This window comes from Rana temporaria, chromosome 3 (assembly GCF_905171775.1).
Source record: "Rana temporaria chromosome 3, aRanTem1.1, whole genome shotgun sequence".
Classification (NCBI taxonomy): domain Eukaryota; kingdom Metazoa; phylum Chordata; class Amphibia; order Anura; family Ranidae; genus Rana; species Rana temporaria.
In genome coordinates, this window is record NC_053491.1 from 349277343 (window position 1) to 349386074 (window position 108732).

A 108732-nucleotide genomic window follows, 5' to 3' on the forward strand; every position below is an offset into this window, starting at 1 on the left:
CAGTAGCGGGAGCCAATGGCTGCGCCGCTATCAAATCCAATGACACAAGCGCTGGGGGGGGGGGGGGGGGGGGGACCGAGTCAGGCATACTTTGTCTATGGATGCAAATGCTGGACTCAGGAGAGCGCTTCTCCTAGGGGGTTTACCAATACGAGGAGCCGCAAACGCCACCGGGGGACCCCAAAAGACGATGATCGGGGCCACACTGTGCAAAACGAACAAACACAGTGGAAGTACATGTTTTTTTTTTTACCTTTAAATAAAACACAAGGGTTTAAAAATCCCTTTTAAAACAAAAAGGTATCCCTCACTTCTGTAGCTATATGCATTGAGGAGAAATGTATCGTTAGGATTCCACAACAGACTTAAATCTCATCTCTTTTCACCAATTTTTATGGCAAACGGAATTGGCTGCAAGTCTAATACAAGCTGTTATACTATGCAGTGGTGTTTCAGTTGGTTTCTCTGTTGTGGTCTGAGCATTACTTCACAGTACTGACTATAGGTCAGTGATGGCTTTGTTTTAACCACTTTACTTCTCACATACAGCAGGTAAAAAAGTATTGAACGCATCACCATTTTTCTAGGTGCCATTGACATGAAATTTTCACCATGTCGGTAACAACCCATGCAATCTATCCATACACAAAAACAAAAAAAGTTAAATTATGTGTAATAAAATGACACAGGGAAAAAGTATTAAAAACTTTGTACAAACCGCCTCACACAAACTTTCATTCTGAACAGAGCCTATCTTACACCCCTTAGGATCTCTAAATACAGACGGGATTTCCCTAATACCTGCCCAATGTGTGGCCGGGACGCGGGTACTTTCTTCCATTTGCTATGGCAGTGCGTTAGGATTCAGGCCTTCTGGGAACAGGTGGTGAAGTTCCTACATGACAAGATGGGATCCCCCATAACTATGCAGCCAAAGCCATACCTGCTAGGTATATTCCCGAATGCTGAACTGAATAAATTTGTAAAGGTGTTCCTACTTGAGACACTGTTTATAGCTCGGAAGGTCATAGCACGGGGGTGGATGCGTCCGGACCCCCCAGAATTCTCTCATTGGCTGGCGGAGGTCAACGGTGTACTACCGTATAAAAAGTTAGTCTATTCTCACAGGGGCTGTCCGGCCAAATATGAAAAGATATGGGACAAATGGCTGAATTCACCCTTAACCTGTTCCTAAACATACAAGTATAGTCATTGCTGAATGTCATGCTCCCTCTTTCTGTATGGCCCATACATTTATTTATTCTTTCTATTTTTTTATTATTTTTCTGTTTTGTATTGCACTACTGTCCGATTCTTATTGTACCGGAACGCTTATTGTCTACCATGTAAACTGTTGTTTTGCTCAATAAAAGCTTTTTGATGGAAAAAAACTTTGTACAAAATCCTTTCTTGGTAATGACAGCTTCAAGACACCTCCTGTATGGAAAAACTAGTCACATGCCTCTTCTTTGAACTCAGGTGATTGGCTGGGCCATTCTAGCAGCTTTATTTTCTTTGAAACCAGTGGAGTTTCTTTGGCTTTGCATTTGGGATCATTTTCTTGCTGAAATATCCACCCTTGTTTCATTTATCATCCTGGTAGATGGCAGCAGATTATTATTATTATTTTTTTTTTTTTTTTTTTTAACGTCTTGGTACATTTTTTCTATTCATCCTTCCTTCAAATGATAGGTGGTTTGCCAGTACGTATGCTGAAAAACAGCTCCACAACATGATGTTCCCACCTCTAAACTCCACTGTTGGTTTGATGTTTTTGGGGTGATGTGCAGTGTCATTTGACATCCAAACATGGAGTGTATTATGGTATCCAGAGTTCAATTTTGGTCTCATCTGAGTAGACTATATTCTCCCAGTATTTCACAGGCTTGTCTAAATGCTGTGCAGAAAACATTAAACGAGCTTCAACATGCTTTTTCTTCAGCAATGGTGTCTTGTGTGGTGAGCATGCGTACAGGCCACAGCCGTTGCGTGCATTACTTGTTTCAAAGAAAACAATAAGTGTACCTGCTAATTCCAGGTCTTTCTGAAGCCTTCCACAAGTGGCTCTTAGACAACTTCTGATAATTCTTTTCACTCCTCTACCAGAGGCTCGCGAGGAGCACCTGGGCATGGTCGGTTTAGGGGGAAAATAAGTTCTTTCCACTTCCGGATTATGGCCGCAACAGTGCTCAAATTCAGACGTTTAGAAATCCTTCTGTAACCAATGCCATCAGTATGTTTTGCAACAATAAGGTTGAGAGGGTCTTGAGAGCTTTTTGCTTTTACTCATGGAGAGTTGTGACACCTTGGTAATGAGACACCTTTTTATATATACCAATGCCATCAGTTGAGACTGAACCAGTTAAAGAGGAGTTCCACCCAAATTTGGAACTTCCTCTTAACCCACTCCTCTCCCCCTTACATGCCACATTTGGCATGTAATTTTTTTGGGGGGGGAGTGGGGGCTTCAGCACGAGTGGGACTTCCTGTCCCACTTCCTCCTTCCTGTAGGCGACTAAGCTTAATCGCCTTCAGGAAGTGGCTGCTGTAGGCGATCGCCTAGGACACGTCACAGGTCCTAGGCGATCTCCTGGCCAATTGCGCGGCGCCGGGCCACTCGCGCATGCGCAGTGGGTGCCCGGCCGTGAAGCCGAAAGCTGTCACGGCCGGGTGCCAACACTGAAGATGAAGACGCCGGCTGGGGAGGGGGGGAGAGGAGCGGAGCCCCGGCCGGCGCGTCGCTGGAGCAGGTAAGTGCCTGTTTATTAAAAGCCAGCAGCTACACTTTTTGTTGCTGCTGACTTTTAATAAACATAAAAATGGCTGGAACTCCCCTTTAATATTAATTTGCACTGACAAGGGGCAAGATTGCTTTCTAAATTACTGATCTATTTCAGCTGGTGTCTTGGCTTTCTGTGCCCTTTTCACCTCCCTTTGTGTGTTCAATACTTTTTCCCTGTGTCATTTTATTTACACATCATTTTTGAACTTTTGTTTTGTTGCATGTATGGGTGGTTACCAACATGCGGTAAAAATTTAATGGAAAGAGCACCTTTAGAAATACACTCACCGGACACATTAGTTACACCTGTTCAGTTGCTTGGAAACACAAATTGCTAATAAGCAAATCATAATAGCAACTCAATGCATTTAGATGTGGTAAAGACAACCTGCTGAATTTGAAAGTGAGCTTTAGAAAGGGGATTTAAGCGACTTTGTTGGTGCTAGACAGATGGTCTGAGTATTTAAAAAAAAAAAAAAACACCCCCAACCACTGCTGGTCCACTAGGATTTTCACACAAATATCTAGGTTTTACAGAGAATGGGGGGGGGGGGGGGGGGGGAATAAAACATTCAGTGAGTGGCAGTTATGTGGAGGAAAAATTAGTTGATGTCAGAGGAAAATAGGCAGATGATTCAAGAAAATAGAAGAGCAACAGTAACTCAACCACTTGTCACAACCAGGGTATGCAGAATACAATCTGAGCACATAACACATCCAACCTTGAAGCAGATGGGCTACAGCAGCAGAAGACCACACCACAGGTGCCATGGCCTGTCAGTCAAGGACAGGAAACAGAGTCTACAATTCACACAGGCTCAGCAAAAAAAAAAAAAAAATGAACACAAGATTAGAAAAAGTTTGCCTGATCTGAGGAGTCTCGATTTCAGCTGCAACATTCAGATGTTAGGGTCAGAATTTGGTGGAAACATAAAAAGGCAGGATGGATCCATGCTTTTATCAATGGTTCAGGCTGGTGGTATGATGTGGGGGGGGGGGGGAGGATCTTTTCTTGGCACACTTTGGGACCCTTCATATCAATTGAGCATAGTTGCCGACCATGACTATTCCTTTATGACTACAATGCAGCCATCTTCTGATGGTGACTTCCAGCAGGATAATGCACCATGTCACAAAACGCAAATCTCACCACTGGTTTCTTGAACATGTCACCAGATCTCATTCCAATAGAACACCTTTGGGATGTGGTGGAGCAGGAGATTCAAGCATGGATGTGCAGCAAACAAATCTGCAGCAACTGTGTGATACCATCATGTCAATATGGACCAAAATCTGAGGAATGTTTCCAAACACCTTGTTGAATTTATGCCATGAAGAATTAAGGCAGTTCTTAAGTCAAAAGGGGATCCAAGCCTGCACTAGCAAGGTGTACCCAAGTAGATGAGTGTATATTATACCTAGAAAAATGGTGAAGTGTTCAATACTTTTTACCCGCTGTATGTGAAGTGAAAATAAAAAAGTCATTTTTTGCTAGAAAATTACCAAGGACCTCATGAAAAAATAAAATTTAAGCAGAGCCCCATGAAGAAAAAAAAAAAATAGGTGTTGCGAAGAAGAAATGTTGAGTAAATAGATACCAACAGTCACACTTTAAAATTGTGCATGTTTGTTGAATAGTAAAAAAAATTACACATTTAAATGAACCATAGATGACACTTTAAGAGCATTTACAGGTTACCACTTTAGATTTATACAGGAGGTCTGGTGTTCGAATGATTGCTCTTGATCTGAGGCTTGCAGAGACACCTCACTTGTGGTGCGATAGCTGAGAGGGGGCGCATTAATTTTTTATTAACTTTATTACCATCATAGGAAACAAACATCCTCTGATAGCATGGGCAGCGGCAGGTACTCTACCAAGATCCAGGGGGGGGGGGGGGGGGGAAATCAAAAAACAGATCTAACTTCTTTTAAGCCCAGAGGATAGATAACATTTCTCAAGCCAGTAATGGCTTCTTTACATGCAGTGAAACTGGAAGTGACAAAACACTTGTCGCTTCGTTTTAGACCATCAAGATGATCAGGGCGGTTCCTGGTCCGCTATGGTATGTTCTGCAAGCCTGGGGTCGATCTGTCCGTAAAAACAATTCAGCAGCTAATTAGGCAATTTTGTAAAAAAGTCCATTGCTGGCAAAAAAAAAACCGGATACGTCGCTGGCACGCTGGATACATTTAGGACAGATGTCTTGGAAAAATGAGAGCCGTTTTTGTCACTCACCCGCGCAGCTTTGTAAACAAAATACTGCTTTATTAAGTAAATATGAAAAAGTAATTCCATTTTATGTACAGACATTTCTATAAAAAAAGGAAGAAATCAGAGTGAATGGGAATTAGTCCTCTAAAGAGAAGTCAAATGGCTCAAATTCCCTCCGGAAAGCCTTCGCCTGGCTCTCTTCTTCATCTTGACTCAACTTGCATGCTTTCCAGTCTGCTCTGGTCGGAATATTCAGGATGGCCTCGCTCGCCAAAACCTCTCTAGAATGGTGAAATATTGAAAATGAATAACACTGAAAACAAAACTGACAACACAAAAGTAAATCTGAAAGTATTAAAAAAAAAAAAAAAAAAATACGCATTTTCAGCTTGTTCAATCAAGCATTGACACACTGGGGGCGGGTTTGAAATTGTGAAAGTTCAAACTGACATTTCAGACCCAACTCTGGGTTGATTTGAAAGACATCTGTGTGAGTTAATGCTCAGAAGTCTATTGAAATCGCACCCAAAAGTGCAGGAACTACTTTTGGGAAACTGCAGCACCGCACAGATTTGAACAGTGCCATTGTCAGCAATAGGCTCAGATTTGGCATGCGCTCCGACATGTCAAATCGACCCAATGTGAATGTAGGCCAATACCTAGAAGCCAACTGGTTACTAGGCACAGCTACAACAGTTTTAGTAAATCAATCACAATCTATATAGGGGAGATTTATTAAAACTGGAGAATCCAAAATCTGGTGCAACTGCACATGGTAGCCAGCTTGTTCAAACAAGCTTTGATACAATAAAAAAAAAAAAAAAAAAAAAAACCCACACGACACCTGAAAACTGCACCAGTTTTGCACTCAACTTTAGTAAATCAGCCCCATAATATTTGCATTGCTGACTTAGCCAATACAAGCAGTCACCGGGTTACAAATGAGCTAGGTTCTGTAGGTTTGTTCTCAAGTTAACCACTTACGGACTGCCAGATGTCATACGTCACTACTTTGAAGAGGAATACTGTTATGGTAGCAGCTAGCTACCATAACCCCCGGTACTCAAGAACGGGTGGTCCTCTTTCAGATAAGACCCCTTTCACACTTGCCATTTTTCAAGCTCTTTTAGCGCAAAAAAATAAACACGCCTGAAAGCCTCATCTGCAATCCCAATGTGAAAGCCAGGACGACATGTAAAAGTCCTCAGGTTTGTAAGTAGGACTGGTATGAAAAGGCGGATGTTTTTAACTCTACGTAGTTTTATATGGCACCTGTCATGCACCCAGTTAAATTTAGGCCTAGGAGTTGTGTGCACAGAATGGACTAAAAGTACAGACTCATACCGCCCAACTTTGAGATGGCAACACTCATTAAAGCGGATGTGCCACGGGAAAATATTAAAAACCAGCAGCTACAAATACTGCAGCTGCTGACTTTTAATATTAGGACACTTACCTGTCCTGGAGTCCAGCGCCGATCGCAGCAGAGCACGAGCGATCGCTCGTCTCTCTGCTGCTCCCCCCGCCATCCACGCTGAGGGAACCAGGAAGTGAAGCGCTGCGGCTTCACTGCCCGGTTCCCTACAGCGCATGCGCGAGTCGCGTCGCGCCTGTCGATTGGCTCCCGCTGTGTGCTGGGAGCCGAGTGTTCCCAGCACACAACGGGGGGGCGACGGGATGTGACGGAATGCCCGTCTTTTGCCCGTGAATGCCGGGCCGGAAGTGGGTGCAAATACCTGTCTTTAGACAGGTACCTGCACCCCCCTCCCCCCTGAAAGGTGTCAAATGTGACACCGGAGGGGGGGAGGGTTCCGATCAGCGGGACTCCACTTAAGGGTGGAGAACCGCTTTAAGAAAATGTAGGTACAGGACCCACCCCACCTTAAAGGTTAATCATACGAAAAATGATTAGTTAAATCCACAAGTGCTTTTTTTTCTAACCACTACTATTCTTTTATACTACAAATGCAGCAATTAAGAACACATTTAGGTATGGGAAACATTGGCAGCAGGAAATGGGACATCAATTTGCTCGCTTTAACAACATTTACACACACTAGGTTATAAAATACCTCTCCATTTTACAAAAAAAAAAAAAAAAAAAGCCAACCCACAGTTATAAACGCATGTCAAAGAAAAGCAGACAGGAGAGGGACACAAGGGGGGAAAAAAAAAAAAAAAAAAAAAAAAAAAAAAACACACACACAAACAAACCCCACCTTCCAAACTGCAATGGAAAATTTTTCTTAATTCGATGAAAAAGCTTCTCCCCAGAATCCAACTCGACATAGAAATATGGCGTCCCAGGCTGTACAATCTGAAAACATGCATTAGAAGCCAGAGAGTTAAACACACAGATCTCCATTTCATTTAAACAGTCCACAATTTCTTAAACACTCTCCATACTAAGTGTCAGCTGCTTGGAGTGTTAACCTACACTTCTAAAAGCTGGCCATAGATGAGGCGAAGAGCAAAAAACACCACCCGTGGCTAGATTCTCTCCCCCCTCCCCCCCCATATCAGTCAGCATTGATTAAGGAATCAATCTCAGAGCCATTGTGTTCTCCCGGCATCCCCACTGGGAGATTACAGCAATTACTGCTAGCAGCTATGATAGCATGTCAAATCTGGTCCCTGCTGAACAGGCTGAGATTTTAAACAGTCTATGGATGGTTTAAGGGCCAGTTCACACCAGATGCAGTTCAGTTTGCTTTTTTTCCCCTGCACAAAACGCATGCAGTGTTTTCCATGTATTCCAATGGCTCTAGTTCACACCATGCAGTCAGTTTCCTGTGCAGAAACTGACTACTTGTGCAGAATAAAACAGAACTGCATCCGGCGTTAACTTGCCCAAAAAAAACGCATGGTGTTTTACCATGCATTCCAATGGCTCTAGTTCACACCATGCAGTGTGAACTAGAGCCATTGGAATGCATGAAAAACACTGTGCATGCATTTTGTGCAGAAAAACGTGCACGGAACTGCATCAGGTGTGAACTGGCCCTTACAGCAAGTTATTGAATGCTTGTTACAGATACTGAACACGCAACAATTTCCCAACAAATAGGGGCAAGTTACAGCAGAGTTTCAGCTTTTGTTCATTAAAAGTCAGCAGCTAAAAAGGGTAGCTGCGACTTTTAACAGCCACTCACCTGTCCACGATCCAGCAGTATACTGACTCGCTCTGTGTTCTCCCCATGTCCTCCCTTTGGTAGCACCGGCATCTCTACTATGGGCACCCAGCAGACAGGTTGCGGCTTCACAGCTGGGTGCCCACTGCGTATGCGTGAGCGGCACTGCAATTTGACTGGTCCCGAAGTCTTCTAGGACCAGTCAGGTGTCCCAGAAGACTTCAGGAGGGAGAGCTTCTGTTTTAAATCGCCTAAGGGGGCTGGAACAGAAGTGGGAGTAGGTACCTGTCACCTCCACCCCAAAAGGGCAGTTTCACAAACAGGAGCTGGGGAAGATGCCTTAAAGCGGCATATTTGTTCACATGGTGCTGGCTAAAGGGTTCATTGGGGGGTGTGCATTTGTACTGTCCTCACATTGTAGGGCCTTTAAGAAATGATAGGCAGAAAAAGAAAAAAAAAGTAAGTAGCATAGCTTTTAGACAAAAAATATTGCAGCAAACACAAAACACTTCTAATGCGATTCTATTACACGCACACCAAGTCCGTCCCTTTCCAAAAACGCACCGGCTGCAAAATCTATAATTGTGAATGTGTACCAGAGGAAAACATGTTAAATGGACTGTAGTGTGTTCCTGCAAACCGCACTAAAAAATGCATAGATGTGTACCTAGGGTTAGTGTTCAAGGTAAGCAGTGTATTTAGTCCACATACTTGCTTGATATCTGTATGTTGAGGTATTTCCAGCAGCTCCATGTTCTGCTCCTGTGCCTGCACAATAAAGGACTCTTTAATATCTTCTGTAGTACAGCAACTCAATGGAAGTGGAACAACCTGCAGGAAGGGATGCAAATCATTCACCATCGTGCTCAGGAACAGATCCAAAACAAAGTGAGCAATCATGCTTTTACAACAAATCTGATCAATACTACACAGTACTGACATACAGACCAGTGTAGTGCAAAAAGTATTCGAAAAGAACAATTATTCCAAACTGTACTACACCATAAAAAAAAGCCTAAAAGGGATTTACCCCCTTTTACTGATACTCTGCTTTTTATATATTTTTCACTTTCAGGGTTTGCAAAATAACACACACACACACACACACACACACACACACACACACACAACCTTTCTGAAAGCACCGAACAAAATAAGTGCTACCTTTTTTTTTATGCCTTGTGCAGCTTTTTAATCAAAATATAATAAATACACTAAAATCATTAGTGCACAAGCTTACAAAATTGCAGTTAAATATAAAAAGCATAACATTAAGTTAATACATAGTAAATTGTCTTTGTGACGCACACACACACACACACTTTCAAAAGCATTGCATTCAATTTTATACACATGCATACATAAAAAAAATAAAGTGTACAGAAACGATGAAGTCATCACAGGGACGTGTTCATCCCTCAGAAAATTAAAATCATCATGTCAAACAGCCCTAAGCTGCCTGTACAGACTTAAACTAATGGGATATATGAGCTGTGAGCGTTGAGCAACAGGAGAGGGTAACAGACTGAAATTACCTCCCCTGATGCCCATTACTCCAATTCTCTATGTGACGTTACCAGGCTAACCCGCAACTTCAACAGGTGAGCCAACAGAGGCAACATCACAATCCAACAACTTTTTTTTTTTTACATATGGAGCGGATAATTCTGTGCAATGCAAGGAAAACCCTTTCTCGTCAAGCAGTCAGTGTTTAACCCAAGCTGATGTTTAGCCTCCATTTAGCAGGAACTCACCTGTCTGATATCACCATCTCTCAAAGTATTGAAATGCTGCATGCCAAAGTTGAGGTTTAAAATGCAAATGCACTCATTTATATGCCACAGGAACACAATAGCACACACAAAAGATATGAAGTTAAACATTAAAATGCATCCTATGCATGAAGGTGAAAAAAAAAAAAAAAAAAAAAAAGCCCCGGTTTAACTTCCCTGAGCCTCGGAATGTCCCATGACGAGGACACGCAGTCTCTGCCTGGGGTTCTGGGATCTTGATAGGATAGATTGATAGAGCAATTCAATGATGCAGGCACCAGGGCCCGAATCCTGCATTCAGCAGCTATGGACACGGGAGCGCGCCCGCAAGGTAACCCCCCAGAAAACAGGATTCAGGGCCACTCTGTGCAAAACAAACTGCACAGTAGAGGTATGACATGGACATGTTGGTATAAAAAAACAAACAAAAAAAAACCCCACACATTTAGTATCACTTTAAGGTTTTGAGGCCAACATTTGGCAACTTGAACCTTTAGCTTTCTTCACATATTTTCTATGGGATTAAGGTCTGGAGACTGGCTAGGCCACGCCAGGACATTAATGTACTTCTTGAGCCACTCCGTTGCCTTGGCCATGTGTTTTGGGTTATTGTCATGCTGGAATATTCACAACCCATTTTCAATGCCCTGGCTGAGGGAAGGAGGTTCTCCCCAAGATTTGATGGTACATGGCCCTGTCCATCTTCCCTTTGATGCAGTGAAGTTGTCCTGTCCCCTTAGCATAAAAAAAAAACACCCAAAGCATAAGGTTTCCACCTCCATGTTTGACAGTGGCTCTTGGCGTCATAGGCAGCATTCCTCTTGCAAACAGTGAGTTGAGACGATGCCAAAGAGCTCAATTTCAGTCTCAACTAACCAAAACACTGTCAACCAGTTCTCCTTTGAATCATTCAGATGTTAACTAGCAAACTTCAGACTGGCCTCTACATGTACTTTGCGCATGGGGACCTTGCTAGCGATGCATTTGAGTCCTTCACAGCGTAGCGTCATTGTTTTCTTGAGATCATTGACAAGATTCTCCTGTGTAGTTCTGGGCAGATTCCCCACTGTTGTCATGATCATTGAAACTCCACAAGGTGAGATCTTGCATAGAGCCCCAGATCGAGGGAAATTTACAGTTATTTTGTTGCTTCCATTTTGCGAATAATCGCACCAACTGTTATCACCCTCTCAACAAGCGGCTTAGCGATGGTCTTGTAGCTCATTCCAGCCTTGTGTAGTTCTACAATTTTGTCCCTGACATCCTTGGACAACAGCTCTTTGGTCTTGGCTATGATGGTGAGATTAGAATCCGATTGCTTCTGTGGACAGGTGTCTTTATACAGGTAACAAGCTGAGATTAGGAGCACTACCTTTAAGAGACTTCTCCTAATCTCAGCTTGTTACCTGTATAGAAGACACCTGGGAGCCAGAAACCTTGCTGATAAGGGGATTCAAATACTTATTTCACTCATTACAACGTACATTTTTTATTTTTTTTTAACCACTTGCTGACTATGTCACGAACATTTACGTTGGCAGAAGGGCCTCCAACAGGCACCGTAATTGATCATTACAGAATGAAAACGTGTGTGTATAAACACACATATCCCAATTCTCTCAGGGACGAGGAGACTGATCGCGTGTTCATACAATGTATCACTTCCCCTAGTCAGTCCCAGGCCCCCTACAGCTAGAACACACAATAGGGAACACAGTTAACCCCTTCCCTGCCAGTGTAATACACAGTAATTAGTGCATTTTTATAGCATTAATCGCTGTACAAATGACAAAGGTCCCAAAATAGCATCAAAAGCGTCCATCGTGTCAACCATATATTTCTGCCATTACTAGCAAAACAAATAAAAATAACCTATTTTGCAGACTAACCTTTGCGCAAATCAATAAAACGCTTATTGCGTTATTTTATTTAAAAAAAAAAAAATAATAATTTTTTCTAGAAAAAAAAAAAAAAAAAAAAAAAAAAAAACAACATTTCTTCAAAATTTTTCGCTCCATTTTTGTTTATAGCGCAAAAAAACAAAAACAAAAAACAGATGAACCAATACCACCAAAAGAAAGCTCGATTTGTAGCAAAAGAGGTCAATTTTGTTTGGGAGCCACTTCGCATGATCACACAATTGTTAAAGCGCTTCAATGCTGAATCGCAAAAAGTGCTCTGGTCATTTGGCAGCCAAATCCTCCGGGGCTGAAGTGGTCAATTATCTGGTCGCTTAAAGCAGAGGTCTGCCCAAAAAAAAAATTTAAGTTAAAAGCCAGCAGCTACAAATACAGCAGCTGCTGACTTAATAGACACTTATCTGTCCAGGGCTTTCGGTTGCCCTCGGTGAGGGAATCAGGAAGTGAAGCGTCAAGTTCCCTACAGCGCATGCGCGAGGCGCGCTGCACGTCTCACCGGTGCCTGTCTTCTGGGACCAGTGTGTTTCCCAGAAGGGGGGGGGGTTTAGGCCCGAAGTGGGTGCAAATACCCCCGCCCCCCTGAAAAGGTGCCAAATGTGACAGCGGAGGGTTCCGGAAAGTGGAAGTTCACTTTTTGTGTAAACTTCAGCATTAAGCAGGATTTAAGCAGGAAATGCTGTTTGCTTAAACATAGCATGGGCAAAACACCAAACCACCACAAGGTAAGGGACAGCGCAGAAGGAAGCTGTGGCATTAGACAGAACATCCAATCACTGTTGTGACTTAAAAGTAATCCTCACATACCTGAAGCTGAAGATGCTGACTCCTGTAATTACGCTCAAACATCACATATCGCTTTTCTTTGGACTTATAAAATTTCTTTAAGGAGGCTTTATACTTCTCGCATTCTTCAACCACTTCAGAAGAGAGGTCAACCATAGCCTGGTAATGGCCAATGGGCAGGATAAGAATGTGGTCTGACATTAGGCCACCCTTTGCCAGGGCAACATAACACTGCGGGGAAATGAGAGAAACTGATCAACATATGTACTATTAAATATTACAGGACTGAAAAGACCAATATACAGGTGAAACTCAAAAAAATTGAATATCGAGCAAAAGTTCATTTCACTAATGCAACTTAGGTGAAATACAAGATGGTTCAAGCTGTGATTTGTCATAATTGTGATGCTTATGGCTTACAGCTCACGAAAATACCAAAATCCACAATCTCAGAAAGTTAAAATACGACATGCAATCAATAAAACAAGTATTGTCCATAGAATCATATTGGACCTCTGAAAAGTAGAAGCATGCATATGTACTCAGTTTGGGCCCCTTTTGCAGCAATTACTGCCTCAATGAGGCGTGGCATGGAAGCAATCAACCCGTGGCACTGCTGAGGTGTTACAAAAGACCAGTATGCTTCAATAGCGGCCTTCAGCTCTTCTGCATTGTCTCATCTTTCTCTTGGCAATGCCCTATAGATTCTCTATGGGGGTTCAGGTCAGGCGAGTTTACTGGCCAATCAAGCACAGTAATCCCACGGTCATTAAACCAGGTTTTGGCAATGTGGGCAGGTGCCAAGTTCTGCTGGAAAAATAGGATTTTTGTACTCACCGTAAAATCCATTTCTCTGAGTTCATGAGTTCTGTCATCAACCAGATTTAGTAATCATACCCTATATCACTTATCTTTTAGATATCCCAAGCATCAGCCCCTGATGAGTGTCACTGAAACGAAATGCGTCGGGCACTAGAGATGCGGATATATGTCCTCACTGAAGCATTCTAATTGATGAATATTATTTTTAACCCGTGTTGGATCTACTTGTTACTACAACTTTTAACCTCTTCTCTATTGCTGCTATTTTGATATCTGTACATATTTTAATTCATGAAATGTACTCAATCAACTCAGACCACTAGGTGGCGTTAGGTGACGCACTGTTTTACCCTTACTGCCGTTTTTTTCACATGCACATAATTTATGAGTGTGTTAGCATTATGAAAGGACATATACCTGTAATAATGGTTTCTTCTGTGCGTTTTCTTTTTGAGACATGTTATGCAATTTCATGATTAATAAATCTGTACTCCCATTTGTAACCCACACCATGTCTACAGCCTCATTTAAAGTCCCAATTTTTCCCTTTTTTCAAATGCCGTACCAGGGATGGAGGTGCACTACATATGTGCCTCATTTAAAGTCCCAAATTCCCCCCTCTTCTTATGGACGGACACAGCAGCCTTTGACCTTAGGGTTATATCCGCTTCCTTCAGGAGAGTTAGGCAGAAACAAAGCACTTTAAGTGTTAACACTTTTCTCAGTGCAGCTCCTCCCAGGGGGCGTGGTTCCCCAGGTATAACCCACACCCTGCTCTAGCAGCTCCAGTTCGTAACAAGCAGTACAAACAAAAGGAGGGGTGGGTGCTGTGTCCGTCCATGAACTCAAAGAAATGGATTTTACAGTGAGTACAAAAATCCTATTTTCTCTTCCGTTAATGGACGGACACAGCAGCCTTTGACCATAGGGACGTCTCCAAGCAGTGTCAAAAAATTTGAGGGGTGGGAAAACACAGCAAACCAAGCTTGCACCCCAAACAAAACCGGAGTTACTCAAAACGGAGGAACTCCAACTTTAAACTGCCGCCTGTAACAGAGATCAGAAGATGCACTCACATCCACCTCGTAAAACTTTGAAAAAGTGTGGACCGATGACCAGGTCGCTGCCTTACACACCTGTAACAGAGGCTTGATGCCGGAAAGCCCAAGAGGCACCAATCGCCTTGGTCAAATGCGCCGTAACCTGAAAGGGAGGTGCCCGCCCCTTCAGGGCATAGGCCTGAAGCACAACCTGTTGTATCCACCTAGAAATAGTGGCCGACGAGACTGCCAGACCCTTTTTGGGACCAGCCATCGACACGAACAGTGAGTCCGACTTCCGGAACGAAGCCATAGCAGATAAGTACACTCGTAGGGCCCAAACCACATCCAGGGAATGTAAAGTGGCCTCCTTCTGGTTTTTCGGCTGAGGACATAAGGATGGAAGAACAATGTCCTCATTAATGCGAAAAGCCGAAACCATTTTCGGGAGAAAAGACGGCTGAGGTCACAGTACCACTTTATCCTTATGGTTGACCAAGTAGGGAGCCTTGCAAGACAAGGCCGCCAGTTCAGATACTCGTCTGATCGAGGTAATTGCTACCAGAAAAACCACCTTCTGTGACAGAGTCAACAAAGGGATCTATCGGATGTCCGCAAAGAGAGCATCCTAAGGCACCGAAAGGACTAAATTCAAGTCCCATGGGGGCAGCGGATGGCGCACCGGAGGGGCCACATGACGGACCCCCTGTACAAATGTACGCACCAAGGAGTGCGCTGCCAAGGGTCGCTGAAAGAAAACGGCCAGAGACGAAATCTGACTCTTCACCGTACTCAAGGCGAGAGCCTGATCCACTCCCCGCTGTAAAAACAGCAGAATCCTGGACAATACGTAAGAACGAGGGTGCCACTTCATCTCCTCACACAGAGATGTAGGCCTTCCACGTACGATGGTAAATCCTACGTGAGGTAGACTTCCGTGCATGCAGCATGGTAGAGACCACCGAGCCCGATAGGCCTCGGCCTCGGTCCCTTAGTACCTGGCTCTCAACAGCCACGCCGTTAAAGCCAGCGACTGTAAAGCAGGGTGGAAGATCGGACCCTGCGCAGACGAGGAAGACGCTTCAGAGGAGGGAAGGCGTAAATCAGGCGATGGTGACCCCAAGGTGCCACCAAGGCGTCTGACGCGTTCGCCCACGGGTCCCTTGACCTGGCCACGAACCGTGGCACCTTCCGATTGAGACGGGACGCTAGGAGGTCCACGTCTGGAGTGCCCCACTTTAGGCACAGACTACGAAACACCTCCGGGTGAAGTGACCATTCTCCTGGGTCCAGTGTTTGGCGACTTAGGTAGTCGGCTTGCCAATTCTGAACACCCGGAATGTACACGGCCGACTGAGCCGGAACGCACCTCTCGGCCCACCCAAGGATGTGCGCGACTTTCAGCGCTGCAGCCGAGCTTCATGTGCCTCCCTGAGGATTGACGTACGCCACGGCCGTGGCGTTGTCGGACTGGATCCTGACCGGTCGGCCCTGCAGCTCCAGGGACCACCTGGCAAGGCACAGCTTGATTGCTCAGAGCTCCAGAACATTGATTGAAAGGCGGGACTCCTCCAGAGTCCAGCGCCCCTGAGCTGACTGGGTGCCCCAAACGCCCCCCCAGCCGGAAAGGCTGGCATCCGTCGTGACCTCTGTCCATTGGCACGGCAGAAAAGACTTTCCGGTCCGAAGCACCGGAGAGGTCAGCCACCATACCAGGGAATAATTGACCAGTTGACTCATCTGACTCTGGTAATCCAAAGACGACGGGAGCTTGTCCCAACGTGACAGAATCTCCTTCTGTAGTTCCCTGGTGTGGAATTGGGCATAAGGAACAGCCTCGAAAGAGGCCACCATCAGACGCAGAACCCTAATGCAGAATCGAAGAGACGACTACTTCTGGGTCAACAACTGCTGTACCGCAGAATGCAGTGTCTGGAGTTTCTCTGTTGGAAGAAAAACGCTCGCCTCCGCGGAATCCAGGACTAGTCTTAGGTATTTCAGACGCAGAGACGGAACCAACACTGACTTCTGGATATTCAGAAGCCAGCCGAACTCTTGGAGAGTCTGACATGTGATAGACACGTCCTCTTCCAATTCTGAGCCTGGGGAAGCTCTCAGGAGAAGGTCGTCCAGATATCCCAGGATAGCGATCGCTCGCTGTCTCAGCAGGGCCAGTATCAGGGCGAGCACCTTGGTGAAAACCCGTGGTGCCGAGGCCGAACGGGAGTACCACAAATTGAATGTGGTCCTCTCCGATCGTAAAGCGCAATAACTTATGGTGCTTCGTGCATATGGGAACATGTAGGTATGCGTCCATGATATCCAAGGACGCCATGAAGTCCCCTTGATGGAGTGCTGCTATTACCGAGCGAATCGACTCCATCCGGAATCTTAGCACCTTGACAAAGCAATTGAGGGCCTTGAGGTCCAGGATTGGACGGACCCCTTCCTTCTTGGGTACTACGAACAGATTGGAGTAAAACCCCTGAAACTGTTCCAACGAGGGAACTGGTACAATCACTCCCCTGACCATAAGATCCTGGAGAGCCCCCTGACAGAGCCTACCGGCGAACCGGAGGTTGTAAGAAAAAAAAAAAAAAAAAAAACGTATCTTGTACCCTGAGGAAACAACTTTGCCGCCCCCCCCCCCCCACCCGAGACACAGGTGGGGGCAGACCTTCATGCAGAAGCAGATTTGTCCACAGGCTTGTTAGGCTTGTGGAACCAGGGGCGCTTCTGCCCTGCAGCGGGCACCTTTAGCACCTTGCAAACTTTTCCCCCGGCGCACAAAAAAAAAAAACGCTTTGGGGTAGTAAAAGAGGGCCCTTGCCTACGGCGAGGCTCCTTGCCCTTCCCAGACTGTGGGAGCAGTGTGCTCTTACCACCTGTGGCATCCTTAATGATGTCATCCAGGGACGCCCCAAAAAGCCGTTCACCCTTAAAGGGCAAAACCACCAAGGCCTTCTTGGAGGATTGGTCCGCAGACAAGCATTTCAGCCACACAAGGCGGTGTAGTACCACCGCGGAGGCTCTGGAAAGCAAGGGAAGTGTATCCAGAGGCGACTCACAGACAAATTCTAGACCCTGAACCAATTGTTGAGCCAGGTCCTTGCAGGTCTCGGAAGCATCCTGCTCCTCCAGCTTTTGCAGCAACAACTTTGCCTGTTCAGTCAGTGTCTGCGACACCAGAGACCTGGCCACAACCGGTCTCACAGCCGAACCCACAACTGTGAACATAGAGCGGGCCACAGCCTCCACCCTCCTATGAGTGGGGTCCGTAAAAGCGGGAGCCCCTTCCACAGGCAATGTGGTGGCTTTACTCAGTCTGGACACGGGAGGGTCCACTGATGGAGGAGAGACCCACTTTTTCAAAAAGTCCTCCTCAAAGGGATAACAGACCGCAAAGTTTTTAGGAACAGCAAAAACGTCCTGTGGCGTGTCCCATTCCTTACATAGCAATTGCTCCAAATATGGAATACAGGGAAATACTTTTGCGGTGCTTGGCAGTTTGTGAAACCCAAAAGAGATATCCCCAGAAGCACTCCCTATCATTTACTGACCCTGAGGCAGAGTCATCCTCACAGTCTGTGTGGGTTAAGCCTGCATCATCTGACATGACAGAACCAGATCTTTGTCAGAGATATCCCCAGAAGCAGGGAGGGGGCGCTTTGTACCCCCCTTCTGGGCACTAACTGCTTCAAACCTGGCGAGAAACGCCTCAAGGACAGCCGACATTGCCTCAACAGATGCGGCAGGGGCATTAAAGTATAACTAAGGCATTGATGGGGCAGAAAAACCAGGTTCCGGTTCCATGTTGCCCCACCGCTGTGTACTGCAAGGCAGAACAACCCACCGTCACCTCCCGGCAGCAAAAATAGAAGCAGAGGCCTCCCAGGGACTCACCACCCCACCCGGTTGCAGAGAGCTGAAAACCCGAGGTGTGCTTTGATGTGCTGGCTGTGCTGCGTCTGTCACCTCAGGGAAGATTTGCGGCATTTTGCAGCGCCAAAACTGTCAAGAGGCCTAGACATTTCCAAGATGGCCGCCGTCTGAGGTAAAAATCACCAGCAGGCTACAGGAAAATGGCAGCCGAGCTATGTAAACCGTGACCACGGCAAAATGGCAGCCGTGGCGCAGTTTAAATTCCCCAGTGATGCACCAAACACCTCACACTACACAGCAGCATACAGTAGCACCCCCCAGAGTAAAAACAGTCCCCCACAACACACGGGCCCCGGTTGGCAATAAAGAAACCCCAGGAGGCCCCCCCTCACAGCCACTACCCAGTCAGGGGAAGGAGGGAGAGAGGAACGCAGGGTGGACCCTCAGTCGACCTCCCCAGAGAAAACACCAGCCAAACGACCTTGCCAGGGCAAGGGGCCACTACCGGCTGGAGGTATCCCGGACAGAACCAACGTCCACCAACGGCATGGCTGTCGGCCAGACACACTGTGACAAGGCCATAGAGACCGGTCATATGCGTGTCCTGGAACATGTAGTTCCCCGGCCGCCCCTGGAGCAATGGGGCCTGTCATGGACGACCCAGAGCCGAGGGCTGGCACACGCTCGATGGCCGAACATGGGGGGCGAACTACAAGAGTCAAGACCCAGCCTGTCACCCAGTCGGCTGTTGATAGAAGAATCACAGGATTCAAAATGCAGGAACAAAATAATAAAAAGCAAAAAATAAAATCTCCAGAGTGCCTGTCCTCTCCTGACGTTGGGCAGAAAGAAAACTGGAGCTGCTAGAGCGGGGTGTGGGTTATACCCGGGGAACCACGCCCCCTGGGAGGAGCTGCACTGAGGAAAGTGTTGTTAACACTTAAAGTGCTTTGTTTCTGCCCAACTCTCCTGAAGGAAGCGGATATAACCCTAAGGTCAAAGGCTGCTGTGTCCGTCCATGAACGGAAGAGAAATGAAGTCAGCATCTCCATAGAGCTAGTCTGCGGAAGGAAGCATGAAGTGCTCCAAAATCTGGTAGACTGCTGCGGTGACCCTGGACCTAATGAAGCACAGTAGACCAACACCAGCAGATGACATGGCTCCCCAAATCAAGACTGTAAACTTTATACTGGACTTCAAGCACCTTGCAGTGTGTGCCTCTCCATTCTTCCTCCATACTCTGGCTCCTTGGTTTCCAAATGAGATGCAAAATTTGCTCTCATCAGAAAAGAGGACTTTGGACCACAGACCAGGTCTGTTTTTATTTAGCCCAGGCAAGACGCTTCTGACATAGTTTGTTGTTCAGGCTTGACAAGAGGAAGACGACATTTGAAGCCCATGTCCAGGATCCGTGTGTGTGGTAGCTCTTGATGCACCGACTCCAGCCTCAGTCCACTCCTTGTGAAAGGAGTGCAACACTTTTGAATGGCCTTTTCCTGACAATCCTCTCCAGGCTGTGGTCATCCCTGCTGCTTGTGCACCCTTTTCCCTTCCACATAACTTTCTATTGTGAAATGATACAGCACTTTGGGAACATTTAAATTCTTTTGCAATTACCTTTTGAGGCTTTTCCTTCCTTATGAAGGGTGTCAATGATGGTTTTCTGCACAACTGTCAGGCCAGCAGTGTTTCCCACAATTGTGATTCCTACTGAACCAGACTGAGAGACCATTTAAAGCATGGGTGCTCAACCTTTGGCCCTCCAGCTGTTGCAGAACTTCATGTCCCATGGTGCCTCTGTCTTTAGGAGTCATGCTTATAACTGTCAGTTTAACAGCTGGAGGGCTACAGGTTGAGAAACCATGATTTAAAGGCTCAGAAACCCTTTTGCAGGTGTTATGGCTTAATTAGCCGATTAGAGTGGGACACTGAGCCTAGAAAAATTGCACCTTTTCACAATATTCTAATTTTCTGAGATAGTGGATGTGTGGTTTGCATGAGCTGCAAGCCATAACCACCACAATTATGACAAATCACAGCTTGAAATATAGTGCCTTGCATGTAATGAGTTTCTCATATTAGTTCCACATTCGTTTTATTTTTTTTAAAGCTGCATTAGTGGAAAAAAAAATTGACTTTTGCATGATATTCAAATTTTGAGTTGTACGTGTATATAAAATAAGTACCCAGTTAAATCACTGCCGACTTCTGATTTTAAGCATTCCAGCTACATCTATAGGCACTTTATCACTACGACCATTACATTTTGCTGTATTAATGAGCATAGGTTTAGCACCTGTCTTATCGCCATAGCACCACAACCGATGACCACACAGTACTACAACATATGGTATGCATCGTTTTCTACTGCACCTGTCTGGGTTGCATTCACAATGCCTGCAACTGTAATGCAGCAGGTATGTTGCCATGTGCTGTGGTTAACGCATGCGCGCCCTGATGCACAAGTATGACTGGGCAGCAACAGAACAAAATTTGTTCTTGGGATTGGTAATGCTTTAACTTCTACTTCAATTGAAACATCAATACTAAGGTGGTACACTTACAGACTTAAGCCAAGTTCACGCTGTTACGACAAACGCTCTGACATTGGAAGCTCATGTCACATGACATGTAAAAAAAAAAAAAAGTTTCACTATGAGAGCTGTCTTAACTGCTCCGACACAAGTCGGTCCAACTTTGAAAATGCTCCCTGCACTACTTTGGTCCAACTTCGATCCTACTTTAGCCCATTGAACATCACTGAAGTCAAAACGTCGTCTGATCCAACTTTGGCATGCGACTTGCGCTCTGATGATCTTGAAGGGGAACTCCATGCGAAAGTGAGCGTCGAGTCAACATCAGAAGAACAGAGGGAGAAGACAGCAGTGGAGAAGAACCAGCAGAGGGGGGGGGGGGGAATAAAAATACATAAATCAGAAGTCTTAATAAAATTACTGTTATTTTATACTGTTTTATGCAATTGTATAGGGGTAACAATAAACCCCATTCTCACACAGGGGGGGGGGGTCGGGATCTGGGAGCCCCCCCCTTCTTAAAGGGGGCTTCCAGATTCCAATAAGCCCCCACCATGTTGATGGCATTTGGCCCTTAAATACGGTTCAGGAGCGCTCGCTTGCCCCCACCCTTTTTCCTGACCTGCTGGGCTCGGACAGGAGTTCCCCTTAAAATCCATACTATACTGAAGGGCCTGGTACGCTCTTGGAGTGGGAACCTATGTATTTTTTTATTTAGCGTTTAGTTCCCCCTAAAGATTCATACCAGACACAAAGTGCCTGCATTATCAGGATCAAAGTTGGATCCCCGTTCACTGAAGTCAGACGGATGGGGGACTTCAAGTCGCAGGGCAAAGTCGGATCCACAGTCGTACGACTGTCGTGTTGTACCAGTGTGAACCTGGCCTTAGACAGTGTTCTGATAAAATATACAGTACAATACCCAGCCCCACAGAAACCTACATGTTCGCCAATGCTGACTACAAGGTGTTTCTCCACTTCTGGACTTGCGAGACAGAACCAGCAGGGTCCGGTAGGTTGTGCTAGTGGTAGAAGAGAAAACATTAGAAAAGTATCCAGTAAACAGAGCAAAATAAGCCTACTGAAAAATACAAATTATGTATATTTTTTATTCCCCCACACTTAAAAAAGGACTTTCTAGCCAAAATGCAAACTGGCTGTATATAAAGCTAAAGTGATGTCTGCAAAATTCAGTGAACCAATTTTTAAGCCCAACTCTACCCAAATATTTGTGCTTTGCACAGAATGAAGCAGCTTTGTGAAGGCACAAGGGAGATTCCGCTCATTTTCTGTGGGGTCACACAGATAAAAGAAAAATAAAAGCATTCTTTGAAAGTTTTAACTGTAGAAAGTTATAACGTCCCATCAGATTTTGACCTTTGTGCCCATTTGAGAGATTCCACCACAGACACCAGATAGAAAACAGAGTTAAAAACCACCCCAATGGGTTACAACCTTTGCACACTTAAAGTAATGAATTTTTTTATTTAAATTTTTTATAGAAAAATCCCTGTGCTACCACACCAATATTGAATCACTCAAACAACAAAAAAAAAATTGATTTCTGCTAACACCGACATGTGTTGCCACATCCACCAGCTGAAATTCTATATAAAAACTAAGTGCACTTTGTTTACATTGTGACTTAAAGCAGTTGTAAACCTCCCTGCAACATTTGTACCTATAGGCAAGCCTAGAATAATATGTGGGACGGGTGTTACTGGCGCAAATGAAATTTATATATACATATATATACATATATATACATATACATATATATACATATACATATATACACATATACATATATATACATATACATATATATACATATATACATATATATATATACATATATATACATATACATATACATACATACATATACATACACATATATACACACACACACACACACACACACACACACACACACACACACACACACACACACACACACACATATATATATATACACACACACACACACACACACACACATATGTATATTTAAATATACATATTAAATATATATATTCTACATTGTATGGTTTGCTGCAATCAAAAGGTGCAAGTCACTGTCGGCTCGCCCAAAATGTGAATGGTATAATATAAGGATTGCGCTACCCTAACTGGTGGCCTAGTTCGGTGTCACCTTATAAAATGTGCAAAGCTATTAAACATTTATGAGTGTCACCCTGTGCCTCCACAAGACTGCGCTCCTCTGTGAAAAGCTATAAAATTTTATAATAAATTATATATATATATATATATATATATATATATATATATATATATATATTACGCGCACGTGTTAATGAATTTTCAAATGGTGTTTTTAGTCCGCAAAGATGTCCACAACCCTATTGCGGATTCATGAAAAATATACATTATGTCTCAAAATTTGTTTTAATCAGCTTCCTGATGGCGCAAGAACCTTTGCGAAACGTGTAGAGGCTGCTGGAACCCACGGGATAACACACCCTTCGCAGGAAAGGCCTGGGGGAGAACGCAATAGAAAAAACACATCTTTCTCTCTCAAATTTTGCATACACGGCTGGAGAAGCTTGGTGCCGGCATAGAGGCACATGAAAATGTGAGTGCAATATTTTTGTAATTTTTAAACAAATAAATTATTTTACATACTACCTTATGATGGCCATGTCTTTCCCATGATTGTTTATAGAGAAAGAGAGGCCATAATAATATATTCAAGAAAAGTGACAGCTGTGGCGACGCAAAATAGGATTGGTTATCCTGGGAATGAACCAAAGGCACTAATTAACCACTTCCCTACTGAGTCATAGTAAAATGACGTCGGCAGGGACCTTTCGTCCTTCAGACTGGACGTCATATGACGTCCTTGCATTCCCGGCCGCCGGGCACCCGAGATTGCCCGCAATCATGGCAGGACCATGGATCCGTGTGTGTAAACACACAGATCCATGTCCTGTCAGCGGTGAGGAGACTGATGAGTGTTCCCAGTACAGAGGAACACACATCGATCTCCTCCCCTTGTGAGTCCCCTACAGTTAGAACACACTTTAGGAACATAGTTAACCCCTTCCCTGCCAGTCACATTTACAAAGTAATCACTGCAGTTTTATAGAACTAATCGCTGTGTAAATGGTCCCAAAAAGGTGTCAAAAGTGTCCGATATGTCTGCCGCAATGTAAAAAAAAAAAAAAAAAAAAAAAAAAAAAAAAAAAAGCCACAATTCTATTCCCTATTTTGTATGCTAGACCTTTTGCGCAAACTGATCAAATACGCTTATTGCGTTTTTTTTTTTAACCAAAAATACGTATTCTACATATCGGTCTAAACTAAGGAATTTTTTTTTTTTTTTTAAATGAATTTTTATTAAATCAAAAATTATAAGATAGTGTTTTCTTCAAAATTGTCACCCTTTTGTTTTCATAGCGCAAAAAATAAAAAGCGCAAAAAATAAAAAGCGCAGAGGTGTTCAAATAGCACCAAAAGAAAGCTCTATTTGTGGAAAAAAAAAAAAAAAGAAGTCAATTTTGTTTGGGAGCCACGTCGCATGACCGCGCAATTGTCAAAGTGCAACAGCGCTGAAAACTAAAAATGTGTCATTTGCAGGAAGAGGGTGAAAATGCCCTGTATTGAAGTGGTTAAGCAGGATCTGGTGAGTGGCCATTTCTGAAGGTGGTGGGATTATCACGGAGGTGGTGAAATCACATTGTATTTGAACACTCCACAGGAGGAATATCTTGTTTTGGAGCACTTGGTTATTCACTGGGACTGTTAAACAAAGGGCAGGGGATTCATATAGTAAATCCTCCGTTTATGTGTGTTCCATTTTACTTATTTTTATATTTTTGGGTTAAAACTGATTTTGAGACAGAATATATTTTTTTGTGAATCCACAATAGGGTTGTGGCCATCTTTGCAGACTAAAAAACACATTTGAAAATTCATTAACACTTGCATATATATATAAATTTTTTTGGTGTGTGTTATTTATTATCAAATTTATAGTATATTATAGCTTTACACAGAGGAGCGCAGTCTTGGAGGCACAGGGTGACACTCATAGGTGTTAAATAGCTTTGCACATTTTATAGGGCGAGACCGAACTAGGCCACCAGTTAGGGTAGTGCAATCCTTATATTATACCAAGCCTAGAATAAGGCTTACCTATAGGGACTGTAAGTATCTCCTAAACGTGTGCAGTTTAGGAGATATTTACTGTGACATTCATCGGCCCATGCGCTCTGAAGGAACAGCCGCCCGTGCCATTTCTTCAGGAGCATGGGTGGAGTGACGTCACGTGGCTCTGGCCAGTCACCAACCCGGATTTCACGGTCCTGAAGGGAAACGGGCGAACATGGATTTGGCCTGCAGCGGGGACGACGTGGACTTCGTTTGCAGATGTCACAATGTGTCACAATATGCATTGAATACTAGCACATCATGTCTATTTTGCAGAGAAAGAAAAGCCACATCAGGGTTTACTTCCTATTTAAAGTACAGTGAAACCTTGGATTGCGAGCATAATTCGTTCTGAAAGCATTTTGCAATCCAAAGCACTTGTATAGCAAAGCAAATTTTCCCATAAGAAATAATGGAAACTCAAATGATTGGTTCCACAACCATTTATTCATAAGTCCTTGAGTATATTATCCATATAAAAAGATTATAGCAATGTAATAAGTTGTGTAACCATACAATGTCCATCCACAAATTGAAGCCTCCCCAAGGGGATTAGAAGCAAAATCCAGCAGGAGCTACAGAGTATAAAAGAGAAGAGAGGCGCCTCTAAGTGTAGCAATATGGTTACATTTAATGAAGGTACAACATTTAGCAACTCACATGGTTGATGATTAAAAGGAGGCACATCCAAGTATGCATGGATCCGGGGTAAAGTGATTCACATAGACCGGCGTCCTCAACGCTGTCAGTTTGCCATTGTTACCGGGAAGATTACATTGCAGTAGAGCGCTCTGAAAGCGAGGCTTGAACCGCTCGTGGAAGGGGACGACATCAATGGTGGTGCAGAGGATGGTCTATGTGGACAGCTTTACCCCAGATGCCTGAATACTTAGTTGTGCCTGTTTAAATCACCAATCATGCGAGTTTTTGAATGTTGTACCTTCATTAAATGTAACCATATTGCTACACTTAGAAGCACCTCACTTCTATTTTATACTAAGTTGTGACAGGACGCTACTCTTATATCAACACATCGCTGGTATATAAAGAGAAGAGTGCGTGTATATATATATATATATATATATATATATATATACACACACACACACACTAAGATGAGGGGTACAGTCAGTTGCTTACGGTGTTTTCTTGGCTGTTTTGTCTGGCCACCCCTCCCATCCGACTGACGTTTCTTTCCTTGCGACTGCTTCAAATCAAAGAAGAACTGCTGTGCCGGTACATCATCCTGTAATTATCACATAGATTTTTTTGAGATTACAGTCTACAGCCATCCAGGTTTAAATGTAGTTGTGGCATGTATATTGCAAATCTGGGGCAACAGACATCATTCAAGAAAAGAAAAATATCCGCAACGTCAATTCTAGTGCAAAGTCTGCTTTTACAGCATGTGTACAGTAGGAACCGCCCCCCCCCCCCCCCCCCCCGGGTCTACTATGATGGTGAATAAAGCTGAGCTGACCCTAGGAAAGATTGGAGTGGAACACTGGGCAGTGCAGAGCATTGGTTGTACGGGCAAGAGTATGCAGAGCATTAACAGCATGTTGCAAACCTATGGTGGACAAGGTCAGCAATATTCACAGTATTATTAAACTGAACATAAACCGTGTTCCTGAGGCTCCAAAACCACCATTTAGATGCCGCTGGCCTCGTTTAGAGCAAAAGAAAGCCTAAACCAGAACACTTTATGAACGCATTTCAATAACAGGTATCCAATTCTCATTGAAGCACAATAACAGTTTACTGATGTGTATCTAGCGATTAGCGATAACAAGGGGCTTAACCTTGGAGTTCTCCATCAGAAAATTATAAAGAAAGCCTCTTCTCCCGATCACACAACTCTAGATAGAAACTAGGAAATGCAAAATTTCAGTAAAAAAATAAATAAAAACGTAGGTGGGTGGCACATTTTAAAGCTGCATTTCAGTACATCTTTTGGTTCAGAATATTTATATTTCTGGTTTTCCTCCTCTAAAACCCCATGTGTCTCATGGAGCAAAACAGTACACTAAAAGTTATTTTAGAGCACAAAAAATACAATTAAAAAAAAAAAAAAAAAAAAGTTTTCTTAAATCTAAAAAAGATGAGTAAATGGATACCAAGAATGTCAAACCTTACATTTTGGGTGTGCCCATGAAATAGACTTCAGTACTCTATATTTTCAATAGGCGAGGCTTTAAAAGCCCCCTACGGGTCATTCGTTTAGCAGGTCTGGTGCTAGAAATATTGCCCTCACTCCAGGGTGCGCAACATGAAACCTGTGTATTGCAATTGACGTTTTCATGCAAAGGCACCCAACACGTGCATTTTTGGTTTTACAACGTATATGTAGGGATTTTATGTGCCTGGGTGTAACTATTTACAATTACACCACCCTCTCCATCAGATAGGGGGCAGGTTCTCTTTAATGACACCCTAGATGTCTCCCCATGCTCCAATGAATCTAATGCAGTGCAGATAAAAAAACAAACACCACACACACACAAAACAGTATGAAACGTCACTTCCAGGTCAGCAACAAGGGGATACGAGCAGACGCTTGTCTGCTCAGCTCCCTCCCTGGTGGGACCCACTATGCTAGTCCCGATTCCCATAGACGGGCAAGCATTTGTTCAAAGTACCAAAATATAAAGCTTGTCAGAGTTCAGAAAAAAGTGGGAAAGTTCCTGCCTTTAAAATCGAACCTGGCACTTTATTATAGGCAAAACACTGGTTTACTTTAAAAAAGTTTTATGGCTCCTTAGGAATCTCAGGCTTCAGGTTGTCAGGTCCTAGTCTTTGAGCTCTGTTTGCATGTAAGCAGTTCAGTCTTCTTGATGACCCTTCAATTTTTCTTCTCTGTTTTTTTTAAAGGGTTTTATCGCATCCAGTATATGAACAGGATCCACTTACAATAGTGCACCCAATTAAAATTAGCCATATGCCATGTAAGTTTCAATACCTTCTAGCATCTTAACTTCAGTCCATGTTTAAGTTGTACATAGAAAACAAGTAGAATTTTCACTTTCTGCGATAACACCCAATGTCGGGGGAGTTGAGCTTATCCAGAACATGACGAAACAAGCTTTTTCAGCATTTAATAACTGAATCAACATGGGTTTCTTCCATATCTCACTGCACATTGGAGTAAGATGAAGCAATACTAATGTTGGATTGACGAACAGGGAGAAACCTGTAGTTTGATGATCTCCAAGACAGGTTGCAGGGCAGGGCATTCGCAGAATATACACAAGAAGGCGTCAGCTTGTGCTATAGTGATGGCACACTGTACTCTGTTGCGGGAATATTTGGACAAAGTGGTCAGCATGCTCTACCATCTGGTCACCATCTTATAAGAGTTCCCTTGAAGTAGGCACTAGCCATCAAGTGCCAGCACTCCATGTGTTTCTCCAAGAAGGACTTTGTCTGCCCAAGTAAGAGTTTGACTGCCCAGGAAGGAACTCAGGGTGGCCCGAGATGGGCGACTGGCAGCTCTGTAAGGTAGTCAAAGTTTGTCTCCCTTTCTTGCAGCACAGGGCCAATTAATAGGTGCATCTCTAGTAGGGTATGGAGTCGCCTGTCTGGGCCATGGAAGGTCCGACAATGGCACTGATGACCAGTCCTGCTCAAAAGACACCCCAGTTTTAAATCTCTATGATTGTACCAATCACCCGTGTCATACATGTTGCAAAATAGTACAGTATAGCATCGGTCTCAATGTGCCTTTGCCGATTCTTGGCTTTTTTCCCTGCCAAATATAGTGTATAAATTCTGTTTTCAGAGCGTAAAACAGAATTTACCAAAAGGGTAAAGTTTAGCGTAAAATAGAACAGTAGGGGCAGAATATTCATTTTTAGGACACTGCACCTCCCGAGTGCTGGAGTCTTCCATGAATCTAGATCCCTTCTTAGCCTTTGTAAGGAAGTTTAATTTGAATGTCATGGTATGGTTGACAGGTACACAAGTAGAGATATTTGAGAGATTAGTGAGCCCCTCAGAGAGGAAAACTAAGGCAGTGTTCGATATGTGTATTCTGATCAGGAAACATTTAAAGCATCCGTTTTCTGGAGGTTAAGTCTGATAAGTCTAAATTTCTGCAACTCCCGTAGGGAAATAGGATTTGTGATGCAAAATAAAAATCATCATGTCTTTGCAAGAGGGACTTTACGATGGTAACCTTGGGCTGTGAAGCCCAAGATATCTGGGTTTCTACCTATATGTTGTAGAAAGGGCTCAAGAAAGTACAAAAATGAATGGTGAAGGGGCAGCTCTGCCACATCCTAGTCCAAATGTTTGATGGGCTCAGCATGTTCAGATTGAAGCCGCCACTGCACACCAATCATAGGCAGCGTGTGTATGTGCAGCTGCCCACCAGGTCTGGAGAAAAATTATCTGTTGGAGAATTGGGCTGAGCAGAGTACGGGATCTTTATCAGGTTTCAGAATTAAGATCTGGGCCCTGGTCATGTCTGGTGGTAAGGTGTGGCCCCTTAAGATGGAGTTAAATGCCTCCAAGAAGAAAGGGGAGAGCTGTGTTAAAAGGTGTTTTTAGTAGTACTCAGTGAGGCCATATGGGCTGCAAGCTTTAACCACTCAGGGTTGAATATGTTACCATAATCAGTTTTTCTGGAGTAAATGGGCTTGGCTAGGGTTTTATGGACCCTGCAAAATGTATGCTGTTGAAAATGCAAAATAGTTTAGTGGCAAAACTTCAAATACTACTGTTAAATTGTGAGAAATTATAGACTCGAAGGCATGCTGGAGACCCAGGGAGTGAACAAAAGTGGACACTGAAGTTTGAGATATTAAAGATAATTAGCGACCAGAGAAACACACACACACACACACACACACGGCTGCTGCAAAAATGTTAATTCATATACAGTGATTCTATATGAACAAACATTGTGCGGCAACCATCAGTATAATTGAGTAACAGTGGAGACACTTTCCCTTATACTGGCAATTAGGGTTTTCGGGCCGGCCTCCAAATTGTTGAAAATCCTCAGGTTTCTTTACAATTCGCAACAATTCCAGAAATTGATCTCAAGTTTTCTAAAATCTAGATAGGAGCCTGGAAGAAACCCTAGGTCTCAGTAAGGAGTGAAACAAGGTTGTGGATAATTCATGATAGGGTATTGTCTACCTGCTCTTCCACATTTTCTAGATATTTTGTGCATCAAGAGGTTATGCTGTTCATTTATTGAATATTTAGAATAATAGATTGAACAAGACTATTAGTGACAAGACAGCTATAATCAGAATATGATTTACTACCACTTGCTCTAGTGCCAAAAGACTGGAGTTCTAAAAGCAGTCTGTGCCATTACTTCCAAACTGTTGCTCAAGCATTTGTAGGTAACATCTTGGTGGCACTACAATGTAGTAGTAATAGAAGCATTATACACAATCATTCTGAATATTTTTCACCAAAAGTATTTTGTTTCCACCTACCATCTGGAATCAAGAACTTAAATAAAGGAAGATCAATTACCTCAGTGGCTTCAGCCACACGACTCTTCTTGCCTTCTTTTCCCGCTTTCCTGTAGGGATTTTCACTGACATCCAGTGGCTGTTTAACAAGCTCTGTTGCATCCATCAAACTCATTGGTACGATCGTAAAAGCATAGATGTACTGCAAGACATGTTTACAATAATTTAATCTAGTACACTAGAGAGATACACTATATGCATATGCCATCAATTTGTGGACATCCATTCACCACACCTAAACAAGATTGTTGGATATCCCATTCCAAAAGCCATGGGCGTTTCCTTGTAGCTATGCCTGCCACCACACAAGAGTGGAATGCATCGGGGGGGGGGGGGGGGGGGGGTGGAAGGACAATGTCAGTTGAAGTTTAGGACACAAAATGGAATGCTGGGCTACAATACGACATTGTCCTTTCACAAAAGAAAGGGTGCCATCAGGATAAATCAGTCAGCTTTAGATACTCATCTTGCAGATATGGCTCTAAGAAATACTGGCTTGTGGGTGGGAGTTGACGCGCAGAGAAAAATTTGACTTCAAGGAAGTCAGAGAACAGACAGAAGTTTTAAGCAAAGAGTGAGGCAAACAGCCACAGAATAGAAAAGGTAGAAGCCTGACCCTTAATAGTGCCAAATGTTGGTCCAGACGTAGAGGCAGGAAAGAGAATTCACTCAACAGGAAGACACCTGGTGTGGAATCTTCGAACCACCACTTGGAAGTATACCGCATGTCCAGTGAGACCTTGCAAGAAGTTATGCTTCCTACCCCTTTTATGATTGGAGGAAATTAGACCTAGATGCCACTGTACCTCAGCACCTAGGCTTTAAACAGTTATGCTGTCAGCAACTTTAGAGAAGGACAGAAAAAAAATAAAAAATAAAAATCAGTCTCCTCGGGACAGAAGATGGTGATAAACTTTAAGTGCATTGGGTATCTGCAAGTAGTTTACCTGGTCGAATGATTATTTATGCCCATTATGCCTAGGCCAGTTCAGGACTTAATGTACACGTTTGACAAGACTAACACAAGTCAGCCCAGGACATAATCTATGGCTTGCTGTGGTGAGATTTTGGGTTGCTCCCTGAAGATGGAAGTACGCCATCGTTGTGGCATTGCACATTTGAATCTGGATGGTATGACCTTCCAAATAAGCTGGTCCAAAGCTGCAGAGACAGCCAAATCACTGATCCAGACACAGGACTTTCAAACGATCAAGTGAGGCTTTTCCAAAAACCAGCGAGAAGGACATCCCGACTCTAGAGCTAAAGTGATTCTAAAGTTTGTTTGTTTTTTTATTTAAAAAAAAAAAAAATGTTCTCATCCTTTGATAAAGTGATGTGGACAGTCACGATACGAGTGAGGACAGAGCCATGGTGATGCCACTTTCAGGTGCGGCCGAACCCGGAAGTCATTCTGCTGATGTACTGTTGTCTATGCCCGATTGTATGCTCTTAACTGAGTGTTTTATCTACCAATAGTCGTTTTATGGAAAATATTGCACTATAGAGTTCCATATCTTTTGAGCATGTGAACCAGGACATAGGATCGCAATGAGAAAAGAGCAGTGATCATTTTAAAAGGGATCACAGAAAGGCTTATTTTAAGCCTATTAAGGTGAGAGGCTGGGGGAAATTGTTTGGCACCAGCACTGAATGAAATGGCACTTGCACTTTCTTGGACATCACTGTGACTTTGTGAAGAGTGCTTGCACCTTTTTGGATTTTTTTGCACATTACCGTGGATTAAACTTTTTAGAGAATTCATTTTTAGCACAAAGACTGGCAAATTTTGCACTTAATTTTCAATACACACACTTTTTTCTGCATTTAATTAAAAAAAAAAAATAATAATTAATCGATTATTGCTCACTTCGTCGACAGACATTTTATTGATTGAAGATTGCTTAATATTCACCCTGCCTACATGGAATTTCTACTTTTCTTGCACTGGATTGTTGCACTTTTTATGTGTGGTGTTTTCACATATGGACCGTTTTGAAGATATTATTTGGTTGATTTTAGTTAGTTATTTATCCATCATTATGTTTCACTTATGATTTCACATAGTTATTTTAGGTTTTAGTAAGCGCCCCTCACCATCTCTTTTATTCAAACATGTTATACTTACCTGCTCTGTGCACTGGTTTTCCACAAAGCAGCCTTTTCTCTTTTTTTGGTCCCCTGACAGCTGTCCTGGCTCCTCCCCCAATAGAAAGCCTCTTGCTATAGGGACACAAACAGGCTCGCTACTGAGCCGCGCTCCTGTGAAGGGACACAGTCAATGGCTCCTGCCGCGGCCACTTAGGTTTTTTGACACTAAAAACCTTCTGCCTTCAGAACCACTTTAAGCTACCAGGGCCAACCATGACAGATGAAAGATCATCTAGTGACCAGATCAACTTGTCCCACGACAGCACAATGCTGCATTTTAGAGGTATTAAATTGGGCAAATGTGACTGCCTCAACAAGGCTCCTAGTCTTTAGTTTAAATTTAAGACTGGAGTTTCTAAAGTTTTTCCGGTGGAAGAAACACACTGGTCTGAAACGTGTCCAGGTTAAACCCAGATATTCCAGCAATTGTCACTGAACAGACTCATTTGAGGGTTAAGGATTTAGCAAAGTCTCGAACATCATGTTGTTCAACAGCCTGTGGTTACTGTTGCTTCAAAATAAGGTTGTTCACTATGGAGGAAACCATGTGAGCACAGTAGGGCTAGTATTGAGTGAGGCTAAAGAACAGGGCAAAAAAATATTGCGGCACCACAGCAAAGCATAAGAATCATTAAAGTGCTGAAAAAAAAAAAATAAATAAAAAAGGTAGACGTTAGAAACTCTTCCTGGCAAAATAGATGTGATGGCAGACACCCCCGCAGAACCTGACATGTTAAGATTTTCCAATGTTAAATAATGGATAGGAGAGACTCAATATTCATTATTTTTAAATATTGAAGCAGGTTTGTAGTGGGAGGGGTTATTTTAGGCTGGCCTAGTTTTGTATGCCACTATCCAATTCTCCAGTAGATGACTGTATAACCCAAATGTTAAATTCTTGTGTCTCTTAAACACACACTTTGTGATAAGATCATAGAGAAGCAGAGGTTAATACTACATCACTTGCAGACACTGAAGCATGTATATACACACACACACACACACACACACTATCTAAATGCTGGCATTTTAAGGTGCAAAACACGCTTAAAACCCCAGTGACAACATAATTACCTTTTTCTTACCGGGATTGCCCACGCTTGCCAGGGCTATAAACCGGCTCACATGCTGGGCACTTTCCTGCAAGACCACATGATTTCTGTAAAGAAAAAAAAAAAACACGTACATAAGAGAAATATTTTATCAAAAACACAGCTTTGAGTAACTCTTGAATGTTGGCAACTATAGAGTGCATCAAAATGGCTATGAAAAACAGGACAGAAAGGCTAAATGCTTTTTGAAAAACATTGCCCCAGGTTTCTCTAAAATCGGGGATATGCAATTAGTGGACCTCCAGCTGTTGCAGAACTACGATTCCCATAGGCATAGCAAAACTCCGACAGCCAAAAGGAGGCAGAGACATGATGGGACTTGTAGTTTTGCAACAGCTGGAGGTCCGCTAATTGCATAACCCTGCTCTAAATGCTGGTCACATACTTGAAACCCATCTGGGCAGTCAAGACTTCAGTTGGAAAAAACAGTGGCTAATCCTTCAGCTGAGTTTGTAGCATCTGGTGCCTAGGTCTTCAAACCTATATCGGTCTCTCTGACCAATACAGTCAGCTGTCACAACAAAGCCTGTGGTGCCAATGAAGCCTGGGATCACCATCTGGACTCTTGATGAGGTTGTCCTCTTCTGGACAATAAAAGTGTTTATGCTATGCAGGCATCCCCATAGACCCAAGCATAAAGTAAAGTTTTCTGGGCTGCAGGTGTCACTTGACCGCAGGTTAAAGGGAAGTAAAAATGGGAACGTAGATTTTTCTTTGTCCCAGCGATCAGAGGATGGCGAGAGGGGTGGTCATGCAGCGACATTGATCTCAAAATAGGTTTTAAAGCAGAGTTCTAGGCAGATATAAAGATAAACATTTATGCAACCTTAATCATTCTATATGCTCAAATGTACTTTATCTTGGAGAGGAAGTTGAGGAGAGTGACAGACCACCCCGTTGTGCTACAATGCACATGTAGCATGCTAATAGAATGCAGAAGTGAAAGATGAGCTCATTTTACAGATTCTTTTTCACTGTCCCAATTGAATGCTGGGGGAGAGACAAGACCTGAAAATGTTTAACTTCAGCAGAGAAAAATCTGGTCTCTTGCCTTGGCAGATAGGGCTGTGCCATGTGGCAGAGCTTTGTAACACTTCCAACTGGGTATATAGAAACAAGTTATTTGGCAGGTAAAACCACTCTTATGTATGAATGCCATCTAGATCTAGCAGTTTTGCCTGAAATTCATCAAAAAAAAAAAAAAACACACGCCTGCAAACAAACACCTACTGGAGACCACTTTCTGAAAATGCCTGTTTAGAGGTTGGTCTCTGAATGCATACTTTGACACACTTGCCAGGACCAAGCATGCAGATTAGGAATGGAAAATTTTAGAACGCTAGAGAACTTTTTTTTTTTTTTAAATACCCATTCATACTTACCTAGGTGGATGCAGCATCAGTTCGAGTGGGGGGGGGGGGGCTGTCGGAAGAGAAAGAAAACCTGCAGATGGCTCGGTTCTGACAGCTCTCTGCTCTGACACTCCCCCCCCCCCCCCCGCCTACATCAGCAAAGAGCAGACTTCTGTGACTGGTTTTCTGCAAAGAGCAGGCTGGAGTGCAAAACGTATTGCACTCCTGTGACCCATAGGAGAAGCCCAGCCAAACAAGCTCAGGCCGGACTTTAACCATTAATACTTAAAGCGGAGTTCCACCCACTTTAAAAAAAAAAAAAAAGGCAACTGCAGCTCGCCGGGAGGTTGAGCCAGATGCCAACACACACGCAGGTGGATCCTGTCCATATGGTCAAAATCTTTCCCGAGCCTGGACCAGATCTGTAACGTACGCCAACAAAGCATTGGCTGTACTTCAATTGTAGAGGCTTCTTCTGAATTAAGCCGTTGCACAACCCATTTTATTTTGTTGTGTGCATCTCAGGTAGACAAGAAACAAATCCAGATTATGAAGTATTGTACCATGGCTACTCCTTGCAATGAATTCAGGCCTAGGAGCAATAGGCCTTTTGGAATTTGCACTGTAAATGTGCTTCCTCTGGGGTTTCTTTTATGCTTCAACTTGCATCTGATCTTAAAAAGAAAGACGGCATGAGTTTTGCCTACCTGTAAGGGAGCCTTTCATAGTTTGCTCCATGTAAAGCAGAGAAGTGGTACCGGGGTTTTAGGCTGGCTGCAAGACTAGCTACCTGCTCAGAACCAAAAATCTTCAGGTCAACATCTGTCTGAAAAGAAGAATGATGCATTTGAGACATGAAACCACTGAAAAATATTTCTGCAAAGCCAGCCTGATCCATTCGCTTTTAAATACATCTGTACGCACCGGAGGATTGCCATAGTTCCACACATCTTTGGGCCACGGTGAGGTTAGCAATATGTCCACACCTTTAAATTTTGAGTTGGATAATAAGGACATTTTCAGAGAGGTTATATCCTTGGAGGTAAAGCAATAAGCAGGAGCCGGATCACTAGAGGACTCTATGCCACCAAGATAAGCAATCTGGAGGCCAGAGGCACCAGTAAACACTCCTCTGCGACCTGTAGACAAAAAACATTTAGGTCACTGATGGATTGTGAATCAGGTTGAAAGCTTTTGTTCGGAAGGGATATGCTGTACAATATAGCCATTTAGGTGAAGCCTGTATGTACAAGGCCTGCAAATATTACCAATTATAGCATGCATTTGTAAAAATAAGGTGTTTTTTTTTTTAAACTTTAAAAGTGTTGCATTCAATTTTATGCTATATTATACACATGCATACATAAAATGAAAGTATACAGAAAAAAAAAATAAAAAAAAAAATAATAATTAAGTCATCACAGGGACGTGTTCATCCCTCAGAAAATTAAAGTCATCATGTCAAACAGCCCTAAGCTGCCTGTACAGACTTAAACTAATGGGATATAATGAGCTGTGAGAGTTGAGCAACAGGAGAGGGCAAGAGACTGAAATTATCTCCCCTGATGCTCATTACTCTAATCCTCTATGTGACGTTACCAGGCTAACCCGCAACTTTAACAGGTGAGCCATCAGAGGCAACATCACAATGCAAAAGCAAAAAATTGTACATATGGGGGGGGGGGAACAAAAACATAAAAAACACACACCTGACAGGCGGACCAGATCGGACCCTCCCTGTACAAGGTGCATGATTGAAATAAAGCCCAAAAAAGGCACCACACTGGTAATCTTTAATATTACATTTTTGTTCTTTAAAAATTAAAGCCAGAAGCACCAAATTACCAAGGTAGGTGATGTTAGTAGCCAGCTCACAGCCATCAACATCTTGAAAATATTTCACGGTATCCTGGTTATTTGCGCCAAGGACATAGGTTTGAATAGGAGCTGTAAAACAAATACAATTATTTACTCTTAGTATATCAACGTTGTGATTTTTACCCCATTACTGATTAAAACCAAAACTACATTATCAACACACGTGTGCGTTGATAGAACAAAAAAAAAAAAAAAAAAAAAAAAGAAGGAGGGGAGGACGTAGTAATACAAATAGAGCACACTAAATAGAACACCTTGCAGCAAATAAAAATGGTAAAATTGCACTTACAGTAAAGGGGACTTGATCAGATCACCAGTGAGACCCCCTCCAATGTAACATCAGGTCACAAAGTGCTGCAAACACCCTCTCTAGCCAGCAAAAGGTGCTGCTATGTCAGCATAGATGAAACCACTGGAGGATACTATAAGAACCAGCGAACAAAAGGCCCCAAAAGCTGTGGAGAAAAGAGGCCAAAGTGGCAGGGGCCTGGTTAACCATCTGGTTGCAACTGATAACTTATATTGGTGGCAGCTCTGGCATGCACACAAGCTCCCAGCTGCTCTAGGAGACAGCCCTTTATTTATTTACATACTTTCTAATAAAAGTGATTTTCACCAATCGCTTCTCCCTGCCCAACTCCCTATGCCATGTGTCCCAGGCTCACCTTCCCAATAATTCTGCAAAGCTGTAACAATTTGAGGGCCGTAGTGTAATTTTATGGGCTCGTACAATTTTAATATTCATTTTCTTGATGCAGTTCCATCTTATATTTCAGCCCTCAAAAATTCACTCTTTTACTCGCATTTTGCGAGTATAATTTTTTCCAGGGCGAGTGAGGATGGAGTGAACCAGGCTAACAGTCAGGAAACTGTCAAGCGGCAGGGCTGGACTGCCCTGGCGCCGCTTTGAGCGAGGCTGCAGTAGGACACTTTCATTGCAGGACAATACAGTGTCCCGCAATGAAAGTGACAGTCTGGGAACAGGGGTGGACCGAGCTGCCATAGCGCTGGCTCTGGCTCTGCCTCCACCTACTACTGATGACTGGTTGCTATAGCCGCTTGGCGTCTGGCAACCAGTGACGTCACTGCCCACATTGAAAGCAGAGGAGGATTTCACTTCCTCCTCCAAGCTAGTGCTGCTGGGGAGGCATGCTGCTGGTTCTCTCACCTCCGCTCCAGTGACTGGCTTGCTGCTTGGCTGTGGGGTGTTCCTGTTCCCACTTGCTACGAGGCATCTCTCCCTCTCACTTCCTCCCCCCTCCTGCCCACCTCACACTAACACAGAACTGAAGTCCCCCCCCCCCCCTTCTCCTTGGCTCGGATGTCACAGGAGGGGGAGGAGAATGGACACACAGCACTCAGGAGGACGGGACATGCTGATCTAAGGTCAGTACACAAAATATTAATGCTTGGCACATGCAGCAGAAAGAGACACAGAGACAGGGGGCAAGTTGTCAAAAAATAATACTTGCAGTGATTTGGGGGGATAAGAGCATGCTGTATGTGCTATGGGGCACTTTAGGAGGGGAGAGAAATTGTTTTTTATTCAACCCCCCCCTTCCAGAACAATTTCTCTCCCTTCCCAAAGTGTACCCCCCCAACACATACAGCATGCTCTTATCCCCACAATCACTGCAAGTATTCTTCTTTGACAACTTGCCCCCTTCCCATCTTCAAAGACAACTGTCTGCTATTGAGGGGAAAATTGTACCATCTGGAAACTTTGCTAGAGATTCAGGGCGCAACTGCTCCAGGTGTCAGTGCCCCCCCCCCCTGTCAGGCAAGTTAGTGAAGCCAAGTGCCTGACCTTTTTTTCCAGCAATGGGCTCCAAGACTCAAGACTGGTTCACAGCACAAATCACATAGGAACACGCTCTGCGTTCCTTTGCGATTCACATGCCTTCCAGGTTCTGTGCGATTTCAGCCCTTTCATTTGAATGGGCTAAAACCATGTCAAGCTGTGCATGCGCTACCTGCCCCAAAAGTCGGCAAAAAATATGTCAAAAATCATCTTTTTGTGTGGGGGGGGGGGGCGGGGGCACTGTAAGGCTGCAAGTGATGGGGCACTGTAAGGCTGCAAGTGATGGGGCACTGTAAGGCTGCAAGTGATGGGGCACTGTAAGGCTGCAAGTGATGGGGCACTGTAAGGCTGAAAGTGATTGTGATGGGGCACAGAAAGGCTGCATTGATGGGGCACAGAAAGGCTGCATTGATGGGGCACAGCAAGGCTGCATTTACGGGCAAAGTGAGGCTGCACAGATGGGTACTGATATGATTTATGTTACTTTTGTTAATATTTATTTTTGGAACGTAATTCTGTTTAAAATATTTAACAGTGTAATTTCATGAGATAATTTACAAGGTCGTGTTTAGGGGCGGACTTAGGGGCGGGGCAGGGGAGGTGTTGGTTGGGGCAACTGGTGGCGAGTAACTCTTAAGGCCTGGCTAGTGGCTCAGGACTTGAAATTTTGAGCCCTGTTATATTTGAACCAAAAGCTCAGTATTACATGGCGTTCGTGTGCACAAAATTAATGAGTGCCATCATTATATTCTATGACATAGCCCTTCTTGAATCATGTCAGTGGTGGAGCTCAATTAATCAGGATACTACATCGGCTCCTCGTCACCACAGTCTTTCAAGACATTCTTCAAATACCTGGACTGTGGTTCTGGCAGTATCCCCTTTAGAAGTTTCCATCGGTACTTATGGCTCTCCTTTTGCAGGCTACATAGTGAGGGAGCTTTTTGCTGGTCACATGCATTGAACAAGTAATTTTAAGACGCAACTTACAATTTTTAGTTATTACAAGGTGTCATCTGCACGATCCAGTCGTTTTACTTTGCGTTATATGGCCTTTGTATATATACAGTTGACAAGGATAAGCAGATTTGTCCTAGTTCCAGTGAAATGCAAAACACCTGAAGATTCACTACAGTGGTCTCCAAACTGCAGCCCAAGGGCCGGAGTTCTGGCTCTTTATGGGGCACCATTCCCCTACTGACACAATCAATGGGTGATTATCTCATAACCAATGATGGGTCAGGGATGCTGGGGAAACACACACACACACACACACACACACACACACACACACACCTAAAGTCTAAAGGAAATTTGGCACTTTGCTTAGAAAGTTTGGAGACCCCTGGCTAAAGTTTAGCTTTAGGCTATAAGAGTATGGAAGGGTAGAATCTTAAGTTGCTGTTCAGGTTCACATTTGGGAGATTTCCTTTAAACTACTACAGTCAAATGGTTGCCCGACAGTGAACAGAGGCAGCAATTGTCAACATTTTCTAGTACAAGGAGAAAAATTTAGAAATTCTGTCATAATTTTATAGCCATGTTCCCATGACAGCATTTCCTGCCTGGTTGAGGTGTCTCAACAGAATATTTTACACACTGTAGGAAGCCAACCTCATTTAAAAGCAGAAAAAATACAAAACTTTCCCGTTTCATCCAAAATGTCACCCAACTGGGAACCCCATGTAACAAATAAAGACTGAAAAGTGTAAATGCCCATTCCACATCTTTGTTCCAGGTTCACACTGGCCTTGACTGCAAAGTCACTTGACTGAAGTTGGACCCCAGCGTGACTTTGGTACGACTTGCATGCAACTTCAACATGTCAATGCAAGTAGTACCGAAGTCGGATCAAAAGTATTGCAGGAAAGTTTTTCCAAGTCAGAGCAACTCAAGTTGCACTGATTAGAATGGTTCCATTGCACAGAATGGGGTCCAACTTCTGATGCAACAAGTTCTCCAAATTCAAAGAAATTGTCTTATCAGTGTGAACCGGGCCCATTTCTTGCCAGCGGAGAGACTGGCTGCCAGCAAAGTGTATAAGGCTGGATTCACACCTATGCATTTTTAGCACTACAGTCCATTTAACATGGTTTCCTATGGAACACGTTCTGTAGTGCAAAGCTGCAAAATGCACTAAAAATGCATAGGTGTGAATCCAGCCTAAGAACAGCAGCGGACAGATTTGTACCCTCAATGTCTTCTGCCATTGGCACATTAACTACTCATCTAAGAAACTACATGCAAACAATTCTGACTGGCCCTGCAAGCAGACAATTGTGTCCAGAAATTGGATTTCTGGCCACAGCCAATCATCCGGTGACAGCACAGATAGGCTTGCCACTACAGGAATGTAGCCAATTTAAATGAAGCCTCCCATAGTACCCCCACACCATGCACAAAAAGGGAGTCCTAGTCATTTGTTCTGTGTGGTTCCAGCAGTGCTGGGAAAGTGGTAGTCAGCAACGAGCCCAAAAACAGAAACATTGCCAATGGAAAGGCCCAAAAAACAGGGTATGTCTGCCATGACATACAGATCATAAACAAAGGAGTGCTCCATACCTTGTTTGGCTCCAGATTTATATTCCTCCCAAAGAGCTTGACTTTCAGGGCTGCTTCCAAAAAAACTTCCAACACATAAAAGTAACTGGGGGTAAAAAAAAAAAGTCAGAATTCCACTAGATTGCATGATCTGCATTTACTTTTCAATAAAAAGTCTTAGAAGTTGCCCGTTTCCAAGCTGTCAAACTAATCCTACACATTGACCAAGCCGCAAATGAGCAACCCAGGACAAGTATGGGGTCCATTTGTGTTATTCATATTGAACAGCACACATGTTGAGGCATAGAGCAACTAGTACCTGCTGTGTGGTATGCTCCTGGAAATTCAGTATACACAATTTTTGGTCTTTTGCAGCAAGAAATGGGCTGCCTTAACCAAAAGCATTTTAAAAAGAGAAGTATGGGTTTTATTTTTATTCATACTTACCTCAGTGGATGCAGCATCAGGCTGATGCTGTCCCCTGCCGTTTCTGCACTGAGAACCGAGAACCGCCAATGGCTCGGGTCTCACTACTCGAGAGAAAAGCTGTTGACTGTCAGCATCTTTCATCTCCGCTTCGCCACGCTCATTGGAGTGCTGAGCCGTGGAGGGGTGGGAAGAGGCACCGTCTCAGTAGCTTGCCGAGACCTCCAATCAGGGCAGCTGGCGGATACCGACTTGGAAGTTGTGATGACGCACTGCCCTGACTGATGGCAGTGACAACAGCGGACTCCAGACCGATCTCAGCTGAAAACGGGTCACAGGAGTGCAAAACTAATTGCACTCCTTTGACCCATAGGAGAAGCCCAGCCTAAAAAGCTCAGGTTGGACTTCTTTAATGTACATGCGTTTAGAGACACCTCAGCAGACCAGACTGAATTGACCCAGAAAATTATCAACTCCAGCTTCACTGGTAGCACACTTGTTCCATGCCAGTATTTTGCCAAGCTAGTAAAGCTGAATAATTAGCATTAGAGACATTGAAGTAAAAACTTTTGAAAGTGGTCATCTGCAGTGAAGGTGTTCTAATGACATGTTCACTTATGAACAGCGACATTACACAACCCGTGTCTACCCAATCAAACCCAGTGTGGTTAACAGGCATTAAAGTAGTTGTACAGGCAGGTGGTTTTTCATGTTAATGCATTCTGTTGATTAAAGCGGTTGCAAAGGCTCAAGCTGTTTTACCTTCTTTATTCTCAACCCCCCCCCCCCAACGTTTTAGACCCAGTGATATGCGCAAGAGCAGCTCTATCTCTTCCTCTCCATTGGCTGTTACCGTCAATCACAGCCAGTAAGCCAAAAGGAGAGAGAGAGAGAACAGGGGCAGGGCCGAGCTTAGCGCGTGAATAGAAATACAGAGCATCAGCTCTGAAACAAGCCTGCGTGGGTGCCCCTATAGCAAGCAGCCTGCTATTTAGTCACTCAGCAGGCAGGAGGGACCAGGAGCACCAGTAGACATGAGAGGAGGATTGGGGCTGCTCTGTGCAAAACTACTGCACATTGCCCTTAATATCACTTAAAAAAAAAAAAAAAAAGCCCCCCCACCTGATTTAGCGATGCATCTGAGAACAGCGTCCCTCTCGTCACTGGCGATTGGCTCCTGCTGCTCTAAATCAAAGCCTATGGTGAGGAAGTGTGGGGGGCTGGGGTGACAATGATCAAACAGCCCGGCTTAGGATCAAGCCCCGCTGACTGATGTCCAGTACACACGACCCGTGGTCTGATGGTCATCTGACCTCCAGCCGTTCACCTCCAATCTAAGAGCTACAGCGGGAGGGGCAGAGATCACCCAACGTCAGCAGGGGAGGTCACGTGACCACTGGTGTCCACTTAGCCCCTCCTGCTGTGGCCTTAAGCTGGAGGTCACGTGACCGGCCAGAACGGAGGAAACAAGGTATTTAGAGGCATTGTTTTCCACCAACACAGTGTAGAGGCTGATATTTATTCAACTTTACCATCAATAGAGGGAGGAGAAAGGCAACACACAGAGGGGAGCAATGGGATGACAGGCACATAAACTGACCACAGTCAGGCAGGATATACCAGATATATTACAGCTTAGCAAAAGACATGTTAGACAGCACAGTTCAACCTGCTAGAAGGGAACAGGATTTTTTATTGGGTTACAAACACTTCAAGTTAAAGGCGAAATGCTTAGGGGGGGGGGGGGGGGGGGGGTTGGCTGGAGGTTGGTGTGGCAGAGGTGTCAGGACTAGTCTGATCATTGGAAGAAGTCAGTCAGACTGCATTCTCTGCACAGCCAGAGAACTGACCACAATGTGCTATCTTGCTTAGTGTGGTCAGTTTAATAGGAAAGCAGAGTGACTGACAAGAACACCAGGGATTTCACACAAAAGCAGCAATACATGAAACAGGGTAAATTTTCATACAAGTACATGGTACAGCAGACATGAAATAGCCGACATCACGATTATGAAAAGGTTGGCTTTAACAGTACACTTTACTGTTGCAACTAATGGAATCACAGCCCCCAGTATAGACCATGTTGGACTCCAGCATGCAAGTTTTATTGCTCGGCATCAGGAACTTACATCAAACTGGCCACTTTTCTTCTGGATGGTCCGTACTCTGTTGAACAGGACATCAAACTTCCCATAGACATCACCGCAGGCCAGTCTAAGAGAGACAGATAAGTGTTATAATATGACACACACACACACTAAAGCCCAGTCATTAAATACACCACTAGTAGTGTTTTAACCCTTTGTGCCAAGTGTAGGCATACATTGGCTGCTGTCAAATGTAGCGAGAAGGAAGTGGTGGGCAGGTCTTTGCCCCTCTGTCTATAGAGCATGACACAGCTCAGGGAGGGGGGACTCAGGAGTTGTAGAAAGACAATCTGTCCTCTCCTCAAAGAGCACGGGGGATTTATGCATTGACACACACAAACCCCAGTGCTCCTGCACACGGTCTCCCACGCCACGCGCATTAGGGTCCCAGCCACGCGCCCTCTCAAGGGCTCTCCTGGGCAAAGCCGTATATGTACAGGATTTTGCCCAGGAAAGTCATTCTGCCGCAGTATATGTGCGTGAGCCGGTTAAACGCCTCCTATTCAAGTCTATGGTAAAGCTTCGCAAATGCTATGGCAGACAGTTTCGGGACATTAAGTTTCGTTAAATTACTGTAATGGAATAGGCGTTTGTGGCGCGGCTGTAACCACAAACGCTTCAAGACGGCCAAATTAGCATTTTTTTTTAACTCCTCCATGTTTGTAAAATGCCTGTCTAATGCCCATACTAAAGCTCACCGACGCCCACACTGATGCCATACAAACGCCATAGGAACGCTTGTTGAGCGTTAGAAATTCAGTTAAGTGTGAACATGCCAAAAGTGTACATAATGCTTCTACCTGGCACAGCGCCTATAACTGTATGCAGCCTGGGGTGCCCACGTGTCCCGGATAGCCCGGGACTGTCCCCGCAATTGACATGTCTGTCCTGGGTCCCGGGCACCTTCATTCCAGGACAATACAATGTCCCGGAATGAAATAGAGGGCAGCTACCCCCTACTAACTAATAACTACATTTCTGGAACTGGTTCCTAGGGCTGCCTGGCATTTTGCAACCAGTGACAATTTACTTTCAGACAGTGAGCGAGGCCTGCGCCTAGTGCAGCACTGCTGTCCCCACCCACCGCGGCACCTTCTTTGGCAGCCAGCCGCAAGCAGCAGGGACTGGAGTGATCTTCACTCTCCAGATAGTGACACCACTCCTTTCCTTCTACGCACGTGGCTCATGCAGAGGGGGTGACAGCAGTACTGCATCTTGTGGCAGGCTAAGGGTGGCAAGCGGTAATGCATCTGGTGGCAAGTGGCACATTCACCTGACAAGTAACCCGCCTCCAAATTCCCCATCAGCCCCGAGACTACATTACCCCCGCCCCCTTCATCTTTTTTGGAGTGGGGGGGGGGGGGTGAGAGAGGGGGGGTGTCCCTGAATGGCAGTTTGGAAATGTGGTCACCCTAATGCAGCCTGTCCTGTGCCTCCCCCCAATGTCTGCCAGACAGTACAACCTGGTCCCTCACCCCCACTGCAGAACAGCTCACCCCCCCCCCCCCCAAAGACAAAGGATCATCACTACACATCCTCCTCATGCAGTGTCCGATCACACAGCCCAGGTGAGGACCCAGGGAAGATACTATGCTATGCTCCCACATACGCCTTCTCACTGGTTACTAGTACCCTTGTATAGGACGAGCAGCGCGTGTGTGAATACAGTCAAATAAGGACACAACTACTCACACTCTCAACGCCTTCTCCGACATGACCTGCAGCCGACAGACAAACGCCACAACAGAGACGACTTCCGGCCATTCTCAATCCTGATAGGCGCAAACAGTACCACCTGATCGACTTCCGCCACAAGCGCTTCTGGGAAATGTAGTTCCGGCCATATATGGCCTTTAGAGGCGGGCAGTGGGAGGGTGCAGCCTCTGTACTGACTGCGGCTCATCAATCTATTGGCGGGTGAGGGGCGTGTCCTGTCGTAGAGTGCAATGAGAGTAGTATACTGTATTATAGATTGTAGTGTTGTTAGCAAACTTTGTACATGTTTACTTTTGTAAAGAGACTTTGTGATATATGAGATATAAAGCTGCTTAAAGGAGGAACAAAAAATATATCAAAACTGCAGCAGATAGCATCTGGAGCAGCTGTACGTGGCAACCAATCAGCTTCCAGCTTCAACTTGTTCAGATAAAACTTGAATATGAAAGATAGGAGCTGATTGGTTGCCATGCACAGCTGCTCCAGATTCTGTCTGTCTCTGTTTTGATACATCGCCCTCATTGAGTATTGATAGCTGCATGTGCTTCCTCTTTTTATTTATTTTTTATTTTACATGACTTTATATTTTAGTGAATTTATATGCAGACAAGACGTCCAGTGACGACGTTGAACAAACTACAGATCTGTAGAGACGTAGTACAATCTAAACAATCTCGATTAAGTCAGCAGCTACAAATACTGGAGCTACTTACTGACTTTTAATATATGGACACTTATCTGTCCCGGGGCGCTAGTGATGTCAGCACCCGAAGCCGATCTGTGGAGGCGCCGCCGTCTTCAGTAAGGGAATCAGGAAGTCCTTATTCCCTACTGTGCGAGTCGTGCTGCACGATCCCACTGGTCCCTGCTGTCTTCTGGGATCTGTGTGTCTCCCAGGGGACAGAGGAGGGGTCGGACATGGCGATGATCGCCGCGGATACTGCAGTGACTAGGGATGAGCTCTGGCGTGTTCGCATAGAACACATGCAGAGCCCGCCAGGAAGTGTGCACGGCGCTGTGCTAATCACAGCCAGGGAGACATTGTCCCGATGCTCGGCTGAAGGGATCGTGAAATGTCTCCCTGACTGTTATTAGCGCAGCGCTGTGCACACTTCCTGGCGGGCTCTGCACGTGTTCTATGCGAACACGCCAGAGCTCATCCTTAGCAGTGACCAGTGAAAAATTGCTGTAACAAGTATCTTTTCTGGCTGCAGTGAGCTGGCAGTAGGGGGTGGTGTGCTGTACAACTAAATGCATTACATATTTCCTTTTTTTTTTTAAACTTTATTTGTTCATATCCCTGTACAGCAGCACAGTGTGTTGTACTGCTGTACAGTGACATGTGATCCTGTCTGGTGCACTGCAATAAAATGCAGCTCCTGGGTGTGTTTTAGCTTAAATAAGACACTCTGGGGTAGATTCAGGTAGAATGGCTTAAATTTGTGCGGGCGTAGCGTATCTCCGATACGCTACGCCGGCGTTACTTAGTGAGGCAGGTTCTGTATTCACCAAGAACCTGCACCCTAAGTTATGGCGGCGTAGCGTAAATCTGCCGGCGTAACTAATTCAAATTGTGAAGAGGGGGGCGTGTTTTATGTAAATAAAACATGACCCCACGTAAATTACGTTTTTGACGAACGGCGCATGCGCCGTCCGTGAAAGTAACCCAGTGCGCATGCTCGAAATTAACCCGCAAAAAGCCAATGCTTTCGTCGTGAACGTAAATTACGCACATCCCCATTCACGGACGACTTACGCAAACGACGTAAAATTTTCAAAATTCGACGCAGGAACGACGTCCATACTTAACATAGGATACGCCTCATATAGCGGGGGTAACTATACGCCGGAAAAAGCCTAACGTAAACGACGTAAAAAAATGCGCCGGGCAAACGTACGTTTCTGAATCGGCGTATCTAGCTAATTAGCATATTCAACGCGTAAATATACGGAAGCGCCACCTAGAGGCCAGCCTAAAATTGCAACTAAGATACGACGGCGTAAGAGACTTACGCCGGTTGGATCTTAGTCAAATCTATGCGTAACTGATTCTATGAATCAGGCGCATAGATACGACGCCGCACACTCAGAGATACGACGGCGTATCTGGAGATACGCCGTCGTATCTCCTATCTGAATCTACCCCACAGAAAACAATTGTTTTCTGTGTGTCCTAGTGGTGACCTGCTTTTTCCTGTGTGGAAAAACACCGGTCACGGTGTGAAATCGCCATTAGCTGGAGTACAGCATCAATTTGTTAGTGTCTCTAAATTCACTAGTACATCTAAAGTCTCGTACACACGATCGGACTTCCATCTGACTTTTCTGTGGATTTTGGTCCGAAGGGACGTTGGCCGTGAACTTGGTAAGCATACACACGGCAGAACATTTTCAGCCAACAAACGCAAACGTAGTGATGTAATAGACGTACTATGTGGTTTTTCTGCTCTTTAGCGCCACTCTTTGGGCAACTTCTGCTAATGTTGTCTGATGGTTAGTATTGGTTCTGAGCATGCCTGTTTGTACTTTGGATTTTAGTCAGATGGACATGTGTACACATGATCGGATGAAAAACATTTGTTGTCGGTAAGTTTGAGAGCATGCACAGCGAACATTTCTCTGTGGAAATTCCAACATCAATTATCCGATGGCGCATACAGACAGTCGGATTGTCCGATAAAACACGTCCGTCGGACCGTTGTTGTTGAAAAGTCCGATCGTGTGTACAGGCCTTAACCACTTAAGGACCGCCGCACGACTATATACGTCCTTACTTTGAAGAGGGATACCTCAGTAATGGCAGCAGCTGCCGCCATTACCGAGGTATCCATCTCTTCAGGCGGCGGTCCTGTAAACGATAATGGTGGTCTCTGTGGTGGGTTCGCCGCAAGATCACCGTTATCGGCGGCGGGAGAGGGGTCCCGCTCTCCCGTGCCCTCCCCTGCCTACAGGAGCCATCGGTAGTGGCAGAGGCGATCAGAAACCTGTTCGTGGTTGGGTATAGAGACGAGTGAGGGCAAGATGGCTCCCACCCGTCTCCATACCTTAGCAGGGCAGAAGCGACTTTAAAACGTCACTTCCGCCCATATGTCTTAAGGGACCATTTTATTTTTGTAATTTTTTTTTCTTGCATTTTAGTCTTTTTGACCCCAGATCTCATATTTAAGAGGACCTGTCATGCTTTTTTCTATTACAAGGGCTGTGACCCAAAAAAAAAAAAAAAAAACGGTGTTAAAATGTATAAAATCAAGTAAAATAAATAAGAAATCATTTTTTAAATCGATCCATCCCGATGAGCTTGCGCACAGAAGCGAACGCATACGTGAGTAGCGCCCTTATATGAAAACGGTGTTTAAACCACACATGCGAGGTATCACCATGATCGTTAGAGCGAGAGCAATAATTTTAGCCCTAGACCTCCTCTGTAACTCAAAACATGCAACCTGTAGAATCTTTTAAATGTCGCCTATGGAGATTTTTAAGGGTAAAAGTTTAACACCATTCCACGAGCGGACGCAATTTTGAAGCGTGAAATGTTGGGTATCAATTTACTCAGCGTAATATTATATTTTACAATATAAAAAAAATTGGTCTAACTTTACTGTTGTTTTATTTTTTAATTCAATAAAGTGATTTTTTTCCCAAAAAAGTGCGCTTGTAAGACCGCTGCGCAAATACGGTGTGACAAAAAGTATTGCAATGACCGCCATTTTATTCTCTAGGGTCTTAGAATTTTTATATAATGTTTGGGGGTTCTACGTAATTTCTAGCAAAAAAAATGTTTTTAACGTGTGAACACCGAGTCTGAAAAACAGGCTCGGTCCTTAAGTGGTTAACACTTCCCTTCCTCCAGGCTGACAATGCTGCTGTCCAAAAGGTGCCCCTGTGCTTCTTCGTCCAGCATTACTGACTAGGTCACCAGATGAAAACAGAGGGGGGAAAAGCCTAACAAAAGAAAACGAATGCAGCGCCCACTCAATACAAACTAAATTACGACAAGTGCTGAAAATACGTGGCAATGCACACTGCCATGTGTTTTGATGAGTTTCTATTTATTTCAATGGGAACCAAATGGGGAGATGCATAGGTGTGACTCCAGTTTTAGAAACATTACCTTTGGATATTACTGAAGCACTGTACGTGTTTTTGTTATTTTTATAACTTATTGTTGCTGATCTACTCCAGTCTTTTTAGCCACTTCCTGTCTACATGCAATCACTCAGGCGTTGGCAGCACAGCATTCCTCTGGATTAGTGACAACAGTGGATTGTGCCCGCACAATGCATGGCATTCGTAGTCTCAATCAATAGCAAATTTGACAGTGTGAAAACGCAGGAGCTTAATTGGGAATGTGATGGTGTGACAACGCAGGAGCAAAATTGTGAGATAGTTGTCACCCTATAGCAGGAAGTGCCTGAACAAGAAACTTAATAGCAGGATCAACTGGTATAATTGTAATTCAAACTTCAACCGTAAAGCTGAGTTCCATCATTTATGTTTAAGTAGGGGTGTTTTATGTTTAGGGAGGTATGTTTTGAGTAGGGATGAGCTCAGGTGAGTTCGGACATAAGTCCAAACCCCCCTGAACTATTCTGCCGGGAAGCTGTCAAAGCCGACAGCCAATCATCGGCAATGAAGGCATTCACCACCTCACAGCCACACATATGCAAGGGTCATTAATACATGGTGCTGCAGGGAATGCCTCCACCAGCCATGGTTGTCTGTCAGCTTTGACAGCTTCCCAGCAGAATAGCTCAGGCAGGTTTGGACTTACTGCATGTCATGACCTAAACTCATCACTAATCTAGAACTGTCCCCTGCAGTTCTTCTTCACTGCCACAAGATGTCGCCAGTCTTCCAAGTTGAATGACATCCAGCATACTGTAAAGCCTAATGCTGCGTACACACGATCATTTTTCGGCATTAAAAAAAAAAGCGTTTTCAGCATGTCAAAAAAACGAAGTTTTTCCAACTTCATCATTAAAAACGATGTTGTCCACACACCATCGTTTTTGAAAAATGATGAACAAAGCGCGGTGACGTACAACACGTACGACGGCACTCTGAAGGGGAAGTTCCATTCGCCTTTGGGCTGCTTTTAGCTGATTCCTTGTTAGTAAAAGACGATTTGCGCTTTTTTGTCTGTTATAGCGTGATGAATGTGCTAACCCCATTATGAATGGTAGTTTTACCAGAACGAGCGCTCCCGTCTCATAACTCGCTTCTGGGCATGCCCGGGTTTAAAACGTTGTTTTAGCCCACACACGATCATTTTTTACAACCTCAAAAACGACATTTTAAAAAATGACGTTAAAAAATGCAGCATGTTTGAATTAATTTTTTGTCGTTTTTCAAAAGCCGAAAAACGATGTGAAGCCCACACACGATCACTTAAAAAAAAAAATGTCATGCCGAAAGACGACGTGTGTACGCGGCATTAGCCCTGGTTCACATCGATGCAATTTTTTGATGCATTACCGAAAGTCACATGCCAGGTGACATAACATGCGGTTTTATAGAGGCTGTTCACATACAGTATATGCAGTGCGATTCAGATTCAATTGTAAAAAGGATCCTGTGCGTGTTTAGGGCAGTGTGTTTTCAACTCCATAGATTTTGAATGAAAACTACATGCAGATCGCTTATCTATCCTAAGACAGCTTGATTTCAGTAAGTTTTGTGCAAGGCTTGTGCTTTGATCAGATTCTGAGACCTCCATACTGCTGTATTGCCAGTGCCGCCACTAGAGGTCCGGGGTCCACACTGGTGATATTGTCTCCGCCGCCCATTTTTTCAAAGAGCAGCTCTTCTGGAGAATGAGGGGAATAAACAAGAGGCGGACCCCGGTTGGCAATGAAAGCGGCTGCCAATAAAAATGGAGCTGCGACCAAACCAACGCCCCGCGGCCTGGCCCACAGCCCAGGCTCCGCCTCTTGTTTGATCCCAGCCTCAAGGAGAGCTGCTCTCCACAAAAATTGCACCTACCCCGGATCTCTAGCTGCGGCGACGGGAGATTTACCACGGAACACAGAGAAAAAGCCAATTTCCCATGAATCGGGACTGTTGGCAAGTATGCCTTTTCTACTTTCCTCAAAAAAATACAGGTTTGGTCTGAGATTCACTTTAAGGTTAGGTTCTCACTGCACGCCAGAGTGGCTCACAGCAGGGGTTTGGTGCATGCCCATTCAATGTTTTAGGTCCAATTTCAGCCCGAATTCTTGGCTGAATTCGGACCTGAAATGGACCAAAAGACGCACAGGACCCCTGTGCAAATTCACACTGGAGATGTGTAAACCGGCTCCATAGACAGCATTGTTGCATTTCACAATTTATGACATGCAAATTGGATGCAGTAAAATCCACATCCAATTCGTACTAGTGTGAACCCAGCCTAAAGCAGAACTTCACCCTCTCAATCAGCATTGATTTTTTTTAATCCTTATGCTGCTTGCATTAGTGAATAGATAGGAAGGTATATTACCGTATTTGCCGGTGTATAAGGCGATCGGGCGTATAAGACGACCCTCTAATTTTACAGTTTTTTAAGATTTTTTTGCCTGTACTCGCCGTATAAGACGACCCCCCTTCCGACGCTTCATATTTCTTCCTTCTGGAGCCATATTCTTCTTCTTTCTTGCTGGAGTCAATCACGGCGAGCAATGTATTCCATTAATGAATACAAAGCCTGCTTGGATTGGCAGAGGCTGTAACATCATCAGCCCACGCCTCTCTGACTCTCAAAGCCAATCCAAGCAGGCTACTGTCCTGCTCGGATTGGCAAAGGTTGTTACTCCAATCTGAGCAGGCTCTGTATTCATTTGAATACATCGCTCACCGGGATTGGCTAAGCGGTTCATACTGTATGTAGCCAAAGCTACATACAGTATTACCGCACATCCATCCGAGCAGCTGACCCGGCGTATAAGACGACCCCTGCTTTTTGGCCAGGTTTTTTAGGTGTAAAAGGTAGTCTTATACGCCAGCAAATACAGTATATTTGTTGGTACTATATAAATCCTATATAATATTTACATGTTCAACATTTTTTTTTTTTATCTTTCTGCAGTTACTTCCTGGTTTCCAGGTCTAGTCAAAGGATGTGAAGTATCCCAGGATGCTTCAGGAGGGGCGGAGCGGTTTTCTCAACGTCCTGCTTGCACGCCTGAGCTAAGGGCAGTTGGATTCCAGGAAGTAAATGCTACTTGAATCGTCTACCCTTACTCAAGATGGCTACGGCCAGAAATGCTAGGGAGGTGTTTTTCAAAGGGATTTCTCAGCAAAATAAAGCATTGAGACATGGATAGATAGATGGATGGGGGGAGTTTACTTTGAATATTAAAAATGAATTAAATAGTGTTTTTGGTTTGTGCTGCTCAGATACAGTGTAGTTCTGCTTTAACTGAAAGGTGACCACTGAAAAGGGAAATTTCAGCTTTGTTTGAAACTAGAGCAAGAGTGAAGATAAAATATTCTGATCAAGAGGTGGGGATGGCTGAGATGGGTCAGTTTTTTTAACCACTTAACGACCGCCGCACGACGATATACGTCGGCAGAATGGCACGGCTGGGCAGATGGACGACGTCCTTTACATCTACCCAGCCGTGGGTCGCGGGCGCTCGCCCGCGACCTGGTCCGAAGCTCCGGGACCGCGAGACCCGCGGACCCGATCGCCGCTGGGGTCCCGCGATCGGTCCCCGGAACTGAAGAACAGGGAGAGCCGCGTGTAAACACGGCTTCCCCGTGCTTCACTGTGGCTGCTGCATCGATCCTGTCATCCCCTTTATAGGGAGACACAATGGATGATGTCACTCCTACAGCCACACCCCCTACAGTTGTAAACACACACTAGGTGAAACATAACCCCTTCAGCGCCCCCTGTGGTTAACTCCCAAACTGCAACTGTCATTTCCACAATAAAGAATGCATTTTAAATGCATTTTTTGCTGTGAAAATAACAATGGTCCCAAAAATGTGTCAAAATTGTGCGAAGTGTCCGCCATAATGTCACAGTCACGAAAAAAATCGCTGATCGCCGGCATTAGTAGTAAAAAATAAATTATTAATAAAAATGCAATAAAACTATCCCCTATTTTGTAAACGCTATACATTTTGCTCAAACCAATCGATAAACGCTTATTGCGTTTTTTTTTTACCAAAAATATGTAGAAGAATACATATCGGCCTAAACTGAGGGAAAAAAAATGTTTTATATATTTTTGGGGGATATTTATTATAGCAAAAAGTAAAAAATATTGCATTTTTTTCAAAATTGTCGCTCTATTTTTGTTTATAGCACAAAAAATAAAAATCGCAGAGGCAATCAAATACCATCAAAAGAAAGCTCTATTTGTGGGAAGAAAATTACACAAATTTCGTTTCGGTATAACATTGCATGACCGCGCAATTACCAGTTAAAGCAGCGCAGTGCCAAATTGTAAAAACACCTCTGGGCATTTAGCTGCATATTGGTCCGGGGCTTAAGGCCGTAATATCTAGTTTGTGTCCAAACCATCAGAAAGTGTTTCAAAACCTTGGGGAACGTTTGTATTTATTTATGATAGGCATTTGTTATACTGTTGATAAGTTACATAGAACGTTAAATTGACATCAGTCCTTGCCCTCAAGGAGCTTGCAATCTACACATTGGGGGCATTTTGTTTTTTAACAGTAGCCAATTAACCTACCAGTATGCATTTGGAGTGTGTGAGAAAATTCATGCAAGCATGGTGTGAATATTCCATACAGGTAGTGTCCTGGCCTTGATTCAAACCAGGGAGCCCAGTGTTAAAAAGCAGAAGTGCTAACTACTTAACCACCATACTGCCCCAAGCTTGTGTTCAAATGAAAAACCCTAAAAGCATACACAAGCAAACCTTTTTCTCTAGAAAAAAAAAGAAAAAGCCTTGGGAGGTGGTGAAGTGTAAAATATATGACTTGTGACCTTGAATGGCAAGACTCATGTATTGTATGTGACACCAGCAGTGGTATGTCTCCACTACTATACATCACTGTACGTCAACAGTGCTCAAAAATAGATCTGGAAAAAAAATTGTGTGAGCTTACTTTAGGTGATCTATTCTACATCACTGGAAAGACAATAACGTGTGCTTGTAGGATCGCAGGGGGAAATGTCATGGCTGCTTGAAATGGCAAATCCTTCCCTTATTGTCCATTAGATTCTCTGCCAGCTGTCTGGGTTCGTAGGCAAAGTGGTCACCAGCCTGTAAAATGTTTGAAGGCTTTCCTAATTATCCCGGAATTATCCTGTTAGTTTCCGCTTCTGAGATTCTGTGTGCCTTTTTTTTATCCAGTGGCCACCCCTCTGGCCCTAAGGCTCCATTCACACCTAGGCGTTTTAACGCCTGAAGCCCGACGCTATTGCAGCCTGCAATACGCTGGAGGGGTGATTTAACATTGTCGGCTATGGAGATGGTTCACATCTCCACGCCGAAACGCCGTACGCCTGAACCTCAAAACAAGTCCCGGACCCTTTTTTTCAGGCGGCTTTCGGCATAGCCGACAATGTTAATCACCCCTCCGGCGTATGTTAGGCTTAAAAAACGACGCGTTTTGTCGCGGCAAATCGCGGGACAAAACGCCGCAATTTGTCGCAGCAAATCGCGGTACAATACGCCGCGGTCAGGTGTGAATGCAGCCTAAAGGAACTAAAGTAACAACCATACAAAGTTTTTCCACTCAAGCGTTGTATTTTAGTTTTGGGTGAACAACTACCACTTACCCCCTTCTAGTTTAACAGAACAGGTACTCGGCTGAATGATCAGATGGGAAGTAACTTTGCTAATGGCAAAAGTGAATCTGAAAAGTGGACAAAAAACACAGCTTTCGACGTGATCGTACGATAATCGGATCGTTAGTACAGAGCTTTCGAGAGGCGATGACGACAATTCATCCGATATTATTCAATCGGACAAGCACGAAAATGTTTCTCGTACGATACCAGATCGTACGTTTTTCATTTAGTCAGTACAGTTGTCGTCCAAAAATACAATACAAATACATTACAACACATGACATCACTTCCCATTTTCTTTTTCCCTGTCGTACGAGAATTTTCTTGACTTTTCCATGTGCCTAATGAGCGAAAAAAAGTCGGACGATCTGTCGTTTGCTTTTCGGATCGTGTGTACGGGACATAAGCTTTGACATGCGGTAGCTCTTTCTGCACTTCTGGGAAGTTATCCACAGTGGATTACTTTTCAGAGAAGTTTGACAGTCAGCAAAAAAAAGGCAAAATGTTGCCTCCTCACTGCCTGTTTTCATTTTGTTTCCAATAATATTAAAGGCCTTTAACACTCCAATTAGGCACTGTGTCACAGTTCAGTTGCAGGGGCCCCTGATGAGCTAGCTTGTAAGGATGAGCCGAACACCTCCTGGTTCAGTTCGCACCAGAACTTGCGAACAGGCAAAAAATGTATTTGAACACACGAACACCGTTTAAGTCTATGGGACACGAACATGAAAATTCAAAAGCGCTCATTTTAAAGACTTGTATGCAAGTTATTGCCATAAAATGTTTGTGGACCCGGGTCCTGCCCCAGGAGACATGTATCAATGCAGAAAAAAGTTTTAAAAACTCAAGTTTGTTTGGGAGCAGTGATTTTAATAATGCTTAAAGTGAAACGATAAAAAATGAAATATTCCTTTAAATGTCGGGCATGGGGGGTGTCTATAGTATGCCTGCAAAGTGGCGCATTTTTCCCATGTTTACAACAGTCCCGCAGCAAAACAACATTTCTAAAGGAAGAAAAGTCATTTAAAACTGATTGCAGCTGTAATAAAATTGTCAGGTCTCTGCAATACAGATAAAACTCATCGAAAAAAACGGCATTTGTCTCCCCCCCCCCCCCCGGTCCATTACCAGGCCCTTTTGGATCTGGTATGAATTATTAGAATCCATCCATCTGTGCATGACTAGAAGAGACGACAGGAGAGGTATAGCAAAGGGCTACAAAGATGACAAAATTATAATTTTGTTACAAAACCTTTTCTGCAATCAATTTTAAAGCAAAGAACCACAAATAAGAAGGAACCTTCTGGTGACAGAAGAGATTCCATGTGTTGTCTCCATCCATTCCATGCCGCCTGCTTCCTTCACCTCGTGGAAAGCTATATATCAAATTGAAGGGGTCCTAACAAGTGGAGACTTGCCAGAGAGCGAAACAGGGTTAATACTGTGAAGGCCTCTTACCCCTTGTGGGTACCTGGATCTGGTGAGTGAGGGACCCACCAGAGCATGAGAAGAGGGAGCACTGAGTGAACACTGTCATCTGCATAATATCATATGAAGCACAAAGCACTTTTTTTGCATGGACTGTAAAAATAGTATCAGTTAATATTCACGGCACAGAGCACTTTAATTTACTTATTTCTAAATTAGCACGGATTTTTTACAATGTTTACTTTTTTTACAATGTTTACTTTGTTTATGTTTTAATATATGGATTTCATACCATAATAAGTCATATGTGGACCTAATTATAGGTTTATATTGGTTAAGCACCACATAATTTACTTTTTGATACACTAATTAAGAGGCGCCAACACCTACTACCTCACCCCCATTCACTTTCTACATTCCATTTCGGTGGAATTTCACGTAGGGGCAGCCACTTAATAATTAGCATACCCTTATTAATACCACTATAGCACTTGAAAATATTAGATCCGTAGCGTGGGTTCTACCTACCCCTCTCTTTTATAGCCAAATGATGGCTACAGCGCAATCTCCAATTGCCAGGAGGCCGTCAATAGACGTCCTCCCCCCTCCTCCTCCAATCGTACAGTATTGGCCAATAGAAGGAGCAGTGGCTCTGAGCACATAGCCCAATCAGCTTTTGTTCTCCCTGTCTGACCCTCCTCACGGAAGTGTTCCCTGGAAGTAATCACATGACCTGTAAAAAAGGTGAGATAAGCGCTACACACTGTGGTGAAAATGATAACCACCACAACTGCCTGACAATCTAGCAACCACTAGTAGATAGGCAAAATCTCGTGAAGACTATCACATAACATGAAAATAAATAACTAGTGATACAATCATTGACAAGTGCGACAATTAATAAAAAAGTGCAAAACTGTGAACTGGCACAGGTGACCCAATAAATACAAAGGGGTGTGCAAAGTCCTAAATGGGAGAAATTTTCTTCAATCTGGGAAACCGATAGTGGGCATCAATGGGTATTGGCAAGCGATGGCTGTAAAGGATCACAGTACAAATGAAGAGATATCCAACACTAGTCTCACAAAACTCTCACCTTGATGTAATGAAATACAGACATGTAGCAAGGGTGTGAGCATATCCGGGGATGAGCACCAAGATGTTTCCCAATGATGTCCTCTGTGATGAGCTCCTGCCGCTATGGCTAATTCTGATCCCAGAGTATGTGGCAGATCTAAAAGCTCAATGCTCAGTGAGCATATGGGAGAAAAAAGGATGCTCCGATAGTGAAGTACTGCTAAAAATGTGGGGTTTATTAAATAATAAACGTGGACTCGTACATAAAAGAGATGTAAAAATTTCATAATAGGTTGTGGGACGTGCCATCTTACTGTCTCTCTGGTGGCTTCCGGCTAGCGGTGGTGTCACGTGATCCCGAATCCCTACGGCGTTACGTCACGTACCTCGTGACTTCATCAGAGGCTCACGTGACCTGTCACGTGACCCGTGAGGCTGGACCAGGCCTCATCCTGATGGGCACAGGACAAGCCTGAGGACTCCACACATTCTGCTATCTTCACTTCTAAGCAGCCCATGGATCCGGGACAAGGACTACAGGATGTTACAGATGGGCATTCTTTCCTTACCTTCTTGTAAGTGTGTTTTGTATAATGTGTCATTAAAAGAACCTCTTTAATACTGCATTTAGGTGGCGCTTCCTTTCTCTACCCCTCTTTTGTTTACCACAGAGTCAGCTCTCTGAGGACAGCAGCCACCATTGAACAGCCACATCACCTGTATTTTTAACCATTGAACTGCCTGTTACTATTATTTCTAATAGGCTAATCGGCCATACCCCTACTTATACATGCACTTTGTATCTGCGCTGACAGTTACATCTCCTTTCGACAATTCATTACAGCCGCAATCAGTTTTAAATGACTTTTCTTCCTTTAGAAATGTAATTTTGCTACGGGACTGTTCTAAACACGGGAAAAATGCGCCACTTTACAGGCGTAGTATAGTTACCCCACAGGCATGATATTTAAAGGAATATTTCATTTTTATTATTAAAATCACTGCTCCCGAAAAAACAGGCGTCTTTAAAACTTTTTTTTGCATTGATACATGTCCCCTGGGGCAGGACCCCGGGCCCCCCAAACACTTTTTTTGGCAATAACTTGCATATAAGCCTTTAAAATGAGAACTTTTGGTTTTTCATGTTAGACTATTTAACGGTGTTCTGCGGCTTTCGAATTTGCCGCGAACACCACATAATGTTCACTGTTCTTGACTTGAGAGAACCAACAATGATGCATCGGTGGAGCGGTGTCTTCCTGGGGAGACTTGTACAGATGAACACCCAGATGGCAAAGAAGTTTGAACCACACCACCTGCAAGGCAAATCAGGCCTATCTAGCCTGTCTCTCGGTCCCTAACCTGACTATAGGCTATCAATGCTGCCGAACTACTACCTATCTAAATGGCCATCGGAAGCCTATTCTGTCTCTAACCTGAGCTGTTAATCGTTCCTTAGGATAATACTAGCTAGGAAACCCCCAGACCAAAAAGGGACACTGTTGCTTTAAATAATGGAGTAGCAAGTATACACTTCAACACAAACCAGTCAATTGATAGGTTATAATTCGAGATTTTCCTAGCTTGTGACGGAAAATATTGATTATATGATGACAGGAGGCGAGTATCTTGTGCATTAATCTTCCTTTATTAATGCTCACAGCAGAAAACATTTCTAATAACTCAATGTAAAAAACTTTTTCAAACAGACTACCACCTCAGCAGTCCATATAATCCTCTAACCACGCCCCTGACAATGACCCCATAAAAGGGATTGTCTGTGAATGCTCCTCCTCTTTCTTGATGCGATGGTCTCTTAAACAAAAAGTGGTACCAGAAAGGAGGGTTGAAGCGTGTCCTTGGAGTGTAGACCGGCCGATCGACCTCCGAATGACTTCCGACGGGAAGCAAAAACCAGTAACCGTGACCCAACAGGGGTTCCAGGAACAACGAATCCCAACGAGGATTTTCAAGTGAGCTGCGTTCCAACGAGAAGGCAGGGTTCAATCACTCTCCAAAGCGGATTACCCGTCTGTACGTCCCAGATCGGCATTCAGTAACCTGCGAAGAGTGAAAACAGTCGTAATAGGGGGGGATCGGGAGGGAAGATACTCGCCTCCTGTCATCATATAATCAATATTTTCCGTCACAAGCTAGGAAAATCTCGAATTATATATCAGACAGGAGGCTCATATCTTGTGCAAGTTCAAAGCTACAATCTTAAGCATGCAGATATGACTAAATACAATACAATAACAAGAGATCGGAAAGAGAGCCTCCTGATATGACTACTTTAGTAGCCATAGCGCCCCTGGCGGAGTGAGCTCCGAACAGGGTAACGTCAACCCCCGCCATCTCCATGGCGGTTCTCACCCAGCGTGCCAGGGAGGCAGATGAGACAGGAAGGTGAGGTTTGACGTAGGATAGAAGAAGTTGAGAAGAGCCCGCAGGGCGCAGGCTAGCTGTCAGAGATTCGTATTCCTGGAGGCATCGAACGACACAGAGAAGGGGGTGAGCAGGAAAAGGAGGATAGAAGACCGAATGAATACCGGTCTTGGTCCTGCGCACAATGGAGAATTCAACGCCGTGTGGCGAAAATTGTCGTCTGGAGATGTCAAGAGCCCTAACATCTGACACTCTCTTGATGGAAATTAGACAAAGAAGGACCGTTATATTTATGGATTAAAGTCTCAGGGTTAGGTCCGTGTTGTCCCCCCAATTGGCGAACATATCAAGTACCTTGGAAACATCCCAGGTCGCTTGGTATCTAGGCCTAGGGGGACGTTGAAATTTCACGCCTCGTAAAAGTCGGCAAACCAAAGGATGTTTGCCAACCGGCAAAGAATCCACTGGGCAATGATAGGCTGAAATAGCTGACCAATAGATGTTAATAGAGCTGTACGACTTCCCGGATTCAAAAGAATCCGCCAGGTAATTAGCCACTAATGAAACAGGGGCCTGTATGGGATCAACCTGTCGTTGATCACACCAACGAACCCAGAGTCTCCAGGCTGATCGATATGCCGATCTAGTCCCGGGGGCCCAGGCCAGGGTGAGGAGATTCTGAGCTGATTCTGAAAGGCCTCTATCTGTGGTCGGGCTCCCGAGACCAGCCACGCCAGAAGTGGCAGGTTGTTCTCCAGGACCAAGGGGTGAAGATCCCCGTTCGGATTGGTGAGGAGGTGTGGGGAGTGGGGAATCAGTCTGGGGAGATCTACGGTCATTCCCAGAAGCAGGGGAAACCATGGTTGGGTCGGCCACCATGGCGTAATCAGGATCACAGTCGCTCCCAGGTTGGCTATTCGTAGGAGGAGTCTGGGGATTATTTGGAAAGGGGGGAACGCGTAATGTGTTCCCTCCGGCCAAGGTTGGCGGAGAGCGTCCACCGCATATGCCTCTGGATCCGGCCTCCAGCTGAAGAAGCGAGGTAGTTGGCGGTTGAGGCGGGAGGCGAAGAGATCGAAAGATAGCGGACTCCAAAGTTGCTGCAAGCGAAGAAAAATTTATCGATCCAGTCTCCAGTCGCTGGAATCTCGGAGATATCGAGAGTTCCAGTCGGCTACCGAGTTGGATACTCCCGGAATGTATTCCGCTATAGGGGTAATGTCGTGAGACAGGCAAAAGTGCCAGAAGTCTTTCGCGATATATGCCAAAGTTTTGGATTTGGTGCCCCCCAGGCGGTTGACGTATTGCACCGCCGCCACATTGTCCATGCGAAATAGAATACAGCATGTGGACATATGAGGCATAAAACTCTTGACGGCGAACAGGGCTGCCAAAAGTTCCAGTGCATTGATATGAAGAGAGGTTTCTGTTGCGGTCCACGTCCCTCCGGTGGAGGCCGTACCGCACCGGGCGCCCCAGCCCCTGCGACTGGCGTCTGATTCTATGACGACGTCTGGGCTGGGGTTGAAGATGGTCTTGCCGTTCCACTCCACGGCATGATGAAGCCACCACCTCAGTTCCTCGATAGTCTCTTGACATAGGTGAATCTCGTCTGAATATTTGAGGCCCTGTCTCAGGTGCATAATTTTGAGCCGTTGAAGTGCTCTGTAATGTAGCGGGGCCGGAAAGATGGCCTGTATGGAGGCCGCAAGTAGACCCACCAGCCGCGCTAGAGTGTGGAGAGATAGGAAGCCTCTGCCTAGTGCTGTTCGAATCTCCTTGCGGATGAGGGCAAGTTTGGCTTTGGGCAGACTGAGGGTTGATTGGACGGTGTTTACCGTAAAGCCCAAGAATTCCATCTGTTGGGCTGGGGCCAAGATGGACTTTTCCAAGACATGTGAAGGAGGGCTTGACTCTGGGAATAGGCCATGATGAGGATGTCGTCGAGATAGATAATCAGACGTACTCCTCTGCTCCTCAGTGCTGCCACCACTGGTTTCATAAGTTTGGTGAAACACCATGGGGCGGAAGATAGGCCGAACGGGAGGCAAGTGAATTGCCACATCCTGCCCTTCCACGGGAAACGAAGTAGATGTTGTGATTGTGGGTGTATGGGGACCGTAAGGTATGCATCTTTTAGGTCCACCTTCACCAGCCAGTCGCCGGGGTGGAGAAGGTCTCGGAGGAAGTGAATTCCCTCCATCTTGAAATGCCGATATTCGACATATTGGTTTAAGCCCCTCAGGTTTATTACCGGGCGGAAACCTCCCCCTTTCTTGCGTACTAGAAACAGGTTGCTTATGAAACCTGGGGAAGAGGGGTCTGCTTCTATAATTGCCTGCTTGGTCACCAGGTCTCGAATTTCTTTGTCTATGAGGCGTTCTTTTTGTTTTGCAAACCGAATGGGTGGAGGAATCATATTGAGAAGCGGTGGAGATTGCATGTCTATGACAAACCCCGTTACGGAGTGCAATATCCATGCGTCTGCCGTAATCGCAGACCAGTTGTGGGAAAAATACCTCAGCCGTCCCCCCACAGGAGTGTGATCGAGTGTGGTGTATGGTAAACTCACCAGTAGGAGGTCGGGATCGTGGGTAACCGTGTCCACCGCGTCCGCGCCAGGGTCTGCCTCGAGGAGGAAAGAACGGTGCAGGTTGTGCCATCGGGGTGGTATAGGATGGAGCCTGGTACTGATATTGAGCAGGGGCTCTGCCCTGTGGCCTGAAGAAGGTGGAACGGCCGGCAGGACGGCCTCTATTTCTGCCGGCCCTGTTAAAAACCTTGTTGGTTCCAGTTCTCCTTAGGGAATTTTGGGCCTTGTCCAGACTGGTGAACAGTCCTACAAATTTATTTATATCTTTGATGACCATGTCACCAAAGAGCATGCCCTCGGCCGACGGGCCGGGTTCGGACTCCGCCAGGTGGGATAGCTGGGGGTCTAAGCGCATAAGTATCGACCTGCGTCTTTCCACTGAGCATGCCGTGTTGGCGGTACCAGCCAGGCACAGGGCTCTCTGTGCCCAACCCCTGAGCTGCGGGAGGTCAACTGGTTGTCCAGAAGCCGCAGCCTGTTCTGAGAGGTTGAGTATTTTAGTTAACGGGCCCATCAGGTCCAAGACGCGATCTTGTATGGCCCGGAAGGGACGTTCGATGCCCTTCTTCTGAAATTTTCCCGTCTTAAGGAGGTATTTAGTTAAGACCGGGTCAACCTCCGGGGTGGCTACCACCTTCTTAGGGATGGAGGGTCTGGGGCATTCAGCCCTTAATTTATTATGGCTACCTCTGTCTAAAGACCTCCTAGCCCACAATTCCACGTACTGTGAAACGTGTGGTAAGGGGGTCCATTCTCCAGATCGCGGGTGTGTGATTGCGTCTGGGTGGAAAAAGGGTTCCCCGAGGGCGTCCAGGAGGACCTCGTCCTGCGTGGCAGGAGTGGCTACTGTAGTAAGTGCCGTAGCCCCAGCATCTTCAACATCTGACCCGGACTCAGACCCGTCCGATCCCTCAGAAGGGTCGGCAGAGTCCTCCTCAGAGGAGTCCACATATGAGTCTGGTTTTGTTCTTCTGGCGGCATTAAGCCCCTTTTGATGGGTCTCCCTGGGGTTCAGGGGTCGAGGGGTATCTGAGTGATGCTGGGGTTGGTAGACCGTGGTGGGGGCTACCTGTAGCAAATTATTTACTTCCCCTGCCGGGGAGTCATGGACCGCAAGGGAGTGTTTCCTTTTGTGCAAGGATTTACCCTTCTTTGTGGGCGGTTCACCGCACTGAGGCGGAATTGGTGGGGCATCCATGGGTTGTAGTGCCCATGAGGATGGGGTAGTGGAGACCAGGGCAGCCTGAATGGACATTTGGATAATGTCCTGGAGTTGGGAGGCACTCAGGGTGTGTGTGCCTGTGGATTGCATCTCCCCACTGGGGTTCAGTGGATTGGGTTCAGTCATGTTTAAGATATAATGACAGTTTATATATAATCTGGTCACTTATACCCAGAAGTCTATTACTCTGACTATTGCTATTGTTTAAGTCAGGTTGGGTCAGGCTGTGAAAGTAGCCAGCGATGAGGGAGTTAATCTGCAATTAGAATACTATTGTTATTGCTCAAATCAGGTTGGGTCAGGCTGTGAAACTAGCCAGCGATGAGGGAGTTAATGTGAATTAGAATAGTCTACTTAGCTGTTAATTACAGCAGCTGCAGGCTCCGAACCTATCCCTTTCCTCCGTAGGCTCCGAGTGGCCACGGAGGAGAGGGGAGCCTGAGAACTGCAGCGGCCCGGGAACGAAGTCTCGCGAGACTACGGCCGGCGCGCGCTGATTGGTTGAGCGGCGAGCGAACGCGGGGGGGGGAAACGCCCCTGAAGCGCGCGAGTGTGTGAGGGAGAGGGAGCAATGGCGGCGATGGGGAAGAACAGCGCCGGACTTGCCAGCTGTGCAGTGTATTTTGGTGGTGTCGAGAGGCGACGCGCTCCCGACACCCCTGTTATTTAACCGCTCGAGGTACACTAACAGGAAGGTTACAGATGAGCCAGCTGCCAGAAAGAATTGGCAAATGGAGAAAATAGATAGAAACAGGGAGAATCTATATTTTGATAATACAAACTCTATAAGGAATATGTATAAAATCTATCAAATGTCTATATATGACAGTATGGAAAAAACGCTGGAAGTGACAGGGGCAAAATACCCCCTGTACTCCCTAAATATAATACAGGAATAAACAAGTACTTATCTGATCTGTGAGCAGAAAGAAAGAGGAGGAGCATTCACAGACAGTTCCTATTTATGGGGTCATTGTCAGGGGCGTGGTTAGAGGATTATATGGACTGCTGAGGTGGTAGTCTGTTTGAAAAAGTTTTTTACATTGAGTTATTAGAAATGTTTTCTGCTGTGAGCATTAATAAAGGAAGATTAATGCACAAGATATGAGCCTCCTGTCTGATATATAATCAAGTATATTGCATTATGCAAATAGAAAGTTTCAGTGAATCAGACAAGCCTGTGACAGCTATCCCTGATTTCCACACAGGAGTGACAGTAATATAACAAGCAGTGAGCTACACAGTGCAGAAACACTTGCCTATATTGTCCCTTTTCAGCCTATATGGATGAATACAGCACACAATCAGCCCCCAGCACCACCTGGCTTTCTCAGCATGTGTCTGGCCACTGTCTCTCACTTCACTTTCTGTAATGCCCTGTACACACGATCGGTTCGTCTGATGAAAACGGACCGATGGACCGTTTTCATCGGACGAACCGATCATGTATGGACCCCATCGTTTTTTTTCCCATCGGTGAAAAAAAATAGAACCTGTTTTAAATTTTTCTTATGGTTAAAAAAAACGATAGAAAGAAACGATTGTCTGTGGGGAAATCCATCGGTCAAAAATCCACGCATGCTCAGAATCAAGTCAACGCATGCTCGGAAGCATTGAACTTCATTTTTCTCAACACGTGTTTTATGTCACCGCGTTGGACATGATCGGATTTTTAACCGAGGGTGTGTAGGCAAGACTGATAAAAGTCAGCTTCATCGGATATCTGAAGAAAAAATCCATCGGTCCGTTTTCAACAGACGAACCGATCGCGTGAACAGGGCATTAGACATCCACAAGCTCTTAACAGGAAGAATCCGTATGTAAAAGAACACTTTCCTACACATGCAAAATTGCATCCATATGAAATTTTTATATATTTTTTTGAGACAGTTAGAGCTTTCTTTTGGTGATACTTAATCACCTCTGAGTTTTTTATTTTTTGCTAAACAAATTAGAAAAGATCGAAAACTTTGAGGGAAAAAAAAGTATCTGTTATAAAATTTTGCAAATAAGTAATTTTTCTTCTTCACTGATGTGCGCTGATGAGGCTGCACTGATGTGTACTGATGAGGCTGCACTAATGGGCGCTGATAGGCACTGATGAGGATGCACAGATGGGCAATGATGGGCACTAATAAGCTGCACTAATGGGCACTTATAGGTGGCACTGATGGGGCTGCAATGATAATCAGAGCACTGATGACCAGTGCCCTGATTATTAGCGTAAACAGTGTGCTGACAGCCTTCCCAAGTTATCGGCACTCTTTTCCTCACACAGACACAGCGTGGATCAAAGAGGCAGGTGGGCAGATGAATGCGAGAAGCGGGCTGGCGAGCAGAGATGACATCATCTCTCTCCGCCCGCCTAGCATCACCACTCTTCCGCCCTTACAGCGTGTGTAATGTCGACGGTGCTGCGGGAAGCAGAGAGATGATGACATTATCTCTCACCGCTCGCTCCGCATCACCGCTCTCCTGCCCTCACTCAAGAACGACCACTGCACAGAGGTCTGTGTTAAATGAACCAGTGCATCTAATGCAGACAATCTACATCTGGTGGCACTGACAGGTAACATGGCAAGTGGCATTCCTCATCTGGTGGCAGGCAACATAGCAAGTGGCATTCCTTATCTGGTGGCAGGCAGCATGGCAAGTGGCATTCCTCATCTGGTGGCAGGCAACATGGCAAGAGACATTCCTCATCTGGTGGCAGGCAGCATGTCAAGTGGCATTCCTCATCTGGTGGCAGGCAGCGTGTCAAGTGGCATTCCTCATCTGGTGGCAGGCAGCGTGTCAAGTGGCATTCCTCATCTGGTGGCAGGCAGCGTGTTAAGTGGCATTCCTCATCTGGTGGCAGGCAGCATGACAAGTGGCATTCCTCATCTGGTGGCAGGCAACGTGGCAAGTGGCATTCCTCCTCTGGTGGCAGGCAACGTGGCAAGTTGCAGTTCTCCTCTGGTGGCACGCACCGTGGCAAGTGGCCTTCCTCCTCTGGTGGCAGACAGCGTGGCAAGTCACACATTTGGGGCTCCCACTGATTCTGCTTTATGGTGAGTTAAACTATTTAATTTATATAACAATGTAATATAAGAAATAATGTGCTTCAATCATGCTGACACCATACCAACCATGGTGTCATGATGATTGAAGCACCAACACCAGAACACCAGCTATTGCCCTGATAAATTGCCTGAGAAAAATCGCTCTCCTGGGCCTTGGCACAATTTTCTTTCACGCAGCTGGCCCCAGGTGCCAAAAAGGTTGGGGATCACTGATCTAGGTGGTTTTATCTTGTCAGCTGTTTGTATGGAATTCTGAGCGCATTGCCTGATATACAGACAGCCACTAGAGGGAGACTGTAAAAATATGCATGTGTTATGCCGCGTAAACACGATCATTTTTCAGGTTGTAAAAAACTAAGTTTTTTAAAATTGTCATGTGGGCTTCAGAGTATTTTTTGGGTTCTAAAAAACAGGCAATTTTTTTTTCGAACATGCTCTATTTTTTCACAACGTTTTAAACATTGTCGTTTTTCGGGTTGTAAAAAATGGTCGTGTGTGGGCTTTAACGATGTGAAAAATCTGCGCATGCTCAGAAGCAAGTTATGAGACGGGAGCGCTCGTTCTGGTAAAACTACCGTTCGTAATGGGGTAATCACATTCATCACGCTGTAACCGACAGAAAAGCGTGAATCGTCTTTTACTAACACGAAATCAGCTAAAGCAGCCCCAAGGGTGGCGCCATCCGCATGGAACTTCCCCTTTATAGTGCCGTCGTACGTGTTGTACGTCACCGCACTTTGCTAGAGCATTTTTTTTTTAATGAACGTGTGTAGGCAAGGCCGTTTTAATGATCAAGTTGAAAAAAAGCGTTGTTTTTTCTAGAGCCTAAAAAACTTTGTTTTTTTATAACCCGAAAAATGATCGTGTGTACGCGGCCTAAGAGAACAGTAAAGACCAGGAACAACAATCATTTTTTAGACTCTAACATCACATTAAGGCTTCATGCACACTGGACGTTTTTGGATGTTTTTACAGCAGCTGTTTTTGGCAGTAGACTTTTTTTTCTACAGTCAATAAACTCTCCATCATGTTATCTTATGTGTCCATGCACACATAGGCTGTTATCAGCAGTTTTGGGCAGTGGCGTTTTTTAACAGGCAAAAAAAAAAAAAAAAATAGTGGGTTCTGAGAGACGTCTTCAGCTCTAAAAACGCTCTAACGCTGAGAAATGCTGATAAACGCTCAAAAACGTCACTCACCAGCGTTTTTTAACGTTTTTGATCCATTGAAAAAAAAAATAATACAATTTTTTTTTCTTCAACAAAAAAACGCTAAAAAACGCTAACGTGGAAAAACGCTAAGGCCTCATGCACACTGGAAGTTTTTGGACGTTTTTACAGCAGTGGGTTCTGAGAGACGTTTTTCAGCTGTAAAAACACTCTAACGCTAAAAAACGCTGATAAACGTCGATAAACGCTGATAAACGTTCAAAAACGTAAAAAAAAAAAAATCTTCAACATAAAACGCTAACAAAACGCTAACGCGGAAAACCGCTAAAAAACGATAATAAACGCTAAAAAATGCTATTGAAAAAAAGTTGAAAAACTCACTGCAAAGCTACTGGCGTTTTTATAACTTCATTTTAACATCCAGTGTGCATGAGGCCTTAAAGGGGTGTTCCAGTCATTTTTAATGTTTATTTAAAGTCAGCAGCTATAAAAAGTGTAGCTGCTGGCTTTTAATAAACATACACTCACCTGCTTCACGTTCCAGCGACGCGCCGGCCGGGGCGTCTTCATTCTAAGTGTGGGCACCCGGCCGTGACAGCTTTCGGCTTCACAGCCAGGCACCCACTGCGCATGCGCGAGCGGCGCTGCGCCATCCGATTGGACAGGCCTGTCACGTGTCCCAGGCGATCGCCTACAGGGAGGGGCTGCCAAAAGGCGATATGACTATTCGCCTTAGCAGCCCCTCGGCGGAAGGAGGAAGTGGGACAGGAAGTCCCACGCCTCCTGAAGCCCCCACTCCCCCCCCAAAAAATTACATGCCAAATGTGGCATGTAAGGGGGCGAGGAGTGGATTAAGCGGAAGTTCCACTTTTGGGTGGAACTCCGCTTTAACATTACATTTAGGTAAAAGTTACTATATTGACTCAAATTATGAGTATTTTGAAAATATACTGGTTTCCTTTACAGTGATTGTAAGGCTTCATGCCCACCGACGTTTTAAAAAACGGGCTGTAAGGCTAGTACAGACGCTAGGAAAAAAGCGGCATTTTTAACGTGATTTTTTCCCCTTTTTGCATTATATTCAATGCACGTTTTGCCGCGCTAGTTTTCAGCCGCGTTTTCTGTCTCTATTCAAAATCAATGGTTCCCTATGGGAGCCCATTGATTTAAATAGAGGTCGCACCAGAAGATTCGACTGGTGTGCGAAGAATCTTGAAGGGGAACACTGCGCAAATTAAAAAGAAAATTGTGTGAGGTTCCCCCCCAGGATGATACCAGACTCTTCGGTCTGGTATAGATTTTCAGGGGACCACCTACGCCCAAAATCCATACCAGACCCTTATCCGAGCACGCCGCCCGGCCGTTCAGGAATGGGGACGAGCAAGCACCCCCCCCTCCTGAACCGTACCAGGCAGCATGCCCTCAACATGGGGGGTGGGTGCTTTGGGGCAGGGTGGGCACTGTGCCCCCCACCCAAAAGAACCATGTCCCCATGTTGATGGGGACAAGGGCCTCTTCCCAACAACCCTGGCCGTTGGTTGTCGGGGTCTGCGGGCGGGGGGCTTATCGGAATCTGTCGTGGCAACGTCGGAAGAAGAAGGGAGAAGGTGACGAGGAAGACCGGACCGGGCTGGCTGCCGCTAGTAAAAGAGCTGCAAGAAGATAGCGGCGGCCAGCCCCGAAGAAGGCACCGGAGAGCGGGATAAGAACCGGGGAGAGCGGAGAAGACCCCCGAAGTCTGAAGAAGACCCCCGGAGAGCGGAGAAGACCCCTGGAGAGCGGAGAAGACCCCCGGAGCTGGCTAATAAATTATTTTAAAAACCTGTGTTGTGTGTTTATTTTATTGACACTTTTCCTCCCGGTGAATGGGTAGGGGTACGATGTACCCCATACTTATTCACGTAGGGTGGGGGGCTGGGATCTGGGGGCCTCCCTATTTAAGGGGCTCCCAGATTCCGATAAGCCCCCCGCCCGCAGCCCCCGACAACCAATGGCCAGGGTTTTCGGGAAGAGGCCCCATGTCCCCATCAACATGGGGACATGGTGCTTTGGGGTGGGGGGCACAGTTCCCCCTCTGCCCGAAAGCACCCACCCCCCATGTTAAGGGGAAACTGCCTGGTACGGTTCAGGAGGGGGGGCGCTTGCTCGTCCCCACCCCCGTTCCTGACCGGCCAGGCGACGTGCTCGGATAAGGGTCTGGTATGGATTTTGCCGTTTGCCGTTTTTTCGCCGTAGGTGGTCCCCTTAAAATCTATACCAGACCGAAGGATCTGGTATCATCCTGGTGGGGAACCTCACGCAATTTTTTTTTAACCACTTAAGCCCCGGACCATTTTGTTGCTAAATGCCCAGGCCAGGTTTTGCAATTCGGCACTGCGTCGCTTTAACAGACAATTGCGCGGTCGTGCGACGTGGCTCCCAAACAAAATTGGCGTCCTTTTTTCCCCACAAATAGAGCTTTCTTTTGGTGGTATTTGATCACCTCTGCGGTTTTTATTTTTTGCGCTATAAACAAAAATAGAGTGACAATTTTGAAAAAAATTCAATATTTTTACTTTTTGCTAAAATAAATATCCCCCAAAAACATATATAAAAAACATTTTTTCCCTCTGTTTAGGCCAATACGTATTCTTCTACCTATTTTTGGTAAAAAAAAATCGCAATAAGTGTTTATCGATTGGTTTGCGCAAAATTTATAGCGTTTACAAAATAGGGGATAGTTTTTTTGCATTTTTATAAAAAAAAAATGTACTACTATTGGCGGCGATCAGCGATTTTTTTCGTGACTGCGACATTATGGCGGACACTTCGGACAATTTTGACACATTTTTGGGAGCATTGTCATTTTCACAGCAAAAAATGCATTTAAATTGCATTGTTTATTGTGAAAATGACAGTTGCAGTTTGGGAGTTAACCACAGGGGGCGCTGTAGGAGTTAGGGTTCACCTAGTGTGTGTTTACAACTGTAGGGGGGTGTGGCTGTAGGACTGACGTCATCGATCGAGTCTCCCTAAAAAAGGGATCACTTGATCGATGCAGCCGCCACAGTGAAGCACGGGGAAGCCGTGTTTACATACGGCTATAAACGAATATCCGCGACGTCGTCCCGGATCGCGACCCGCGGGAATCCGGCCGCCGCACGCAGCGGGGGGGGGGTCCAGATCGGACCCCCGACCCGCTAGAAGGCAGGGACGTATATATACGCCCATCTGCCTGTACGTTCCCATCTGTGGACGTAAATAGGCGTGCGGCGGGCATTAAGTGGTTAATTTGCGTGGTGTTCCCCTTCAAGATTCTCCGCACACCAGTCTCCCCGCAAGTCGGATCATCTTGATCCGACTTCTGGTGCGACCTCTATATAAATCAATGGGCTCCCATAGGGAACCATTGATTTTGAATAGAGAAAGAAACGTCGGACGATGCTTAACACAGCATTAAGCCTCATTAAATCACGTTTACCGGCGTCTGACGTCTTTACAGCTCTAACGCTGGAGCTTCAGAACGCACTGGTCCTGGGTTTTGCAGCTTAACCAGTTCCCGACCCCCGCATGTACATATACGTCCACAATATGGCACGTACAGGCACATGGGCGTACACGTACGTCCTCGCCTATTAGCGGGTGGGGGGTCCGATCGGGACCCCCCCCGCTACATGCGGAGGTCGGGTCCGCTCGGGGAGCGATCCGGGACCACGGCGCGGCTATTTGTTTATAGCCGCTCCGTCGCGATCGCTCCCCGGAGCTGAAGAACGGGGAGAGCCGTGTGTAAACACGGCTTCCCCGTCCTTCACTATGGCGGCGCATCGATCGCGTCATTCCCTTTATAGGGAAGACACGATCGATGACGTCATTCCTACAGCCACACCCCCAAACAGTTGTAAACACATACTAGGTGCACCCTAACTCCTACAGCGCCACCTGTGGTTAACTCCCAAACTGCAACTGTCATTTTCACAATAAAGAATGCAATTTAAATGCATTTTTTGCTGTGAAAATGACAATGGTCCCAAAAATGTGTCAAAATTGTCCGAAGTGTCCGCCATAATGTCGCAGTCACGAAAAAAATTGCTGATCGCCGCCATTAGTAGTAAAAAAAAAAAAATTAATAAAAATGCAATAAAACTATCCCCTATTTTGTAAACACTATAAATTTTGCGCAAACCAATCGATAAACGCTTATTGCGATTTTTTTTACTAAAAATAGGTAGAAGAATACGTATCGGCCTAAACTGAGGAAAAAAAATGTTTTTATATATGTTTTTGGGGGATATTTATTACAGCAAAAAGTAAAAAATATTGAATTTTTTTCAAAATTGTCGCTCTATTTTTGTTAATAGCGCAAAAACTAAAAACCGCAGATGTGATCAAATACCACCAAAAGAAAGCTCTATTTGTGGGGAAAAAAGGACGCCAATTTTGTTTGGGAGCCACGTTGCACGACCGCGCAATTGTCTGTTAAAGCGACGCAGTCCCGAACTGTAAAAACACCTTGGGTCTTTAGGCTGCATATTGGTCCGGGGCTTAAGTGGTTAAAAACAGCTCAGCCATTTACAGCTCAAAAACTTCATGGAGAGCCATTTTTAAGTTGCAAAAAACGCTCAGAAAATGGAAATGCAGCCCCGCACCGCCTGTTCTCATATCCCATGGCGTCGCTCTTCCTCATTGCTGCTTCCTATGATTGCACTTGTGTGGTCTTAACCCTGAGCTGCACTGTCTACGTCCATAGACACAGACATCGAGGCTCGGCCACACCTCCTGCTCCATTGTCAATGAATTTGAATGACAGCCCATGGATCTCAGCCTGTCCTGTGAGAGCGGGGAGAAGACAGAGCCACTGCAGACGGGCACAACGATGGATCGAGTGAGGATTTAGGTAGGTATAAGGAGGCTGAGGAGGCAATACTGATGCCTAAACATATTTTTAGCCTAATGCCACGTACACACGACCGTTTTTCATGACTAGAAAAATGCTATTTTTTAAATTGCTCATTAAAAACGACCGTGTGTAGGCTCCAGAGCATTTTTTCTGGACGAGAAAAATGGCCATTAAAAATTTAGAACCTGCTCTATTTTTTCTCGTCGTTTTTCACGTCGTAGTTTTTCTCGTCGTGAAAAACGGTCGTATGTAGGCTATAACGACAGGGGGAAAAGTTATAAGAAGGGAAATTTGAATAATCAACCCAAAGGGTGGCGCCATTCGAATAGAACTTACTCTTTATAGTGCCGTCGTATGTGTTGTACGTCACCGCGCTTTGCGCGCTTTTTTATCACGATCGTGTGTATGCAAGGCTTGAGAGGAATCACGTTGAGAAAAACGTTGTTTTGTTCCATGACATGAAAAACGGTCGTGTGTACACGGCATCACGCAGGGAATGTATTAACGTAAAGAATGTTTCGTTTTTAGAACCACTTTAAAAAACAGAATGGTAAAATAATGGATATATTTTTAGACAGCGGTTTCTTGGCATGTGGCCTTTGTTGTATAGTTTTACACTCAAAATTAATGCTGCTAATTAGTCGTCAAGGTCACAGCTGGTTTATTTGCTCAGCAGTTTCAGCTCTGGGCGGTGAATCCCCGCCTGGCCAATGTGTAAGCATTTCAGATATGTAAGTTGGGTGCCTTATGACATAGGTCAGCCTGGGAGGTTACTGGGAACCTGGCAGCTGGGACTGGTATCTGTCGCAATTTTTAAAAAAAGCCTTTTTATGGAGAAGTTGTAGATCAGAGCCTGTCAGCAGGGACCTATGAGTCATGCTGAGACTTCTATTTCCACAGAAGAAGGAGCTACAAGTATCTAGAGAAGCTGTATGAACTTTTGTTAATTCAGGGAATTCAAGAGGTCTTTTGGGATCCCATTGTATTATAGTGTATATGGGATTACAGTGGAATTATCATTATTTATTTTAAAATTTAATTATAAGAGTGTGCAATGTCATGCCAGGATTCAAATGTGAATTAATCATTAAGGAATGTTTGGTATAATTGGCTGGTTGTGGGAAGTCACCTTTAACATTACAGAACAAGTTCAGTTAATGACTTATTTAAGTGGTTCCTTCAGTTCAATGAACGTTGAGCACATATCCCAGCATATATGGTCATTTCAGTTAATCCAACTAACATGGTGTCACATAGGCGTGCGCACAGGGTGTGCCTGGGCACACCCTAATCACCCCGTGTGGCGCACATTCCCCAAAAAAATAAAAAAAATGAATAAAGAAAATAAAATAGTAAAAAATTATAAAAAATTAAATAATAAAAACTACTGACATTGTCCAGTGTCCACTGCCCTACTGGCACCAATCCTCTGCCCTACTGATGCGGTCAGTATATATACACATGCTCACACGCATATGCTTTTGAGCTTTAGGGTGCACACCCTAATGCAATAGACTGTGCACACCTATGCCTGAGTGTCATTAAATGTGTTAAAGAAGATTTCCAGGTATGGATATTTTTACATGCCAGCTTGAGCCAATGTAACTATGCACATGGCATACCTGCGGCATCCCTCTATATGTTGGAAATCACTGTAGAAGACACCGCTAATCCAGTGATCTTCACTACAGTGGGGGAAAAAAGTATTTGATCCCCTGCTGTTTTTGTACGTTTGCCTACTGACAAAAAAATGATCAGTCTATAATTCTAATTGTAGTTTTTTTTAACAGTGAGAGACAGGATAACAACAAAAATATTCTGAAAAATGCATTTCAAAAATGTTAAATAGTTTTGCATTTTAATGAGTGAAATAAGTATTTGATCCCCTATCAATCAGCAAAATTTCTGGCACCCAGGTGTCTTTTATACAGGTAAAAAGCTGAGATTAGGAGCACTCTCTTAAAGGTAGTGCTCCTAATTTCAGCTTATTACCTGTATAAAAGACACCTGTCCACAGAAGCAATCAGATTCCAATCTCACCACCATGGCCAAGACCAAAGAGCTGTCCAAGGATGTCAGGGGCAAGATTGTAGACCTATACAAGGCTGGAATGGGCTACAAGACCACCGCCAGGTAGCTTGGTGAGAGGGTAAAACAGTTGGTGCGATTATTCACAAATGGAAGAAATGCTAAATAAATCTCCCTCGGTCTGGGGCTCCAGGCAGGATCTCACCTTGTGGAGTTTCAATGATCATGAGAACAAGGAGGAATCAACCCAGAACTACACAGGAGAATCTTGTCAATGATCTCTAGGAAGCTGGAATACAGAGTAAAAAAAAAATATCAATAAACTTTTATATCTGCATAAAAATGTATATTTGAAATGAAATCTTTATTATTTTGTGGAAATAACATGATGTGGGCAGATTTCTGCCAGTCACGGGCCGTGTCACGCCCCTCCAGCCTGTGTCTTAGAATAACAGGGAGGCGGAGCCTCCATCAATCAAGGTGTAATACCCGCCCCCCATTGTGTTTAGCTGTTTGGTGGGCATAGAGGAGAGAGGGAGTGGGATGTCATTTACCACTGTGTATTTACCCACATATGTCATGGGCTGCTCAGATGTGATAAATGCTCAGTATAGAAACTCGCTTACAACTGAGCATGCACAGAAGCTGCCAACACTGTTTTGCAAAATCTCCAACTGCATTGGGGACATGATGAGGGGGGGGGAGATAGAGAACAGCAGGGTCAACCAGGATTTTTGCAGAATACCAAAAATGAATCTCATAGGCCCGGATTCACAGACACTGGCACACATTTATGCCGCCGTAGCGTATCTCCTTTACGCTACGCCGATGCAGCGCAGAGAGGCAAGCATGGAATTCACAAAGCACTTCCTCCCAACGGCGCATGCGCCGTCCCGTGGACGCATCCCAGTGCGCATGCTCACAAATACGTCGGGACAACTGCCTAAGATACGCCGGATCACTGCCTACGGCGTGAACGTAACTTACGCCCAGCCATATTCACGTACAACGTAAACTACGTAAAATGCGCCGGCTTGTGTTTCCTGGTGCAGCTGAGTTACACCTCCTTTATGGGGCATAACTTTACGCCGTACGTACAACTTACGCGCACCAGTTGTAGCCTGCGTCTGGCGCAAGTACGATCGTGAATCGGCATATCTCCCTCATTTGCATAGAAAATCACTGGGAGCGCCACATGCGTCCAGAGTAAATATGCGCCCACTCTACACCGGCGTAGGCAAGTTACGTCGGTGGAATGAAGCCTGTTTTTAGTCGTATCTTAGTTTTGTGGGCACGGCGCACAGATACGACGGCGCATATTTGCACTTACACGGCGTATCTCGAGACACGTCGGCGCAAGTGCTTTGTGAATCCGGGCCATAGTGACTATGCAAGTATGGCCAGCGTGTAATACAGCTTTTATTGAGAGTTTTTTATGATGTGGGTTTAGTAACATTTAACTGCAGCCTCCAGCCTAGGCAACATGCACACAGAAGCTAAAAAAAAGCTATAAAAAACTGCAGTAGCTTTGCAGGGAGCCTTTCAACGTGTTTTAGCGTTTTTGCAATAGCGTTTATTAGCGTTTTCGAGTGTACCTTTTTTTTTTCTTCAATGGATAGAAAAATGCAAAAAAACACTGGCACCAGCGTTTTTGAGCATTTATTAGCGTTTTTCAGAATTTTTTGGCGTTTTTTTCCTGACGAAAAACAGCACTTTGAACGTAAATTTCAGGCGTTCAGAAAAATGCCAATAAACTCCAAAGCTCATTAACGCTAAAAGACTCACATTTGTGCATGGGCACATAGGCTAACATAGAGTTCAGTTTATGGGCTTTTTAAAAAAAAAGGGCAAAACGCCAATAAACTGCAGTTTATCAGCTTCTGTGTGCATGGAGCCTTTTGGCTCCCGAGACTCTCCTATCTCAACCTAGTCTTCCTTCTGGGTTCACAGGCTCCATCCACTTGAAGGGCTGGAGGCGGTGGCAAAGTGTTCTGCATTTCACTGCATACTGCGTGCCCTGAATGCAGAGCGTCACGTCATTGGCTATTGAGATATTCATTGTACCTACAGGTAAGCCTGATTGTAAGCTTACCTGTAGGCAGTAGTGTATTTAGGTTTTGTGCTGCCCTAGGCCTGACTAAACTCATGTACCCCCTAATTTAAATATGACCCACCCCTTCCTGTCAAGGCCACACCTTGTTCTGTTTAAGACCGCCATAAAATTTTCAAGCTGGGACACTAGTTCTGAGGGCCTGAAGGGGGGGTGGGCAAAAAATTCCCTTAATTTGCATAGATTTACTCTCACTTCCTGTTTGGCTATGGGGCAGGAAGTGAAGGGAAATCTCTGCAATGGGTCAGGGATAGTAAAAAAATAAACTGACAGAGGCTATAACCCTCCCTTACTCTATCCAAAATGAAAAAAAAAGTGTTGCTTATAGTTCTACTTTAAGCACAAATTTCTGATAATTTTATGGAGAGGACTAAGAACAGGGCTCATGTCCTGCGGGAACGCATGGGAACGGAGTTCCTGCACTTTTTTCACAGCAGGAACGCAGTTTCCTTTGCAGGACTAGAGCAGCCGAGCCACCCGAGCCAATCCTTCACTAAGCGGCGATGCCCAGCTCGAGTCACTGTCAGGGGCAGGCGAACCTTAGTAATCCTTTATGTTACTGGCCGCTTCCTGTATATGGATTCATCGGGTAGTGTGCGGGTTTTCGGTCACTTCCTCGATGCCGCACTGTCTAGGAGCTTTTGTCATGGTTCCCAGGAGACATTGCGGAGGTCTGCCGCAAGTTTTCGCAGGATTTAGAAAAAACATGTGGTTTAGTAATTATGCATATGAGCGTATCATTTTTTTTTTTTTTTTGGTGGGGGAGTGGATCTTGGGTGGGAGTTCTCACACTTTGTTCTCCAGGACTTGACCCCTGACTAAGAAGATATAACCATGCCAATGGTGCAGAAGAAAACATATAGCACAGTGAGGAAGGTTTGTGGTCCAGAATGATAGGACAGTCGAAATTAGAAGCAGCGCCCCCCCATAGTGCCAGAAGTAGTACGGCCGCTTTATGGAGGCGCTAGACTAATTTGCCTCTCAGCCCAGTCCGCCCCATAAGACTGGAGCTACACTACCAGTGTAGTGCAAGCCGGAGGGGACTCTTTCTGTGCCTCCCCCCTGCAAAGTGCTGCCCTAGGCCTGGGCCTTGTTGGCCTAGGCCAGAATACAGCGTTGCCTGTAGGTACAAGTTATAATAGGGACTTCACTACCAACTTAAATCTTGTAAAACTTACTAGTTCTTATCAAATAGGGATGAGCCGGTTCGCACCAGAACCTTTGAACGGACCGACCGTTCATGCGAACATTTAGAACCCCATTGACGTCTATGGGACTCAAACGTTCTAATTCAAAAGTGCTCATTTTAAAGCCTAATATGCAAGTTATTGTCATAAAACGTCTTTGAGAACCCGGGTCTTGCCCCAGGGAACATGTATCAATGGAAAAAAAGTTTTGAAAACGGTCGTTTTTTCTAGAGCAGTGATTTTAATGATGCTTAAATTTAAAAAAAAAAAATGAAAAATTCCTTTAAATATTGTACCTGCTGGGTGTCTATAGTATGCCTGTGAAAACGTCTTTGAGAACCCGGGTCTTGCCCCAGGGAACATGTATCAATGGAAAAAAGTTTTAAAAACTGTAGTTTTCTGGAGCAGTGATTTTAATGATGCTTAAATTTAAAGAAAAAATGAAAAATTCCTTTAAATATCGTACCTGCTGGGTGTCTATAGTATGCCTGTGAAGTGGCACGTGTTTAGAACTGTCCCTGCACAAAATGAGATTACTATAAGAAAAAAGTAATTTAAAACTGCTTGCGGCTTTAATGTAATGTCTGGTCCCTGCAATATGGATGAAAATCATTGAGAAAAATAGCACAGACACAGACAGTACACACACCACGTAGCTTTAGGTGCACACTGCAGAGGACACGGGCAGTACACACTACGTAGCTTTAGGTGCAATCTGCAGAGGACACGGGCAGTACACACCACGTAGCTTTAGGTGCAAACTGCAGAGGACATGGGCAGTACACACCAAGTAGCTTTAGGTGCAAACTACAGAGGACAAAGTGAATTATGGGCTGTGAAACGTAACTCAAATTTGGCGCTAAGGGCCCAAAACATTCGTAATTCGACGAATGATCGAACATACGATGTTCGAGTCGAACATGAGTTTGACTCGAATACGAAGCTCATCCCTATTATCAAAATGGGATTCCTGCTGACACTTGTATTCTCTGGGCCATTAGCTGCCAATAGGGGACCTATTTATAAGGCTTGTGTGAACTCACTAGAGGATCCTCCACCCTCCAGCAGGCCAGTCTGAGCCCGTGCACAGGGTTTGTTAAACCCTAAATACAGCCCCGTCTACATGTATGCATATAATTATCATTGACATCAGATAAACCATCCCATTGTGTATTGCAGCAGACAGTGAGAAGCTTGCCAAACATGTAGCCAATAATCATGCAGGTGAGAGATTGGGATTATTATAAAAGGGAACCTGACAATGGACCTATTGTGAAACCATTTACCATGATCTCACTGGGGTTATAGATATGATTTTGAGGACATGAAGAATGACTGTATATCACTTGTGTCTAGTGTTAATTATATGGTGAAATCTAAACCCTACTACAAATTATAAGTCAGCAATTATGTACATATCCATGAGCTATTAATACAATTTTATTGTGTCCAAATACATGAAAGTAGATGCTACTACCTCGCAGTATTAAAATGTAAGCTTTATCACAGCTGACTCCTCATCCATACAATCTGTATAAGCAAATAAATGCTGGTACTCCAGTGTATACTCTGCAATCTTGTGTTAATTGGCGGTAACAAATGACAGCCACAGATGTCAACGCACATCAGCCAAACGGACCTTATTCATGACTCAGGCCAGTCTGGCTGAAACGCTTCTTGGCTGCTTCTCTGATTAATGTTCTCCTTGCCCGGCCAGTCAGTTCAGGTGGGTGACCATGTCTTGGTAGGTTTGCAGTTGTGTCATACTCTTTCCATTTTGGATGATGGATTGAACAGTGTTCCATGAGATGTTCAAAGTTTGGGATAATTTTGTATAACCTAATCCTGCTTTAAACTTCTTCACAACTTTACCCCTGACCTGTCTGGTGTGTTCCTTGACTTTCATGAAGCTGTTTTTTCACTAACAATCCCCTGAGGGCTTCACAGAACAGCTATATTTATATCGGGTGGAAATAGATTTTCTCTTCCTGGCCAGCGATGGGAGTGTATTATTGGCATACAGCCAAGACAGCTGATTGGAGGAAAGACACACACCCCCCACTACACATTGGCAAATGAAGGAAGGAATGTGCAGAGCTCTGATCTGAGAGGGCAAGCTGTCTGCTAATCTATTTGTAGCACTACCCCCGAAGGAGCTGCTGGTTTGATTTGGGTGGCAAGTTACCTCTGTATCCCGCCGTCTAGGGTACTGGATGAGAGCTGTAATAAAGTCAATGTCCACACAACAGGTGCCTTTTCTGTGCTTTTATTACCCAGCCGGGTATAAACAGTAGAGGTGGAAATAGGTGAATGGATAGAAGAAATGGAAATGACGGATTCAGGGTTAACTGATACTGGAAACAGTCCTGCTTCCAATGACAAACTTCTTCACCACTCTAGCCAGAGTAGGTATAGTGCACCCGGATAGGCCTCTCTCACCAGCCTAGCAGGCAAAGTGTTATTTAGAACTTTAGGGTGACGTCTCTGCCCCTCCTAAAGGTGGAGATAGTCTCGGTCCAAAATCCTTCTCCTGGATTCAGCACCCGGATCTCCTTCAAAAAGCTTTAGTTACGTCAGGAACTGATAGACGACCATCGTCCAGCCTCTCAGATACGAAGTGTCCTTCGATGAGCAGATAGGCCTCTCCTGTGACACCAGCCTCGTGCTCGGTGTCCCCCAGACAGGTTCTCCATCGATCGGCTTACTCCCACTTTGGACGGACAGCACAGGACCACTTGCAAATTGTAGACTCAGTCTGCCTACTGAGTCTACAAGGTAGATTAATGTTTCGGACCAACGTGGTCCCGGAGCCAGGAACACTGCAACACATACACCCTGGCCAGAAAGGCCATACACCGGGGTGGTGGGATGACTGCCCAGGTGGAAGGCGGTGAGGCGACCAATGGCATCTGCCTCTAAATACCCCTCCCAGCATGCACAGTGAGGCGATCCACCCTCCTGATTGGCTGCCGAGTAGAAGCATCCACGCGACCCTGACTCCTACTGCTGCCACCTACCGTCTGGGGGTGCCTGAAGTCCCCCAGACAGGAGCATGGGCACACAGTACAGGCCTTAAATTTAGCCAAAATAAACATGGTCAATTAACTCTCTGACCCCCTTCTAAATTTACAGCAGCACCAGCTATGAAAGTAGCCAGGCGCTACACATTTATAGCAAGTCAGTTCCTCGCCTTAGAGATGAGCCTTCACTTTGTGCAGCAGTGAAACATACAGAGTTCCTATGTGAAATGTCTTGTCCCATGTCACTGCACATTGTAACTTGGTAGATGTTGCATTAGGAGGGACGTGTTGAGCTTGCGCCCATTCCATCAGTCCAGCGTACCTCTATTACCTCACTTCCAGTAACAGAATGAAATCCTGCCGTGCACTCAGCACTATTTAAAACCTTCCTTTCCGTGCCTTGTGACCAGGCCATTAATCTTCATAAGGCAAAGTTTCCCCGGTATTTAGACCTTAGTCCCAGTCTAAATGTTTCCCGGGAAATGTCCCAGGAAATCTGCGTTTTCCTGATTTTATGCTGCCACTAGAGGTCCGCGGCCGGCACTGGTAAATTGTCTCCGCCGGCTGCCATTTTACAGAAGACCACCTATGTGAGGGAGAAACAAGAGGCAGAACCCAAGCTCCACCTCTTGGTTCTTCCCTTTGACCTCCACGAGCTGGTCTTCTGTAAATGGTGCGGAGACCAGGAGACCAAATCCAGTGGCTTCACTACCGGGATGGGGCCCACACCCGGTGAAGAGGGGGGACACCTGATGTAAGGAGGAACTCTGATGGGCACACCTAATGTAAGACGGAACTCTGCTGGGGACACCTGATGTAGGGAGGGACTCTGCTGGGGACACCTGATGTAAGGAGGGACTCAGCTGGGGCACCTGATGTGAGGAGGGACTCTACTGGGGACACCTGATGTAAGGAGGGAATTCCTTATGTATGGAGGGACTCCGCTGGGAACACCTGATGTAAGGAGGGACTCTACTGGAGGCACCTGATGTAAGGAGGGATGCCATCTGGTGGCAAGCGACGTGCCACATTTAGGGCCCTCACTGATTCTGCATTATGGTGAGTTGAACTATTTAATTTTATATTACAATGTAATATAACAAATAATGCGCTTCAATCATCCTGACACCATAACATCCATCGTGCTGGGATGATTGAAGCGCTAACACCAGGTGTTTGAAGTATCTTTAACTGCTGATTGTTAAACTTTATGTAATACACATATTTCTATTGTGGTGTAGGATCTGGCCTCCCGTCCAGTGGCGGCCCGTCCATAGGGACGCCTGGGCGCCGCCCCCCCCCCCCTGTATTCACAAATAAAACAGGCCCTTTAAGAACTTTTATTTGGCTAAAATGTAATTTTAACTGCAGTTCTGGCGGCCGTCTATAGAGGGCGCTGCAGCGCCACCCCCTCTCGCAAATAACATACATTCATGCATTTCATTTTATTGCACGAATGTATGTTATTGTTGGTTGCCAGCTGCCTGGTCTATTCAGATAACCGGACATAGGGCACCGGTTACCTGAATAACGGCAGCTGGTTGGCTGAGCGGAACTGCCTATCAGAGCCATCGGCTCTGATAGGCTTTCTGAGTACAGCCCTCCGGCTTTCGGATGTCTATCCTCGGAACGCAGCCCCCCTGCGTTCCTTGGATAAGACTGACGGCCGTTTCAGCCAATCAGGTTCCCGGATTCTGGTTATCAGGAACCTGATTGGCTGAGGCATCACCAAGGCGAAAGAAGACATCGACGGAGGACATGGAAGCTTCAGGTAAGTGCATTTTACAGGGAACAGTGGCGAAAATTGATGGGCACATTGGCAGCATTTTACAGGGCACAGTGGCGAAAATTAATGGGCACAGTGGCTACAATTAATGGACACAGTGGCTAAAATTAATGGGCACAGTGGGGACAATTGATGGCACAGTGGGAACAATTGATGGTATGGCACAGTGGGGACAATTGATGGCATGGCACAGTGGTGACAATTGATGGCACAGTGGCTGCATTTGAATGCACAGTGGCTGCATTTGATGGGCACAGTGGCTGCGTTTGATGGGCACAGTGGTGACAATTGATGGCACAGTGGTAACAATTGATGGCACAGTGGCTGCATTTGATGGCATGACACAGTGGCTGTGTTTGATGGCACAGTGGCTGCGTTTGGCATTGCACAGTGGTGACAATTGATGGGCACAGTGGTGACAATTGATGGGCACAGTGGTGACAATTGATGGGCACAGTGGCTGCATTTGATGGCATGACACAGTGGCTGTGTTTGATGGCACAGTGTCTGCGTTTGGCATGGCACAGTGGTGACAATTGATGGGCACAGTGGTGACAATTGATGGCACAGTGGCGACAATTGATAGCATAGTGGTGACAATGGACACAGTGGTGATAAATGATGACACAGTGGCTGCGTTTGATGGCATGGCACAGTGGTGACAATTGATGGCACAGTGGCGACAATTGATGGCACAGTGGCTGCATTTGACGGCACAGTGGCTGTGTTTGATGGGCACAGTGGCTGCCTCTGATGGGCACAGTGGCTGCGTTTGATGGGCACAGTGAGGCTGCAATTTTTTTTATTTTTTTCGTTTATTTGCGCCCCCCCCCCCTCCAAAAATTTAGAGCACCAGCCGCCACTGCTCCCGTCCCTCCATCCCTCTTTCTTTCCTTCTTTCTCTCTCCTTCCTTCCTTCTTTCTTTATTTTTCCCTTCATCCGTCGTTCATCTCAGACTCAAACCACACCCCTTTAAACCCCACCCCATTTAAGCCACACTCATTATTTAATTTAAGCCACACCCAGTTTTCACAGTGGCACTTAGCGTGGCTATTTTTCTTCCCCCACTACGGCACGCCTAAAAATGAATGCCCCCCTAATTATAATAAGACTCCACCTACAGACAAAAAAGCATCCCTATACATTTTTTGACAATGTTGGCAACTATGAAAAGACGGTTTAGGATCTGGTTGCTATCGGAAAAACCGACCACTAGGGAGGGAGCCAGATTACGATCCCCTAAGTAACAGTGGACTTATCACCTTATGGGTTATCACGATTGACGACTGGTTGCTTTGTGTCTTGAACTTGTGCTTGGTTTCCCTTAGTGACTTCTCCTTGTTTGCCCAGGGATAGCTGAGGTGATAATCCATCTTGGCATTCTCCATGGCTTGGATGTACTCTGAATATCTGGGTGCTTTCAGCGGACTGCAAGGCACAGAAGTCACAACACCACGCGCCGTGAGCAGAAAAAGAACCAACCAAGGACCCCTGGGCCTCAGACTTCCCCTTTTTTACAGCAAAGGTGGGCTGGCTGGGACCAAAAAGCCCAGGAACTGAACTTACATACCTAATCCTTTCCCTGGCCTGGGCCAGCCACTAACACTAAGATCAACAGATTTCAACATGCCAACACACACATCAGACTTCCAGTACAGTTCAACTGCAGATAACTCAGAAAGTTCAGCCAGATGTCCTATCCTCTCTCTGCTGTTAGTCCCCCTCCTGTGGGTCCTCCTCCAAGACTCTTGTCAGTCCAACCTTGAAGGACTCTCTCTCCTACCTAGGTCACAAATCTACAAAATGTAAGTCAAAGTTGCTTGGTTCCCCTACTTTCATCTGACTAGGACACCACCACTCCAAATTATAAAAGGGTACAGACTCCACTCACTAGCATCACCCAGAGCGAGGTGGGACCTCAGTAAAAGAGGTACTAACCCCTGCCTACAAGTGGAACATGCCTGCACAATGTTTGTCAAGATAAAATCCACCAGGGGCTCATGTGACAGGGTGACAACGCAGAAGCACCATTAGGAGACTTTTTTCCCCCCATAACAGAAAGTGCCTGAACAAGAACATTCATGGCTTGATTAGCGGGTATTCTTTCAATAAAAGCTTCAGATTCCAAAAGAAGCTTTTCAATTGACATTAAAGCGGAGTTCCGCCGAAAAATATATGTTAAAAGTCAGCAGCTACAAATACAGCAACTACTGATTTCTAATTTTATGGACACTTACCTGTTCTTTGCGCCCACGATGTCGGCACCCGAATCCGATCTCTCCCTCGGCTCTCGGGTGGAGGCGCTGCCATCTTCGGTAAGGGAAACATGGCTTCACTTCCTAATTCCCTACCGCGCATGCGTGACTCGCGCTGCACTATCCCACTGGTCCCTACTGCCTTCTGGGACCTATGGGTCTCCCAGAAGACAGCGGGTGTGGACAGAGTAGGCACCGGACGTGGCGTAGGTTACCGCTATCACCGCAGTGATCTATGCCCGGAAGTGGGAGCAAATACCTGTATTACTCCTTCTGCTCCCTCCTCCCCAATGAAAGATGCCAAATGTGACACCGGTGGGGTGGGCGGGTTCCAAAAAGCGGAAATTGAGTGGAACTCCGCTTTAACATGTTAAAGCTTATATGAGGCCTCGTACACACGACAGAGTTTCTCGGCAGAATTCGTCGAGAAACTCGGTGAAGAGCCGGATTCTGTCGAGAAACTCTGTCGTGTGTACACTTTCGGCCCGATGGAGCCGCCGAGGAACTCGTCGAGCAAATAGAGAGCAGGTTCTCTATTTTCTCGATGGGAGTGGATTTTGGATCGACGAGTTCTTCATCGGGCTGTTTTTTCAACGAGAAACTCGGTCGTGTGTATGCTAAGAAACCTGTGAAAAACTTAGACACCGGAGAACAACATCGGTAAAAGTAGCGTTTGGAATGGAGATAGCACATTCGTCTCGCTTCCAACATTATTGCATCGTTTATTTGCAGCGCTTTACACAATTTTTTGTAAGGGCACAAAACAGCAATATTCTTTTTTGCTTTTGTTAGGATATTCACACAGAGTTCTGTAAAATTTGGTGGAACCTTTTTCTTACTGATCTCAATTATATTTTATAAAAAATTTCTCACCTTATTTTGGTCCTGTGTTTTAAATCCTGCTCTTAATATTCCCCTTAATTTTTTATTTATCAAAAATGCAAATCCTCTTTTTTTTTGGAATGTCAAGTTCCCCCCATTGAAACCTTATTGCTTTGTCTTATCTCATCTGTCCCTTTCAAATTACACCTTATATCCCATTTTTTTTAAACATAACCTGCCTTCTCACAAGCTAAATTTTAAAGCAAAAAAAAACAAGGACAAGTATGAACTGTAAAATCAAAATTTACCATTTATTTTGGTTTGAAAAATAAAGTAAGTAAGCAAAAGTCAGCACTGGAGAGCTTGCTGCCATTTGTGCACAGCCAGGTGTGGCCTGATGTGACTGGTGAGCTGTTGGAGGCCAAAATGGGGACTTGAGAGGTTCATTCAGGAAGGAACGCATCAAGGTCTTGGACTCCCCGAGGTCACAAACTGGAGCAGGGCAGGCAGATGTCACCAGGTTGTGGTACTATAGCAGCCTGAACTCTGGTACACCACATGGAAGTAAGGGAGTCACTTTCTTGTTTTCTTCAAGGCCTTCCTTGGTGGCTTCCCTGCAGCCTGCTCTTTGACCTTCTCTGCAGCCTTCTCAGCAGCCTTCCTCTTCTGCCTGGCTGGAGGTGGTGCCACAGGGGTAGTACTCATGCCAGGAGGAGGAGTAGACGAAGGTGGTGGAGGATGAGTAGACGAAGGTGGTGGAGGAGGAGGTGGAGCAGTAGAAGGAGGAGGAGTAGTAGAAGGAGGTGGAGCAGTAGAAGGAGGAGGAGCAGTAGAAGGAGCAGTAGAAGGAGGAGGAGTAGTAGAAGGAGCAGTAGAAGGAGGTGGAGCAGTAGAAGGAGGAGGAGCAGTAGAAGGAGGAGGAGTAGTAGAAGGAGCAGTAGAAGGAGGAGGAGTAGTAGAAGGAGCAGTAGAAGGAGGTGGAGCAGTAGAAGGAGGAGGAGCAGTAGAAGGAGCAGTAGAAGGAGGAGGAGTAGTAGAAGGAGCAGTAGAAGGAGGAGGAGTAGTAGAAGGAGCAGTAGAAGGAGGTGGAGCAGTAGAAGGAGGAGGAGCAGTAGAAGGAGCAGTAGAAGGAGCTGGAGCAGGAGTAGTAGAAGAAGAAGAGGAAGAAGAATGTTGAGAAGGAGCAGGAGAAGAAGAGGAAGAAGAATGTTGAGAAGGAGCAGGAGAAGAAGAGGAAGAAGAATGTTGAGAAGGAGCAGGAGAAGAAGAGGAAGAAGAATGTTCAGAAGGAGCAGGAGAAGAAGAGGAAGAAGAATGTTCAGAAGGAGCAGGAGAAGAAGAGGAAGAAGAATGTTGAGATGGAGCAGGAGAAGAAGAAGGTGGGGGAGGTTGAGAAGGAGCATGAGAAGAAGAAGGTGGGGGAGGTTGAGAAGGAGCATGAGAAGAAGAAGGTGGGGGAGGTTGAGAAGGAGCATGAGAAGAAGAAGGTGGGGGAGGTTGAGAAGGAGCATGAGAAGAAGAAGGTGGAGGAGGTTGGGAGTTATCTTGTGTCTGAGGATGGGGATGGCGGCAAATGACAGTGTCCTCCGTGAGAAGACCCCTCACCCCCTGATTTGCTAGGGTGATGAGGAGTCCCTCAAAGAGGAGGCGCTGGTCCACTCTCATGTCTGCCATTTTAGCCAAAACCACAGTCACAAATCCCTCCTGAGCAGTTGGAGGCTGTTGAAGGGTTGCATGGGCGTCCCGAATGAGGGCTAGTGAGGCGTCACGCACCCTCGTATCCCTCACCTGCCTTCTCGGACGCAGGCGAAGAGGAGGCACCTGACATCTGGTACTTCGCCCAGCCACCTCGTCCAAGCCACTTGGGCCTGCCACCTCGTTCAAGCCACTTGGGCCTGCCACCTCGTCCAAGATACTTGGGCCTGCAGCCTCCTCCAAGCCACTCACCCTGCCCTCCTCCTGCCTGGCATTTTCCCGATCCTCCTGCTGGCTGGTCTCGTCCTGTGTATGGAAAAAAAGTACAGTTTTACTTTCTTTTTTAAAAATAAGACTCAATTTTCAGCTCCTGACTGTTGCATATTTTTTATTCACGACTTAGCTAAGCCAATCATTGTGACCCATGTTTTATGGTGAATCACACAAAAATAATTCCTGGCCAATACTGACAAATGATCTGTATAACACTTTTATCTCTACCTTTTTTTTACCTTTAACATCTTAATTTACATCTCTTTAACAACATTTAAACACCACACATTTGCACATTGAAAGTACTATATACCTGGCTCCAGCTGGGCAAATCCGGATCTTCATCCAGGATGGAAGGCTGCTGAGAGGGTTCATCTGCAGAGGGAGCAGCAGGTTGGCTGGAGGGAAGGCTGGAGGGAAGGCTGGACCTTCTGTTCCTTCTGGGGGCAAGGCTAGAAAGTGACTCCCTTACCTCCAGGTGTTCATCCAGGAAGCTCAGTTTACTATAGTACCACAACTTGGGTACATATACCTGCCCTGCTCCAGCTCCAGACCTCATCGAAGCCAAGACCTTGTTGCGTGCCTTCCTGTAGGTGCCTCTCAAGGTCCCAATTTTGACCTCCAACTGGTCAGTCGTCACATCAAACCCCACCTGTCTCCGCACAAGTGGGAGCAGGCTCTCCAGTGCTGTTTTCCGCAAGTCTCTGTTGCGTGATATGGGGTTTTTGGTGGCCCACAGAACTGGAAGTTCTCTCCACCGGTCAATAAAGATGTCCAAAAACTCTGGTCTATTGAACAGGTTCATCTTTTCCTGTCCAAAACCAAGGAGAAATAAATAATGTCAATACACAGTCTATAAAGTTAATGACTCTTTCTCACCAGCTAGCCCTTAAAGGGTCACTAATGGATAAATCTTTTTTTTGCTGAAATGACTGTTTACAGTGTCTAGAGACATACAAGTGCATACATATAATGTGCCTCTAGTTTCACTTTTGCTTTTAAACTGATTTAATGTTTCTGTGAAGTAAAGAGACACACAGAACAAAAACAAACAAATCCAGGGCATATTTTATTCCAAAAAATTATTACCATTGTTTCTGTGGATTTTTAGACACACAGCTTAGACCACAGTGAGAAGCTCCCATGATAATTTTTAGAGGGAGCCAGAGAACCAGGAAGTGAGGATTTATGCAAAGGATTACAGCTGCTTAAAAGCAAAAACGGACAATGAGGACATGAAATCCAGACTGATATAATGTAAAGTAAGTTATTTCTGCCCCAAAATATTTGGGGTTATTGCTCCTTTAAATGTCTGTCTTTCCTGAATATGCCACTGCTGTCCCAAGTTCGAAGCATACCTACACGCTTGTCGTTCAAACGTCTTTCTTACGCAACCCGGTCGTATGGACGCTACGTGTGTTCGAGCCTTATATACACTCCGCACACGTCATCCGCCCATGCTTAAAAAATTAGATGTTTCCCCCCGCCCCTTATCTTCCGTCGCGAAAACGACAAGGAGGAATTGGCAGCAGATCATGTTGGGTCAGTTCGTAGGAAACAGATGACCAGTTGTGTTGAACTAATAAGCCAGATCTCCTCCTCATTTGTGTATGAAACGTTAGAGAAAAGCACTCCGATCTAGTTTGGTCAAGACATAAAAGCGACCATTTGCATCATGTTTAAAACGACATTTTTTCTAAAGACATCCTGAGAACCGAGATTGGCCACACAACAGTAGTTGGATCAAAATGCATAAGCAAAGCGTTGGTTACGTACGACGGCACTATAGCGGCCCATTACCTTCAATTTTAGAACTAGCTATGTCTTAGTTTATGAACATAATATGTAGCCCACAAAATCATTCAATCAAGAATAACATGTAAAATGTAGTTACATACCGGTGTTTGACCCGATCGTTATCTCCGCCGTCTTCCACAAACTGTGAACGCCCCTTTTACTCACGTGGTAGCCCTTTATACACGCGCATGTGTGACTTTACACACGTCTCCCCGCCCCTGACGTTCGCGGTGTAGTCCTTTCCCCGCCCCTTTTCATTATTTTTTTTGGTTGGGAGCACATGTTAAGAAATATGGCAGCAATACAGGAGCCAGGCCAGGCGGGACGAGGGATCCACAGAAGAATCCGTTTTAAGGCCACCAACATGACCTTTGAAGAAATGGTGGAGATGGTCCTCATCTTCAAAGCAGAGGACTATGATGGGAGGCATGGGCCATACAAGTACCCGAACAAGGTAAAGGCCGCAATAATGGAGAAGGTGAGGAGGAGTCTCCATCGCAAATTTGGGGTGAAAAGATCTAAGGAACAGATCAGAAAAAGGTGGTCGGACCTCAAAAAGCGGGAGCCGGAACAAATGAAGCGGATCAGGAGAGTGATTAGAAGAAGTACGTTTTTTATATATTTATTATTATTTGTTCAGCGCCATGTGTTTTTAATTTCAGGTTGTACTGTATTATGTTTTTCTGCCCAATAATTTGTCGTCAAAGTCGACGTACATTCGGAACGACAACTCATACGACAAAATATTGTGCATAAAATCAAGAAAATTATGACATTTCAATAAATTTAGGGTGAGATCAATATTGAAATTTATGTAGATGTGCTATTAAAAAAATTCAATTATTGTTAAATTAAAATATATACAGTAAAAGGAGAGTCTGCTCAGCAGTCGGTGACACATGTGGACTCATTTGCATAATTGTTGTCCCCTTTAATAACCCATTTTGGGGTTCACACGGAGGTGAGGTGATCCAGTGTATACTTGGTTGGCTTAGATGTTTAAAAGTAGACCAAAGGTACAAGAATTGTCATGATCTTTGTGAATGCCTACAATCCTGTGTTTTGCCCAGAGGGGTTTTTAGAAACATCAATAGTCCCAGAAATTGTATAAAGTGAATCATATTCCTCTTTCAGGCCTATAAGCTATTAAAATCCTGTTTCCATTTTCTTCATTCTCGTAGGGCGTCATGAAGCTTCGACACGGGAGCAACAAGTCATCACGCAAGCCACACCCCCGAGGGATGGTGATGATGCGCAGCCTGCCACCACATCAGGTAAAGTAACATATAACTAACCCAGCTGCAGGACTACCTGAACCAACCACTTACCCATATCTATGTCCTAGTCTCCCCCCTTTCCATAAATAAAAACTCCACACATATTATCCTTGAATGGACGTAGGGGTCGGCCACAGCTTTATTTGTTAAAACATAAACAACATCTGTTTAACCTTAATACCATCTTATGGTAAATTACCAAGGGGGGGGGAAGCAACCAGCCAGCCGCCGGCCTAAACCGACGGGCATAAAAGCCTTCCCCCTTTTCCTTTATTATTATTACCGCCAGCTGTGACTTAACAATAAATATCTCACTTAGACACGATAACAAGGCCTGTAAAACCAAAGCCATAAAACGTAAACCGTACGGGATAACCACCGTCATAACACCACCGTAACATTTGTTACTCGCACATTTCCATATTTTTTTTTTTTTTTTACAATATATATCCTTTTATTTCCTTTGTTTTTTTGTTTTTTTTAAACCACCTAAGCTGTTGGATAAAACGGGAAAAAACCAGGGGAGGGAGGGCGGGAATCTCACTTGCTGGGGGCTGCTGCAGGTAAGAGGAAGAAGGTGGGAGGGAAATCCCCCCTTAAAGCCTTGGTCACATGCTCCCCAAAACCCACCCCCTCGTTCTTGTTTAATTGGTCCTGTCTGCCTTGTAAAACCCACCCTCCCAGAGGGAGGGAGGGAGGAAGGGGGGGAACTAAAGGGGAGAGACACATTTAACCCTTTCCTGGACTGTCCCATTACCTCAGGCAGTCCGTGGCACCTAGCCCTACTTGGGCCGGTGCCCACCAGTAATGTAGATGTAGGCCTGCCTAATTTTAATAAATGGTTTTGTCCCACATTTCAGGAGCAGGTGGTGGCTTGGACTTGGACAGGCATACTGTCCAGATGGTGATCTCAGAAATCTGGGCCTGCAGAGAAGAGGTGGAGGAGATACATCTGGCCAACAGAAAAATAAAAGAACGAACAAGGAGGGTGGAAAATAAATTTAAAAATGTAATCGATGTTTTGGGGAGAGTCTGAATGTTACGAAAAAAGTTTGTGAAACCAAAAAAATTAAGATTTTGTTAGTATTTAATATTAATCAAAAAAAAAAAAATAACAAAACCAGATTTGAAGGATTATTTAATCAAAAAAAATAACAAAACCAGATTTGAAGGATTATTTAATCAAAAAAATAACAAAACCAGATTTGAAGGATTATTTAATAAAAAAAAAAAAAAATAACAAAACCAGATTTGAAGGATTATTTAATAAAAATAATAAAAAAAAAATAACAAAACAAGATTTGAAGGATTATTTAATAAAAAAAAAAAAAAAAATAACAAAACAAGATTTGAAGGATTATTTAATCAAAATATTATAAAAAAAAAAAATTATTTTTGTATATTGTATGATAAAAAAGACAAAAAAAAAAAAAAATTATTATTGGATATTGTATGATAAAAAAGACAAAAAAAAAATGAAAAAAATGATTATTGGATATTGTATGATAAAAAAGACAAAAAAAAAGAAAAAAATGATTATTGGATATTGTATGATAAAAAAGACAAAAAAAAAGAAAAAAATGATTATTGGATATTGTATGATAAAAAAGACCAAAAAAAGAAAAAAATGATTATTGGATATTGTATGATAAAAAAGACAAAAAAAAAGAAAAAAATGATTATAGGATCTTGTATGATCAAAAAAAATAAAAAAAAATAAATAAAAATGATTATTGGATATTGTATGATCAAAAAAAATAAAAATCAAAAAAAAATATTTTTGTGGGTATTTGTTAAACCCCCAAAAAAAAAAATTCAGAAAATAAAGAGCTTTTGAACCTGAAAAAAGTGTGTGGTGTTTTTCATAAAATACGTCAAATTTTCTATGTGTTTGGTTTGGGGGTCACCTGGGAAATGTTTGCTAGTTGATAATGAAAATACACTTAGTTACACTTAGTAAACAACTCCAAGCAACACAAGCAAGACATAACAAGTTTTTTCAAAATATTTGTATTTATTTTTTGTAAAGAAAAAATTATGGGAAATTGGCTTGAGATGGTATTGCCCCCCTACCCATGAAATAGTCCATGTATTTGTCCTGCACTTCACGGGCACTCTGGGGGGGGCAGTCCTGTGTGGCCAGCTTCAAGGCCCGGCAAAGTTTCTGATGGAGACAAAAGTTGTACCTCGGGCCCAACCAGGGCCATATAATTAGGAGATTGTCTCCGCAAAAAATTATGTAGTATGCAGCATGCAAAAATAATTGTATTCCACTTATATTCCGCCATGTGGAGAGAGGTGAGGAAAAGGCGGAACCGGCTGGCCATGATGCCGAAGGCGTTCTCAACCACTCTGCGTGCTCGGCCCAGCCGGAAATTAAAGACACTCCTCTCTGGGGTGAGCGTGCGCTGAGGGTATGGCCTCATAAGATGGGGTCCCAGGGCAAACGCTTCATCAGCCAGGAAAACAAATGGCAGGCCTTCTACATTCTGGTCATCCGGTGGCAATGACAGATCATCATCCTGAAGGCGAAGCGCAAACTCCGTCTGCCTGAAGGCTCCCCCATCCGATATCCGTCCGTTCATCCCGACATCCACAAAAAGGAATTCGTACTGTGCTGACACCACCGCCATCAGCACAATACTGTTGAACCCCTTATAATTAAAGAACTGGGATCCTGAACGGGGTGGAGGCACGATGCGAACGTGCTTCCCGTCGATGGCTCCCCCGCAGTTGGGGAAGTTCCAACGGGTCTGGAAGTCCAAAGCCACAGACTGCCACTCCTGTGGTGTGGACGGAAGCTGGGGATGAAAAAATGCAAAAAATTAGCCACATAACCTTGCAAGCAGATAAGACAAAGACATTATAAGCATTATAACATTTCTGGGAACTAGCATATTATATCTAAATATATTTAGACAATTAGCACATTAAACACCCCCTCTGATGGGCCAGTGCCCAAGTTTGGGGGAGGGCTAGATGAGTTTGGGAGTCCAAAAAAAAATATAATTATGATTATTGGTGAACATAGACTTTACAACACATTTTGGAGGGGAGGGCTAGATGAGTTTGGGAGTCCAAAAATCAAAAATAAAAATTATTTAATATTGGTGAACATAGACTTTACAACACATTTTGGAGGGGAGGGCTAGATGAGTTTGGGAGTCCAAAAATCAAAAATAAAAATTATTTAATATTGGTGAACATAGACTTTACAACACATTTTGGAGGGGAGGGCTAGATGAGTTTGGGAGTCCAAAAATCAAAAATAAAAATTATTTAATATTGGTGAACATAGACTTTACAACACATTTTGGAGGGGAGGGCTAGATGAGTTTGGGAGTCCAAAAATCAAAAATAAAAATTATTTAATATTGGTGAACATAGACTTTACAACACATTTTGGAGGGGAGGGGGGGGGACATTACAATGGATATAACACAATACATTGGGAAGTGACTAGACTAGGTAGGTTGGGGCCCAGGATAGCATGCTGGGGAGGTAAGTGATGGGAAATATGCATGTAGGCCAAAAAAGGGGCATCAATAAAGTTTACAGCATGCATGGGGGCAAAGGGGACATTCACAGCATATTCCAGACATGGTAATTAGGGAAGGAGGAGATAACTACAAGACATTAGCATACATTATAGACATAAAATGGGATATTAAAGGAGAAAACTTACCCTCATATATTCCTCCTGCAGAACCTGGATGATGGCAGAGCAGGTGTCAGGAATGATGAGGCCCAGAGCCTGGGGGGAGATGCCCGTCGAGAACTTTAAGTCCTGAAGGCTTCTCCCAGTTGCCAGATAACGGAGGGTGGCAACTAGCCTCTGCTCAGCACTGATGGCTTCCCGCATAACGGTGTCCTGCCTGGTAATATAGGGGGACACCAAAGCCAACAGGTGCTGAAAGACGGGATCAGACATCCTCAGGAAATTCCTGTAATCAACAGGATTATTTTCCTGAAGCTCCCGCAGCAAAGGCATGTGAGAGAATTGGTTCCTACGGAGCAACCAATTCTTGGTCCATGAACGCGTCCTCCTCCTGTTCATGAACTCCTCATCGTCTAGGTCATAAACAAACAGACCTACACACAGAAGATGCTTAGCACTAAGTCGGCGACGACTAGGTGCCTGCAACATGGCTACAAGGCTAGGAACGAACGACAAATCAGAATTGCACTAAACAGACCGCAGTGAAGAACAGCAAGACCTATGAAGAACGACCCTGACAATGAAAAAAGCGGGGACAGGACCGGAATGTAAAACAATACGACCTGACCGCACGTCCCGATTGCCTAGATACGACCCCCACAAGTACAAACTGAACGGCAGAGATCAATCTGAAAGCACAAAGACTGAAAAGCACGAACCGTCACTCACCAAACTTTTACTAAAACGCGTAAACACGGAATCAGCAAAAGGAGCCCCAAGGGTGGCGCCAACAAAATCAAACCTCCCCTTTATAGTCGCGTCATACGTGGTGAGCGTCACCGTGCTGGAGAACGACCAAATTGTTGTCTGTTACGTGTGTACGCAAAGCAAGCCTGTCGAGCTTCTCGACAAGTTCAACAAGGAACTCGACGAGGAACTCGATGTGCTTGGCACGTCGAGTTCCTCGGCCGTGTGTACGAGGCCTGAGACTTGAGTGATCAAATTTAGGTCAACTTTAAATATTTGGATATGTACAAACCCCTGGAAATAAGTGGGACTTTAGATGTTCTCGCATACAGCATGGCATGTGGTAATGGTGACCTGACCAGTCTCTGCTGGTAATGAAGAACCTGTCTCTACAAGCTAGTCTGCTATAACTCCAATTTGCTGGAGATACACCCACTTGGATCAAACAACGCATCACCCATCTGACCTAGGCTTATGGGCCTTATATGGATTGCATTTGTGATATACAACATCTATCTGGCTCCTGCATCCTAAGTTTGGATTTTTACACCTGCTAATCTTCACGGATAAGAGTGGGCATTGGAGAATTGGACTGTGTTCTCCACAGATCTGGCGGACTAGTTGTTATCAGAGTTCCATACATTCACCATACAGTACCATTTAGGGATCCAAGGCCCTGATGAAGCAGGGCAGCCTGCGAAATGCATTAGCCCACATACTGGATCCCAAGGCCAAGACAGAGATCTAAACTGCTACATTCTGTGTGAATATGTTTTTTAATCTTTATGATATTGAATAAATTTGTAACATTTTTTATACATCTTATGAGTTGGTGTCTAATATACTAGAACATCCATCTAAAGTCCTGCTTATTTCCAGGGTTTTGTACATATCTTTATTGGGGATGGTATCTTCTAAGGCACACTTGTTCCCCACAACTTGTCTGTTTAAATATTTGGAACAGCTCCTTGGCTGACCTGATTCTGTGTACGACTCTGACCAGCAGCATCTGTTCTGACCTGCTTTGTCTTCAGAGATTCCAAGGTTCATTTTTAGTTCAGTAACATGGTTTATATTTATTAGTAACTTGAGCATAAGATCAAATGCATGCATAACAATAGAAGCCGCGTCTTTGTTCTGCTTAGACGCCTGCACTCCATCTAAGTTTTCTTGGCACATATTTGGCTGTATTTAGTGATCCCATAAATCTGACCAGCTGTCCCCCCCATTCTGCAAAAATAATCCATACACATCCACTACTTAATGGACCCATGATCTTCTTTTAATCAAATTGTTTCTTAGGGGGGGGCGTGGCCTGGACAGGCATGTGAGCGGTCGCATAGCACGGAGCTCCCGCTATCGATCCTCCAACGATCCTTCCCGCAGTGATCCTGTCTCATAACAACACACCGGAAGACTCACCCTACCTTCCCCGGAGCAGCGGTACCGCTCGTGAACCATCCTCGGCTCCCGTTATGGCCCGCAAAGGCGATAAAGATCCGACAGCGGCGGCGGCCCTGCATATCCAAGATGGCGCCGGCCCCGTCCTCACACAGAAAGCTCCGCGCGGCTGGGAGAAGTCCCATGACTCCAGTATGTCCAGTAAGGCCCAGAAACAGCAGGGAAGGGAGCAGCCCAAGGACATGCTATATTATACCCAGAAGCTGCAGGGCCCTAGCAGCTCCCCTCCCCTACGGCTGCCAGCTCCACTACACAAGGCTGGGGGACAAAATGGCGCCGCCGCCCTAGATGACACGCTGCCTCTGGAGGTGTCCCAGGACCAGGATCAGATCACTGACCTGCTTGAAAGGCCAGCAGATGCCCCACAGCCAACTCTGAGTGAGATCCTGCAAGCAGTGCAGCGCTGCACAACCTCAGTCACGGCTTCCGTGGATGGCCTGAAAATGCAGTTTGGGGCACTGACAGAAACTGTCTCCTTTATTAGGCATGACAAACAAAAAATCAGGGAGCGAACCACGGCGGTTGAGGGGCGCATCAGTGAGGTGGAAGACCAGATACCCCCCCTCGCCAGAGACACAAGATCTGCGCTACAACAGGCGGCCCAGGCGAACGAAAAAACAGACGACATCGAAAATCGTTTACGGAGGAATAACGTGCGCATAGTGGGGCTCCCAGAGAAGGTGGAGGGCAGGGACCCTACGACCTTCATGGAGTCGTGGCTCCAGGAGATCTTTGGCGCGGATGTGTTCACCACGCTGTTTGCGGTTGAGAGGGCCCACCGCACACCGCCTAGACCCCTCCCGCCAGGTAACCCGCCTAGACCTATGCTTGCCAGGCTCCTGAACTACAGGGACAGGGAGATCATACTTCGCCTGGCACGGGAAAAGGGAACAGTGCATTACAACGGCGCAAGGGTTTCGTTTTACCCGGACTTCTCGGCAGAGGTACAGCGCAAGAGAGCCAAATTCGCCGATGTGAAGAAGCGCCTGCAGAAGCTACAAGTAACCTACGCCATGCTGTACCCGGCCAAGCTACGGGTCACCGCAAGAGGCCAAGCAACATTTTTTGAAACCGCTGCGGAAGCTGCTGACTGGCTGGATCGTAATGAGCAAGACCTGAGAAGGAGACGCAATGCGGACGAGGGAGACTGAAGGCCAGAACCACAAACGGTGGGGTAAAGGTATGACATTTGCTGAAGATGGTGTCTCTATCCACCACCTGTAAAGCGGGACATATTCTATTTGTTTTCTTTTTTTTATCGGGTTGGCGCTGGCTCAGTGCTTCGAAAGTTACTATTTCCCTGTGATGGATTCTGAGCGACCGTGGAGGAGACTTCCCCACTGTGCCGCGCAAATTCGAGACCGATTCCGCTTGAAGGAGTGGACTGTTGGGTGCCCAGTTGGCACGGAGTTACAGAGACTGTGTTTTTTTGTTTTTATTTCTTTGTTTTTTGCTCACCTCAGTACACACTTTGCTACCTCTCTCTCCCCCCCCATGTGTTTTTGCTCCCCCACCCACCCCACACGTGGACAGACCCATACAGAAATGTGAAACCCCCATCTGACCTCTGTGCTCAAAAGAGGCGACCCATGCCACCAACTTGGCCCAGGACAGTGCCACGGGGGCATACTGCATGCGGCTTCACCGCTTTTCTCCACCTGCCATGGCAACTACGCCAATAGTGACATGGAATGTCCGCGGAGTGCATGATCCCCTGAAGCGCACCATGATCGGCTCCTGCCTGAAAAAGTTCCACCCGGCCATTGTGGGCCTTCAGGAGACACACCTCACAAGAGACACACTGGGCTGTCTGGGTTTTTCCTGGGTGGGCAAGGCCTACCACTCCACTCACACCTCCTATTCTCGGGGGGTGAGTGTATTGGTACACAAATCCTTGGCTTACCAGGAAATTGACTCGGTTGTAGACCCGCATGGGAGATATGTTTTTCTTTACTGCAAAATTTTTACTGTGACATTGATACTTGCATTTGTCTATATACCTCCCCCATTCTCTAGAGAGGTTATACAATACCTTTTATCTTACCTAGCCAATAAGCCAGATGTACCTGTTATGATTATGGGGGACTTTAACGGTTGTCTTGATCCTAGACTAGATAGGCACCCGCCAGTTTTACCGCCCCTGGGGGGAAGAGGCACCATTTTGAGCCGCCTCCTGGCGGAGGTGGGCTGGATAGATGTATGGAGGGCCAGGAACCCTGCCACCAAACAATTTTCATTCTTTTCTAAGACCCACGGTTCATTATCCCGCATTGACTTGTGCGTAGGGTCCTCTCAAATGCTGCATATGGTGCCCAAGCTAGACTATCACCCCGGAGGGGTGTCTGACCATTCCCCCCTAGTGGCGCACTTGACCACCCGCCGGCTTCCACTTTGCCCAGGGCACCCTGGAAATTAAATGCCTTCTGGCTAAAACTTTTTACGTCTCATGAGCGAATAGGACGACAGATAGAACAATATTTTGTGGAAAATGGGCTGAGAGGTGTCACTGTGGAGGGATAGGACGCGTTTAAGGCATGCCTTAGGGGCACATTTATAGCTGAAATTACCTCTGATAAGCGCAACTCCGCAGCCCTCTTAGAGCAAGTGGAAGATCAGGTACAGAGGTTGGAGCTGCAATTTGTAACGGACCCCTCAGACTCCGCGAGGGAGGCATGGATATCGGGCCAGGACTCTCTGGACCGGTTGAGGGCCTCCACCGCGGAAAAGAAGCGCTTCTTCACAAAACAGGCTTACTATGAGGAGGGGGAGAAGACAGGCAGGCTTTTGGCTAGGATTGCTAGGTCCCAACAGGCGTCCCCCCGGCTATCGGAGCAATCCGTGACCCCCAGGGAAGACTGGTGAATGACCCCGAGCAGATTGTAGCTGTACTGGCAGCCTTCTACTCGGATCTGTATGGATCTCGGGATGGCTATTCCGATGGTGAGTTGCAGGCGTACATGGATACTGTGGCCCTCCCGACTTTGAGCGGGCGGGCTCGGGCTGAGATGGACGCTCCCCTGACCCTTACTGAGTTGATCGAGGCGGCTGCCTCCTTCCCTACCTGTAAAGCCCCGGGTGATGATGGGATTCCCATGGAAGTTTACACCCAGTACGGGGGGGAGATCCTTCCCAGGCTGCTGAGGGTTTTCAATGCCTCGTTTGACCTGGGGAGGCTCCCTCCATCTATGGCAAGGGCAAACATCATCCTTCTGTTGAAACCGGGCAAAGATCCCCTCGATCCAGGCTCATACAGGCCCATATCCTTGCTCCAAAGTGATGTTAAAATCCTTGCGAAAGCGCTAGCCATCAGAGTGAACAAGGTCATTCTATCCATAATACATCCTGACCAGGCAGGGTTCATGCCTCGTAGCTCCACCGCGACCAACCTTAGGCGCCTATACCTTAATTTGCAAACTCCCTCGGATACCGCCGGCCGCAGGGCACTGTTGTCACTTGATGCCAATAAGGCTTTCGACAGTGTCGGCTGGCGATACTTGTGGGCTGTGTTGGCCAAGTTCGGCTTCGGCCCCAGGTTCCTTGGGTGGGTGAGACTGCTGTATTATGCGCCACAGGCTGCCATACGCTTGTCAGATAGGATGTCCCAGACCTTTGCTCTGGGCAGGGGGACCAGGCAGGGCTGTCCCCTGTCCCCCCTGCTCTTTGCTCTGGCAATTGAGCCACTGGCGGCCCTGGTGCGGGACTCTCCCGAGGTCAGGGGCTTCCGCTATGGTGACATGCATGAAAAAATCATGCTGTACGCCGACGACATGCTCCTGTTTCTGGAAGATGCGGAAGACTCCTTGAACAGAGTAATGTCCTTGGTGGCGGGGTTCGGCCATTTCTCCGGCCTCACCATCAACTGGACTAAGTCAGCCCTAATGTTTCTAGATGGGCCCCCCCCGTCTGGTGGGAGTCCCACATGCCCTGTCCCCGTAGTAACCTCCTTCAAATACCTGGGGGTCCATGTCTACCCCAAGGTGACCGACTACAGTAGCCTGAACATATTCCCCTTACTGACCAGGTTCAGAGACAAGATCCACATATGGAACAGGTTAAAAATGTCCCTAGCGGGCAAAACTAATCTCATTAAGATGATTCTGATGCCGCAGCTACTTTACCTACTCCACAATTCCCCGGTAGTTATCACCCTCAAGAAGTTTAGAGTGGTCAACTCGCTATTTAGGCAACTGCTCTGGCACACTAAAGCCCCTAGGATAAAGCTGGAACAATTGCAGCGCCCCAAGGAGGGAGGGGGGCTGGCTCTGCCTAACCCATGGATCTACTACCTGGCCGCGCAGCTGCAGCACCTGCCATGTCTCCGGTCCCGGCTGGCTCCTCGGCCAGGCTTTTACTGCTTGGCTCGGGGGCTGTGTCAATACCGGAAGGACTTGAGGCCCAGCAGTTTCAGAAACCTAACAAAAAAATGCCCACCTTTGCGCTTATCCAGAAGGTGTGGAATAAGGCGAGGCAGCTTCAGGGGGTCACAGGGTTCACTGAATTTAGCCCAATCTGGGAGAACAACACATACACTGAACTGGCCAAACTAGATCAGGGTCCTAGATGGCGCCTTCAAGGCATAACGCTCCTTAAACAGATATTTCGGAGTGGTACACTACTCCCATTTGACACCCTTCAGTCCAGATTTGCACTCCCCCGATCCATGTTTTTCTACTATTTACAGCTACAACATGCAATTAGAGCCCAGGGAGATGCGGTGGAGTGGGCTCAGTCCCCCACTCCAGTATTCCGCGTCTTAAGGGCCGCAACTGAGACCAAAGGTTTTATCTCACAATGTTACAACATGTTGCTAGACTCATTCTTAGAGGCACATCCCATGACAGTAGCGGACCAGTGGGAGGCGGACGTGGGCCCGATGTCAGGTGATATGTGGGAGGAAGCATTGCAGGCAGTTAACAGCTGTTCGCTCAATGTAGCGCAGAAAATATCACAGCTATACATTTTGCTGAAGGTTCACTATACCCCAGTAAAACTCTTTAAAATGGGCGGGGTTGCAGACCCGATGTGCAACAGGTGCAAAGTGATGTCTGGTGATCTGATACACTTGCTCTGGCGCTGCCCCAAACTCCACAGGTTCTGGAGGGGAGTTGTGGATACACTCAACTCTGTGTTCCAGGTAGCTTTACCCTTGGAACCGATTTATTGCCTGCTTGGAGTATTGGAGGGAGTGGTGACAGAGGAACTGACTCGGATGGCACTGAACAGGGCACTGTTCCAGGCCAGGAGGGCCATTCTCCTGAACTGGAAGCTGGAGGACCCTCCCACGCTCAAATCTTGGGTGATGCATATGGGTAGGATGCTAGTCATGGAGAAATACATTTACCAACATAGGGGAAATGCAGGCAAATTTGACAGGCTTTCGGAGGCATGGCTGGCCACACCGGGCTTGAGCCCTATGGAACTGGTTCAGGGAAGGCTGCTGGGTGGCAATTAGATTCGCTAGTCAAGGGGCGGTGGGACTGGAGGGCATAATGATGGACATTGTTAAAATGTGCTAGTCGCTGGATGGAGAGACTTATGTGAAGTGTACTACATATGTTGTGGCTGCTATGTCATACTGAATTTCTCTTTATGTCTGTTATGTGAGCAATAAAAACTTTTCTGATTTAAAAAAAATTGTTTCTTAGGCCTGGTACACACGATAGGATTGATCCGCGGATTTGGATCCGTTGGCATGTACTCACCATCGGATCCAAATCTGCACGGAATTCAACCGCAGTGACGTGTCGCGCCGTCGCCGCGATGATGACGCGGCGACGTGCGCGACACTGTCATATAAGGAAATCCACACATGCGTCGAATCATTACGACGCATGCGAGGGACGGGTTTGGACGGATCGATCCGGTGAGTCTGTACAGACCACCGGATCGATCCGCTGGAGCCGATTCCAGCGGATAGATTTGTTAGCATGCTAACAAATTTTTATCTGCTGGAAATCGGAAATATCCGCGGATAAATATCCGCTGGAACGTACACACCAGGGGATCTATCCGCTGAAACCGATCCGCTGAGATTTTTCAGCAGATGGATCCTCTCGTGTGTACGGGGCCTTACTGTGATTTTCTGCCTCCTTATAACATCCTTTTTGATCAACTCAAACCTCTCCTTTTCCTTCTTAGGCCTCGAACACATGACCGAGTTTCTCGGCAAAAACCAGCAAGAAACTTGCTGGTATTTTTTTTTTGCCGAGGAAATCGGTCGTGTGTACACTTTTCGACGAGGAAACTGTCGAGGATCTCGTCGAGCCAAAAAGAGAGCATGTCTTCTTTTTCCTCGATGGGAATGGGGAAATTTGGCTCGCCGAGATCCTCGACAGCCTAACAAGAAACTCGACGAGCAAAACTATGTGTTTCGCCCGTCGAGTTTTTCGGTCGTGTGTACGAGGCTTCACTTACATTTGTTTGGGACTAATAATTCACCTTAGTTTCAGTCTTGTGCACTACAAATCCCATAAGCCATCTTCGGAGCGAGCAAGAGGGTGGACATGTATCTAAATGCAGTGTGATCATGTAGAACAAACATAGCCAGCTTGTAACAGAAACATTGGATCACAGCAGTACAAAAGAAAAAAGGAAAGGAATTTAGAGATTTTATGATGCTGAGAGCGATAGGAGATTTTTGAGTTGAGAATACATACTTAAATAGGATTTTTTTTAAAAACCAGAGTGACAACATATCCCCAATCTCCTGTGTTAATAATCACACATTTCATCAAATGATATAATGCATCTTACCCCATCATTCTATTTCCCGTTCATCCCCATACTGTGCCAATTGCAGCCATACTGTGCCTATTGCAGCCTTACTGTACCCATTGCAGCCATGCTGTGCCCATTGCAGCCTTACTGTGCCCATTGCAGCCTCGCCTGGGCAGAGGAATGCATGGCTGGAGGAAGAGGAGAGCGGCGGGATAGCACGCTGTTACTGGTGCTTACATTATAATTGTCTCCGCTCTGCTTGACACAGCCCCGCCTCCTCCTGACCCTGTGCCTGTGATAGATAGAACGCATCGCAGCATTGGACCGGCGTTCTATCTATCACAGGCGCAGGTCAGGAGGAGGCGGGACTGTGGCAAGCAGAGTGGAGACAATTATAATGTAAGCGCCGGTAACAGCGTGCTATCCAACGGCTCTCCTCTTCCTCCATGCTCTCTTCCCCCCGGGTCGATCGATGGGAGAATGGCTCCCGTCCCGATCAACCCCGCCAGCGGTGCTCTCCCCCGCCTTTCCGAGGGCAGACAGCCCAGCTCGCAAACCCTCATTTTCCACTCGCAAAATGCGAGTAGGCAAATGGAAAATGAGGGCTGCTTTAGACCTTGAATGTTAAAAAAGTTGTTAAAAAAGTTGGCTACGCCATATCATTTGATTTATTATTGTATCTACAACTCACGCTAGTGTAACATACAGTATACTGTAGATTAAATCATATTTATCAGGGGTTCCGTGCAGTAGTGTATTTCGGTTCTGTGCTGCCCTAGGCCTGACTAAACTTGTGCATCCTCTAATTTAAATATGACCCACCCTTTCCTGTCAAGGCCACACCCCTTTCTAAGACCCACCCTGAAATTTTTGAGTGCGGACACTTAGTTCTTAGGGCCTTGGGGGGGGGGGGGGGGGCAATGGATTCCCTTAATTTGCAAAGATTTCCTCTGACTTGCTGTTTGGCTATGTGGCAGGAAGTGAAGGGAAATCTCCCTTATAGTCTCCCTTATTCCTTGGAAAACAAATGTGTCCAATAGTAGCATAGCGACCAGCAGGAGGAATCAATGACATGCTATCCTGCACAGCTGGAAATGCAGTGTCATCTGAAGCTTACGAAGTCAGTAAAGATTTACTGGGTTAGGGTTTTAGGAATGTGAAGGGTTACAATTTAGGGCTGAATTTAGGGCTGGGTTAAGTCAGAGGAAGAATTTTGTGGCCAGGGATTCCCTTCATCTATACCAGACCCTTATCCTAGATGAGGGTTTGGCATAGATTCCTAACGAAGAAAAAAAATGTGTGTGGCTTCCCCTACACATACATTCTAGACTCTTTTTTTATTATGAGTGTCTGGTATGGATGTCAAGGGGGACCCCACAGAAAACAGAAAAAACATAAAAAAGATGTGGGATCTCCCCAAAAATTCAAGTTTGGTATGGATTTTAAGGGGAAATCATGCAACAAAAAAAAATCCCAGACCCTTATCCAATGCAGGTCAGGATAAAGGGAGGGGGAGTATGATAGACTTTGAGCCCCCTGAGCTATTTTAGGCCACATACCCTCAACATGGTGGAGGTGCACCCCTGGCAGAGCACCTTGTCCCCATGTTGATGAGAACAAGGGCCCCTTCCCCACAACCCTGGCCGGGGGTTGTTGGGGTCTGTGGGAGGGGGCTTAAATAGTATCCATACTCAGTGCTGATCCTGACCTCCCTGGGGCCCTAAGCAAAATTATGCTAAGGGGCCCTCTGCCTGACCCGTGAAGCGAGCTGTGGTGAAAAAAGGGCGTGGTTCATGCTAAAGGGTGGGTGTGGCTCAAATGGGCGTGGCTCGGAAGGGTGTGTGGTTAGAGTCTGAGATGAATGAGGGATGGTGGGAGAAAGAAAGAAATAGAGAAATAAAGAATGGAGAAAAAGAGGGAGAGAGAGAGAGAAAGAAAGAGAGATGGAGGGACAGCAGGCCCAGATCCTACACCACAATAGAAATATGTGTATTCCAGAAAGTTTAACAAGCAGCAGATAAAGATACTCCAAACACCTGGTGTTAGCGCTTCATACATCCCAGAACCATAGTTGTTATGGTGTCAGGATGATTGAAGTGCATTATTTCTATTATGACATTGTAATATAAAACTAAATAGTTCAACTCACCATAATGCAGAATCAGTGTTAGCCCCGAGTGTGTCACCTGCTATATTGCCTGTCACCAGATACCATCAGGTGCCCCCAGTGGAGTCCATCTTTACATCAGGCTTACCCAGCGGAGTACCTCCTTACATCAGGTGTACCCAGCGGAGTCCCCCTTACATTAGGCATTCCTAGCAGCGTCCCACCATACATCAGGCTTACCCAGCGGAGTCCCCCCTTTCATCAGCTGTTCCCAGCGGAGTCCCTCCATACATCGGGCATTCCCAGCAGAGTCCCTCCTTAATCAGGTGTCCCCCCCATTGGAGCCCCCCTTAGTCAGGTGTTCCCTATTGGAGCCATCCTTGCATCGGTATAGCAGTGTCTGGGCCACTATTATGGTTTCCCGTACCCCAAGGGGGAACAAAGTAGAGGCGGAGCTGGCCGCGTGGCTGCAATAGAAATGAAGCTGCTGCGGCGTCGCCCACCCCCGCTCCTTAGTTTCCATAACAGACAGACCTGGACCTGCAGAGGGGCGTGGCAGGGGGTGGGCGGCACCACAGCAGCTTAATATTCTATTGTACTAGCCACCCAGGTTTTGGTCTTCTTAAAAATGGCGGCCGTGGACCTCTAGCGGAAATTCGGGACAGTTGTCAACTATGGCTATGACATGAGGGGGAGGCAGGGCCTTAAATAATTTGTGGGGTCCTACCGCAGTGCCATATCGCAAAAAATGGCTCGGTCATTGAGCAGCCAATTCTTCCGGGGCTGAGGTGGTTAATGGCTACTAATTATATTAATCTACTTTGTGTGCATCCCATGCCTTTGTAAATTCAGATATTAACTTGAAAAAGCCACTGTGATATCTTCACTGAACTGCACTTAGCCTGGTCTGTGAGTGGGACCACGGAAGTCCTAATATAGGCTGCCTGCAGAAAATTACAGGAGGGGCAGATACAAGACCAGTCACCCTGCACAAGGAGAGAGAGCAGCAGTGACTGGTCTTTATTACAGGAAGCTCCCATACAGAGAGCTGGAAGAACTTTACAAAGGAGATGAAGATTCAAGTAAAAATACGCATGCCTCTTGTATTTAGACAATATCAGAGTTCAGCTCAGAGGCGTTGCTAGGGGGGTGCGGGGGGTGCGGGCCGCACCAGGTGACACCCACTAGAGGGGTGACACCATCCCGATTAAAAAAAAAAAAAAAAACATTTTTTTTTTTTTTTTTTTAGCTGACATGTGCGGGGTGGGCGGCCCCCCCCCCCCGCGACTGCAGCGATGAGCGCCGTGGAATCGGAGTGCCGAGCGCCGCGGTACAAGAGGAGCGGGGTTGCGGGGTGACACCGCAGCACCATCCATCCCCTCCTCTCACAGCCACGGGCTGTTAGCGGTAGTCGGCACACAGGCACAGCCCTCTCCTCTCTGTTTGTGTGTACAGAGGGGGAGGGGCCGAGGGGACCTTCTGTCCATGTGCCGTGGCGCTGCCTGCGATGATCTGAGGTACTGAATGGGGGGATTTCACTGAAGGGGGGGTTGTACTAAGGGGGTGTTTTCACTGAGGGGGTTTGCACTGAGGGGGGGGGGATTTGCACTGAGGGGGGGTTGCACAAAGGGGGGGGTGTCTGCACTGAGGGGGTGTCTGCACTGAAGGGGGTCTGTGTAACATGCAGGGGTCCAGAGGTGCAGGTGGCTGTGTAATGTAAAAGGGGTGCAGTGATGCAGGGTGCTGTGTAATGTAAAAGGGTCCAGAGGTGCAGGGGCTATGAGATGTAAAGGGGGCCAGTGATGAAGGGTGCTGTGTAATGTAAAGGGGTCCAGTGATGCAGGGTGCTGTGTAATGTAAAGGGGTCCAGTGATGCAGGGTGCTGTGTAATGTAAAGGGGTCCAGTGATGCAGGGTTCTGTGTAATGTAAAGGGGTGCAGAGGTGCAGGGTGCTGTGTAATGTAAAGGGGTCCAGAGGTGCAGGGGGCTGTGTAATGTAAAGGGGTCCAGAGGTGCAGGGTGCTGTGTGATGTAAAGGGGTGCAGAGGTGCAGGCGGCTGTGTAATGTAAAAGGGGTGCAGTGATGCAGGGTGCTGTGTAATGTAAAATGGTCCAGAGATGCAGGGTGCTATTGTGAAGGAATGCAATGAGCACAATGATAAATTAGAAAATGTCTATTCTCTATGCATCTTTATTATAATATAAAGTCTATATTGCTTTTTCATGTATACTACTGCTACAATACTCCTTACTCAAATCAGTTCCCAAATAACACCCCTCCCATTGAGAAACAAAGGAGAAGACCAAAGATGGCGGACACCCCCCCACTCCCACATAGTTTTAGGAATGCGGAGGTGAAGACACGTCAGAGGGCTGGCTAAGATCAACACCCCACCTTGTACCTTGACCAATTAAATGCGCTTTCTAGTTCATATTAACATAATAATGACGTATCATACTGTAATAGAGCTTTGTCTTGTCTATAATAAACACAGATAACGGTGTGCTTCGACTGAGACAGATGTGTCAGTGACACATTCCTAGCCATGCATGGTGATCTGAAAT

At 45.4% G+C, this 108732-nt stretch overlaps 1 protein-coding gene across 2 annotated transcripts; it reads right to left on the reverse strand.

Annotated features, from left to right (window-relative positions):
• Positions 1-5026: 5026 nt before the first annotated feature.
• On the reverse strand, positions 5027-45766 carry CWF19L1 (CWF19 like cell cycle control factor 1). 2 transcript variants are annotated; one of them, XM_040345156.1, is made up of 14 exons: positions 45640-45766; positions 43930-44014; positions 41396-41480; positions 37000-37101; positions 36079-36293; positions 35862-35980; positions 33765-33849; positions 30544-30684; positions 26194-26299; positions 21823-21902; positions 12624-12833; positions 8840-8959; positions 7217-7314; positions 5027-5278 (listed from the first exon to the last, which is right to left on the reverse strand). In XM_040345156.1, exons 1-14 carry the CDS (start codon positions 45660-45662, stop codon positions 5134-5136), a joined length of 1614 nt encoding a protein of 537 aa, XP_040201090.1. In that variant the 5' UTR covers positions 45663-45766; the 3' UTR covers positions 5027-5133. The 2 variants fall into 2 exon arrangements, with proteins under 2 accessions (XP_040201090.1, XP_040201091.1); XM_040345157.1 differs by lacking the exons at positions 35862-35980; positions 36079-36293; positions 37000-37101; ... (1 more) ...; positions 43930-44014; positions 45640-45766 and having other exon boundaries at positions 33776-33849.
• Positions 45767-108732: the final 62966 nt, after the last annotated feature.

Bases quoted from the DNA above. Each gene is read 5' to 3' on its own strand.
- CWF19L1 (XM_040345156.1), bottom strand. From the start codon at position 45,662: ATGTCGGAGAAGGCGTTGAGAGT. The intron at 8,960-12,623 runs GTATGTGAGGAT...CCCTTCCTGCAG, and splicing joins GTCAGCATCTTCAGCTTCAG to GTTGTTCCACTTCCATTGAG. The intron at 7,315-8,839 runs GTATGTGGACTA...GCATGTTTTCAG, and splicing joins AACATACAGATATCAAGCAA to ATTGTACAGCCTGGGACGCC.